The sequence below is a fragment of the Chelonus insularis genome, unplaced genomic scaffold (genome assembly GCF_013357705.1).
Source record: "Chelonus insularis isolate UGA/USDA-ARS -01 unplaced genomic scaffold, ASM1335770v1 contig_381_pilon, whole genome shotgun sequence".
NCBI classification, from domain to species: Eukaryota; Metazoa; Arthropoda; class Insecta; order Hymenoptera; family Braconidae; genus Chelonus; species Chelonus insularis.
Window position 1 is genome coordinate 1 of NW_023276539.1, and position 144,179 is coordinate 144,179.

Sequence of the window (144,179 nt, forward strand, 5' to 3'; positions counted from 1 at the left end):
AAGTCTGATAAAAGCCCTTTTGTTGTACAACTTAGTAAACAAAGAAATAATTTAGAAGTAAATGATAAACCTATATTGGCTTTGGAAGTGGCTCGATATTGTTTAGAGCAGGAATTAAATATGACCAACTTGCTCCCATTTCTAAGCGGGTCTGGGAAGTTACTTTTCATTCTCGAGATGCTGCCAACCAAAATGTTGAGGAATAAGTTTTTGCAAGAATGGGGCTACAACGCTGTTGTTCCCTTCTGGAAAGTTTTCAGGAAAGGTGTGATTAAAGACATTCCTATAGATTTTGAGCCAGAATTAATTACCACAGAACTCAATAATGGCAACCCAGGCTTAAATGTTGTAGAATCAGTTCGTTTGAAAAGAAGAGTCAAAGAAAGGGGGTAACGTTACATGGGAGGACACCACTTCAGTGCAGGTAACGATGCGCATTAAAGAAATACCGAACGCAGTTTACTTTTGGAAAACGAGAATTGGTTTAAGTCCATTCATCCCAGCAGTCAGGAAGTGTTACAGGTGTGGCAAGGTTGGTCACTCAATAAAGTTTTGCAAGGAGGAGGAGAAGTGTCTCAGGTGCGGTAATAACAAGCATGATGAAGAAAATGGCTGCATGCTTAAATGCATCAACTGTAAAGGTTCACATTTTTCCTTGGACAGTAAGTGCCCGAAACTTCGGGAACTTTATGAGATCAGTCGCATCATTGCAGAAAAGAATGTGTCATTCCCAACAGCAAGGGATTTGTATTTCAAAAGACATTTTAATGCTCAAGAAAACCTGAGGCCTTCGGTGGACTCTTTGAACTTTCCAGTCCTGGGAAATGAGAATAGGTTCCTGGTGCATAACATTAGAAGAGATGGATCGTATAGACAGGCGGTTAGTGGTATATTGAAAGACCAAAGGCTGATGGTAAACAAGACTCAAGACAAAGTAATCTCCAAGGTGAAGGAATTCCAACAGAGCTGAACAGCGAGATTTGCAGTTTTTTACACGAACTTAAGAAAAAAGAAGATGGAGACTGTAGTGACAGGTTGTTCAGGCGACTTAAGGAGTTAGTATTCAAGATCCCAGACGTGGACAGGTTGATCTCTAGAGTGATGAGAACAATTGAGTTGCATTTTTATCAAACAATGGCGAATAAAGCGAATACTTTCAGATTTTGTCAATGGAATTGCTGCAGCATTAAGAGAAAGTTACCTGAATTACAATATAGAGCTTCCAATTTTGATGTGATGTTACTCTCGGAGACCTGGTTAACGGATGATGACTCAATCTCGGTCAGGGATTGATGTGGTGCGTAGAGACAGGGTAGGGCGCCCTGGGGGTGGAGTTGCTATTCTGGTGAGAAATAATATTAAATATAAGAGAAAACATGGTTTGTATAATTGTAACAATAACATTGAGCTGTGTGCTATAGAATTATTTACGTGTGAAGGGCCTTTTCTAGTAGTCTCATGTTACAGGGCCTCCGGATCGAATATGACGAAGGACCAGTGGGTGCGCTTTTTGAACCAATTCAGTGGAAACTTCCTGGTCACAGGGGATTTCAATGCTCATCACCAGGTATGGGGAAGTGATGCGAACTCTATAGAAGGTACAAAATTATTTGAAGCTATCGAGGAGTCGGAGGTTGGGTTGCTGAATGGGGCAGTCAAGACCTTTTATTCGCGTCAATATCGAACAGAATCCGCTCTAGATCTATCGTTCGCAAGTTGTGGGTTGTTGTCGCTGTTTGAGTGGAAGGTTAGTAGGGATACGTGGGGCAGTGACCACTTCCCAATATTTATTGACTTTGACAAGGTAGTTGAGAAAAAGGAAGCAATCATGCTCCAAAAAGGCTTTACAATAGTAAAACTGATTGGGGGCGGTTGGTCAGGGAACTCGAATTTCGGAGTAATGAAATTAGGTCAGTTGTCCAAAACGAGGATCTCGAGATTCAGGTCAAATATACGACGTTTACAGCAATTATAGAGGACTGTGTGAATGTGGCTACACCGGGAAGGGGTGGTAGTAGGAATCTAAATACAGGGAGCAGAGTTCATAAGGAGAAAGAGCGTAGAAAAGCTGCAATTTTCTGGAATAGCGAATGTGATAAGTTGGTAAGATTACGAGTTGCTGCCTTTCTTCGTTTAAAAGAATATCCTTCGGAGGAAAATTCTTAAAATATAAACAGGCAGAGGCTAGGGCTAAGTCGGGGATCAGAAAGATAAAAAAGGACTACTTCCGGTCCTTCTTAAATAGTATCAATAAGTTTACAAGTCCGTCGTACATATGGAAGAAGCTGAAAGCTTTGAAAAAAGGTTGGAATTCGTCGCATTGCTCGAACGAGTTTAGTGAAGAGGTAGTGGAGAGGGTGAAGGTTGGGATAGACTCTCTATGCCCATCCTGGGTAGCAAGAGGGGATCCGATGTTAGAAAATGTGGAAGGGGATGTATTTCTGGATTTGCCTATCACGGTGGAAGAATTAGAGGTCGCAATTGAGAATTCGAGGACTAAATCTAGCCCGGGGTTTGGACGGGATCGATTATTTGTTGATTCAATCGTTTCCTAAAGAAGTCAGAGGGGCCCTCTTGGAGTTATACAACTCAATTTTTGCTTCGGGAATCTTCCCAAACGAATGGCGCCAGTATTCAATTTTCTTCATTCCTAAGAGTCAAGGGAACGCTGTTCGGCCAATATCGTTGGCACCTTGCTTGTTAAAAATCTTGGAAAAAATTCTGAATCTTAGAATATCATGGTGGTTGGAATTTCATAATAAGTTCCCTGAAACGCAGTTTGGATTTCGAAGAAGTAAATCATGTTTGGATAATTTAGCTATACTGAACGCGGAGATTTTGAGAGCTTTTGACAAGAAGCAGTGTGTTGGTGCTCTTTTTTTGGACATTCGAAGCGCATATGATAATGTGCTCGGAGATGTGTTACTTAGTAGACTAATTAGTGTAGGATGGCCTAAATTAATTTTGAAATTTGTGCATAACTTAGTGTCGGAGAGGGTAATATCAGTCAAATACGACACAATAGACTGTCATAGAAAAGTCTTCAGAGGGTTACCTCAGGGGTAGCGTACTGAGCCCAGTTTTGTACTCAGTTTACATGATGTCTTTAGAGTCTTGGATTGTGGAGGATTGCAAAATTCTTCAATTTGCAGATGATGTATGTATTTATGCAGTTGATAAAGATCCAAAAAAAGTGTTAAAAGCTGTATCGGAGTCGGTACATAAGATTATTCCTTTTTTAAATGACAGTGGACTTGAGTTGGCTCCAGAAAAGTGCCAGTTGATTGTTTTTAGCTCCGATCCTAAAATCGCGACTAAGTCTTGGTGTATAAAAATAAATAGAGAAAGAATTTGGTCTCAGCAAGTAATTAAATTTCTGGGCATTCTGTTTCACAGCTCGCTAAAATGGGATCACCAAGTCCAAGCTATTAGGTCAAAGTGCATTAATCCTATGGCAATTATAAACTATTTAAGGTTGACATGGACTGGGGCTGATCCTCCAACGTTGATTAAGGTGTATAAAAGCCTAGTTAGGTCCAGAATTGAATATGGTGCATTTCTGTTTGTGTGTCGCTCAAGAAATCCCTTCTGAAAGTATTAGATAGAATCCAAAACAAAGCGTTGAGGTTAGCAATGGGGTATAGAAACTCAACTCCGCTGAATGTGATAGCTGCTGAGTCTAAAGAACCACCTTTGGAGTTTAGATTTAGGTATATGACTCATAATTTTCTAACTCGTTGTTTCTCAAACTCAAACCATAAAGTTATTGCTATCCTCAGTGAAATATCCGAACTCAGAGAGTGTCCTACCATGGTCTTTAGTACTGAAACTCCAGGGTTAGTACGTTGTTTTCAGGAAATAGAACCAATAAGTCATCTGATCTCTAGTGATTCACGCCCTAACTGCTTTAAGTTTCCATTTCAATCGATGTTCGTTCCAGCCAAGGTACATGGGAAGAAGGAAAAGAAATTCAGGAAATTCATAAGTCCAAGCCTCTAAGTGTTGAAAGATCTTTTTGGAATTTATTCCGTGAAGAGTTTCGTGATGCCGTAGTAATTTTTACAGATGGTTCAAAGACGATAGGTAAAGAATTTGTAGGGTTCGCCTACTTAGAAGTCGCCACAAGCAGTGTGAGCCTGAACAGAACGGTTAAGTACGCTTCAATTTTCTCTGCTGAGGCCATGGCGATAATTGCAGCCTTGAAAAAATTTGCTAACACGGATTTAAATAAACTGGTTATATTTTCGGATTCTTTAAGTGTCCTGAAGGCGTTGGCCTCCATTAGATCCGCGGGTAAATTGAACGTGCTGATCGTGTGAAATTAAACATTTAGTGTACAGTCTACAGGTAACTGGTAGGGTAGTAAAGTTTTTCTGGATTCCTGCACATGTAGGGATTTCTTATAATGAAAAAGTGGACTCAGCTGCGAAAGATAGCGTTATGAAGGGTCGCGACTCCCAGATTCTGCTCCCAAGCTCCGACTTCAAAGCCTTTTGGAAGGGAAAAATGCATAATGACTTTGTTAACTGGTGTAAATGTGAAGGGTTAAATAAAGGAAGATTCTACCACGAGAATTACTATTCAGAGAGCGCACTCCCATGGTTCGGTAAGTTCAATTTAGCTAGGAAACCTCTGGTCTCCATTAATAGACTTAGATGCAATCTCTCTAGTCTTAAAGAAAGTCTTGCTAGATTTAATATCATTCGATCTGCTATTTGTGAATGTGGCGAAGCCGAGGAAACAGCAAACCATGTTTTCTTTCAGTGTAGTAAGTACGAGGATATACGAGCATTGTTTTGCAAAGATTTAAGGAAACAAAAATCCTTTCCTCCGTACTGCATTGAATCTATGTTACATAGTATGGACCGAGGAGTCATCTTTGCGGTGGCCAGGTTTCTGAACAGTATTGAGTTAAGTATTTAAAGATAAAGAGGTCTATTTTTTAAGGTAATCTGTAGAAACAGGAAGCAAAAGTGTCTATACAGTTATAGGTGTTACATTGAATAAGTTAAAAAGGAAAAAAAAGAAAAATGTATATTTGTTTGTCGTTTATTTTTATTTTCAGTTTTTGTTTTGTTTCTGGTTCAATCATATATAAAAAATGTTATATAATATTGGAAAAATTGTTATAGAAGGTGTTAAAGAAAAATTAAATCTAATTAAAGCTAAAACTTAATGTTAAGACCAAGTTAAGGATATTGCTGTACTGTGATAAAATGGTTAAAATAAGTACAAAGCTTTTGTAAATCGCGCCAGGAAATTTAGTATAGACCATACACTGTATAGTTCTAAGTAGCAATAGTCTGTTTTTAGGATGTAAGTATTCTTTGTAACATGGTTGGTTATCTGGGCTGAGCTTGGACTCGTGATTGCCCCTACCTTTGTATCTCTTCCTTTTTTTCCAATAAAATCGTCTTTGATGTTTCTGCTTTACTTACATTTTTTATATTTAACTCTTTCATTACATTAATTATACCGATAATAATATTTATATTTACAAATTTATAAAATAATAAAGCTATTGAAAAAATTATTAGATCTTCATTTAACAATCAATCACATTTTTTAACATGATTATTTTTATATATATATATATTTGAGAATAAATTTTATTATACTTTTAATTATTATTCTACTAATATTAATAACGATTAACAGATGTGTCTGATGTTTCTCTAAATTTAAATTGTGTACGAAAATTGTCAATGATAAAACAGAAATGATTGTTACCTTTGGAATAATATTTTCGATTTACCGACTTTCTACAGTAGATAATTTACCGATAAATAAATTTCGATGATAATACAGATACTATTGATATCATCATCAATTGAAATTGAAATAAAAAAAATGATTCTTGTTTACAAGAAATATAAATTATTGCCAATAATAATATTTTGAGACATAAACCGTTTAGAAGCAGCTAACGAAAATTCGTTATTACCACTGTGGATGCCAAAATAGACGCCATAAGTACTTGTAGTATTAATCAAGTGATCATTACAGTTTTGCAAAAAGTATTAAACAGTTCTATTTAATAATATATAATTATTACGAATAGTTGCGATTAAAAATGGCATTGTGTAGCATTTGTTTATCGTCAATAACATCTGGTCAAATAGATGCTACCGAGTGTGGACATGTTTTTCACCACCAATGTCTTCATACCTGGTATGAGTAAGTATTATGAATGTTCTGGAATGTATTATATTTTTTGCAGACATATTATTTAATTTATTGTTTTACAGCAAAAACCAGAACCATACTACTTGTCCTAGTTGTCGGCACAAAATTTATTGGTCTTCTATAAAGCGTCTTCATCTAGATTTTGGCGAGGACATGACACCAAATAATTCGATAGTAGAAGATCTGCATCAAAATGTAATCAGCATGAGCGCCAGGTTGAAAGACATAGAGCAAAAATTAGCATCTACTGAAAAGAATTATAATACGTCGTTGAAAACAATGAAAATATATCAAGAGCATGTAACTAAATTGAATCAAGAGAACGCCGAATTGAAAGCTACCACTAAATTGTTAAAAGAACAACTAACCCAGCAAAGTGCAATCAGCATGAGCGCCAAGCTAAGAGAAGTCGAGCAAAAATTAACATCTACCGAAAAAAAGGTTCATACATTGTTGAAAACAAAGGAAGTATATCAAGAGCGTGCAGCCAAATCGAAACAAGAGATCATTGAATTGAAAGCTACCATTAAAAATTTGAATAAACAACTAACTCAGGAAATTAAACATCGAAAATTTTATGAAAATGAATGTCTTGCATTAACAGCGCAAGTAAATGAATTAGAAAATGATTGGTAGAGTTTATTGAATTTAATTTTTTAAAATGGTACAAAAATATTTTTAATATATTAAACAAAATAATTAGACTCATTTTTTACTTTTATCAGTAATTTTATTTTTATAAACTGAATTATGTAATTTTTTAAATGTATTTTATTCTATTATAATTGGCTGGAACCAATGCTTATTTAACTACAAGTAAAAATAAAATAAATTAAATTAATTTTCTGGTGTTTAGTTTATTTTTAACAGTAAAGAATTATAAATAATATATATACATTTGAATTAAAGTAAATAAATAAAATTTTCCATAAAATAAAGAATTCCAAAATACAACGGTTCATCGAGATATAGTAGGTGGCGCTACCGTCAGAGTGCGCAGTAGTCTTTACTGGAACGAAGCTGTCAGAGTGAGAGTCGGTGAATTTTGTTTTTCACCTGAATATAATTGCACGTTTTCTTGTTAATAAAGACTGAAAGTGCATTGCAATGAAGATGAATATAACATCAGCAGGTGATTGATTATTAATTCACTATAAATAATCCTTTCAATCATCATTAATTTATGTATTGTCAGTTTTGGAGCATGAGTTGCAATTCGTGCGGTCCATAACCTCAATCTACAATCCATTTCTGACAATAATAACTCATGTTCATGTTTTATTGAGCATCAACAAGTAAAAAATTATCAAGCATAATAAACCACTATTAAAATTCAATTGTTTTATTTCATTTTAGCTGGGATTATTTCCCTATTGGAAGAACCAATGCCTGAGCTGAAAGTCTTTGCTTTGCAAAAGCTAGACATGATTGTGGATGAATTTTGGCCAGAAATTTCTGAAGCTATTGAAAAAATGTAATTATTTATTTATATTTATAAAATTACAATTTTTTTTTAACTTTAGATATTGAAAATAATTTTCTTTAAAATAATTAAATGATTATGATATATTCATTTACTTGAACAGAGAAATTCTCCATGAAGACAAAAGCTTCAGTCAACATGAATTAGCAGCCTTAGTAGCAAGCAAAGTTTACTATCATCTTGGTAGTTTTGAAGATTCCTTAACTTATGCTTTAGAAGCTGGTGAATTATTTGATGTTAATGCTCGTAATGAATATGTTGATACAATAATTGCTAAATGTATTGATCATTACACCCAATTACGAGTACTAGAAGCTGAAGGAGATTTACCATCTGACAATATTGATCCTTGTCTTGAAGGTATTGTTAATAGAATGTTCCAGCGATGCTTGGATGATTCTCAGTATCGTCAAGCTCTAGGTAAGAACCTGATAATGATACTATTAAATTAATCATGCAGAAAATTCAGATAATCATATATTATTATAGATTAATATTGTTATTTCAAGTATTTCAATATTTACTTGTAAATGAAAGATTAACAATAAACTAATAAATTGTTTTGACAGGTCTTGCATTGGAAACTCGTCGAATGGACATTTTCGAAGCAGCAATAATGCAATCCGATGACGTAGCTGGAATGCTATTATATGCTTTTCAAGTTGCAATGAGCTTAATCCAAAATCGTGGTTTCCGGAATACTGTTCTTCGTTGTTTAGTTCGACTATATCGTGATCTGGGAACTCCAGACTACGTGAATATGTGTCAATGTTTAATTTTCCTTGATGATCCACTTGCAGTTGCTGAATTGCTCGATAGATTGAGCAAAGGATCACAAGATAATGTACTAATGGCATACCAAATTGCTTTTGATTTATACGAATCAGCAACGCAGCAGTTTTTGGGTCGTGTTCTCCAAGCTTTGCGTGCTACAGCTCCAATTCCAAGTGCTTTGATCGTAAAACCAATCGTGAAACCAACAAAAGCTAGTACTTCTGAACCTAGTGAATCAACGTCTTCTACTGAAACAGATAATTTGATAACTGAAGAAAAATCAGAAAGGAGTGTAGAAAGTTTAACAAAAGAAGAAAGAGAGCAGCAAGAAAGAGTTGATGCTTTATCGAGCATCCTTGGAGGAGAAGTTTCAATTGACCTTCATCTTCAATTTCTCATTAGGAGCAACCACACGGACATGTTGATTCTCAAAAACACCAAAGACGCTATTAGAGTGTCCATTTGTCACACTGCCACGGTTATAGCAAACGCTTTTATGCATTCTGGAACCACCAGCGATCAGTTTCTGAGAGACAACTTAGAGTGGTTAGCCAGAGCTACTAACTGGGCAAAATTAACAGCAACCGCGTCATTAGGAGTAATTCATCGAGGACATGAACAAGAAGCTTTAGCTTTGATGCAGTCTTACTTACCAAGAGATACTGGTGCTGGTGCTGGATATTCAGAAGGTGGTGGGCTATATGCTTTAGGTCTCATTCATGCTAATCATGGTGCAACGATTACCGATTATTTACTTGGGCAGCTGAAAGATGCACAAAATGAGGTGGGTAATTGATAAAATTATTATTAAGGAAAATTGAAGTACATTTCATTTATTTGCATCTAAAATTTTAATTGCAAGTTTTAAAAAGCTAAAAAAAACTTCCAAAGGATAATTAAATTATTGAATTCCACTATTCTTCGATGAACGAAATTAATTTTCTTGAATTTATTTCTAAAGATGGTCCGACATGGAGGGTGTCTTGGATTGGGTTTAGCAGCAATGGGATCACACAGACAAGACGTATACGAACAATTGAAATTCAATTTGTACCAAGATGACGCAGTGACAGGTGAAGCAGCTGGTATATCTATGGGGATGGTAATGCTTGGTTCCAAATCAACTCAAGCTATTGAAGACATGGTCACGGTAAATTCAATAACTTTTTTAATATTTTATATTTCAAAAACCATTCTTTTAGTTTAAAAAAAAAACACAGTGATATTACTTTAATTCTTGAAGATGAACTCTTAGACCTCCATATTACGTCCAAGCCATTAAGTTTTATTAAAAATTTTTATAAAAAAAATTTCATCAGATTTTTCAATAACTATAAGATGAAAATATAAAAGAATATAAGAAATACTATCTAGAAAGGAGTCAAATTATCAAATACGTGAATGTTCGTGTCGTATTGATAAATTGGAACTTTTTGCATCTGGCAGAGGTTTGATTGAACTCTTTAATACTTGGTTCGTATTCATTTGCCTTTGGTGCTAAAGGAGTGGTCGAAAGAAAAAAATGAAAAAAGAAGAAATAATAAGCGAACAAAAAAAATAAAAGAATTAATCCACGAATATTTACGCATAATCCATTTGAAAGTAGCGAGTATCTTAATCTCTTTATTCTATTTTCATCTCTTTCAATTCTCTTGCCTCTCTTTTAAGCAAGTTTCTCCATTCAACGATAAAATTCAATCAGTCTCTGATATAAAAAATTCTTTAATCGTAGTAATGCAGCAGGTTGCTCGATTCATTGAAAAGTAAAGCCCACCAAAGAAACGTAGTAGAAGTTACCGTTGCATTGCGACTATTTTTCTTGACAATAAAACGAGAGGAAAATCAAATGTGCGTAAAAAGTCGTGAGGAGAAAGAAAAATGGAATAAAACTAATAATGATCATAATAATAAAATTCAATTTTTTATGACCATTTCATAAGTACCTTATTACAGTTCTTTGTTACATGGGATTTAAATGTATGTGCTTTATTGCTAGTCTCTAAAGCACTTATAAACCATTATATTAATTTTTATATATCTTTTATCAAATAAAAATAATATTAAACGTATTACATGTAATAAAATTTATTTTTTATAGCTAATAATACAATTATTAAATATATTTTATTTTATTTAAAAGATATTTAATTAAATGTGATTTTTTATAAATTTCTTTATTTATATTTCAGTATGCTCAACAAACTCAGCATGAAAAGATACTACGGGGATTGGCCGTTGGAATTGCGTTTACAATGTACGGACGTCTGGAAGAAGCTGATCCTCTCGTCGATTCTCTATGTGCTGACAAGGATCCAATCTTGAGAAGAAGTGGAATGTACACTATTGCTATGGCTTACTGCGGAACTGGCAATAATCAAGCGATTCGCAAGCTTCTTCATGTTGCTGTGAGTTCAATATTTACTCTTAGATTCTCGACACTTTTCTTCTATTTACTATAATCTAGAGTAAAAAATCTAAATGAAACAATCCAAAAAGTAATATTTTAAATAAATATAGGAAATTCAATGATTTCATTTACATTAAATGGACTTTGAGCTGGAAGTGTTTATAACTTTTATTATAAATATAATAACAAATGTTAGACAATTACTAATATTTCAATTTTTCAGGTGTCTGATGTAAATGATGACGTTCGTCGTGCTGCAGTTACAGGACTAGGTTTTCTGCTGTTCCGGTGAGTGAAAAAAAATATTTCATTTTTTTTGCAAAAATTTTATCATCGTTTTCTGATTTTAATTAAAATACTGACTGTTTCGTGGGCGTATTGACGTCGGTTTCGAAAGTTAGTTATTTGCTTAAATTCACTTGGAAACATTCTTGTTTATCGGGTGGATATCTTCAAAGTCCTTTGAGATATTTAATTGAAAAACTTTGTTACTCAGACTCGATGCATCCGTAATGAAACGTAAGATTCGTGGAAGATTAAAGATCGTTTGAATTTTCATAACGATTGTTCAACTTTCCACATTAAAAATGATCAAACGACGATCTTTAGTTTTTGTTTCTTTTCATAGAAACATCAATAATCTATCTATATTTAATGATACTTATAAATAATTCTTAATTTAATTATCCGTAAAATTGATCCTGATTAATTTAAATAGCAATTCTATATAAAGTTTGGTAATTGTGTTTTTATTATGCTTATTAATTATGCAGTAATAATGTGTCAAAGTTTCCATGCATAATCCAAAAATTAATAGTTTAGCTGTTATTAATGAGAAGTTAAATAATTATTTCCACTAGAATATGTATTATGGCTATTATTCTTATCAAGTTTTATAAATAATTAGTAAATTTGGCATCATTATTATTTCTACAAAGTATTTATTGAAAAAGCTTTTTAATTATTAACAACAATTTAATCATAATTTAAAACAATTTTAAAAATATCCTGTATACTTTTTTATAATAATATAAAAAATATTTTCAATCAAAAACAGGATATTAAAGAAATTTAAACAAAATTTAATTTAAAAAAAAAGACATGATAAAGGTGGTAATTACATTTGCAATGAAAAATGATGGAAATTCTCTATTGGGTTAAATTTTGAACATGATAAATAACTACGTTGTTTTTTAGATAATATTAAAAAATGTATTATCTCTCTTCTGGGAATATAAGTCATCTATTTATTTGCTCTACACCGTAGTTGAATTTTTAAACGAATCTCTCGAATCCAGAGACTCTGGGAATTTTACCGCAGTAATCTCCATCGTCTAACAAGTCGGTATGGCCTTGATTCTAATGAGATAAGGATTTATAAGATTTATCTAGCCGAGTTTTAATCAATGCTTTAATTGAGGGATGAATGTAAACTAGGGATCTATTTAAATCGTCAGCGAACGCCAACGGCCAAATGTAATCTACCTTTCGTGACTAGACTTCCTCAATTTCGTGACTTAAACCATCTATAGAAAATTACCTGCATTTCGGACAAATTATGTGTAGAATTCAATTCGTGTAATTATCCATATACTTGGCTTCATTTATTGTTACTTTGCAGTTTTTATGCTGCAGAATTACTTCGATAAAGCTCTTCTTGAAGCTTTAATGTGATGATTAAGACCAAGAGACTTCTTGGATCCATCATTTCAGATGATTTAAGAATGAAGTATTTTCTTATTAATTATTGCAGTAATATGCAAATAATTTTATTTAATTAATTATTCCTAGGAATTATCCTATTATTTCTGAAGCTTTTTTTATAACATTAATGTTTACTTAGTCATAATAAAACAAAAATACATTTCTGTTTGCTTGTTTATGATGATTCTTACTCCATTTTTTTTTCTCTATTCTCTTTGTTGATGAATAAAGTTAGATTTGTTGATTATTATGAATTTCCTTGAATGATAAGATTGTTTGTTTTTAACCCCTCACTTCTTATAATTAGTTATATCAACTTTATTGTTTGCTTAACTAATTCAGAACTCAATTCCCAACAAACTGTATTTAGTTTGAGGTGAATACTATATAGATTCAATAAAAAGTCTAGACAATTGGTGTATATTGATTATTATTTTTTTTTCTTGATATTGTCTCTCAACTCATCTGTTTTTTCTTTGTTTTCAGATTAATTTTTTTGCTTTGATTATTCAACACGTGTTACAAAAATGCTTTCATCATTTTCTTATCTTATTTATTTGATATGTATCTAATAATACACATCAATGTTTCTGATCATTTTGATGAATTATGGAGGCTTATTTTAAATACTTTTATTTATTAATAATCTATTCATTTTATTGAAATGTGTTGCTTCTATTGGAATAAAAAAAGAATTATTTTCCTTTGGAAATATTTGTTGCATACATAGCATTCATATATATTCATATTAAATAGATTTTTTGAAAAGCTCAAGCAAACGGAAAATTCGCATTTAATAACGTACTACTCGCCTCTTTTTCTGCCTTGTGATTAAATGAAAAATTTCACAAGAAACAGCATGAATGTAAATTCATTGCTTTCCTCTCTTACTCCTTCCAACATCGTCAGTTTCTTTTTCATATAAAATATCTAGATATGGAGAACGTTTGAGTGGCCACCCACGAATCTAAAAAGAAAATTGAATTCATATGAGGGTCTTTTATTGGTTTGAAGAAGGAAAAAAAAACGAAAAGTTTAGATCAACAATAATTTATAGGACCATTTTTTTTTTAGGATTCTAACATTCTTTTCCTTTTATTTTTTTAAATCCTCTTTAAAACTTTTTTATATTTCTCATTAATCAAAAAAAAATTTTCTCAACATTTTTCTTAATCTTTTGATACTTATGTTTATCCTAGAAGACTAGAATGTGGATTTGTACATGATATAAAAGCTTTTATGATCAAATGTTTATCGTTAATATTTTGTTTATGGCTGAATCAGTTGCATAAATTGGAATTTGCATTTTTGATAAACATAATTAAAATAGTTAATGAATCAACAAAAATTTGCAAGTTAAGGAAATAAAGTTAATCCAATTTTATTAAAAAGTGTTTTGAAAAGAGAATGCATCATTCAGCATGTATTTATAAATTTCAATGATTGATGTTTCCATTCAATTTATGTCTAAATATTAGATTGATGATGAATATATGTCTGTTGGCATTAATTAGAAAGAATAAAAATAGCATGTTTTAATAACATAAATTTTTATCGTTGAATTTATAATTCTCTACAAAAATGTAATATAATATAATAACAATTTTAATGAATAAAGTTCGGAAAATCTATTGAAAAGTGTAACTGTTAAAATAGAAAGGAATTTTATACTGTAATTGAATTTTATTAAATTTTCTTTGTCACTAGAAATGTGAAAAAATACACTTTAAATTTTTTCATCAACTTGTATTTTACGTTGCTTTTTTTTCCGTTATTTAATTTATTTGAAGGCATTCGATATATCTGAATATTTTTTCCTTTCAATGTCACAATAGAAAATTTTTCTCGTCCAGATTTTTGTTACATATGGAATAGACAGCTGGTGTGTATATTCTAGGTGTGACAATTCATGTGTAAGAATAGCTCAAAAATTTTGTTGTAGTTGAAAATTCTTTTGAAATTCAAGACTAAATGTTATGGAAATATAAACTAGGAATAAAGAATAAAGAGAAATGTCAACAAAAACTTTTCATTGAAGAACAAAAAAAAAAGATTATCAAAGAAAATAGAAAAAAGGTAGGAGTAAAGAAAAAATGATATTTGTTTTAAACTTGGTCGGGTCAGCAATTGTAAAGGCAATCGATACTGCTTGAATAATGAACTTAGAGACAATGTTCACGCAAAATCGAAGCTAGCAAATCTATTTACTGACCACTATATAGATCAAATGGCTCAGTTATCAATAATTTATAACTTAATTAGAAACAGTTTAATTTCTTGTTTAAGCTCAAACTTGTACAAGTTTAATCAATACCTTTTATCATAAATTATTGCTGATTAGAGATTATTTGTGATACACAACTTCCTTGAGAACTTGGCCAAAATAAGCTACAACAAGTTTTATTCTTTAGTTTTGATAACTGTTCATATTGGAATTAATTATTCATCTTTCAGATATATCATTCTTTTTTAAAAAAAAGTCTCTTAAAAGGTATTATTGATTGACTGAAATGTGTAAAGTATAAATAAATATTAAAAACATTTTTTTTCAAGTGAGCTTTGATCAGCAAGTCTACTCATGTTTTATGGTGATAAATCATTGCTAGTTCAACAGAACAAATATTGACCAAATTGAGAGCAAAACTGAAGAAATAAAGCACTAAAGTGGATCTCTTATGTCCACTTTCTCTCAAACTTGAGTCTCAGATAGCACAGTTTAGTAAAAATTCTTGAATTTTTTTTCAATTGTGCTTCGATTGAGCAAAGTGATTCCATGAGATGTCTTACCTCGAACAAATCTCATATACTATTTCCCTCCTCATGAAAGTCTAAGAATTATTTGCTTTTTTTAAAATCATTGCTCTCAAAAGACTTTCAATGAAGGAACAATAGTTTATAATTTAATTCTTTGCAAAAAATGATTCAAAAAAGAATATAAATGATTTCATTATAATTAAATATACTTAACATCATCATGATATTCTATCTTCTCATCTTATCATATTTGTTATCAAACAGCCAAGTATTTCTATTTCTTTGAAGATATCTCATCTTGATATCTTCATTTATATCATCATATCATGAATTCAATATGTGACTTCTTCCTAAAATATACGAGACAGCATACAAGATATTTATGCCAAGATTTTCTAGATGTATACAAAATAGATACTTTTGTCAAGTTCAAAGAAAGTCAATTTCATTTTCCTCATGTTATTCCTTTCACTTATATTTCCATCATCCTTTTATACACCCGTTTATCTTATTTTCTTTTAATTTATATTTCTGTCATATTTCATTTAAATTTATCAGCATTTTAGTCATCGTTTTTTCTTCTCTATGTAAATAATTCTGGTGGACATACAAAATTACACTTTCTTACGCTAGTGTAAATGTGCCTCTTGAGTTTGTTTGAATATGTTTTATTACAACAAACCATTAAATTTCAATCTCTGTTATAGACATTCTAAAGTTTATGTCAAATAGTAGATATTGCAGTTTCAACTTGTTAAATGTTGTTCGCTTGTCTCTCTGTGGTGAATGATATCTAAAGTGGATCTGTTTGTTGCTGTTTCCGTTATTTTCTCATCATGCGGGGGACTTCTGGCATTTCGTCTGTGTGTTTACATCAGAGATAGAATATGATTATTTTAGTCACATGAGAAATATTATTTTTTTCTTTGCGATGATATTTTTTTATTATTAATAAGAGAGAAATTCTTTATAAAAAATTCATACATATTCATGCATCTACAAAACACTTTCCATTTGGACAAAAAATAGAGAGATTTTTCAAACATGATAAAAATATTTCACGTAAGCTTTGAAAGCTTAAAAATGAATCCGATAATTTATCAGAATTATCAATGGATTTCTTTATAATAAAAATAATAATTTCAACTAGAAATGGATTTTATGAATTAAGAGATTATTAAAAAAAAAAAGAGCAAATGTAATTATTATTACATGTGATTTAATGTTCATTGCCGGTACCGAGAGGATGAAGAAAAAAATATGGAAGGAAAAAGGTTAAATAGGCAAAAAGTGTTTTAAACATGAGGATTTAAGCGTTAAATTCAAGTGAAAATGAAAGATGGGTAGAAGTAGGGTTATTTACTTCAGTAGACTGAATCTCGCAGCTTTTATGGCGATTAAAGTAGATGGAAGCTATTAACGAGGTAATTTCTAATCAGTTGTAATTAAAGAGATACTCTACCACTTTTAGTATACAGACGACGCAGAGAAAGAGCAGCTGATGCTTGGAGCATTTAATCAAAGACTTCAAGAGATGAGAAAAGTCGTTGCTAATCTCTCTTCAACTTTATTGAAGTATGAACTATTAATTGCACAATAAATGCTAAATTACTCATCTAATTAGCTTTTTTAATTATACTTCAAATTAATTATTAGTTACTACTATTTATTTTATCGAAAGTTTATTATTATTTTTTGTTACTTTTTATGAAAATTATACTTCAATTGTTTCTTTGACGAAGGGAAAAAAATGTTGACATAAAATTGTTTTGAAATAAAAATATTCTATTTAGTGACAAATACTTCTGTAGATCTGATTTATGATGACGTGATCAAAGGGAAATAAAAATAATGAGATGGACAAATGTGACAGATAATGGGCATTTTAAAATAATGAAAAAGTGTTAAATAATTTATTTATGAAAAAAAGAAAATTTTTTCAGAGCATAATTAATTGAATAAATAATGAAATATTGTTTTTAATATTTTTTGATGCATGAAAGAGGAAATGAAAAATTTCAACTAAAGTGACAGGAAATTTTATTGATATTTTATTTAACAATTCATAGTTGAGATGAAAAGCTGTAGAATATATTTTTATCTGTAAAATAATAATAATATTTTATTCATGTCTATACAAATGTGAGTATGCATCAAAAAAATTGACTTTCTAAATAAAAGTTTTATATTCTTATAACTAGATTTTTGACGTTTCAAATAGAAATGTTAAAATAAAAAATACATTATTTTTTATTCATACATGAACTCTCGAATATGATATTCTGTCACAATATTCAAGAATAAATATTCAAATAACGTGTCATACATTTGCACAATACTATAATATAAACAATTAACAATGGCTGTAATTTATTTAATGATCATCACTATGATTATATTTGCTAAATATGTCTAAAATATATTTTTTTTAATCTAGGTTTTATTAAAAAAAAAAATTGATTTTCTTTCTGATTAAACGATTTTTTTTTCTATTAATTATGATGATAATGAAACTTAAAATATTATTCTCGGATATTTCTTTAACATTCAGTCATAATAATACTATTATTGTCCTTATTAGTGTAATGCTGAGGAACAATTGTAATATTTAAGGGTCTATTGAGTTTTGTTTGGAAAATTCATAGTAATGGATAAAAAGAACAATACATTTATGCAGAGTTGTCTGAAGAAATTTTCCTCAACCTCCTCTCTGGCTTTTGTATGGTGAATCGTGTAGTAGAGAATTCTTTACATGTCAGACATGGCATTGAATATTACATAACTGTTTGTGAAATTCCAGTCTTTCATCAAGTTTTGAATAAACTACAAAATTATGCCTCAATCTTACTTAATGTAAACAATCTCTTAATGATATTTATAAGTCGTTGAGGGTAAGCTCATTATTCTCTTGATATCTTAAAGAGACAAGGAGGAAGACAAATTTTTAATATTATTCTTGTCGTCTTTAAATATTTATTCGCTATAATTTTTTGTTATTCAATAATAATCAGATTATTATAAGGGGTAAATAAAATGATAATATGGAATCAATCAATACAAATAAAAAAGGGTGGTTATTAATATTTAATTTTTTTTTTAAAAAGAAAAGCTGTTCTATCATGAATGAATTTTTTTTAATCAATATATTATAAAATTTGTATTTGATATAATTCAAGTCAATTCATTTCATTCCATAGAATTTTTATTGAATTAAAATAGATCTGTCATCAAGATTGAAATGAAATAAAATTTAAAAATATGTAATATTTATTGAATTGATCGTATATTTGTTCACTGAAGTGTTATAATATTTGTGATTTACGTTTTTATACATTAATAAATTTATTCGATATAAATTCATCAGTTATCAACATCGAAGAAAACCTGAATGAGGTTTGCGAAGCCACAAGTTTGTCTTATATTTCTTGAGAATCAGTATAACTTGTAGAAACTCTAGGAAATTCTCTCAAGTTCTACAGAATGATCGTACATATTTGATTCTCAATAAAATGACATTGAAAAACACATGTGGAAATAGTTTCAAGCTTTCCTTAGTTTCTTATAAAATGGATTTATCGTTCAATTTTTCTAGTATTTCCAAATCAATTGCTTCTTTTACAATAAATATTGAAAATAAAATTCTTATTTTTATTTTGACTCACAGAATTATATCAAGTTAACTTTTGAACAGGAGATATCCTACAAGTGATATTTGTTGACTTCTGTTTATTCTAATGCACCTATCAGAGGAAATTATATTTTATATCTATTTAACTAAAATGAGTTGGAAACGTTTTATTGCTGTAATTTCTAGAAAAGCATTCATCTAACTTACTTGGACGCTGATTAAATTCAATGAAGACATTGCCTAAAGTGACTATGATAATTGGACCATGTACCTTGTAAGCTGTGACAAATGTGTTCATCACTGAAGAAAGATATTCTTGGATCAAGAATAATTTCATTATTAATCATAATATTATTAAATAGACTAATAATAATTGTACAACATGATACGAATGAAAACAGTATAAAATCAGAATGGATCCAGGATGGATCAGCGTATTTCTGTCATCTTCATTGCCTTCATCCTGCTATCATTCAGCTCCATTTTATTCTTATTCTGTTTCCAATCGTGTCATATAGTCCAAGTATTATTGATTTATTTGAGAATATCATGATTAACAATGAAATTATTCATGATCCAAGAATGTGATTTGGTCAGTGAAGTTATTAGCTAGTAATGTCTGAATACAGAATCGTAACTGGATGATGACTTCATGTCAGTCCCAATCATGGGCTTCTTGTATTTATGTTGATTATTTTATAGTGTTTTTTATTCCTATATAAAGAACACATAATTACATTTATTTATTTATCAAATAATTAGATAATTATTAAAAACATCAAAGTTCTTCATCAAAGCATAAATGTTTTTTAATTAAAAAGTAAAACTAATTGAGCAAGAACAAGTTTATGAACAAAAATCAAGACATTGACATCATTTCTAACAATATAGCCATATTTTCATTATTAAAGTTTCCATGCCAAGAAAGAAAAATCTATAAATTTTTGAAATGGCTCTTATTACTGGTTGTTAGATGAAGGATTTTATAATGGTTTAAATGATAGTTTAACGATGTGCCTTTATGGCAACAGGATCAGAATTCTAGAAGCTATAAATAGCATTGATAGCTCACTAAAAAGTTCAATAGACTCTTGGCAAATAGTGTTGAGAATTTTAGTGAAGACATGATAGATTCATGATGTAATATATCATTTTCCGATCATCAAAGTCTTTATAAAATTTATTATCATCCATTTAATAAAATAATATCAAACTTTCAACAAAATTTAAAAAGAAAAGCTTCTTAGCATTAATAATAATAATTTAGTTGAAATAAAATTGTTGAGGTCGTTATTAAAAAAATTTTCATCGAGACATGAACATAAAGGTGACTTTTAATTGCTCTTATATATATATATATATATATATATTTAGTTATACATTCCCTTCAATTAGTGTATTTTATTTCTGAAAAAGTTAACTCTCTGCAAATGTATTTATGTGCTTGTATGCTTAAAATGAGCAAAATTCTAATTATATCCATTTTCTAGTTCACTTATATTGAAATTATAATTCTAGTGTGGTTGAGTAAAATAAACTTGCAGTTTAAATAATTTTCAAAATCAAATCTGAAGCTTTATTTGGATAAACGCAACAATTCAACATCTTCACTAATTATTAATTGATTCAAAACTCATTTCAATATTCACATGAATTGTTGATTGGTTTTGTAAAGCTACATAAACAAACTTCAATTATATCCCTTTTATTTATTTAATCATAAAAATTAGTTAAATATTAATTACTTTCAATTTCAACAATATTTTCTTGTCAATTTAAAATTTTTTTATTAATATTGAAAATTATTTCAAGATAAATATTAGTTGGATGTCTATTTATAAATATTAAATAAATCATAAATTATCTGTTTAACTCACAAATATGCAAACTACTTGTAATAATTATTCACAAGTAATTCAATCGTATGGCTGAAAGTTTAAAGTTTGAAATAATATTCAGAAACTTTCGAATGATTTTATTATAACAATTATTATTATGATTCTATTAAATCGAATAATTATTAAAAGATGTAAGTGAACTTGTTATTGAACTAAATGTAACGAAAACTAATTTATGATACTCAACATGAATTAATTAACGAGATGTAAATAATTTTGAAAATATAAATCCTCGATAGATGAATTACTGTTGATTCGAATCAACAAGTACGTAATAGTATTTAAAATAATTAAAAAATAATTGATGTAAAGTAAGATTTAATTATTTAGTTAACTTGGGAAATGTTTAAAGATAAAATTGAAAACTGTGTAGGTGGTTTTGATTTATTATAACTCCAAATATTAATAAAATAATCAAATAAAAAGATTTTAAATTTAAAAAAATTACATTTAAAAAAATAATAAAACTAGAAAATGTGGGAATAAATTTTAATACTACTGTCTGACTTAACTGTGGTTATATCACTTCGTAATATGATTTTCCAGATAGACTTTATGGGTTTTGAAATAATTTAATTTAATAAAATAATTTGAATAAATAAAAAAAAAATTATAACATCAAAGTTTAGTTTGAATAATTAATTTTTTTTACATAATTGCGATCAAAGTAGATTATGTTATATTATGTATTAAAAAATTTTTTTTCGTTTTTGTGAAGTAAATTTTTGTTTCTTCATTAAAATTATCAACACTTTTTAATTATATTTCTTCGAAAAAATGAAAAATAATTTTCGAGCTTAATCATTATAAGACAATTAAATTTTTATGCTCATTATAAATAATAAATTCCATGAATTTTAACTGTTTAGTTTAGCTCAATGTCAAAAAAGTAACGTCATGATCTCTATTCATTTTTCTTCTATTTTACCACTCACTTATTTTTCTTCTTTTCCTGTTTCTCTGCTGTTATTGTACATAGGAGCTTCACTGCACTATATATTTTCCCAGTATATACGCATGTGAATCTATTTACATGGCGTCATTTCATTGTAAAACGAGTACCATATAACATTAAATGTATAAAAGATGAAAAACCTTTTAAAAACTATGTAAAGTCGTTTACCTGTCTAGTAAATTTCAGTTAAAGCTTTTGCTTTTTTATTATCTTTTTTTTATAGCATCAAAATGACAGTTTTTTTGATTTAAATACTTTTACTTTCTCGGAAAAATAGATTTTCTCCTTTCCGAGTCTATTATTGACTTTTTTTTTATCTCTTTTCGAATTGTCTGTCTAATAATAGTGAGTCGGTATTGACATCGAGGGAGCTGTCAATAATCCCAAAGTTTTCTTTTTATTAATTGATCTTCCAGTTTGCACAGAAAAGTTTCATTGCTCTTCAATGTTTTAAGTGCTTCTAGATTTATAGGTTTATTGCAACTCAATTTTTCCCTTGTTTAATTCCATTTTTGTTGAGAAAATTCCCCTTGTCAGAACCTAAATCTGCAGAGTTCTTTTTAACAATGTTGAGTGAATCAAAAATCCAATTATTATTGATAGAAAAGAAAAGTTAACTCCATGTTGATTAATAATAATTATTTTATTGATTGTATGGTCCAGTTTTTTTCATTTTCGATATTTCAAGAATCACTGAAGATATTAACTCACAATTTATACATATTTTTACATATCGCAAATGAATTTTCAATCTTCCTATCAAGAATAATCTTTGATATATACTTATATTCATTTTTGATTTGTCAATCTATCTACATTTAACAAGATAGTAACTGAAGGTTAGTTAGCACCAGCATTAATTGCATTTCCTGTTAATAATTGAACGTACGCGATCTCGATAATGGAAGTGTTGAAAAGGAAAAAGCAACCCGGATGTTGTTTGTTGTTTTATTATTTTATTTTTATCATTCTCACCACGTACTAATTTTTCTTCAATATTTTTGTTCCCTTTTTTCCTTACCATTTTTTTTTATCATCATGAAACAAGAATTTTGTTTCAATTGCAGTTTATAATGCAATCCTCTTTTTTTCTTTACACTAAATTGATTCCCAGATTTAAACTAAAGCATTCGAAAAATTGTATTGAGTAAAAAATTCCAACGTTGCAATTAATGTAATAATAGAGAATATAAAATAAAAAAATCATGCTGCAAATGCTCTCATAATAACTATAAAAAATTTTTATTTTATATTTCGTTTCATTATACTGCATTTAAATTTAAATTGAAATGAAATAATGATTAAATTTTGTAATTACCAATAATAATTACTTTGTGGTGGAATCTTTTTATTGAGATTCAAGTTTAAGCACTGATTGCAATCGATACCCGTAAAGTGTTGAAACAGTAAAATCACTGTAATTGAAATCATTAGTGTCCATTACTTGTGGTGTACAGAAGAAAAAGTTAAAAGTAGTACTAGAGGGAACTAAAATAAAAACAATTTTATCTAACAAGCTTGGACGTCGTGCTAGCATGTGGACAAAATTTGCAGGTAATTTATAAGACGTACTTTTATGGTCATCTTTACTTACAGACGGTCATATATAAATTGGGTAATTGGTACAGATGGCCACCTGCAAGAAACGATAACATCCATTACTGAAGTTCTAAACCATTTTTGCTGTAACTGTGACAAAAGTGTATTTACGGTTAAAAAAGTTGATGTATGATCATGGATAATCACTAAAAAAATCATTTTATATTTTACAATACATTAAAATTTAAAAAGGATTCTTAACTATTTTGAGGTTTGAAACTAAAAGCAATATTTATTAAATAATAAAAAAAAGTTTAATAGCTACACACTCCTTTCAATTGAACTATTCTATCCATGAATCAATAAAAAATTCGTCATACCTAATACTTTTTTTCTGGGTTATCAATTCTGCGGTTATTATTATTAGTTCAGTAATTGCACTGCTAATCAGAGTGTGTTAAATGCTAAGTTGTCATAAACTACATTGAAAGAAAAAATATTGTCGTAGGAGCAATTCAAAGTTTAGCTAAAGTCGACTGCTGTCACAGCAACCCTTATGCCCTACTCTAATTATTTGGATAACTATTATAACTATCTAGATAGCTGTTACAACTATCTTAACCGTATGAACAAGTGAAATATTGCTAGAGTACCAGTACTATGGATATTAAAGGTTGGATAGTGATGATAAGAAAATTTCCATTAATCAATCATTTTTCTTTAATTATAAAATCTTTTCTATCATTTTTAATCAATTAGTTTTTCTTTTAAATTTTTTTTTTTTGAACTTTTATTTAATTATTATTGTACAATGCACTAGAGTATTTTCTAATATTCCAGTGTAAAATTAATTGAATGATAGAAAATTGAATTAATAAATCATTAGAATTAATTGCGTGCAGAAAGTGGGAATCAGCCATTCAAATTTTCGATATATTTCGATTATTGATCAACTTTATATGCACTGAGAGAAATTTATGGTTGCATTTATTATTATTAATTCGAAAAGGACTCAAATAGGATGTCATTCTTATTCTTAAAAAAACCAAATATATATTTATAAACTGCAATTGCCATTCATTAATTAAAAATTCAAACAATTCTACAATAATTATCTCATAAATATGATTTCCACCGTTTATCAGCAAATAACTTTTTTATCATTTTTTTTTATCTTCCTAACAAAGTTACCTCAATTGTGGAGACCCTTTGACCCACGTAGAGTAATCTAAAGCATCGGTTTCACATCTGAAAGATACTCCAACTGTCACCCCATGCTTTTTGCTTGCTACATTCTATTTTATGTTCTGTGTTCTCTCAATAGATCCCCACGATTCATCTTCACAATCGTTTTAGTTTGGTTGAATTATCAAGATTCGTCCACAATCGCACCCACAAAATTCTTGCGTATTTTTCAATTTAAAGAAAAGATAGAAAAAAAATTCAAACTCATCAGTTTTTAAGGTTTTTCTTTTTTTAAAGACACTGATTTGACGAAAAAAGAATGGCATACGTGAGTATAATAAATCACTGTGAATGCACTTTTCATAAAAATCCTGAAATATTTGTTAAAATGTGATGGACGAGTTTATAAACCACATTATATATAACGTATAATATCCAAGTATATAACATCATATATTCTGAGTATAACTGCTCCACACCCAGTCTACTCGGGAAATTAATCTGATAATATCTTTCAATTGATTGTGTCAAATCCGATAGAAATTGCTCATAATTGAAGTTAATTCTACGATATTTATTAATCTGTTGCGTGTTATAGAGAATATTTAACAAATATTTTCGATATCATTGACTACTTTCATTATTTTATTTTCCATCAACTAACTATACTTACCTTCATAATAATTATAAATCTACTAACATATCAAAAATAATTGAACATTTTTAATCAAACTTTCCCAATAAAGATACAATATATATTTTTGTTTTATTTATAAAAACTACTTATATTACATCGTCTAGTTCGATCGATTTACTCACCATTTTTCGTTCCATGTCATGTGCATCAAAACGCTCTTTGATAGTAAATTTTTATTTTATCAATGAAAAACCACTTCAAGTAATTTCATCATACCCTTCCAGTACCCTTGCCAATATTGTCCAAATTGATAGGATGAAACTTACAAATTATTTTTATTTTTTTAGAAAATATTTTTAACTGCCCCAATCGATCAGTTATGTGTTATTTTAACCAATCAATGTTTTTTTATTTATTCGATTTTTCTATCAGAATATTTTGTTGCCCTGTTTCCACCATTTCATCCTATTTGTCTAGAAATTTTTCACTCCAATACAAATCATTCTTTGTTATTGAAATTAATTTTAATTATTCTTCTACAAAATTTTATTATTATTTTGTTATATTTATTAACATAAATATTTACATATCCATGTAGTAATTATTTTTTTGTGCTTAAGTTGGTATTTATTTATTATTTAGACTCCTATGTCCTCTTTAAACTACTCATACTCACGACACATATTCATAAACCTACACAAGGTGATTTGCTTCAACACATTGCTTCCTATTTTACATCTTCGAATGAGAATTGCTCCGAGCAACTGCAATGTAATTACCACCAAGCATATATCTCCTTTGGCCAGCTATTCTATTCAATAGTAAATTAATTTCAGGGTATTACACATCTGTTCTAAAGTGATGAATGGATACCAGTTTGCATCCATATATGTATTACACTCATGTATAAGAATTAAATCTGATGCAGATTTTTTAGTTATTATTTAATAATAAAAAAAATAATCAGAGTAGCAAATTTGCAAAAAAAAAAAAGTAATTATAAAATTTTTATGGATTAAAGAACAGAATTATTTATAATAAATGATGTTGAGCAATAGAATTTTTTTACACAGAATGACATAAATGTAAATTGTTGAGTTAATTATAAATGACAAAAAAAATTTATTGTGCTTACTTGAAAGTGAAGTATTATTAAATTCAACAATAACGACTTCACTTAGTGTAAAAAGCTCGGTTTCGTCTGTACTTCAATTTTACCACATTCTTTAATCTACAGAGTTTATTTCATAGTTAAAAAAAAAAGTATGTTTACAATGTTTATTCTTAGTTTGAGAGCAACAACTAGTTGAGTAATTTTTTTTTTAACATCAAAGAAAGATGTTTTTACTTTGAATTATGTGATATTTTATTCTTTTCTGAATATTCTCCTCTTACTCTTTAAAAACAATCCAACATTTTTTCTTTATTTTCATTCCAATATTTTTATCGAATTTAAATAATAATATTCAGCACAATCAACTTTTAATTAAAAATATTTAAAAATAAAAAATAATTTCTGTATTCCAGAACAATTCCTGACTTATTTTAAATTTTACCAAATATATCAGGATTTAATAATACCTATTATTTTATTGAGTTGGCAAGAAAATAGTGAAATATCTAAAACAACTTTTAGTTTTATACTATATAAATTTCAATTTACAAAACAGTCACCATGTGTATCAATAACTTGGATACATTCTAAGGGCAAAGACATTGTGGTACCATTTTAATACTTTACATTCTAGAGGTTAAAATGATAAAGTATTTCAAGGTATTTCGATCGCTCCCGATCGTATAAAAAAACCAGGCCCCATTGAAATAAAATGAATATTTTTTATAAAATATACATCCTAGCTTTCTGCATATTGATCAATTTTTCTTTCATTATTCCGAGAAACATTAAAAAATTCGGAAAAGAAGGTTATGTCTATTTTATAGAAGAGTTTAGGTTTAAATTATTAATAATAATTTATTTTTTTAGAAACGGTACAATAAAACCTGATTTTTTTTTGACAAAGTATTTATTATAAATACATGTACACTTAACATTCTTAATTACCATTGGTTTAAATAGAGAGAAGAGTGAACTTTTTCGATCATAAAAATCTTTGCTGTCATTTTTAATAAACTTTTAATTTATTTCAGATTATTTCTTAAGCAATTATTTTATTATTATTTTACACTAATTTCTTGCCAATCCAACAGATGTAAAATTCACAATAACAATCAATGCCATTTGTAGAAAAAAAATTAATTTTATTGTACATTAATAAGATTGAATTTACACGTTTATCAACTCTATAACTAGATTTAATTAAGCGTACTGTTCCCGCCCATCTATTCTATACATTTTTTTATTTTATTTGTGAAAATGTTCTCTTATATATATACATACAATCTTTTAATACTATAATTAATTTTATATGATTTTACGTCGTAGCGTATTGTCGAGTTTTAATCGAAGTTTGACTGTACATTAAATTTTCTTCCATTTTGTTTAACAGTCCTTGTCCCATGTTTTTGTCATAAACACACGTATTTTCTCTCTTTACTTTGTATATTGTCTCTCGATGTTAATAATAATCGATAAACGCCGCTTTCGATACGCATTTCATGCTGAACATTCAAACAATGGAAAAAAATAAACGAAAAAGATTTTTCAGTAAAAATGAAAGTAAAATATTAGAAAGCTTTTTCAAGAAATACTTTTTTATGTTTGAAGGATTTTTAAAATTTTTTTGAGTGAATCTAGATATTTGTAAGCAGTTGAAATGGATCAATTTACCGATGATAAAATTTTTGACATATTTGAATCACTTAAGCATATTAATCCAAGATATTTCATTCTCTTGTATCTGAATCTCCAGATATTATAAAGAATAAATGACAAGCACAGCAATGGATTCAAATATTTGCTATTGATATTTTAAAGCGTCCATTTTATTGAAGAGATTTATGAGCTTTTGATCGATTTATCGAAGTTGTTTTGTTACATTTTTCTACCATAAATATTTTTATTCATTTTAGTGATATTATATCTTTTATCTAACATTTATCCTAAGAAAATTCAATGTTGAAAGTATTGATTATTCTTATTCGTTTTATTTTTTTTTTCTCACATTTATTTTTACAATAATTATTTATTTAATTTATTAGCCTTTTTTTTTTATTCAGTGTTTATATTATCCTTTAGATTTTCTTCGATTACTTATCATAGTAATCACTCTTTGTCGAGTATATAAATTAGGCTTTTTAAAGCTATATTTACGTATAGATATTTTAGTGTTGATCTGCTTCTTGATTTTAGAACCCAGTACAAATCTTAAATTTTTTTTTTATGTGTTAAATAACTAGTTTAACACTTTTGTTTTTTTTTACATTTACTTTTTAACTAATAGAGATAACAATTGTACATTCAAGTCTTTTTATATTTACAACAATTACATCAATCAGTTCGAAGACATTTAATGCATTCAGACTTATCAACTTTTTGCTTTCATTCAACTTTAATGACAAATAATCTGAACATTGACATAAAATATTTTTATTATGTATAAATAATAATATAATATTTAATTATTAATAAAACAGATTTTGGTATTTTTAGCTGAAAATATAAATAAATCATTTTTAATTTAATAAAAAAAATGAATAGTTTAAAAGTCTAGTGAAATTTTGTTATTGAACCAAAGTTTGATGAAATTTAGATTAAATTTAATTCAACTTTATCTTTTTTTAATTCACTTCTTAGTGAATATTAAAAAAAAAAATCACTTCTTACACATCAACCAGTTTTTTTTAAAATTTATTATTTATTATTTAAATATACTTAAATTTGTATGAAATAATTAAAAATGATTAACTTGGCAATTTTAATTATTTACATTATTATAAATGAAATGTAAATTTTCATTAACTTTCTTTATTAATTTTCAACAATACTATCATTTAAATAACATCGATGATTTTTAATAATAAGTTTTATAATTATTTGATGACATCAAAAAGTACCTGAAATAGGACACTTTTAGTTAATATTTCAATATACTTTTTGACTTGCTATATCACACAGTCTATTCTGACTCTAAAAAGATTGTTCAGCGCTTAAATATTTTCTTTACATTATCAACCTTATTTATTTATTATTTCACTTTAATTTTATTATGTTTACTCGTGTTAATTTATGACAAAACCAGTACTCTCAGAACAGTTATATTCAACTATAAAAATCACAAAATACAACATCGTAAATCAAGTTACCCTTCTTGAACTCAAGTCCAAGTCGTCAATCTTAGAACCTGATTGAGGTAAAGAATAAAAAAAAAAAAGTAAGGGGATATGGAGATTTTTTAAAGTCATGTTCTGTAAGACATAATTCTCATATGCAAATACACTTAAGAAACACGAACCCGACGAGATGATAAGAATGCCAACAGACAAAGGGAGAGAAAGAGAGAGTAAGGAAGCTAGTGGGTGGACTAAAAACACATTCACTCATTTCCGAGCTGCCTGTACTTTACGATCACGTCAATCAGCAAAAAAAGTCTTTAATCTCTTCTTCAGTAAGCAGAAAAAAAGAATTTCAGTAAAAATAAATAATTCTTTATATTTATTATTACAAATAAATGGATAAAAATGGTTTTATTATCATTGGCAACAAGAGGATTTGTCACACTTTTGTGACAACAATCTCTGGTCGCCGTGACTGAACCTACCGCGATGGTTTCCATGCTGGTTTATTACGTTGACAAAGTAGAACTCTTTTGAATGCTTGTCGGAAGACCTTATTAAAAATTGTATACAAAATAGGATTGACCATAGAACTGGAATAACCCAACCAAGTAACAAGATCAAAAATTTTCCTATCAATTCTTTTTTCACAGTCAGGACACACCGCAGGCACTAGATTTAGAACAAAAAATGGTGCCCACAAGATGACAAATGTAAAGAAAACTACTCCAAGAGCTTTGGTAGCTTTTTGTTCCAGTCGGATTGCTTGACCACGACCCGAACTGTTTCGCGACAAAACACTACTGTTTCGAGAATGATGAGTCCGAATGGTACCACTGTACTTCAACAAACATGGTGACGATGAGTTTGGTTTAGGTGTGAGAGTGGCGCCATTGTGAGCTTTCATTGTAACAGCACGTCGCAGAGGTGTTGGACATGATGATGCCAAAAGAGTCCTTGTGCTGCCTGCAAGAAGTTGAAAAATCATCAAGTGATTGATCCTGATAGATGAGGGTGTTCAACCCTTTAAATAGTTTATCTTTGATTAATATTGATGGTAAAAAGTACAATCGAAACCTGTCCACAACAAATCTTCCAAGAATTAAGTCTGACATATTGATGGAGTTCCAAGTATTCCATTGCAGACAGGTTCAGTTGTACGGAAAAGAAAAAGTAAAACAAATACCCACCAGCACTTGAACCTCTCCTGGTGCCTCTCCAAGTGACAACAGAGTTTGATCCTTCAAAGGATTTTGTCTCAGTCTTCGGACTCTTTCTACCAATAGGTTTGAGGCTTGCACTGGAGATAATGACCACTTCTCCAGAGTTATCTGGTGGTTTTTTCGAGGATTCTCCAAAGTAAGGGCAGGTGCATGGAGGTGGAAGCACAAGATCTTCTTTCTCAATGTTCTTTCGTCTAGGATTTTCCAAAGCTGAATCATGTTGTGGCGATAATCGGGATAAAGATTTATCTAAAGGATTAGATTCATGAAAGCTAAATGCTCGTTTTCGTTGCATCTTCATAGGAGATTCAAGTCGATGAAAATACGCTTCGTTGTAAGTTGATGCTCTTCTTCGATGTTTCCATTGAGTTGGAGGACTAGAATCATCCTGGATGATTGTCAAACTAGCTCTAGATCCTGTTTCACTACTCGCTGCGCTTTCGGCACTTCTGAAATAATTGTAAGCAAATAGGGTAACTTTAGAGTTAGTTTCAAGTAGATGGTGTTAAATTTACCAGTTATTGAATTTTAAAATTATTTTGTAATTAGTTTTGCTTAAGTAGTATAACATTTAAAGTCTTACTCAAAGTTCAAAAGACTTATGTTGTATTTAAACATTTACAGCTTAATTTATGTTAATTCTTTGTTTTTTCTCAATGTTAAAGAAGCAAACAATGTAGAAATTCCTTAAATAAATTTAAAATTCTACAAGTTAAATTAAACGTAATAGAATACTATAGCTTGATGAAAGTAAAATTGTAATAATTTAAAAAGCACTTATAAATTGATAGAAACCTAGAACTTTCTCATTTCATGACACTTTCAAGAGAATAAAGAATCCTCAAGACTCTTTGAGTCGTAGATATTGGTACATTAAAGAAAGGAATGGATATAGATAGCAAGGGACAAAGCATCAACATCTAGAAATCATCAAAGCCATCATGGTCTAGAAGTTGTTAGATATAGTGAACAACTTGAATATCGTTGACAAATTGAAAAAGCTTCAGCTTTCTAGAGCAAATAAAATTGTCTAGGTAAACTTGAAGCTTGTGTGAAATTCTTTATTGTTTGGAATCTAAAACCTGCTATAGCGTATATTTGAATTTTATTTCATTCTTTCTAACAATCTCATAAGAGCTATGTGAAATGCTAGATCTTCTTTTTTACAATCTCATTTATTCTTTATCCTATCATCAATCTTAATACTGTTATCATGTCACAAATAAAAATACTTTTTGATACAATTTTTATTTATTTTTTCTCTCTTTCACTATTTTTATCTGCTCTTATATCTATTATTTGATAAACATGTACATAAATATTCTCTTTAAAAATCAGAGTATTTTTTTTTGTTTGTACATCAAAGCATTTTGAAAACTTAAAACCACATACGGAAAACCACTTCAAAGATACTATCTGACGTATATAAGACTTGCAACTTTTTCATTTTCCATTTCTCTTGGTGTAGGATTCCTACCTACACTTCTTTTTCTTCTGCTTCTTCTGATATACATTTTTCAAACCTCAATGTACCGTTATATATTTTTCACTCTCATGATACTCAATACCTCCTTGGAGTTTTACGAACTTTGCCTCCCTTATCGTTCTTATACTTCCTGATTTTATTCTCACACTCCTTTATAATATCAACATCGCCCCATCCATTTCCCAGGTCGCTTTGAGACCAACTTATCCTTCCAGTGTCGTAACCAGACACATTGCACGATATTAATGATCGTCAGCAAGTACGCCCGGAAGAAACTACGATTGAGAATTCTCATTAACGGAGCTTCATCATATACCGGAAATCAAAATCAAGTACATTGTAATTTCATGTTTTAGAAAGTGTAGGTTCAAATCGTTCAACACATTTTAATGATTTGTTCTACTATTATTATTATTAAATATTATAACTAATTTTTCATCAATTTATCTTATTATTGAACACTGTGTATTAATTGTTTTCATCTACAAGTACTTTTTTACTTTTACATTGAATTTCTCTTTAATTATTTTCTGTATATAAATGATTAAAAAAAATTTTTCCAATTAAATTGATGCTTGCAATAGTTTTCTAAATATTGTAACATGAAATAAAATGATATAAAAATTTTTATACATTTTTTTTACCATCAGAAAAATTTAATACAATAAAAAAAAAAATATCTCTTGTGGGGAATTATGAAATAAATTTTTTAATTTCTAATAAAAATGAAAAAAAAAAGAATTTTGTCAGAAAATTCTCAAGTAATTTATTTAATTAAGCAAAATAATTAAAAAAATTTCAATATTATTTAATCTGATACTCCAACATTTTTTATAAACAATTAAAATTCAATAATTATTTAAAATTATTTTTCAAATTTAATTTCCATTAATTAAATAAACTTTTCAATTTTTTTTTTTTTAATAAAAAAATTTCGAAGCAAATCATCAATTTATTCTTGTCTATTTCAAAGCAATAAAAAAAAATTTGCAGCCATTTATTTACGTTCTGTGATTCCACGTTATTTTAGATAAATAACTTGCAAAAGAGGATTTATTTAATAATGAGGAACTTGGTAGTCACTTGTGAGTAGGCGTCTTTGGACTCAACTTGTTCGGAAAGCCTCCTGCACAAACCAACTATCTCACGCTCTATCGTATCTCCATAATGGACCAACCACTTACCTTCTCTTTAAGTTTCTTAAATGTTTCAGCTACTTTTTATCTTTTTTCTTTTTTTTTTCTTTCATCCTCTTTTTTACTCTTTTTTATTTACTCTCACTAATGGAATACAACTTTATTGCTCTTCACAGAGCCCACCAACGTACCAGTAAGTTGCTATTGCTGTTACTAAACTTATACGACTTACTACGCGAATAAAATACCTAGAATTTGCGTGCATGGTTTGGATAAGTGGTCATCATGATTACAGATTACGATAAAACAAGCATTAAATCTTAATGCGTTTCTCTACTGTTACCAAAAGAAAATTATTTCCTTTACACGTAAACTCAGATTCTTGGACAGAATAAGAATAAATGTAATCATAATTATGATAAATAACTTTTATTTGAATGAATAAAAACTATTTTGGAACTTTTATCTGATCACAAGTGCAATCGTGACCAAAATTATTTTATCATAGTGATCTTTTTTCTAATTTTATTGTTAACATGTATTCACACTAAAAACAAAAAAAAAAAATTAACTAGATTATTTTACTCAAAAATTATTAAATGATAATTACTCATAATGCTAATCAATTAGTGAGCCTTCTTTGAATTTAAATGACTCTTAAAAAATCCAAAGATTCATCATACCACATTTTTCCATTTTCATCTAATGAGTCTGCTTTTTAATCAACAAACGAAAGTAGAGAATTACTTTTCTAAATTACTCGAAAGAATAGAAATAAAAAGTTTAATATAAAAATTAATTGCCGTTTGCCGCAGAGACTTTGATGTTACAATTTCAAAGCAAAAACAGCTGTAAATAAGAGAAAACTAAAAAAGCGTCGGAGGAAATTGACTTCATTTAATTTTAGGAAACAATTTAGATGTTTTATCAGATAGGAAATACTTTCTTTTTCAATCAGACACAGTGTAAAGATTGTAAGCAAGAAGTATCAAATGTGCTGTTATTTTCTTTCTTGTTGAGCTTTAATGGTTTCTGTTTGTAGCTTTCATTTAATTTTTTTTTTTCTATTATTGTCAAGATAAAACTGCAACTGTTTCAGTGCAAGATGAAAAACAATGTTCTTAACGCACCAGTTTACACTACTGTTATCAAGACAATAATGTCTATCTATTCGTACTCTTGTACTTTAATTTTCAAGTCTTTCCTTTAAGCTTTCAGTTTTCTGGTTTAAACTTAATCTCAAGAGATTTCAGTTGAACTCGAGAATGACTTGCAATCGATCTACGTGAAATACTGGTTCCAGTGATCTTTTAGTTCAGGATTTGACCTCAACTTACGAGCTTTTATTTATCTCCATCTACCAAAGAAACTGACCAGATATCTCTAGAGTAATATCAATTTTATTTAATTTAACTTTATTATCACTATCATTATCTCTTCTATTTTGATTCATTGCTTCAATAATGACCTGCAAAATTGCACGTAAAGTAGAAAAAGTTCATTGTGAAATTAACCCAGGCATGGATTTTTGCAGAGGTTGTCATGTTTTCCAGTTCGATGAGCATTGGAGAGAATTAGGTAAAAATTATGCTCTTTTATTCGTGAATGTTTAAATTAAAGTGATAGTTATTGAATAATAAATTGCTATACTTGGCTTGATAGATATTTTTTTTGGACAATCGATTATGGAAGGTTGATTGAAAACATTCATCAACAAAATAGTTCATTTATGACAACGTTGGATGCAGTTATTGAATTTTAATGAATAAAATCAGTCAATTATTTATAAATTGAAACCATTATTCAGTTTTGAAATAAATAAATATTTTTATTTAATTAGCTAGTTTATAAAACTATCAATTATTTAATTATATCAATGATGTATTCATCAGTTTATATTATTTCTTTAATTTCATTCATTTTTTATTTGGCTGAGTTCTAGTTTAAAAATCTTATTATAGTGTGATATAAAATAGTAATATCTAGGATAAATTATAAATACTGATTTATTAGTATTTATCTTTCACAAGTGGATGTACATTTTTTAATCTTCATATCTCCAAATGAATAATTTCTTCTTTTTATTTATATACTGAGGAATAATTGGATAAAACCTTCATGCTATATCACCAATAATCAAGAGGGAAATAACGAAAAAGAAATTATATTAACTGCTAGATGATAAAATAATTCACAAATTTGATATCATAACTTCAATAAAAAGCTTATGAAAGTTATTGACTCACTCATTTCTAAATCTGCTTCGTGGATGAGTTAATTCATGTTGATGCTGATGAGTAGTTGACCTGGGGGTTACAATGGGTGACTGATCTGACGCAAAATTCCCTATACCACCAAGACCTTTTGATAGTTTGAACATTTCAGCTCCAAATGCATGCAGAGCCAACATTGCAGAAGGTGGTGGTTTGCTTTCAGGCAACCAGAATTCCCGACTGTCTAAGGTGGGTTCTGTGTCAGTAGAGGCTGCTGATGTATGCTGCGGTGTTCCACCACTCCCTTCATTTCCTTTGCTTATCTGAAGTCGTCTCCAAGTGCTTCCCCTGTCAAAACCTGCAACTCATCCACAAACCATTCATTAGTGCTTTTTTTTCATCTTCCTTATTGTTGGTAAACCAATACCCATGTGTTCATAACTCCTCATCAATAACAGCATCACGAACTCTTGGTTGTGAAAAAAAACAACATAAATATTCAGATGTTATTTTTAGGGTTGGTGTATTTTAATAGTTTGGATGATGTTGGAAAATATGTAGAGCATAGCATAGTTATAATATTTAGTAGTTTGAATGCAAAAACAAGTTTGTTACCATGATGTGAGAGCTAGAGCTTTGTTGAATAAGTAGATTAAAACTTAATAGAGTTATTAAAATAACTGCATTATGATTCAACTTGTCAGTAATGGAAATAATGAGAAGAAAAAGAAAGGGAATTGGATAGAAAGAGAAGAGATATTTGAATCATATTAACTAAGTGTTATAATGCATTTATCAAGAATGCATTTTACAACGGAAATAATTTATATTTAAATACCTAATAATAAAAAATTGAAGTAACGATTGATGATATGCTTTACTACTACTAGGATTTAGTAATTTAAGTTTCTAGTAAATCTACATTTTGTCATAACATTTTTCAGATATTTTAAAAACTGTATCTGATCTTTCTTTCTTCAATTTTTGCTAAAATATTCCAATATTTTCATCCATTCAAGAGATTACTATTTGTTGAGCTCATGAAAAGTTATCCTTTACTTATTTCAGTGAAGTTATTTGAATTTTACATAATATGAGTGGATATTTAAAAGATGAAAAATAATATTAAATCATAGTCATGTAATCTCTCTTGCTATTCTTGGTAATCACTCAGTTGTATTATTTTTAAGTTGAATGTTTCTCTTATCAAATGCATAATAATTTAAATAAAAAAAATGCTTGATTAAACAAAGATATGAATTTTTCTTCATTCTTCTGAATCATATGAAAATTTAATAAACTTCCTAACAATACACTGGTGAAATAGGATCAGTGAATTAATCAATTGTCATTCATTCTGTAAGCTGAATGGAGTTGGTATTAAATATAATATGACATTTTTATTTTACTCAAAAACGTGAAAATCAATAAGAACATTGAATGAAATTGGAATAAAATAGAATTGAAGGTCGTAAGTTACATCAATCGTTTTTGATTCATAACAATATTCTTAAGATTTTTCTGTCATGCAGATTCAATTTAGAATTCTTTTCCAGACATTATTATATTTTATTATTGACTGTAGTCGTTTTAGATTGAAAATTCAATTACCATAGTATTTGTGATGAAGTGATAGTTGGTTATTGCGTACCTACTTCTAACTTATGTCAATGAAGAAGACATACTATGAATATTTTATGATAATTCTACCTCTTTAAAGCTCATGAAAAAATTTTTTCAAGGAAAATAAAAATGCCGGATTAAATTTTTATAAGTAACTTTTGCTTTAAATTAAATAATGTTTACTATTAATAATTATTACCCAACAATTTTTCTAGTGTGAAATAAAAATAGCTATTCTGTTATTTATAAAATTTAAATCAAAATCAATCTTTTCAATGCTTTATAATTATATCCAGTTATTATTCAACACAAAAAAAAACTATTTTTCATAAAAAAAAATATTATTGAATTCTATACTCAACAAAAAAAAAAAAAAATTAAATAAAACTATTTTTATTGAAGTTTATTCATATTTAATTAAGTTTATTTATAGTGAGTACATATTGAAATTTTTTTCAACAAGTTGAGATTAATAGAATTTTTTTTTTTTAGTTTATAAAAAGTTTCTTTCTTTAAAATAAAATTTTTATAATAAAATCCTTGCTATTCAGAGAAACTCCTTTTCAATAAAATGTTGAGCTTCTATTAAACACTTCTGGTCATTCGAATAATCCATTGAAATGCTTAGAACAGTCTACTATTGACCGAAACCTACAAAATACAGGCTCTGAAATATTTTATGCCAAGTGAGTGACCCAAACGATAAGAGGATTGTCGGAACATATATGTATTTTTACTACTATCTAGCAAGATTTTTATTTTCTCAGGACATTCAGTGGCTTAAGTGTGACTATGCTTGAAGGGATTCCCTCACTGATCCTCAGGCCCATAAGAAAGATTGTTTTAACTAAATTGGAAGATTTATCTTTTTTATTGTTGTAATAAACCTTCATTGGAATTCAAGAACTTCATTTATTTTTAACTTCCCATTAGGAAGTTATTTTAATGAGATCAATTTTTAAAATTCATAATTTTATCGTATCTTTACATTTTGAGACATTTAAAGGCATATTAGAAGGTTTAAAAATATATGTATGGGCGGACAGATATTCACTTTTAATATTTAAATATTCATAATAATTCGTTGAATATTAAATAAAATTAAGTAAAACAAAAAAAAATAGCTAATAATTTTTTAAGACTACGAGAAATGGAAGATGACTTGGCGGAAATTTTGAGCTGAAGAACACGTCATTCAGTGAATTGTGCACTGAATGGATAGAAAGTTTAGTGGAAAGAGGTCGAAGGATCAATTTGTTATCTTATACATGGCAGGTTATTTTTGACGTTCACCACACCTTATGATTGAGCGTTAAAAAATTCCTTTTCTCAATTAATGCAATAACTTATTCATCTCTAATTATTGAAGAAAAAAGAATTAAAAGTATTTTTCTCTATTTTTTTAAAAATTTTTTAATTGCAAAAAAATTTCTCCTAAGAAGTTCAATTATTTTTTAATAAGAATTTAAAGTAATTCTTGAATAATATTTCTAATTAAATAAATTAATTAAATTCCATTTAATTAAAATCCTTATATCATTAGAATTGATTTTATTGATGATAAATTAATTATAAATTTAAAATATCTAATCACTTTAATAATTAATTAAATTAAAATAATAAAGTTTTTTTTTTTAATAATTATTTGTTAAATTTAGTAAGAAAACTAATTCATTAGTAAATAGTGAGTATTTGTTATACGAAGATAAAAAAAAATTTGATCTTGGATAATTAAATTAAAATCAACATTGTCTAACGAATTATGAATTCTTAAAAATTTATTCTTTTTATGAAATATATATTCAAGTTATCCAATTAATAAAAGTGTTTCTCGAACAGAGCACAGTAATTCCTCTTAATTATCAAGTTGAAGTAGTCTTTTACTCTTTGCTTCCATGCTTTCTCATTCCTCTAAAAGTCCCCGCGAGTAGTTTGGAGAGCTGTTCGTAGTCTAGGAAAATTTAACAGTCTACAAAACTCAACTAAAAAGTTTCATCATAGTGGTCATGTATATATATACATATATATAATACACGTATATAATAACTATTTCCTTTCCCTGAATTTGCTGCAAAGTTAGTTGGCCATTCATTATTTAAATTTGGCTTCCCTAACTCTCTATGAAATATATTTTAATAACCAGAGTCAATTGAACAGTAATTCTATCAAGAAATAACTTTACTAAGATTTTACATTAATTTTCATGTTATTATTTATTATTAAACAAACTTTTTTATTTGTTTTATAATAATTAATTACCTGTGGAATAATTAATCCAACTTTAGAAATATTATTATCGTTGATTTAAATAATTAAATTCAAGTTTTATTTATTGATAATTCAATTGAAATAAAATGATCAAATTTAATAGAACTTTGTTGAAAAAAATTCAAATAAAATAAAAAAGATCCATAAATAGATGATGGGAAATGAGGAAAAAGAGGCAACATATTTACAAAATTATTTGACATTTGAGTTAATAATCGGATTAACGTGTCTTTGTCAACAAAATTCTCTCGGGATTGTACGCATTTTGACGATAAAGCAAAGAGAAGTAGACGATAAACTTACTGCTTTTCTTCCTCTCTACAAGATCCAACGCAGTGACGCATTTGGTCGTACCAAGCAGACGTCAAAGAAATGTGTGTAAATAATTTCTGACCCTTTATTTACCCTTGGAGAAAATCGTCCGTTATATTATTCACCATTTTTCCCAACGATTCGAAAAGATTCGAGGTTAGATCGTAAAAAAAAATTTACTTGCTGAGCATAGCAAGTGATAAAATGATCTCAGGGAGTTGGATACTATTATTGCAACACTTTGAAGAGATTGAACAGAAACTATCCTAAGAAAATTTATCCAACTCTCTAAGGGGTAGTTTAGTCACCCGGAAACAAAACCCACCTGGTGTCCTGCAGATATTCTGCCGTTGTTCAGCCAAGAGTTGAAATGTTAGCGCGTACGTGAGTAGCATCACCCCTAGTGGTATGTAAAAGCAGATTATGCTACCGATCAACTTGTAGAGTGGATCTGGAATTTGGCAGGCGCCGTCTACAAGCATTGAAGCATCGTCCTGGAACATATTGATAACTGAATTAATTTTCTTGGAAATTCCATCGTCAATTTCTAAGAACACTTGATATACGAGTTTAAAAGACAAAAGAAATGAAACTGTTTAAAGCTTAACTTGATAAAGATGACATAAAATTAAAGAAAATTTACTGAAAGATCTTTTTATTAGATTTCTAAGATTTATTCTAAAAGTAAATTCATTATGCCTAAGATCTTTTTCTCTTTGATTCTCTAACGTAATTTATTTATCTCTTGTTTTCAGAACTCCAGAACAATGTCCAAGTGTCGTATCTCTTTTAGCAGAAAGCTATAATCCTCACGTAAGATATGGAGCAGCAATGGCATTGGGGATAGCTTGTGCTGGAACAGGGCTCAAAGAAGCGATCGCATTACTCGATCCAATGACCAACGACCCTGTTAACTTTGTACGACAAGGAGCCCTTATTGCTTCTGCCATGATCCTTATTCAACAGACTGAGGCGACTTGTCCTCGCGTCAAAGATTTTCGAGCACTTTACGCTAAGGTCGTCGTTGACAAACATGAGGATGTAATGGCCAAGTTTGGTGCTATCTTAGCGCAAGGAATTATCGATGCTGGTAAGATTACAGCTTGAGTATTTTCTATCACGTTTATCGATAGTTTACACTACAAGCTCCAACATCATTATTATCAACAAAACTTTGATGTATTCCTCTTATTTTCTAAAGTCTTGTCCAGTTTAAATGAAAATCAATACGTTTCATTACATTGAATAGTCTTCCGAAGATTAGAAATCCAACAGTTCATCAGCTTTAATTCAAGGTATTGATTTGGAAAAAGTGATGTAATTTTTTTTTAAATTATTTTTCCAGGTGGCCGCAATGTTACAGTATCTCTTCAATCACGAACTGGACACACTAACATGTTGGCAGTAGTTGGAGCTCTAGTATTTACCCAGTATTGGTATTGGTTCCCTCTAACCCATTGCCTTGCCCTAGCTTTCACTCCAACCTGCATCATCGGTCTCAATGCGCAATTGAAAATGCCTAAATTTGAGATTCGTTCAAATGCACGGCCAAGTATTTACGCATATCCAGCTCCACTTGAAGAGAAGAAACGTGAGGAACGTGAGAAAGTTCAAACTGCTGTTTTGAGTATTGCTGCAAGAGCACGACGTCGAGAATCTGAGAGACGAGCTAGACATTATGAAATGATGGAAGTGGTAGGTTTGCTACAATTATTTTCCTTGTTGAAATAATTGCATTCAAATTCTTTTCTTTTCTTTTTTTTGAAAAATAACTATAAATATTGAATAAGTAAAAATACTTTGTGTCAATATTTTGAGGTAATAATTAAAATAAATGATTTCTAAGGATCCTCCTGCAGCAGATAATAAGGAAAATCCAGAAACGCCGTCCACATCTTCCTCTTCATCGAGCAAAACTGAAGCCAAGAAAGATGAGAAGGATAAAGACAAGAAAGATGATAAAGATAAAAAATCCAAGGAAGATGATAAAGATAAATCTGAGAAGAAGGAACCTGAACCGAACTTTGAAATTCTTCAAAACCCTGCTCGCGTTCTTCGCCAACAACTAAAAGTCGTTCAGATGGTTGAAGGAAGCCAGTATGCACCTGTCAAAGATCTTCAAATTGGAGGCATTATCATGATGAAACACATTAAACCAGATAGTGAAGAAGAATTAGTCGAACCAGTTGCTGGTGAGGAAAATTAATTTTTTTTTCATTTATCATTTATAATAACTGCAAATTAATCTCATTCAATTCTATAAAATAAAGAATTAGAAATGCTCTTAGAGGAATTAGAGTTCTGTACAATTTTTTACGTGATTTTTTTAAAAGCTTTGAAAATGTACATTTATTAGTAACTTAACAATGTGAATCATTTATGTGCAGCTTTTGGACCAAAACCCGACGAAGAGAAAGAAGCTGATCCTCCAGAGCCTTTTGAATACAACGAGGACTAAACAGTAACAAAAACATCTATAAATAAATTACATCAAGATAGTAAAATTACAATAAATATATTTCATGCATTATCTCTAATTGTTTGAAATATTACGGATTATTCATTTCTTTTTTACTAAAATAATTACAATCATAATTATACTAATTATTATAATCATGATTATCGTAATAAATTCAAATATTAAATGAAACATCAATGGTTTTAACCATCAATAAATACTAAAATTAGAAATTGCGTTGGAGTTGCTGCATCGATGAAATGAAACCTGATCAATTACTCCATTCAAAATTAATTCCTCTTCATATAACTGTAATTATTTATTATTAATTCAGTGCGTTGTAATTTCGCTCTCATTTTAATCTATAAATTCATCATGTAGTCATTAACGCATAATTTAAAAAAGGCCATCTCGGATATTTTTTTTTTATGTTTCTAATTAAACATTTATAAAGCTTTATGATAATTCGAACATATAAATCTACTTAACGAAATTCTCTACTTTAATCCATAAAATACACATTTATCATCAGTAAAAATAATTCATTTATTTCCAAAAATATTTAATAAGAAATAAAAGACCTAAATGTGTTTATATTATGATTCAATAGCCAAAAATAAAGACTTTTAACTCCATTATCTTATTTACAAAACAAAATCTACTTACATTATTAATTTACTAAAAAAATATTTACTAAATTATTACTACTCCATTATAGAATAATATGATTAACGACATTACGTCAGCTATTTTCCGATTGGCTAAAAAGTAATACTCGTATTCAGCTGCATCAACAAGGAATGAAAGACTGTGCGGTTGATTGCACTAAATAAATTTGATCTTTACGAGAGAATTACCTTGGAGTACATGAGGCTTAATGGCAAACTCATGGCAATACTCAAGAACCAGACAAAGGCGATTTTCAGGATAACACGTCGACGCGTCTTGTTACGACCAAACTTCATAGGATAGCGAAAACTTAAGTACCGATCCACACTTATTGTACACAAGTGCATAATACTTGCTGTGCAGAATAAAACGTCCAAACAGATCCACACGAGGCAGTAAATTGATGGAAGTGGAAAATATCCTGGAAAAAAAAGAAAATTATCTATTAACAACATCTATTAATTATTCACAACAAATTATTATTACATCTAATTTTTTTCTTTAATCATCATAATAAGCAAACTTAATTTGTTGTAATTATAAAAAATATAATGAATCTTAAGAGTAAGTTACAATGATAAAAAATTGTAGAAAAGAATAAAGTTAAAAATTTCAACCTTTGAGAGAAATACATGAGCTTTTATGAACAAGGGAATATTTGGAGTTGAGAATAGATAGTTTGAATTTTATCAATAGATTACATGAGTGTTGGGAAGTATTTAAAATTAATATTGAATATATTTATATCAAAAAGCTTTGTCAATTAACGTTACAATATATTGGCAGGAGTTGAAAACTGTGATTAAAAAACCAGCACTATTGGTGAAGTGGACAGTATATTGACAGATACGTTGAAAGTTTCAAGTTGGGATCGCTGTCATATACATTTGAGTGTACTTTTCACCACTCGACTTAATTATCGATGTGAAGCTTTGATCAGTATCTAGCTAGCACAAAAGCCTATCGTTTATAATTAATGCAATCTTTTTCCAGTCCTTGAATTTTTATTGTTTCATATCACAGATACTTTATTATTAAAAAAGTGATAATTTAGAATAAGTTTTTGTTAAAAAAAAAAATAGAAGAATAAATTAAAAATATTTATGCTGTTTATACTTGAATAATATAAATAGAAAAAGTTTTCTCATAAATATGGAATAGATAATTTTGAAAAAAAATATTATGATTAAAACTTGGAGTATACTTTGTCAGAAAAACAGAACATTTTTCTATTTTTCATTTACAATTATGATATAAAAATTAATTACACGTTTTTTTACTACTATAATCCATGAAATTCTTCATTCTTTTTCAACAGGTCGTTTTTTCAGATAATTTTACTGATACCACAGAATGCAATTAATTTTATTGAGAGTAATAAAAACGAATGACAAAAACATTCGAATTTTTTTTTATACACAGATGAAGTTTTTTTTTTTTTAATAAAAGAGTAGGCAAAAAAAATTGTATTCCATTTTATAAGCAAAATGAATTATTTTAGTTTAAGAGTATGTCTCTTTAAAGTCTAAACCGTTAGTTTATGTACACAAACTCTCAATTTATCGCTGAAAACAACGGTTATTGTATCCTTAATTATACCTGGGCACACGGACAAAACTTATTCATCCCAGGAGCAAATGTGGATGTGTCGATTACGATTTTTTTTTTTCACCAACTACATTCACATTGGTTGTATTCGTGCCAACGGAGCTGAGTAATTTGATATCCGCATTTCTATCAGCATTCATTGGATGTATATAGCGCGGAACGGAAGCTTTGTTAGAAAATTTCACCCAGAAGTAAAAACACGCGATTGTTTAATTTAAATAAGTGTACTATATAACTTTTACTTATTATTTCAACTATTATTTCTCCATATCGACTTTTTATTATTTATATTTTATATTTTTTTATCAAATAAGCTCACTGACAGCTCTATTGCTTCAATGGGAATTTCTTGATAAATACTCTAGTGACTGGAAACTCATTTTAGTAGAATTCTCACATACCTAAAACTTAATGTACATTAAACTTCCGCATACTACATACTTTACAGTCGTGTGTTTATCTTTCGTCTAACGTCATAAGATGGAAATATAAAACAAACATTGACTGACGGAATTTAAAAAATGTTGAAAACATGACATTCTTTAACATTCCTGTAACTGATGTTGTAATATCACTCCAGGGATTGACGTGAAATCAATAATCCTCTTTATTTGTTGGTTGTGGATTGTAATAGGTTTAGGACAGCTATGAAATAATCTGTGATGAATAGAACTGAATATCTGATTACAAACAATTTTATGTAGACAATTAAGACAGAAGAAAATCCAGTTTTAGACTAGATGGATTATCACATTGCTGAAAAACTTTATTATTAAAAAATTTTCTATTTTTCTTTTAAAATCAAGGCAAAAGTGGAGAAGAAGTTATCAGTTTTTTTCGATGAGAAAAAGATTTTTTCTATGAGAATAAAAAAAATGTAAAAGTGGGGAAAAATATAAAACAGCTGGGGTGGAAATTATTTCACAGTGTGATTTTGCTGCTCGAGGGAACGAAAGCTCTCTGGAGGCGTATTTCCATCAAATACTAATCTCCGTTGCAGAATTAATTATTTAAAAAGTTTTGGTATTTTAAACTGTATTTACTTGATATTTCAAGTGGAAGCAAAATGGTGTAAATTTGAATCTTGAATATTCAATTGTTGATGTATATTTTATTCAATAAATTATTCCAACCACTTTATATGAAGATTAAATAAAATTAAAAGAAAACTTTTTATTAAGAAAATGATACAAAAAAAAAACTCGATCAATTAAATGATTAAAAATTTCTATAATTTATCAGTATTTAAATAAAAATTTATAACGAAGAAAAATATTCAACTTTTATTTACATCTCATTATAATATTCCTGTTTCATTCCTAAAATTCACACACCGTTAATTTAACGGATGGTCGCGTTAAACTTCCCAAGCGATCCCGAGTCAGCAAACTTCAATGAACTCAAGATTCAAGTCAGAGCATTATGTAGAATGAAAAGACTCTTCTTGGCAGATTGTTTTAAATTACTGATAAACCATCTTCCTCATTAAATCATTAGTTTATCAGAGTGAGTGAATTTAATTGAATAAATGATTAATGATAGTGATTAACATCAATTTAGGCCAAATAAACAGCTATTAATAAGTTATCTCTAAATATTTATCATCTGGAAAGCATTTAATGCAACTTCAGTAAGTTAAAAAAAAATGTAACTTTGGTCAGGCATGCATAGTAATTAAACCCAAACCTAATAACTTGGGATTATGAAACCACAACCATTATCTATTCGCTCGTGACGTCTTGCTAATAGGCTGAAAATTGTGATGCATGAGCAGTGAAGGAGTCTAGGTCATTTGTGGTCAGACACGAGAGGTTACTGCATTAATATTAATAATTAGCAGTACTAGAGGTTAATGTTTACTGAGAAATGCACGATTCATAATTATATGGTTTGTAAACTATCATATCAAGTGTAAATCCTACACTTAGAAACAAGATTTTGGTCAATTAGATTAATAGAAATGCTTTTCATGCCAATAAAAAATCACATCAGGTAAACCAAAGTCAGCACTGAAGCGATGTAACATGATTGAAAAAAATCTATTTATATTGTAGAATGTTTTAGAGCCATTCTTTGGAATAGTTTTATTTTTACTTGCTGATGCTGCAAACATATGATATCATATCTACAATTTTGGACAAATAGTATACCCTCATCTGGTATTTTATCTCAAAATACATAACAGTGACATTTTGCATCAAAATATTTCAGCTTGACTTTATATTCAAATCCTGGATTCTCATTGAAAGTCAACTCTATTGCTTCGTTAAACTTTTCTTTCACATTTTTCAAAAGTGCTGTTGATGTCAAGCTTAATGGTGTATGTTAATATTAGCTATAATCAAACAATATCAACCTGGATCAACAGAAATTAGAACTGTTACTGGATTTGATATCCAATCTAAATATCTTCCCTCCTTGGAGTATTTTTCTTCATGAAGTTCTAGTAGAATAAAAAATTGGGAATAGTCTATATGAAACGGAATGTTGGATTTATTTAATTATCCTGATGAAATATTTTTCCAAATAAATATTCCTTTTTTTATTTGATGAATGAATTAATCGGTATTTGCTTTCACTTATTCGAGCCACGAAAGATGATTGAAAAATTAAAATTTGATATTTTTATCAATAAACATAAAAAAGAGGTTTAAATTAAATCTTGCCTGTGTACAAAGCATTTAGTCAATTTATTCCCAATTAAGAAGTCATTCATGTATGCTGCAGTGATATCATTCTAGTTATCAATATGGTAATGTTGACATTGATGAATCCACTACTCATGAATACTGAGTATACGTACGTTATACCTCTATATATATCAGTCTTGTTGTCAAACACAATAATCGATGACCTTTCTATTTTCTGAGTAAGTCACCTGCGTACTGGTCAACCTGTACATCTATTCTTATTACTCCAAAGATAAATATAACAGTTATTGCGTGACAAAACTCGTAAAGATCATTTGATATTCATTAATGTGAAATAGTCATTGACTATAACGATTTTTATCATAATGTAAACTTTAGTTAACATGAAAAATTCTATTGTATCACAAAGCATATTTCTTTTACACATGTTATTATACTCAATGTACATCAGGTTTCCATTCTCCCAATGCAGGTTCAACATCAAGTTCCAAGTATCCATTGTCTGTTGAAACTATTTTTCTTCTGAAAGAGAATAAAAATTCACTTGCCAGCTATAAAACAATTATTTATCCAACCCTGGGATAAACGCAGGATTCCAAACATAATATTATAATTTTTTTGTGTCTTGAAGTTAGCAGAGGTATCAAACTTTTCCATCAATTAGTTTGGGTTCCAGGGTTATTTATTATCATTTATTAAGCAAGTTTGAGTTGATGGCACAATTATGTTATGGTATATTTTTTTAATACATCCCACAATAAATTTTAAGCTTGTCAAGTCTGTCTGGTGGTTTTTTTTGTCTCATTCTAGGATTCGTCGTGACATCAAGTCCCAAGAGGCTCGGAGTCTAAATCCATTTTTCGATGGATCTTCTCATCCTCTCTTCTCTAAGTCGTACAAGTAATATTTCACAGCAATCGTACAGATGAATGGTAAAATTTTTTTTACGGAAACACTTTTCTACCAAGTTGAACCACTGAATGGTTCAGAAGCCATTTCTTTCACACTTAAAGTCCTCAGATCGTTACATTTCATTGTCCATTCATGGTACAGTGAGTCTTATACCTATATATAGGTGTATATATTCTTAAGATGAATGGAATGACCTTTCTCACATTTTTTATCATCAATTTTTATCCAAAGTGACAACAAAGTAGCGTAAATTGCTCGCCTTCTTTATTTTTTCTTTGTTTGAAAATATTTTTTATCGCGGTTTCATTTTCGTGGAGTAAATGACGTTTTGAAATTATGAAAGATAAAAATGACTCAGTAAATGATATTTGAAAGTATTATTATAAAATATTCTCGTAGAGCAATTATTTAAAAAAAAGCAAAAGTGTTTAGAATAAAACATGAAGGAACTTATCAACAAGAAAAGTGTGCAGAACATGAAAGTTAATATTTAATCATGTTTTTCAACTCAGGTTAGAAATAAGTTTATTCACTTCTTTCCTAAGAAAAATTATAATTTAATCAAAAAAATACTCCACATGAAGTAAGAACTTATTCTCAGCTCATATGATTCCTCTCTACTCACATATGAAAACATTTCGTTCCCCAAAGATTCCCCGACGTTCCCCTCGTGGGACTATGGAGAACGTTTAGGGAACAAATTCTTTTTTCTTTGCTGCAGCATAACTTAGTTTTTTGCTAATATCTCAGGAGCTATGAGGCCTATAGAGAAAATAAGCATATCAGTGGATTTGTGAGAATGAGATCTTTTGATTGCACTAGTTAAAATTATAATTGGAGCATGATTGAGGCTAAAATGAAAGAAAGTTCCTGTTTTACCCCATTTTAAGGGTGAAAAAATTAATTTTTGAAATGTTTGACCTGATTCCGCATTTCTAGGCATTGAGACGAAGAGAATGAGTGGTCGAACTTGAAAATCGGACAACTTTGATTTTTCGACCCAAAAAAATGGCAAGTGGTACCCCTTTCCATTTTTTTAGGCCAAAAAATAAAAGTACTCCGATTTTGATGATTGAGGGCTCATTCTCTTCGTCTTGATGCGTAGAAATGCGGAATCGGGACACCGGTCAAGAAAATTCACTTTAACACCCTTAAAAACGGGTTACACTAAATACAAATTACGGATTATCATCCCCTTGACTTTAAACCCCTACAACTCGTGAACGAATGGTCCAATAACTGATTTTAGGGACGTTTTTAAAACCTGAAAATCTAAGCTAAACATTCATATCAGTAAAAAATGTTTGAAAAATTTCTTTGACCCTTAAAATCGCTAATATATAAAAAAAAGTCACCTTTTTTTTGGGAGTTGCCAACTATTTTGGTAATTTTAAGGGCGAAATAAATTTTTTAAACATTTTTTATGGATATGTATCTTTAGCTCACATTCTGAAGTTTCTAAACAGCCCTTAAAAATCATTATTTGATGGTTTGTATAAGAGTTATAGAGGTCTAAAGTCAAAAAGTAGGTGATTTTTTGGCCCTTACTCAACTTTAGACCTCTATAACTCTTATACAAACCATCAAATAATGATTTTTAAGGGCTGTTTAGAAACTTCAGAATGTGAGCTAAAGATACATATCCATAAAAAATGTTTAAAAAATTTATTTCGCCCTTAAAATTACCAAAATAGTTGGCAACTCCCAAAAAAAAGGTGACTTTTTTTTATATATTAGCGATTTTAAGGGTCAAAGAAATTTTTCAAACATTTTTTACTGATATGAATGTTTAGCTTAGATTTTCAGGTTTTAAAAACGTCCCTAAAATCAGTTATTGGACCATTCGTTCACGAGTTGTAGGGGTTTAAAGTCAAGGGGATGATAATCCGTAATTTGTATTTAGTGTAACCCGTTTTTAAGGGTGTTAAAGTGAATTTTCTTGACCGGTGTCCCGATTCCGCATTTCTACGCATCAAGACGAAGAGAATGAGCCCTCAATCATCAAAATCGGAGTACTTTTATTTTTTGGCCTAAAAAAATGGAAAGGGGTACCACTTGCCATTTTTTTGGGTCGAAAAATCAAAGTTGTCCGATTTTCAAGTTCGACCACTCATTCTCTTCGTCTCAATGCCTAGAAATGCGGAATCAGGTCAAACATTTCAAAAATTAATTTTTTCACCCTTAAAATGGGGTAAAACAGGAACTTTCTTTCATTTTAGCCTCAATCATGCTCCAATTATAATTTTAACTAGTGCAATCAAAAGATCTCATTCTCACAAATCCACTGATATGCTTATTTTCTCTATAGGCCTCATAGCTCCTGAGATATTAGCAAAAAACTAAGTTATGCTGAAGAAATGTTCTATTTTACTCCCTAGTGTTAAATAAATAAATAATATTGTTTCTATAATTTATTGAAGCTTTCAATAAAAAATTTTAATAGTAAGTTTAAGTCATTTCGCATTGCCCGCATCCCAGCTATAACAACCACCCTTGATACGCAACGTCTTATTAAATAAAAAAAAAATTACAACATCGACATGAAAATTCTATAAATTAACATCAAAAGAAAAACCTCATCTTCTAAGAAGCTTGTAAGTGAAAAGCAGAAACTTCTAATAAAAGTACAAGAAAAAAGACGGGAAGCTTATTGGGACGTATGGCGGAAGAAATGTAATAGGTTTACATGCAAATCCCCAATGAAATTGCATTGGTGCAGTAGAGCATGTTCTCAGTTGCCTTAACCATAGTATTCACACAAACGATGTCGTGTTCAAAGTCATCCATGTATTTATGCGTTGTTGCTTCAATTAAAATATATTATTCCACCATAGAAATATCATTCTTAATCCGTATGTTAATATTTTAGAGAAATGAATGACAAAAGATCTTACAAAGGACTCTGCTTCTAGCACAAACTAGAACTTCATTTAATACCTAGTGCTAAATAACTCACAAAATATACAATTATTCATTTCCGCCAAAAATTTGCATTATTTGGTATTTTGTTAAATATCTATGAATATGTAGCTCCATGCTTTGGAAAATATTGGAACTGCTGGAATTATTATCATGTGTTATTAGTATACTAATTTACACAGTAATTAATCTGAAATTACTATTCATTGAATTTTTTCGCACATAAAGAAATAAAAAAGAAAAATCTCACTTTAATGTTGAATCAACAGATTGTTGAACAAAGTTAACTAAAAAATCAGTGAAATTGTTTTCTTAACACTAAATAAGTTTAAAAGTATTAAAGATGAGAAGATTAAATTGATTTCGGAATGAGTTGTAAAACTTTTCATCAAATAAAATGAATAATTAGTGAATAATTCTAACTTTATCACTAACTCAGAAAAAAATTCAATTACAAATGGAATGAACTTCAGGTGAATATAATCAATACAATATCCTCGTGTCATGCTCATTCATTTTTTACATACATTAACTTTGTTAATCTAAATTTCTCAAGCTCAGGAAAATAATTGCATTGTTGACAAAAAGATGCAAAAACATTTAAATAAAAAAAAAAAAACAAAAAATGAATTTAAAAAATATTGTCAATTTTTTTTTTTACTCTAAATGTTATTAACAATAAAAATAGCACATAAAAGGCTACAATATAAATATTCTTTTTAAAAAAAAAAATTCGATGGTAAACTGTTAAACTTTCTTCAATGCAACAAAAAAAATGGTATTTGAATAATAACCTTATTATCCTCGATGCAGCTCTCAGGGAAATTTATTTCGACTAGGAAAAGTTGGTAGTGTATGACAGCAGATAATATAAAATAAAAGTCAACTTTCTATATATATTTTTTCTGTGGGTTGTACGTTAAAAGTGATCCTCGAGGGCATTATTTATTTTGCATGCTTATGTGGATAGATACACTTTGTGTTGATCTCATAAGCCACAGCACCGAAAGTAGCATAAAATAATCCATAAACAACGCAAAATATATGTATTATATATAGATGATAGTTAAAATGATATTCCTTGTACATACTTATTTGATCAAACTACTTTTCTTTGTGTCTACATGAAATGTACTTCCTTCTGCTTGGAAATAACTACTTCAACTTGTTCAGTTTCGTTAGGTTGAATTTCATTTTAAGCTTTCACACTTATTCTTTCATCTATCTACACACTTGTTGAATTTTTTATTTTTGACTCTTCAGAAATATTTATGTTCATCAGAATAAATTTTATTAAATTTTAATATCTGTCGGTATTTTAATATTTATAAATAATTATTATGTAGCGTCAAATTATTTTGATAAATATATCGATTAATTTTTTTTGCATTTTTTATTTAAAATAAAGATTAAAAAATAAATTGAAAAATAAAAAATTAATTATTAAATTTATTATAGGAAATATTTTTTAGAATATAATATTGATTTTTATTTAACCAATTAACATTAATTATTCTATTTAAAATGTAAAATTATTGTTTGAATTTATTATTTCAAAGTCATATTTTAAGTACTTGATTTTTAATCAAATTTTAATTGACTTTATAATTTTTTGGTTAATTTATAAATAACCTGATTGATGTTATAACATTATCAATTTACTTCAAATTAAAGGATAATTAGTAATCATTTTTAATAAACATGCAACAACATTTTATGAATGATCTTTTAAGTATCTTTTAAATCAATTATGTCATCACAGTACACTAACTGTCACCTTCGAGAATAAAATGACATAAAATATTTACTGTCCTTCATATTTTTTTTTATTCAATTAAAATATTAATTTACTTATTGATTATAATTTAAATATATTAGTAGAGTTTAAAAGACTGCAAAAAAAAAAAATTTTATCAATTTTTTGTTTATTTTGGGTTCAGCTTTTACCATTAAACTTCTTTTGTGTTTATTGAGCATAAAAAAATAAATGAGGTCCTTTGGAAAACTCTAAAAATAAATTTCTTATTTGTCACGAACTAAATTACAGGAGTATTTGAAAAAAAAAAATGTAGCTTTTCATTGTACAACTAATTCTAATTATTGTTGGTGTACAAAAAGGATTGTTTAAAAAAAAATATCCAAAGGAAGCCAAATTAAAATCATGTTTTATCTTAAAAATTTACAGAGCAGAATTTTTCATTTGCTTCTGTCTCAAGTGAATCGTGATGAGGACATGAAACGATTTCCTTTGTGTTACTTTTCACAAAGAATATATATTCCTTGGAGGTAGTTTGTGCAAAGGAGAAAAAAAGTCAAGCCTAGGAATTCGATATTCGTGATGTTGAAGGACTGAGAATGAAAAAGAAGTAAGGGATATGAAGATGTGATCAGTCAGGCAAGACGATAACGACCTTGAGATATTACTCTTTATCTAAAGCAATAGAAGATGAATTTTTTCTTTATTTTTTCAACAACAGACACCCCTTTTCTCCTTTTAAAAGATTGATCGGTTCGATTGATTGATGAGATTAAAGTCTTTGCATCACAGTACTATTTCATTTATTAATTTCCTTTAATCCATTCCAGTAATCGTTCACTGATTATTCATATCAACTTTTCCTAAAAAATCCTTCTAGCTCCTATCTTTAAATATTTAATCAGTTTCTAACTGATTCTTCTTGTCAATAAGATAAAAAATACCTTCCCATCATTTATCTCCATTTCTTTTTATCTTTATCTTTTTATATTATCAATTTAAATACTCCACAATTTCGTAATTGTTGTGAAAGTCTCCTAGTTGATCTAAAATAAAAAATTTTAATTAACTTCAACATCAATGAAATTTTTTTTGCACGGCTTTGATCAATGTCAATGATTAGAAAGACTGGTTTATAGTGTACTGCAAGTGTATTTTTGTTATTTTATTTTTGTATATATCTGAAATTTTTTTAAACTATATGTAGTCCTGACTTAGCTGATGCTGTTGAGCCTTTATAATTACTTGAATCGATGAGTTAATTAAAAAATTGAAAACAGTTTTACGTACACTAAAATTCATATATCAGACACAGTTTAAAATTTAAGAAATGTTGGTTTTAATTAGCCATATTCTAATTAGAATAATCAAAACACTGCAATTTATTATTCACGTTTACACCTTTAAATATATAATTAATTATTATTATTTATATTATTAATGTTTTATCTTATTTTTAATAAAATAAAGAAATAATAGTCGAATCAACAGTTAGGTCATTAGTGGCTACTGTTTTGGAGATGTTGAAACTCTATTTGGTTCTGTAGTGTGACTGAGTTGGTTCATGACCGTACTTATATTCATCACTTTAACCATTTGTGGTTGCAACATGTTTGCTTTACTTTGTATTACTGTATATCTTGGGTGATATAGTCGACCTTCACTGATGAGGCTACCTCTACCATCAGTGGCCAATTTTTCACGAATTAGAATAAACTTAATTTTAAATAATATAAAAATTAATCAAAAGGAACAGAAAAAAATTATATAAAACTGTTTCTTTTGTTTCGCATTTGCTCCATGTTTTTGTTTAAAAGTTTTAAATAGTTAAATATAAAATTAAATCAATGAATTATTGTTTAAACAACTGAACTAATCCATTACAATAATTTAATAAAATACTTCATTGATATTAGTAATTTTTTTTTCAATGCAGAGCAAAGTTTTGGTCGCTATTGAATTCACAAAGACTCTATGAGGAGGAGAGACTAGAGAGACGATGAATTGTGCTGCAGTTGGAACGCAAACCAGCTTTGTTCACATCGTCGAATTCAACATCAGACTTCTCATACATAATTCATCTCCAAGCGCTTGGGAAAATCTACTTTTAATGATCCAGGTAGGTTTTCGAAAAGTGTCCAGTTCACCAGCAGATAGACTTGTCTAGACTTCCAGAATATTGGATCAAATTGGTCACATGCTGTGAGCCTGTATCTGACTCACTATCCATGTCAGTAAACACATCACGGTCTAACCATTTAATCAAATTTTTATCATAAAAGGTGAGCTTGGCATCAAAATTTCATGGAATGTTTAGAAAATTCATTTTAAACCTAGAATTTATTTCCAAGCTTTTTTAACTGTAATTCATATTTTATCACTAAGTAAAATTCACTTTAGAATTTAATTGGCTATTCTAGAAATGAATTATTCAAACGATTAATATTTTAACAAATATTTAATTATTTCATTCACATACTTTTGATGGTAAATTAATAACATTTCATTTTTATACCAATAAATGAAAATTGCCTGATCAATGAATTATTTCGTTGCTATAAATTTAATAAATTTCTAAAGGAATAATATGTAAATATACAATAACTTTATCATCAAAAAGAAAAAGAAAGATTAATGGAGTTACAATTAATCTTATTTTTTCATATTCTTATTTCAATTTATGATGAGTTAATTAAAAATTATAATACTCATCTTATGAAGCATCATGGTTAATTTCAAAGAGGAGAGAATAATTAATTATCAAGTTTATCTAATTGATTTGTTATGAGCTTTTTTGTCATTGAATTCTCATATATTACTAGGCCAAAATGACAGAACATATTTGTATTCAATACCTTCTCCTCCTACAGCATTGATCTATCAATGAAAATGACTAATGATGCTTCTCAATTTTTTTTTATTTTCATTCTTCTAATATCTAGAGCCAACACCTACACAAATCAAAGGCATTTTGTTCCATCTATAAATCAAAATCTACAATATGTCAATCTATCACACAGACAACGCATTTCCAGAGACTCAAGTAATCATTTTTTTAATTTCTACCATTTAAAACTGATTAGATTTTTTTTTGCTTTTTTTTCGTTGACTTGATTGAAAAAAATTAATGTTAAAAATTTAATTTTTAAGTAGAGTGCTTTTGTATGAATAACTATAAATGATAAAAAAAAATATCAAATCGATGACAATACAGAAAATGTGCTATTAATGATGCCAAATGCTGGTAATGGTTGTAGAAAATTGTATAGAATATCGATTAGAATGTAAATATGCAGCCTATTTATTTCTGTCGTCGAATCACGTCTTTGAACAATAAATTTATCGAATCCTGTGTAGAAAATTGATTATTTTTTTATCAAGTCTGATTATTTTCTTGCTGAAAGAAGTAAAAATAAAACAAAATAGAAGTAGGCAGTAGGACAAAATAGAAAGGACGAAATACTGATAATAAGAGAAATTCGAGGTACATTCAATGTCTATTTGGACTGGTACAGTCATCGGAGCACGAAGAGAACAGAAGAGAAAGCAAGTATATCTATACCAACCGTGCACCATGGTACATTCATTTATTGTAGACCAATAAGAGGTTCTCTTTGGACAAAACGTAGTACATCAAAAGTCAACTCCTGATGCACTATGTTTTTTTCAACCTAGCATTGTTGAATCGGTTCGAATGTTCCTTTGTGCTCTAGGTTTCTCCTAAGTTCTCCAGAAGCATTGGTTTCAGAAGAATCTCAAGGATAAAAGCCTCTTCATGCTCACATTCAGAAAATAAACCTCGTTACTAAAATGACATTTTTATCTTTCTTCTGCTTATTCAGAATAGATAGCTTTTAATTCACTTTAATTCTGCTTATTTTCATTTATTTCTGCTACAGATACAAGATATTTCAATCTCTGAATATTAACTTAAGAGTTGATGCAATGAATTTTAGAGTATTCCATTTGATAAATAGAAAATTCCAATCATCAAACAAATTAACAAATTACAGTTAAAAAAAAACATTATCTTTTTTTATTAAACATTGATAAAAATTTTTCCAACTATCATTTGATCTATGTTTGAAATAGAAAGCCTTTGGGTTCCAACATGCTATCATGGCTTCCATTACTGGCTGAAATGGAAAATATTTAAAATGAAAAAAATACTTGAAGTTGATCTGGATGATTACTTGATGAAACATGAAGTTATCTGATCATATTTCACTTGGTATTTTTTACGAATTCCAACTTGTTTAATTATTTTTGAAAATGATTCCTAGGTTCGGAACAACCAAGTGTTATTAATGGAATTCTTAGTTAGGTTTGTTTTCTTCGCAACTATTTAATTGCTATTAAATATCATCCCAAGGGTGAATCAAGTTTTAGTAGTCCTTGTTGACGAAAGTTGTCAACAGTTATAAAGTTAATTAATGAGTATTCAAAGGCTAAAGGAGAAAACATGGAGTGACATATACCCTATGGAGCATTTACCACTCTTTGCATTTAATTGGATAGGTACACGTCCGGCGTTAGTTTCAACAAGTTTATTTGCTACTGGGAATGCTTTGGAGCTAAAGCTGTACAGCAAACTTGGCTTTGGTACGTAACTGGATATTACTATAAATTTACGTAGTTACGTGCCAGGTTAACACTAATATACCAGTTTCTAGGTGAAGCCATTTTAAATGTATTCATCTATTGGATTACTTGAGTGGGTATTGAATAATAGATAACCAGATGACCTAAACATCATTGTTTAATATCTAATATTTATTTTGGTAAAAGTAAAAAAATTATTTGTGACAATGATTGATAAATTAACATCAAGATTGGTTTGGATGCACTGGAGGTATAAGTGAATCACATGTTCGTGTATTTGAATAATTAATACTTTTTCTAATTGTTTAAAACTAAATATAATTATGATAAATAATATAAAATTATTCAATAAAGTGTTAACAATTATTTTTTGTTAATATTAATTTAGTTCATAACTTACTTTAACAAGTAAATATTCACTAATTCATTTTTAGAGACTCCACACATGCATACATCTTTTTATTAATAACTCAGTATACTTTTACATACTCCAAAACGTGAAGACATAAAAAAGATTTAAATTTCAGCAATTGACCTCATTACAACAGCTTCCTAATGAATACCAAAAATATGTTTAATGATAAATAAAATTCAGAGAGAAAATTTTAGAATGAAAAAAAATTTTTTGCTATCATTAAAATTAATAATAAATTGTACCTATGAAATAATGAGGGATGAATCTGTTGTATTTCAGTTCATTGACTAATTGTCAAGTGGTTCAATATCAGATATTTCGGTAATTGACGGGGCAATGCCGAGAGCCAGTAGGATGCAGTAGTATTGCTCGATAATGGTCAGACCAATGATAGGAATCTGATTTCGTGGGCTCTCACCACAAATGTATTCAATCTATCATGTTGAATCGAAACTTTGACATTCGTAGAAACAACCTGACAATTAACTAAGTAATTAATTTACACATTTTGTCCATTTACTTGAAAACACACGTTTTAACATTAAATTCAATATTTGTAATTTGACTATTTGTATTTAGAATAGCTAATTAGCATGAATTTATGTCTACCGGGTAAAAGTAGCTGATCAAGTGGTGAATAATGAGAAAAAAAGTTTTGCTTAAAATCAACAAAGAAATTTAGAAAAAAAAAAAAATTTAAAGATTCTCATATTACGTACTTTTTCATTTCACTTCAGACTAAATTTATCTTTACCAACAGATTCATACAACTTCCGACTTCATAACAAAATTCATCTTTTATAAAAAATAGGTCAATTTGGCTCAACAATAGCAATAAAAAGTTTTCTTTGCATATTTCAACCTACTTTTCTGAAAATTCAAAATACTAGAAAAAAGTGTATCATGAGATTAATTATTTTTTTCTATTTGAGATAATCATCATTGATTATGCACATAGGAGTGATCTTTTTATCACATAAAAAATGAAAGGTAAATCAATAAAGCATAAGTTGATTATATTTCTCGGAAGTGAAAAAAAAATATTGAAAAAAAAAAAAATTCTTCCCTTCTGAATCCTTTCTGAGCATAGAATTGTAGTATTCATTTCTATACCTTCATTTCTTTTCATTACTGAAAAGCGGAAGTGCACAATAGCCAACAAGGGCAATCAAATCCCGATAGACTTTCTGCTACTAACAACGTGAATTGATCATAAAGGAAGACAGTGAAAATTTGATTTTAATGTAAAAGCAAAAATAAAAAATCAGGAAATGAGTCAAAAGTTAAAATTGAGAATAATGATAGTAATAGAGATGAATGTGAAAGAATAGATCTGGATAATTTTGTCATCTTTTAGCTTTTTTGTTTATAACAAATTGAAATTAGCAATTATATTGTATTAATATTGACCTTATTTTTGAATCTTTTAATATATTTTTAAATGTCTCAAAATGTAAAGATATAATAAAATTACGAATTTTCAAAATCGATTACAATTGCAAGAGCTTTCTAATGGGAAATTGAAAATTCGTATTTTACAATTTTCAAAAGGTAATCGAGTGGAAGATATATTTGTATCAATAACTTTGATTATTCTAGTCAACATTTCAGTACCTTCCTAGTCTTGTTTGCATAAACATTCATCAACTAATAATCATAGATCCGAGATATAATGCGTTTATTGAAGTGAAAGAGAATAAAGGTTTCACCAGGTATTATTTGCAATGATTATATTATACACTGCTCAAGTAATTCTATATTCATTGAGTTGTTTCATGGAGTGATCATTAAATAGTAATAAACATTGGAATCATCAACAAAGTACCAATAGAGTTTAATTAAAGTTTTTATCAAAGGATCAAATGACACAAAAAAAAAGCTTCGGGGCTTCCTATTATTTATTTATCTGTTTATTTAAACGAAAAAATGGTGCAGTAAGTAAACTAATTTGTTTGAATAAAAATAGTCTCGAATGTTCTTTTACAAGTTTTATCAGTCACCCAAGGGAAAAATTTATTCAAGATTTTTAAAAGTGATTGTTCTTTTGAGATAATTAATCATAAACTTCTTAATGTTGTTATTTGATAACTTAATAAATAAATCTTATTTTATGCTTCAAGGAAAAAAATATTGTCTAAAATTGTTTAAAAAAATTTTTAAAGATCAAAAATCCCGAGAATTAAAAGAAAAAAATTGTGAAAAATATTTAGAATAAAAGGGAGATTAGTAAAAAAAATAAATGAATAAAAATATCTCTGGCTTTTTTTATAGAAATAACAATGTAATCAATCACTCTGAAACATTTCACATTTTTTTTATTCTTTCAAGTAGTCGTACAAAATTTCTGCAACAAGATTGTCAAAAAAATGGATCCAAAACTGGTGTTATCTCGAAATAGTACTCCAGAGTTGATTGTGATATAAAAAAAAACAGTTGCATTGATTGACATGAAATAGTAACAGTATATTTAGAAACAAACTCTTTGACACCTGATTCACATCAAATAGTCCATTTTTATTTCAGCAGGTTGTTATACCAATGCAGGTAAATTTTCCAACTCAATAAAATAATGATGCAATAATTTATACTTATGAGGTGAATCACAGATGATCTAGTATATATGAAATAAAAAAAAAAAGAAACATTATGACTACGTCAGTGAATTTCTAAAGTGGCCAATTTGTATTTTCCTGAGAACCACCCCTGCTATTTGTTTCCATCGCACGCGCTATTTTCCAACTTTGTTGATTACCCTTCATGACTCTCACTACTTTTTCTTTCTTATGTTTTATTCGCATTTTCCTTCAACCTTCCTCAATAATTTCAAACCCTCATTATCTGTAATTTTTACTATCAATTTTTTTCTTCTAACTTTTCATTGTTAATACGTTCGTTGCTTTTATAAAAAAGGTTCTAGAAAATTACCTGTTAAGTAAAGAGTTTTTGCGTGAGGAAATATTTTTTTTTTCAATTAATAATAATGTAAAGGAAATAAAGTATTTTACAAATATTATAAATAATTTTGATTTTCTTTGAGATAAAAATAAGTGAAAAATTTTATACAGATTTGAAGCTAATTTTTATATTTATTTATTTATGTATTATATTAAATATTTCGTGATTAAAATAATTAAATAATTCTAACAGAGTCAGAATACAAAACCTAGATTCTCTCTTTTTACACTATTTTCTTTTTTTTTTAGCCTAGATTCAACCTTTTGAACCTACTATTACTCTGTTTCACTTCCCAAGTAGATAAAAATTAATACCGTTTTTATTGATAAATAAAATTACTCAAATAATTAAATGTTTAATCATAATCCTTACTAAGGATTTGTTTAATATTTAATTAAACTTTTAAAAAGGATAAAAATCGGTATTATATTTTGGCTCGAATCTAGATATTCTAAATCTTATTTTCCTAATATATTTTTAATTCATTAATTTTTATAATAAGAATTGTTTAACGTAAGATGATTAATGGTAAAATTTTATTTAATATCTGTTATGAACAATAGCTATTAGTAATTCTATTGGAAATGGTAAAAAAAATAAAATAAATTTTGATCATAAAATCTCTTGTAAAAATATTCCTCTATTATTTAATGCACTATTGATCGTTTAAACTGCTTAATATATGCCGCTGTTTATACGAGAACACGGAAAATGCACTAGTGAATTAGATTAACGTTTACGCGATGTGAAAATACCACTCGAATGGCGGCACGTCCTGACGGATTTGTTTTCTTGGGATGTGAAGCTGAAACATAGGAAACTCGATCTCACGTCAATTGCAATAACATTGAAAAATATCTTCTAACATTATCATATATATTTTCTATGTCTAAATTATCGATAATATATTGGAAATATTTTTATGATTTGTGTTTAGCAGATATTGTATAACATCAGGTCAATTTCGATTTTATCCCTAAAATTATATTAGGGACTCGGAAAACAGTAAGGCGTAAATTTGAGGGATTATAAATACGTAAAAGTGTGGTGAAAAAGCAAGCCTGATGTTATTTTGTATTATATTATTTGATAGGAAGGGAAATTCACCAAAGGATAATGCTTGTGATGCTGTTAAAATAAATATGAATGTTGTCTGAGATGGTGTTTGAGGAGGTGGTTATTAAAATGTAAAAAAAATATTTATTCATCCTAAACTGAATACTTTTCTCTGTTCATTCTACAGGATTATGAATTATTTATTTATTTAGCAACAGAATAGATCCTAAAGTAAATAATTAAGGGCGTTATAAATAACTCAGAAGCAGTAAAAAAAATAACGAAAATCAAATTTAATAAAATGAAATTAAATTTAAGATAAAAAATCTGAGAAAATTAAAGAATCAAATGTTTGTTAATTAAAAAATGCCAATAAAAAATTAAAACAAAACTACAACTAATCTCTCAAAATTTCAATATATTTTTGGACATTTATTTTTTTCAGTGGTTTATTAAATCACACTATTAGCATTTTTAATTATAAAAAGAGAATTTAATTTAATACATATGTATATTTTTCTTCAGTGTTGTAATAGTTAATTAAAATATGTAAATTGAACTCAAGTTCAATTACAACAGTCGAACAATATATCAAACACATGCACATTATGACAACCAAGAAAAAACTTGAAATTAAATTATCCCAAACTTTTGAACACATATTTTGTTATTTAAAATTCTGTGATTTAAAAGAAGCAAAATATTAATGGTGTTACATTTATTTTTGATATATTATGTCAAAAAAAACCGAGAAAATTTCCAAACGTCATGTTCATAACTTCTAGCTATTTGACTGGTTTTCATATGTCCATTGAATCAACCATCAAAAAATACGTGAGTTGTAACATGATCCTGATATTCAAATGAAACTAACTTTATTGAAAACATGTCAAACAGTTCAATCAAAGCCAAATTTTTGTAATGTTGTTACTTTTAAATAATTTAATATATTCAATAATCACTTTTATTATCATGAGCTCACTGTTAGCAGCATCATATGTCAACTTAAAAACATATTGTCTATTTAATGTTGTGTATTTGAAACATCTTACATCCTTTTAACTTGACAGTTCAATTTACATCCTATTTTGTAATATCTTTGCTTCAATGCTTTTTAAAATAATGTAATAATAATAATAATGTAAAAATAAATAAAAAAATTCCTAGCTTATGCATTTAAGTAAGCTCTTTTGCAAGCTAAAATCTTAGATATTTAATTATTAAACACGTTAAGCGTTTTATTACTAAACACTTGAATTTTTCTGGATGTACAATGATTAATTCTACCACTTTATCTCATTTGCATTCCATTTTTGTATCAAACTTATTTTCTACCATTGATAAAAATTTAGCTAAACTGAGGGTAAATTTCGTAATTACATCTAAATTCCTTGGTCGGTGGTGCTGACGTATTAAACAACTTACCTCTAACAAGCGTTAGGATGCCTAGAGGCATCACGAGAATAGCGACCATGAGATCTGTAACCGCAAGACTCATGAGAAAGTAGTTGGTGACATTTTGAAGTCTCCTTTCCCACGTTATCGCTAGACACACAAGTATGTTACCGCCTGCTGTGACAACAACTAAAACAACAGCTAACATTGCCCACCAGTTGTTAAGTCCATGGTCTTCATAGTTTGTCATTAAGTCGCGCGCACTTGATGTTGTATTATAATCACTCTCATTCAATATTCTTGTCACGGTATCACGCACTTTATCACTAGTCGAGTTGACACTGACCTCATCATCGAACAAAAGCAGCAAATCCACCGGATCGATGGTCGCAAGGGTCGCTATGGAAAAAGAACTTGAAGAGGTTGTTCGTTCACTTGTCGTATCCGTGATTGGCCGGATGTGGATCGGCCCAGATTGGCGAGTCATCCTGAGGGATAAACACCCTCGAGCTTGACCTCAGACACTCAGTCGTTGTTCATCTAAAAAAATAAGTTATAAATGATGATGATGATGATAAAGTTGAAAATACATTGAGGGGAAAAAAAGAGAAAATATTTATTATGTTTTATTCACCATGAGTTTCAATGTACGTGTTTGAAACGTTCAATATGTAATTACGACATTTAGTTATGCGCATAGTTTTTAGCTTTCCTTTTCTCTTTTTAATAATGTATGGAGCTTTCTTTTATTAGCATGTTCGAGAAAAAAAAAATAGATTTTGTTTTCCCTGCATCCAAATAGCAAAAGCCTAACAGTTGATCCTTATTAACTCCAATCTCATGTTTAATTACTTAAAAATTAAAAAAAAAAATTTCTATCATTCTACTTACAATAGAATAATATTTTCCACTAAATTAAACTGAAACAACGAGAATGTCAAACTTCACTTGTAACGTGAATAAAAATTCCATTATCGAAATGAAGTTTTTTATATTAGACAAAAAAAATTGAGAATAACTACATGGAAATTTTTTTAAGGCGAATGAAAATTAGGTAATTATTTAGAAATGGAGCTCTAGACCAAAATCGTTTTAAAAATTTTTTATCTAGTGCAGACTATTTTTTAGCGTAGAAGTAAGTATTTTAAAGTGAGGGAAAGTCTTATTTTTATTTTTCAGAATAGTAATAAAGTTGTGTGTGTGTGTGTATGGGAGGGAGATTTTGACAAACTTTTAAAATCTTTCCCAACTGCCTTGAACCCCATTGTTATAAAAAAATATATCTATATTTTGTCAAAAATGATTTTACAACCCCCATAAATGATTCTAAATGTCTTCAAAAAAATTTTTAAAGTAATTTGGATCAAGACTTTCGGAAAATATTTAGAATGTCACCCTTGTAGAAGGGTAGAGTTGCAGGAGATGACAAAAGAGGGTTTCTAAGAGCTGTTCTTGTTGAAATTTATTAGCGATCAACCTTGAAAAAAATTACATTTAAGGGTTGAACTATAACAGAGGTGGGTGCTTTAAGGAAAAAGTAATATTATCGTTATGTGGAATTTTTTTTAAATTTAATTAACACAATTTAAAACACTTTAAGTGCACCGAAATAAACCACGACGATTTGCAGTATAATCAATAACCAAGCTGGATAATGCTGTTTTTTTTTTGGAATACATCTTAATAATAAATGACTCAGGATTAATCTGTTTACGAGATAATTAAGTCAAGTGAGAGATTTTTTGAACACATCGGGGTAGATGAAAAATCTATTATTAAGGCTGTTGTGAATAATAATCCACAATTCACTCCAACAAATCATCCATTTAACTCATTTTTTTTTAGAATTGATTAATGTTAATATAATAAATTGATAGATATTTGATGCGTCATTTATTCTCCCTCGCGATAAATAATAGTTTTCTTTTGACATTAAATCAATTTTTTTCTTCATTTCTTTTTTATAGATTAAATTAACCTTTTTATAGTTGATGATTCATCAATAATCTATTTTGACAATTCTATTACTCTCACTGTTATTATTTCACAGTTGCAGATAGTGAAATATTATCAATATTTTTATGACCATTTTTGTTTATTATTTTTTGAACAAACAGGTCGAGTGGGAATTAAGCAACGTAAGTTATGTTAATGTTGAACCTTTTTTTAGTAAAGTAATAAAGACGCATTTGCGAATGAGAAAATGTGAACATTTAATTGTGTGTAGGTAAAAATAATTTCCTTGAAGTTAAAGGCTAAAGTTACGCATTTAATTAAAAAAATTTATCCAGACTTTAAACAAGTGTGAAACTTATTAAAATCATAATTTAAATTTCTTTTAGTTTATTTTGTTAATAAACTGTTTAATAAAAAAATCTAAATGATGGAGGACTAAAATTATACATTTCTACTTATAATAAATAAAAGTTAAAAAAAAAAATTCGTGGTAATTTTATGATGTTTTAATAATAATAAAAAAATAATTAGCACAAATAAATTCTGTAGGTAATTGATTAGATTTTTATTTTTTTATTTTTAAAAAAAAAGTGATTAATTCGAATAAAAAATATTTTATTATCTAATTAAGTAGATTGAAAAAAAAATTGTCATACTATCGCAATCGTAGTAATTTATAACTCAATTTAATCTTCTGATATTGAATAAAAATTTAATCATTATTAATTCCATAATACTTCAAAGCAAAAAAATTTTTTTATTTAAGTTGTAATAAAAATCAATAAAAAAATAGTAACTTTCAACTCCCATAGACGGAAAAAATATGCCACAAATAAAAGTCTTATTTTGGTCATAAAATAAATCATATCGATAAAAATCGATAATAAAGAAGAATAATATGATGGATAAAATGATTTAAAATTTTATATGCTTTTTTTTATAAACATCGTAGACGATTTCTAAGAATGAAAAATGCAGATAAAAGAATGAAGCATTGCCCTGAAGCCTTCACAACTTTTTTTCTTTCCACTCTCATGCTATTTCACGTGACCCACTACCACACACACCTTCTGACCTTCCGGCAACATCAAAGCTTTCAACTCGTGCCTGGTGGGAGAAAGCAAAGATAATCTAAGTGTTGAAATTGAACTCAGAAACAGGACAATATTTTTCATATGCTTATTAAATTTATATTTGTCATTTCACATTTTAATTGATCTTGTCATCTGTATAAAATAAATATAAAAATGACATTTTATTCGAGGAAATGATAAATTTTAAAATTAATCAACGAATGAATGAATAAATGATATACTAGTAAATAAAAAAAAAGTTACATTCAAATTAAAAAGATATTTGGTGTATTTTTGTTCTTTTAGTTTCATTTATATTACATTTTTTTCCAGTTTATTCGGTTCAGTGCAAATTCCACGAGTGTGATTGGATCCTAGAGGAATTGAATCCCGGAATATTTCACAAACAATCTGAGCTTTTGGTATTCAAAAGTAGTCACTTTAACAGGAAGTAAATTTAAACTTTGTAAAATGTATTATATTAACACAAGTTTAGAGTATTTAACACCAAGTGATTGATTGTTGTAACATTTTGTGCATCTACATTTACACTCTATTGAAAATAAATGTGCTTACGAATTTACTGAATTATCACCAAGGAAACCAAGTTTTATTATTTACTAATAAGAATAAAAATTATACACGATTAAATTTTTCTTTACATTGAAATCATTCGTGCTGTATACGTTTATATTTAAAATGTAATGAGAAGTAATGAGACTGCAAAAATTGTCAATAATAATTATGCAGTGTATTGTAAATTATTGATTCAAATATGCTTCATTATTACGATCACTATCATTGTAATTAATCACAGAAAAATTTACAAATAGGAATCAATAATTATTATCAAACGATAACAATAAATATATCATGTATAGTCTTGTGTTGATATTTAAAGAATACAATTTTTTTTTTTTTAATTTACAGTATTTTTAAATATACTTCTACCAACAGTATTTATTTGTAACAAATTTATTTACATTTCTTGCGAATATTTGCTGCAGAGAGTAATTTTTTCATCAACTAGAGAAAAAATATCTTACTTCATAAAAGATTATACTCTAGATAATAAAAATGGATAATAAAAAAATATGAGAAAATTTTTTGCTTTCATCGACTGCAGGAAGATTTAATTTTGTGAATAAATTTTTGCCAAACTCTGACGTGTTTATTATGTAGGACTTTGAAATATCTCCAGGATATTTGAAGATATACATTACTGTCAAATAGTTTGGAAGCACCGAGAATATTTAATTCATACTGCAGAATGGTTACTTGTTCAGAGAAATAATTTATGATTCATAATAGAACAATATTTAAACAACAGAATAAAACATCATTCTTTAAACAATATAGTTATGTAGAAATCATTTAAAAAAGTACTTTGAAAGTTTTTGATGCTAGTGTAGATTATTCGTAATGATTCTCAGTGAAGTGATATTGAAGATAGAAAAATCATGATAATACAATGAAATAAAAAAAGTATACGAAAAAATAAAAGACTCAGTTTCCTTATTTAATTTTTTTATGCAGTATTTCCTCTCACTGCTGTCATTTTATTGATTATTAAATTTCAGATTTAAATATTCAATTCATATAGTCAGGTCTAACAACCTGAATGATTTAATCTAATAATTTTTTTTGGAGCAGAAAAATTTGAAATGTTTGAAAAAAAATAAAAATTGTAGATGATGAAACAGATGATATCTTTCTAGTCAAAATTGATTAACTGAAAGAGTTTTTATAATTCTAGATTATATTAATATTCTTTTCTATTATATTTCAGTTCATCATGACCACGTGCTTCAATTATCATCTCTTCAATGAATAACAATACTCCTCAAACAAAAAAAAAAAAAAAAACAAAAGGTTTATTTTTATATTCACAAGAATTTCCTGAATCTATTTAATACCATTCATTATCAATCATCATTAAATGAAGAATAATCTGGTTATTTTTATCATTTATTTCATTTTTTTTTTTAGGAAATCTATAACATGTCTTGATGAACAATGTTCCATTGCAGTGAGTTACAAACAAGCAGAATAAAAAGAAGAAAAGTAATAAGTAGTTAAAGTAGGGTAAAGTTGTTATCACAAAAAATCGAACGAAAAGTCGTAAAAAGAGCAACGTGGCTACTTCTTCATCACCATCACGTGATGTTGTTGTATTGTCATATATTTATTATATAGAACAAATGCTAAATATTCTTTTAATATCATTTATTATCTAGAAAGCTAATAAATTGAATTATTTATCCATCATTATATCAATTTATGACTATTTAACTTAGTAATGAATCACTTCTAGATAAAAATCACTTTCGTTGATTTTCATCTAGATATAATTTTTGTCATTTATCAATTCATTAAGCAAATTATTTTTAATGAACAAAAATATTGATGAACAATTTTTAAATATATTTTAAATAAATTCATTATAATATTATTTAAATATATTTTTTTATTATCAATAAAATATTAACTATTTTTCAACATTTTCTAAGTCCAAGAAGTGAATGATATTTTTCTGAAGCTAAGCCTTACACGAAAGAAAAATACTTTTCCATGTCTTTTTGAGTCTTCGGAGAGAGTTGTGATATTATAAATTACAGTCTTCGAAGTGCTATCAAAGGATTACTGTAAAAGTTAGAAATAATCACAGGAGGGTTTTTATTTTTTTTCCAACTCCGAAAATATAATAAAATATTTCACCAAATAAAACACGATAGAAACAGGATAAAAATGATGGAATAATAAAGGGAAATTGTTAGAATAATCATAAATAATTGGAACAAGTTGAATAACAAAAAGGTCAATAAACTATAAGCATAACAAGTAATTGAATAATTTAACAAATGTTTGAACAGTTAATACAGTGGATTAATATAGAAAATACACCATCAAGGATACTCAGTCAGGATATGACCAGAAATATAATAATATCAGTTTAATATTAATTTATAATTTGACAGGTAAAACACTCTTGTTTTTATATCAATTGATAAATAATTTTTTTTCATGTTTTATTCATTGTTTATATTTTTTTCGATAATAAAACCCCTCGTATGCTCACTTATCATTCAAATTTGTTGAAGTGAAACCAGCTGCCACTCCATTCTGAATAAAATCATTGCAATTCTAAACTGCTATTATTTTTTTATTATTCCAAATGATTTTTCGATATTTTATCAATTTTGTTTATTGTAAAAAAGAAGTGAAAATTAACTAATGTAATATTTGAAAACCAGACGAAAGAAGTCTTTTCAATTAAATGATCAAGATAAATCATTTTGCCTAGAGAATAATGTTGTATGGTAGTTGAATTACTAATTTCAATTGTTTTCCACAAATAGTTGATTGTTTAATTCCATTTACGTTGAATATTGGGCGAGTTCGACAATTATTTATGTAAGAGTATTCAATAGTATACTACCTAATTTTATTCAGCCAATTTCAAAACCCACTAAACAACAAATACAAAACAACTAAAGAAAACAGTAATGAATTTTCAATTTATTGATCTGTTTATTGTCTGTTTACCGGAAACCAATTAATACTATTATCATATAATATTTGATTTATTGATAGTTTAGTATTGTCTTTCGTGTTTTTGAATTTTTTATGATACAATCAATTATTTAAAAATATTTTAATAATAAACAAAATTATTTACTTTTACATATTCATCAATTATTTTTTGCTCTACAGAATCTAAAGTTTAAATTTCGTCAATAATATTTTAGTTAAATCTACCTATGAAAATAAACTGACCAATTATCTTAATATATAAAATTTTTGTTATTACTCTAAAAAAAAAAATGATTTATCTCTGAATAACTGTTTATTCTATCATTCGAGAATTATAAAAAAATATTTATTTACCTGTGTATGTCACTGTTTAATAGCATTTCAGAATAAAAATCAGTACAATATTGACCACAGCTTGTTTATAACAATAACAATTTGTTATAAATAAAAGAAGTAATATTTAAAAATAAAGTAGTGTAAAAAGTACAATTAAACAATAATGAAGAGTTGTTGATTAAAATTTTCCAAAGTTTTATGCTGCAGTGGATTATGAAGATTGTTTGTTAGTTGAACAAAAAACAGAGCAATGGAGATGGATGATTGACGTTGAAATAACTCCAGACCAAGTATTTGAGTGAGAATTCTTGTTTAAAATTCAACCATGAGTTCACGATATTATTTATTTATTGTCAGATGCAAACATTTTGGCTAAATAATCTCGAGATAACTCCAATTTAACAAAATTGAAGATTCTTGGTAAACAAAAAAAAAGAAAAGATGTCTCTAAATAATCTCTTTCATGGGAAAAACAATTTTTATTTCTGCCAATAAAGCTTTGTATTCATTCGAAGAAAAAAATTTGTAAACCTCTTTCATGGTTAAATCGTCTGTGTTTTTGTGAATAAATGAAAAAAATTGATCCAACAGATGTAACTTTGTTATTCATATTCAGGGAATAAATATTTAAAAAAGGCACAAAACATCTGTAAAAAAAAAAGAAAGAAACACCATTTCAGCGTAATGATTTATCTCTCTAGAATCACGTACATTGGGTATCTACTTCGATGATGATGTAGAGAGGAAATAACAAGAACTTATTATTTTTCTACTAGGATAGATTTTTTAAATAGTTACATTGATTCATTCTGACAAAGCTGATACTGGTTGAATAAATATCTTGGACATGTATATAAAAAAAAACCCTTCAATGTACCTATTACTAATCATTACACAATCTTTACAAAAATTTTCCAATAATATAAATTCTTAACAAATTCCGATGACCAATAAGTCACAGCATTTCCAATGATTAAAAAAAATAATCACGTTCTAATAATAAAAAAAGTTAAAAAGATTTTTATTAATTATAAGACAACCAAGTATTGTTTTTAATAATCTCAAATCAATTGAACAAAATTAAATTTTTTTTGGACAAAATAAATTAATTAGAACAATAATACGTGTATTATGCATTTATTTAATGAGCATAAAAGTGCATAAAATTTAAAATAATGCTAATTATGTCATCATAATAATAAAATATCTAAGAAAACCTAGAAATTGAGGATTATATTTAAAATCATTGATAAAATGTACTAAGTAATAAAATATTTAAAATAAAACTTAAACCTTCGACACACATCTTCTGCTACCCAAATCTTCTCACGTCCTGACTGCTTTCCTTTCACTCCCACCTTTCATGCATTTAATAAAATCTTAAACATAAACTTAAGTAACAAACATTCTACTTCAACTCATAGCATCATTCCCCTGACTCATTCTCTATTCTTTGTATTAAGAAAAATATTTTATCATCACCCCTAAACTTTTTTTTATATTCTCATCTATCCTTCACTTAATAAATAAATAAAACTTGATAATTTTTTTTTTCTTCTAAAATTGCTGATTTATCAATAAACAATCACGTTTTTCGACACCACTGATTAAATTACAATATTTTAAAATTTTAAAAAAAATTAATTAACTATTTGATAATATTTATTGTATTGTGACGAATGTTTATTTATCATTCAACAATATTAATTACTTAATAAAAAATTTTAATGATCATAAAGCCAATTAGTACATACGAAGCCTTAGGAATAAAACTAAATTAATTTTAAATACCTGCAGATTTATTTTAGAAAAATTTTTTAAATCTTACACAAAGTAAGGTCATACATTTAAACTATCTAAATTAACAGATAAAATAATATCGTGTTTGTTTACGAAGACCATTTAACTAAACCTAAACAATCATTGTCCGACTGCACGTTGATTTTTATCACTGAAACCTTGGTGTGATCACGAAGAGTACATCTACCTTAAACAACGTCGAATATTCTCATTGAGCATGATAGTACACTTGTGATTATTGATATTTCGTTTCTATTTTTATCATCTATCCACACGATTGAACTTGAATAATTTCACCAGAACAATGTAATAATTTCAATAAGTGTTAGTACTTCAGTCATTCACACCAATCAATTGGTTAAAGAAAAAACAATTAAAAGACGTCGATGTGTGGAATAGGATTAACAAAAAAAAAGAGAAAAGTGAAAGCCAATGAAGAAAATGAAGTGGAGTTGTAAAGTTGAGATGACGTCCAGCAATGAATAATAAGTTCAATTTATGACTACTCTGTTTCTTTCGTTTGCTTTACTTCTCAGCCATTTTTTTCTCCATCTTATTCACTTCTATTGTTATATTTATTAATATCATGTTTTTAAATTAAACTCCTACACATCGAAATTAATGAAAGAAATATTGTGCTTTCCAATAAGCGAAACCTTTCGATATCTCAGATCGAATCTAGCCTGTGGAAGACAGCTTTTACGTGAACGGACTTGACGTAGAAAAAAAAAAATAAATCTTAAGGTAACTTGGCTAATGTAATTTTTTTATATTGGAAGAGAGTTTAATATCAAGTCTCATAATATTTAGCAGAGAGTTGGTTAAATTTGAGAGGAAGAAACTTCGTTAGTAGGAAATGTCCGTGGGTGGTCAGACAATAATGAAATTGAAAAATTTACAAGTAAGTGTTTTATTATAAAACCAATATTTCACATGCAATATTAACTGGATTTGCATTGGTGTGAACTTCATTTAGATTATACGAGAGTTGGATTATTCATTGAACTTTCGAGAGATTTAATAAAATTATTTGGTAAAATGGAGTGCGAAGGTGAAAATACCGTAAACAATATTAAAAATTAATGGCATTTGTTATCAATTGTTTTTTTCTTTTTTTTTTTACCTATTTGAAATGATGTTAAACATTTTAACACTACAATTATCACAGTTAATTTTGAATAATAAAAATAAAATCAAGGGATTGTGGAAAATTAAATATTTATAAATACTTGTGATGGAAGAAAATTGATTGAAAGAAGAGTTGAGAATTCTTAGAGTTAAAAATTATAGCAATAGTGACATTTATAAACGATAAAAAGTTGGTAATATTTATCAAGAAATGAAAAATGTTGTATAGCACTATTCGATTTTAAGCTGTACTTCATTTATAAGACATAAATTTTATGATTGAAATACTGTGATTTTCTGTTGCTTTTGATGTAAGAAATCTCAAAGAAAATTGCACGAGTTTTTAATTCATATTATTTTTTTAAATTGTAATAAGCATTATTTAAGTAATAGTATTTTAAAGCAATTAATATTTACAAAGACTAGAATATTAAAAGTTATTAAATTTGATCTCTTGAAATTAAGTACATTAAATAAAAGAATCATTCTATTATTTCTCTAAAAACGAAAAGAAAAAATGAATGAATTTTTTTAATAATAAATTTTTTCAATGAATTCATTTTTAATTAAATAAATATTTATTAATGGACCTTTTTTTCGTTTGGCATCCGATTGTGAAAAAATAACGATATGTATGTTGAGTAAATGTTTTGTTGAACGGAATATTTTTAATGAAAACTAGAGGGAAAAAACTTCAAAGTGTACATTTATAAATCACGAATTTGTTGGAGATGCTAACAAAAAAAATGCATCAATACTTTTTGATCATAAAATTGGCTAAAAATTTTTTTTTCATTCTTTATAATGCATAAAAATGTATAGAGCTGAGGTAATAAAAAAAAGGAGACTAGGATCGAAATAAATAATGAAAGTAATAAATAATAAAAATTTTTAAAGTATGTCAACGAACGTTGTAAAAGTGTTCCTAAGTTTGAGACATGAACTTACATTTTTTTTATTCGAATTTTCCCTTAATATTTTCACAACATAAACCAGCACGTGCTTCACCGCGTGACGCTTTCAGAGTCTCGAATGGAATGCGCGATGAATGACGGATAACGGTAAACTGAAGCTCGTCTTCAAACTACTAGCCCACTAGCCCTCATTGCCAACTCGCTTTTCTCCCTCTCCAACCCCTTCATACGTATATATATATATAACTGTATGTATATATGTATATACACTCTTTATATATATCTCAACCCCCAAGAACTTTCCCCCTACGCTTCTGTCACAAGAATCTAACATTTAGAAAGCGCAAGCGCCATTTTCGCCCGCCTACCTCAATCCGCAAACACCTGTCAAACAAGCCGGCTTTCGTTCTTCATTTTTATCCTCTTTCCTACTCGATTTTCTACCCTTTCCGCTTCTTTTTTTTCTGCTCTGCATTATCTGACAATGACACCAAGAAGCTCTTTAATAAAATCTTACTCAAAAGAATAGACATCAGATAATTGAATTTATTTTAAAATTCAGCTTTTTGTGGAATCAAAAGCAATGGTTTGGTTGAAGTCATGAGTTATTTATTATTTAGATTTCTGGAATTTTTAGCGCTTTTAATAATTTTTTAAGCTTTTAAATTGTAAAAAATGAAACAAAAATGTGTAATTAAAATAAAATTAATTTTTTTAATGACTTTTTTCTCAATTAATTTATAAAAAAAAAGCTCAGATGAATACAAGGCAAGTGCACATTATTTTCTATTGCTAAAAAATTATAAATAATTAATTTATATTAATTCTTTAAAAAATTTATAACATATAAATAAATTTTAAAAAAGCCTTTAATAATTATTTAATAAGTTAATTACCAGAATATACAAAAAATACTTTTTATATTAAATATGATGGATGGAAAAAAACAAAAAAATTAATAAAAATATAAATAATAAAAAATAAACTTTCATTGAAAGAATTACATATTTTTCCATTAACCAAACTTCGCTTGGAAGAACAAAAAATATTTTACTACATTTTAATAATTTATTCATCTTCTGGGTGGCATTTATTTAGTGGTCTTACCACCCTAGATTCAACTAAACAACAACCAAATTATTCTTAATTTCAATATCCATTCCAGTTATTTACCCAACAATTCATTTCTCGTTTCTAATTTATTTCCTGAACAACTACTGATATGCCAGTAATCATTAATGATATTTACCAAGCTCTTCATCAACATTAAAACTAAAATACCTATCATAAAAAATATTCTATTGATTATCATTTATCACGATCGTTATCACGACTCTCCCCCTTATTATTAGTAATTGTATCATTCAATTTTATTATTATTATATATGTATATATAAATTATGTAGTGCTTGAGGTCGTTTCTTGATGCCAGTACATTTACGAGGGAGTAAACGGTTAAAGATCAAATGGGACGTGTAGTCAGTCAGAGGGTAGAAAATGGGAGTATAAACCACACGCCATTACCTTACTCAACAGAACACTTCGTGTATATGTCAGAACATCTTCCTCTGCAAAACCATTTCCTTCTTGTTTCTATCTTTACTTCCTGAATACTGGATTTAGATTCTCTACGTGAAAAGATACTAATCTTACAATTAATTCCACTTGATGCACTCTTATACTTTGGAAAATGGATGATTTATTAATTATTTCCTATTTTATTAAAAGAAAACCTTTCTAAATGTCATTAAATAAAATTAATTAGTTTTCGTTTTAAATATCTATTAATGCTTTTTCAATTAAATTGCGGTTGGCCAATTATGAAACACAAACTTTTAAATTATTATATAATTTTATTGTGGATTTATAGTTGAATAAAATTCGTTAAAAAGAAATAGTTGGTTTTCTACGAATCGATGAATTGTTTCCGTTTGTAATGAATATATGAAAAAAGTTTTAATTAATAATGGATTCAATATAGGCTAATAAAATAGAAGAGAAAAAAATATTTAGCTATCAATAGGGATTAAATTCGACCTATCAAATCAAGCATATGCGAATATTGTAACGGCAAATTGAATAATTTTAATTAAATTTTTATGTTCTGAGTAAAGAACTTCACATTACTTGAATATTATTAATTAAAAAAATATCGAAACTTTATTCTGCCGGGAATTGTTTTTAAAATTGTAATTAGATTAATGTTGATATAAACAATTGATGTCTGAAGTAAGAGGCAAAAATGAATAGTCCACTTCATGATTAGTCGATTTGTATTAATAGTAATTACCATTTTGTGTAATAAGGAGAACAATTAGATGCTTTTGGCGTTGGTAATAATTTTACTCGTGGTTTGAGTTAATCTATTTTTCCTCTCTAGTATCGTTTCCGAATCGTACATATTTTCTTTATTTACCACAAAGTAATGTTAACTAGGAAACAGCTAAATATTACTATCATAAATACAATTGAAAATACTTGTTCACTTTTAAAATATGATTAAAGAGATATTAAAAATAAGATTTTATCGAGTTAAATGATGGTTTATTCCTGAGAAGCAAAACAGAAATTTGTTGAACAACTAAATGAGTTGTCACTCTCTCTTTATCTTCAGTATTTGGCTTAAAGTTGAGCGGTTCTCGAGGTACTAAATCTGTGTTACAAGTTCTCATAAGTGATTTAATTACAAACACACTGACTTCCGAATAATCGTAAACCAAACGGGGACCTGGGGGCTTGGAGATTGTGGGTCGATTTACTTCTTCCTCTAGAGTTTCTCTGTACATAGATTCGTATTATATATCTATATAGATTTAGTATAGATATAGATGTACAGATCTTCAGTATTTACTTCAGAGTTTCTCTCAACGATCCTTCGAGCTACAACTCCAATTAGTGATGGCTCGTAGACCACTTCGAAGTCGTGTCAGGACAAATTTCTTTGGTCTAGTGTTACTAAATATAATAACATTACCTATGATATTAAAGTGAAAAACAGAAATCTAATTGAAATTATTTCATCAATTATTTCTTCAGACTCCCATTACTTCTTTGTAATTTCATTTTATTTCAATTTTAAACTGAAGAAGCTCTAATAAAAATTCATTCAGGAACTTGTAATAGGTTCAAATAATGTAAAAATACTGGAAAAGCTTCTTCGAGAAATCATAAAAACCCTAGAAGAAAGTATTAATATTCTTTAAAATCATTCTTTATTTTTAAAATAATTTTTATGATATTTTTAACTTCCCAATATGAAGTTATCTTAATGAAATCAATTTTTAAAATTCATAATTTTATCGTATCTTTACGTTTTGAGACATTTAAAGGCATATTAGAAGGTTCAAAAATAAATGTATGTACGTACGTATAATTGTACGTACGGATAAACATTAATTATTAATATTGTTGAAAACTGAAGTTATCAACTAATGGGAAGTTCATCATCAAGGCTCAAAGTAAGCCCAGACCCATTTTTAAATATTAAAATCATTGATGGTTGTCAATTATTGATTAATTAACAATGATTAATTCTAACTTTGATCATTGCACTGTAATCTATTGATTTTATCTCTACCTAAGCCATTCTGAAATCAATTAAATAATCATCTCCAAGGAGATCAGCATAATCAAAGCTTTGTTAACACTATTGATGATTAAGAGTTCTTTGTTTAATCTTTTTTCATTTTTGATAAATTTTAATGATAAAACTATTATTTTTATATTAAAAGTAACTTCTCTATTTACAATTATGTCATTAACCATAACAGAATATATTTAAAAATCATCAAACGATTACTTGAGTGTCATTGTTGTGAACAAATATTCAATTCCACTTATAACCACAGCTAATTTTTTTTTTTTTTACTTTTTTTTCCGTTCTCTTGTGGTATGAAAAACCACAATTATGCTCTTTTTCACTTTTCATTTTAGAATTTTTTTTTAAGCCACAATTTATAGCGTCACAAAATGCTTATTCAGAGAATAAGTTAACATCAGTGCTATTTTAAAAAAATAAATGAGGTATTTTTTAAATAGAATTTACTTTTGATTAGCTTGACAATTTTTTTCCTGCTCTTGTTAATCTTGTTTTATAGGTGGCAGTAAAATAGCACTAATTATTACAAGGAATTTAATTATTATTAAAAAAAAAAAGAGTTTTTAACTTAATTTTAATAAAATTCTATAAAAAGCTTTGAAGTTCACCTTTTCTATTTTTCTCACTTGGAATAAAAAGTAAAATACTATTTCAACTATTTCATTGTTATTAATAAAATTTGAAAAGTATTTAAAATTAATTTAAACAACGACATGAAACAGGAATATCAATGAACTTGACATGAAATTATTTAAATATAATTAATCTAACTATTCTACCATATTTCTTATCCCATTTCAGTCAATTTTCTCAACGCGTTGATCTATCAACTGCTTCTAAGTTTTATGTAACGCTACAACTATCTCTTGAATCTCAAATTTGCATAATATGCCGCTTATATACTGATATTAAACTCCATATACTGACGCTTCTCTTATTCTTTAGGCAGCTCGTCGTAGTTTCGTCTTCGATGCTTTACCAAAGTCTTGCCAAGCAGTCGGTACAATGCGTCACATCAACTAAGATTGCATTGAATAAGATGAAACGTGTGATGATGTTCACACGAAGACACATTTTGTGGCTGTTCAGCTCTCTAAGGATTATGCTTTCTGAGACCAAAATGAGTGACAAAATAACACAATTAGCAAGTAATGAAGCATTGAAATGGAATTTTATGAACTAGATTAGTAATAAGTAATAAAAAATAATTTAAAAAATATTAATAAATTACGTAAAATAATAGCAAACAATTAAATTAACAAAAATCTCAATTTTTTAAAATGTCTGACTAAATACTGATTATACTACTGTATGAAAAAATAGTTTTTTGCTTCATTTTTTGTTTTAATTTCACTCATTAAAAAGAGAAATATTTTTGGATTTTTAGTTTTATGATTATCTAGTGGAAATACAAGAGCTTTTTTCACCAGCAAAACAAAAACTTTATTGTTATTTATAAATGTAGAATTATATTTTTAATAAAATTAACTTTTTTTAAATATTTGGTTAAATTAATACAGCTTTTAAATTTGATACTCATTGTTGTTCAATAATACTAGAAATTTTTTTATGATGTGCCATCCACCAGTTTACTACCTACACATTTTGTACTTCAATCCTACATGTCAGTGACGTGTAGGCTCAATGTGGGCTATATGTGGTTCATGTTACAAACAAGTTTCAAACTCTAAAGAGGTCAAGAGGTCAAGCCTAGAACTTTCTGCTTCTAATATTGATAATAATTTCTGAATTATGCTGATAATGATCTCATCGATTGTACAGAAATTTTCATAGTTATGAAATACACTAATCAGTCCGCTTAAAATTGGTTAAAACATTCCTGAAATATCTTTGGGGTTTAATAATCGATAGCTTGTGAATACTTTTAAAGAATCACGGAATGGAGTTTAACAGTGACACTTAAATATGATCAAATAGTTCACTAATTTTTCATTCGTTTCAATTAAAAACAATTAGACGAATTGATTTATTAATAATCAACTAAAAAAAAATATCTAGGGAATTAAATTAAAGAATAATTAATTGATAAATTCATCATAAAGATAAGAGGTGAAATTTTTTAATCAAATAAATTTCATTCATTAGACTAACTTTTGTTGACACATATTGCGGAATAATATTCAGTCAAATTCACAAAAAATATTTACCTGACCATGAAAGTGGATTGGAAAAATATCCATCATTTTAGTGTAAATTAAACTCATGTAGGATTACAGTCTCTCACTTTCAATCAATATTTGTTTCCAAACTTCAAATTATTTATAACAACAATAATGAATAAATAACAATTGATTAATCGATTATTTAAGTTAGAATTAGTCTAATCGTGAATTAATAAAATCCTAATGCATATGCAACTGGTCCATTATCTCCATTATGCATGTCTTACACTAATGCAAGATGATGCTTAAGCAAGATTATTCAGAATAATTCCACTCAAGCTTCATGAAATATAAACTTATCTACTTCAGCATATGTTCGATATTGAGTAAGATTCAATGATCAAATGATGTCTAAAATCATGAAACTGATCATTGAGTTTTTGATCAGCCTTCAAGCTTTCTCTAGAAGATTACTCATGCTTGAGATAACACCTAATCTTTGGTAGATCTTCCAACAAAGACTTTGGTTGTACGAGTATTTTATTATCTCCAATATATTTCTTTAAAATCAACTAGATGTATTGGTAGTTTCACCATCTCCTCGGTATCTGGTGATAAAAGATTTCATTCATATAAAAAGAAATTGAATCAGCTACATGATTCAACTAAGTCTAGGATAAATATATGTAAAACTGCAAGGTGTTAAGCTTTCAGTATACAACCAACAAACAGGCTGCGATATAAAAGAGAGGAATTATCTTGGAATTTTTACGTATGAGAATGTGACAGAACATACAGAATAAAATCCCATCAAGTGTAGATATAGTTCACCACAACCACTAGACTTTCCACTTCAAAACATAATCCTCGGGTATTTACTAGAGGCAACTGCTGACCTCGATAGATGTTTCCGGTTCATTCTGCTATTTTCATATTCCTTCCTTATCAAAAAGAGAGGCGATAAGAATATGCATTATTCGGAAGGTTTAGGTTTAATATTGCAGGAAATCCTTGAAATTTATTTTTAAAAAACACCAGTTGTTGGATGAAAAAATAGGATTTCTTGGAATCAAATTTTCCTTCCAACTTATCTACAATAACGATGGTGAAATAGAGGAATTGCTTGATCTCATTAAAAAGTTAAATAGATCCACGGTTAATAAAAGTCATGAGAAATAAAATTAAAAGAGAATAAGTAAGTAAGTATACAATGGAAACAAGAGTTTTCCATTATGTAATAACTTCCAAATGAAAATGTCATTCAAGCTTTGGCCAATGATTATAGAAGATAAAAACAATTAAAAGTTCACTTATTTATAGGTGACCCAGCAAAGGTATGTGACAAGATGCTTGAGTCTTATTCATAATTAAGCAGCTAAATAAAAAATATAACTTAGTCTTTGCTATAAAAATAATAGAATTCGATACCGTTAAGACAGTAGTGCCAGTCGATAATAATTTGTTGATGAGTTGACGTCAGAGAATGACATGGTGACTTTTTCTGAGTAAAAATCTACTTTTAGAAGTAGAGAGAGTCTATGTCTGTGCCGACATTCTGTAATAATAATTTCAAAATAAAATCCCAGATATTTTCATGATAGTAATAGTTATTTTTAATGAATCCACATTGTAAAATTACCTAGTATGCAGTCAATAAATCCACAGGGAAAAATTTTAATTCCAAGTCAGAGTTCTTGCTACAGTGATGAGCCAATTAAACTGACTCCTGTCTAATTATGTCACCTAAAAGGATGTTTCATATATGCAGAGCTCTATTAACAATACGATTCTACAACACTGAATGAAAGAAGGAACTAAAAAAATTCAAAAGTTTTGTTCCGAGAACAATTGGTTGACTGTAGCTGAAAGACATTATGATGCATCCATGTATAAAAGAGTTCACTTGTTCACTATGTATGTTTGTTTAGTTTATTTTCTCTAAAGACAGTCAAATAGACTCACTAAATAGAAGAATTATTAATAAATCATCACATTCAGGTTTCACAGATATTTTGATGTCTATAAGTTTCTATCCTGCTACACTATTCTTGAAGTTGCAAGTCATTCAATCATGTTTAAGTTTACTCTTTCTTTAACATCAACAATTATCAGCTGTAAAAATTTTAAAAATAATAATTAAATTTTAAATATCTGTGCCTAATAATTATTTATATCATTCAGGGGTTATTGTTGGTTAAATAGACTCAACAAAGCATGAATGAATTTTTATCAGCATGTTGATGGAATGTAGTAACCGATATTACAGCTAGATGGTATAAAAAGCTTTTATCGTTAGGTTATATCCTTAGCAGGTATCCTGCACGATCAATTTTCTTCAATACCAACAACTCCTCTCTATACTAGAAAGTCAATAATATCAGTTGTTTAGTATAAATAAGATTTTATTATTCAGTTATAATTATAATTCATCTCAAGAATAAAAATGTATAATTCCTACAGAAACATGCGTAAATATATAAATTGTTTGTACACTAAAAGAGAAATGACATGTGAACTCGTGCAGTTACTTAGCATTTCTTTAAATGCTTTATTTCTAAATAGGAAGATAAGACTAAATTTATTTATAATAATTAATTAATCAATTAATAAATCATAAGTTTGGTATAAAAATACATATAGAGAAAATAATATCGCTTCTCCATAAACGTGAACACATTTCAATTTTTTTCTACATAGTCTGAACATTTTTTATATAAAAAATGGCAGTGTCGAAACAATAATTTTGAATGAAGACCTACATTCCTCATTAAATTTATAGTCATTCAGTAACCACCAGATAAACTCTGAATATCAATGGTTTTTCCCAGACTTCATTTTCGGCAGTGATTCCATTAAATGGTTGCCCATGAATTATGATACGGAATTCACCAGGCTTTTTGAGTCGACTCTTGAAATGAAGAGCCCATACATCTCCTTTGTCTTTTACAATTTCGAAATGATTGCTCTTGTTACCCTTGACTATCCTATAGTCCATCATTTCATGCTGAGAAAAAAAAAATACATGATGCTTGGATTGTGAAAAAAAAATAAACCTTACAGCTATCATCAATTTCTTACCTTGATAGCCGGCTGAAGTTTAATAATTCGCATTTTATGTTTTGTTTGGTGTAACCTCAACTTCATTGTATAGGACTCACCATGATGATGCCGTAATTTATGATTTGGAAGCTTCTTAGATAACTGTCTAGCACGTCTAAGTTTCTTAGTGGAGTTAATTTGCATCGTATGATTGCCATGTGTTTTTGCACCTCTTCTATGCCTTTCTTTTCTATTGACCTTGCAGGAGAAGCAACCCTCTGTAGAGATTATTTTATCGCCTGCAGGCGGAATGTGATAAGGATCAGGATTGATAACAAACGTAGGTACATTCCCGATGTCATCTCCATAGTTTCCAGTAGCTATGGGATTAATTGTTGATAAACAATGACCTTGTCCGATCCTTTGATAACCTGTGGGACAGCCACAAAGAAAGCCATTCGATCCACTTGGTGTACAGCCGAAGGCACAAGGACTTCCAACACATCCTGGGCTGACCTAAAATTATAAAAAATATCATAAAATATTTAATGATGTTTTTTTTTTTTTTTAGAAACGAAAGGTTTTCAATTTTTCTAAAGGTTTTAAAAAAGTTACTTGAACACAAATTTGGAGGTCATTATCAAATTGATAATTTTCTGGACATCCACATTTATAGCTTCCAATAGTGTTAATGCAGGTGCTTTCACCGCAGGGTGAACTGTTGCATTCATTTTCATCGATGCATTGATTGTAGTAGAGATGTTGAATAAATCCTTCCGGGCAATTGCATCGAAATGTCCCCATCAAATTCTAATAACAGTAAAATAAAATAAAAAACTTTAATAACATCCATCAACACTCTTTTATTATTTATTCATTGTTAAAAATTATGATTGATCTTTAAACGTTTTGCGATTAATAATTACAGAATTACTGTAAAATAATAATTGCTAACAATTATAAATTGATTTGAATAATAAAAAAAAATACCTGACATCCATGTTCACAACTTCCATCATCAGCACACTCGTTATTATCGGTACAAAATCGTCCAGTACGATCTAGCTTGAAGCCTCGAGGACAAATACATTTAAAGCTACCAAGAGTATTGATGCATGTTCCCGGTTTTGGACAGGTTCCAGCTTGATCGCACTCGTTAATATCTTAGGACATAAAATAAATCAACTGTTATAACTGGAAAATAATCTTCTTTATTTTTACTATAAATTTGAAATTATTTCTAGTTTTATTCTTTAAAATAACTGATAATCTGTTGAGATGATTTAGTTTAAAATTCAATCACTCACCATGACAAGCATCTCCGTGTTGAGTGTACCCATCTCTACAGGCACAAGTATAGCTTCCCTCAGTGTTAATACATTTTTGTTGACAGAGATGATTGCCTGTAGTACACTCATCAAGATCCCGGCAACCCACTCCATCAGGATTTAAAATAAAGCCAGCAGGACAAGAGCAAATAAAACTACCCTCCGTGTTCTGGCAATTAAATTTACAAGGACTTGGAGATAATTCGCACTCATTAACATCTAAAATTAATCATAAATATTTTAATATTCTAATCAAAAGTAATTTTTTAATTAAACAAATTATTTCAAATGTACCAATGCAATGTGTTCCTGATTTATCTGCCTTATATCCTTTGTTGCAAATACATCTAAAGGATCCCAATGTATTAATACACAGTCCATTTCTGCAAAGATCGGGGATAGCTTTACATTCATCAATATCCTGACCATCAACAGAGAATCCTTTATCTAAACATAATTCATTGTAATTTTCTGAATCTCTTGATGGGCATATTTCACAATGAGGTCCCCAAGCAGCGCCCATAGTACAACAACAATCAGCTTTAGTAATTGTTCTTAGCTCGGAAGTTCTTGCCGTACATCTTCCGCTGATTGTTCTCAAGAAACAATAGCCAACTCTTCGATCTATACAAGATTTTCCATCAGAACTAGTTTCAAATCCTTCGTAACATCGACATTGATAACTTCCTTCTAAATTAATACATTGACCATTTCTACAGAGTCCTGAATTAACAGAACACTCGTCCACATCTTTACACTCATCTGTCATGCCAATTTGTTGATATCCAGGCGGACAAATACACATAAACGAGCCGATAAGATTTTTACATTGGAATTTACAAGTATTCGCTGGAGTAGAACATTCATCAACGTCAATGCAATGTCTTCCATCAGCTGCAAGGACATAACCATAAGGACAAATACATCTGAATGATCCTGGAGCGTTATGACATCTAAAAGCACACTGATTGCCTAGTTCCAAACATTCGTTTACATCTTCGCACACTTGATTAGCTCCTGGAGCAAAACCATTTGCACAAGAGCATTCAAAACCTCCTTCTACATTTGTACAGGTTCCATTTCCACAGATATTTTGATTATGATGACATTCGTTTAGATCAACACAACGTCTTCCAGATTCATCTAAAGTATAACCTGGCGGACATTCACATCTAAAAAGGATACAATTTTTTTTTATTAATTCAGAGTAAAAATAATTTGATTTATTTTGATTATTAAACTTGCCTGAAAGATCCATCAGTATTAATACACTCTCCTCCGGAACAAACATCAGGCATAAACAAGCACTCATTGAGATCGACTCCAGTATCATCTCTTCCTGGACCCTCTGGACAAAGTTTCTTAAACTCTTCTGTGTGTTCTCTAGGGCAAATTTCACAACTTCTTCCCCAAGCTTTACCCATTGTACAACAACAATGCTTCTTTGTCATAGTACCTTCTCTTGGTGTATGACACTGTCCTCTTCTGTACCTATCGTAACACTGTTCCTCTCTGACATCAATACAAGTCATAGAGTTCCACCTATCACTCAACTTAAAACCTTCAGGACACTCACAAATTACTCCACCATCAGTATTAATACACCTTCCATTTTCACAGATATTCTTCGTCTCAACACACTCATCAACATCAACACATCTCTTCTTAGAGTCATCTAATTCATAACCCGGAGGACAGCTGCAAATATATGAACCCATCAAATTCTGGCATTTGCCAGGAAATGGACAGAGGCCAGGAATCTCTTGGCATTCATCAACATCTCGACAGTGTTGACCGTCTTGAGCCAAAATATATCCATCAGCACATTCACAGATGAAAGAGCCAATTAAATTTCTACATCTTCCATTTCTGCACAAATAAGGCATTGCCCTGCACTCATCAACATCAGCACAATCGTTATTTGGACTAAGTTTGAAGCCTTCATAACACTGACACTTATAAGAACCTAGAGTATTTATACAAGTTCCATTATTACAGATACTGGGATTTCTCTGGCATTCATCAATATCAACACAATAGTCTCTATCTCTCGTCAAAGTATATCCTAGATGACAGACACACTGGAAAGACCCTTGAAGATTATTACAAACTCCATTAGCGCAAATTCCAGGTCTTTCAAAACACTCATCAATATCAATGCAACTTCTAGCACTGATTCCTAACTTATAACCAACTGGACATCGGCATTCGAAACTTCCTTGGAGATTAATACACTGTGCATTACCAGAACAAGGATTGGGAGTCTGTTGACATTCATTCTCATCAATACATTGATGAGAATCTTCATCATATATATAACCAGGATCACATTGACACTCGAAGCTTCCAGGAGTATTCAAACAACGTCCATGAGTACACATGGTTGGCATTAAAGCACATTCATCAATCTCTTCAGTATGATTTGTGATAGGATTCATAATTTGACCTGGAACCATACCACAAAGAATCTCATGCTCTCGAGTTCTTTCACCAGGACATCTTTCACAAGGAGATCCCCATGCTGCGCCCATAGAACAGCAGCAAAGCATTTTTGTTTGAGGATGAATCATAGGACTAAAGCATTGACCATTTTCGTAGTTCATAAAACAGAGTTCTTTCCTCATATCTACACATTCTTTACCACCTGGCATTGACATGTAGCCTTCTGGACATTCGCAATGATACTTTCCTTGATCATTGATACAGTATCCAACTCCACATATCTGAGGATGAAGATCACACTCATCTATATCTATGCAGTTGGTTTTAGTATGATCTAAAACGAATCCTTCATTACATGAACACATAAAGCTGCCAAATGTATTAGTACAGTGACCATTTAAACAGATATTTTCATGTTCTTCACACTCATTAATATCTTCTAAAATTACAGTAACTCTGTTTGGTCGATAACCTAAACCTCCTGGACATAACTCTTCGAATTCTCTTGTTCCAACTTCTGGACACTTTTCACAATTCGTTCCCCAAGCATTTCCAACACTGCAACAACATGTGGCTTTTGTCACTGATGAAGACATGTCGAAGACACATTGAGGTCGACCACCAATTATTTCTGGACTTATATAACACAAAGATTCTCGCCTGTCTGAAATAGTCATTCAATTAATTATCTAAATTTCAGGAAAAATTTTTATTATGAATTATTATAAAATAGCTTAAAAAATTCTTACCAACGCAAGCATTGCCTGCTTCGACAAGTTCATAATTAGGAGGACACTCGCAGATATATTTGCCTTGAGTATTAATACATCGTCCATATTGACAAGCTTGCGGGCTTTCACATTCATCGACATCAGTACAATTCCCTCCAGATCCATCTAATTTATATCCTTCGTTACATTCGCACCTGAACATTCCGAATATGTTTTCACATTTTCCATAGACGCACAAGTTATTGAACATCTCACACTCATTAATATCTATACAAGCTTGTTCGTTATTTTCTTCAGGATGCATAAAGCCCATCTCGCATTCACAGCGGAATGAACCGGGATAATTGAGACAATGGCCATTTTCACAGAGAGAAGGATCATTGACACATTCATCAATATCTCTGCAACTGTATCCATCTCCTCGGAATCCAGCATCACAAACGCACTGAAATTTTTTCATCAGTTTCAGTATACATAAGACAGAATATTCTTTAAACATACCTTGAATGAACCTTCGGTATTTATACACTGGGCATTGGCATCACAGCCACCATTGTTTATGAGACATTCGTTGATATCTCGACATTCGATACCATTCCCAGTGAATCCTTGATGGCAGGAGCATTCGTAAGAACCAGGAGTGTTCCTACAATTTGCAAACTCACTGCAAGAGTACGCATTTAATACACATTCATCATCATCTGTACAATCTGGACCTGCATCTGGTTTTACTGAGTATCCATCTTCACAGCGGCAGTCAAAAGATCCAATGGTATTTCTGCATTCACCGTAGCCACATATCCTTGGCTGAGATACACACTCATCAACATCTAAGGATAATAAAATAATAGAATGATAATAAGCGTTTATCTTGATAAATTAAGTGATAAAAAAATAAAAACACTTACCTATACAAGATAATCCATCTTTTCCAGGAAGCAATCCTGCATTACAGTGACATGTATAAGTACCTTGGAGATTAGAACATTGACCACCATTACAAATCCTTGGATTTTCTTTACATTCATCAACATCTGAACATGATCGGCCATCTAGATTCAGTGCATATCCAGGACTAAGCAAAAAAAAAATAATTTAATATTAATGATATTGAACGTTTACTTATAGGCTTTTAGAAATTAATTCAGTGATAAATATTTTTTATACCTGCAGCCACAAGAAAAGCTTCCAGGTGTATTAATACAAATATCCTCACATCCTCCGTTATTTGTAGCACACTCATTAATATCCTCACAATGTGATTTCAACCCTGTTTGTCGATAACCATCATCACAAATACACTGATAAGTACCCATCATATTCTCACAGACTCCATTAGAGCAGATACCACTGGTTCTTGAGCACTCGTCAATGTCTTTACAAGATTGCTTATCAGGACTTAATTCATGTCCGGGAGGACAAACACATTTAAATCCTCCTTCAATATTTTTACAAGTGCCTCCTCTGCATAATCCCGGAGTCTCTTCACATTCGTTAATATCCATACAGATCTTCATGATATCACTGCTGCGATATCCTTCATTACACTCACACTGGAATGTTCCTGGAATATTTACACAAGTTCCATTTCCACAAACTCCCCGCATTATTTCACACTCATCAATATCATTACATTTTATTTCATTCTCATCCAAAGCATATCCTTGGTTACATCGACAACTGTAAGACCCAACCGTGTTTTTACATCTACCATTTTGGCACATGCCCGGAAATTCAATGCACTCATTAATATCCTGTTTTTCAGTAAATCCATCACCTTTAGGACATAATTCTGCATGAAGTTGAGTTCCAACTTTAGGACAGAGTTCACATTTATCATTTCCCCAAGCTTTGCCCACAGAACAACAGCAGATGTTTTTAGAGAATTGACCTTCAATTGGATTCGTGCACTGATTGTGGCGATAAGACATGTAGCAGGTTTCTTGTCTTGTATCAATGCAGGTCGTATCTATTGTAATAAGAAAAATATAGGATGAATAAATAAAGAGCAATCAAATAATTGAGGTTTCGAGAGCAAAAGTAGCGTAACCCTCATTTAAAACAATAAAGAAAAATCATAGAAAAATTGCAATGAATTAGCATTTTTTTACTACCTTAGTGTAACAACCTCAATTATCAATTATTTTGAAAAAAGGATTGAATAGCTTTTTTAAATAAATCAATCGGGAATTGGAATCTTTTCACTTACGAGTAGAATCAAGAGTAAGTCCTGGAGGACACTCGCATCGATAAGATCCATCTGTATTAACACAGGTTCCACCTCCTTTGCAAATGCCACTATTAAGCTCGCATTCATTGATATCTGCACAAGCTTTTCCATCAACTTTGGCATACCCTTTCGAACATTCACATAAAGAATAATCACAAGCTTCACACGGACTTCCCCAGGCAACTCCAACAGAGCAACAGCATTCAGATTTCAACGCCAGCCGAGGAAAATTATTCTCACATCTTCCTTCAACCATTTTTGTCCAACAGGAGCCTCTTCTGTTATCTGGATAATCCAGAATAAATTTTACCATTGTTCATCGGATTATTTTGAGAATTGGAATATAATAAATGAACTTACCCATGCATATATGTCCCGTATTGTCTAAAATATATCCATTGGTACATTCACATTGATAAGATCCTTTTGTATTAATACATATTCCATTAATACAAACATCAGCTCCTAATTCTTCACATTCATCAACATCTTCACACATTTGGGTTTGAGTATTAAATCTGGTACCGGTAGGACAAACGCACTGGAAACTTCCAGGTGTATTTCTACATTGTCCTCCACTACAAAGCGAATTTTCTAATTCACACTCATTAATATCACTGCACACTTTTCCACTGGAGTCTAATTCATAGCCATTATCACATATACAGCGATAAGTGCCCATTAAATTCTCACAGCCACCATTGACACAAATGTTGGGATTTTGAGCACATTCGTTAATGTCTAAAAAAAAATATTCAATGAATTTATTAATTGTCGAGATTTAATATGCTGTTTAAAAAATAAGAAACTTTACCATCTCCATTATAAGTCATTCCAGCTCCATGAGGACATAAAGCATCAAATTCAGGGGAATTGGGTAATGGACAAGGTTGGCAGTTCTTTCCCCATCCCAAGGGTTGTCCCAGTATCACTGTGCAACAGCAACAACTTGACTTTGTTACTGCTGTTGAAGTTGGATTGGAGCACTGGCCGTCTTTGTACTGAGAATAACAGAGATCTCTTCTAGTGTCTGTAAAAAAAAAATATAAATCATGTGATAAATTTATTAATATAATAAATATTGATTATCTAAGTAAATATACCTAAGCAAGATCTTCCATCAGGCCCAAGATTAAACCCAGGATTACATTCGCATTTAAAACTTCCAGCCGTATTTTTGCAGTGACCATTTCGGCAAGGAGAACTCAAACATTCATCAATATCTATAAAAACAGTTATCGTTTTTATTAATATTTACAATTATTATGAAATAAAAAAAATTTGTCAATAAAATTGATTTAAAAAATAATATTACCAATACAATGACTTTGATCAGGACCCAATCTAAATCCAGAATCACAAACACATTTAAATGATCCTTCCATATTGACACATTTTCCATTATTGCACATTCCAGTAGTCGAACACTCATCCATATCAACGCAGAAGGTGTCATCTCTTGAAGGTGTAAATCCAGATTGACATACACAGTGATAAGATCCAGGAGTATTCTCGCAACGACCATTTAAACAGATTCTTGGGTTCTCTGAGCATTCGTTGATATCTAGAACACATATTACATTTAATTATCTCAAATGTTATACAAGCATTGCGTATATCAAACAGCTTTATCATTAGGTTGTGCTAATAACTTAGTAATCATTTCAATTAAGATTTTTATCATACATGAAAAGACTGAAATAAGTGAGAAAAAAGTTAATAAATAGAAAAATAGCAGTGGCAATAAAAAAGAACTACCAATAAAAATGGATGACTAAAAATTAGAGATAGGGTATCATTGGCTTCGATGCTTGAAGGCTTCCGCATTGCATGATGCCATGCACCCGCTCGTTAGCTTTTAATGCTGCCTATCGCAATGTTCGAGTGATAAACTGCCGACTTGTAAATTACGGGAGTGATATAGAATATAGATGGCAAAACGGGGAATCCCCTGAGTCTTAGAAAGTCTCTTAAGTAAATAATTGTGGAACTAGTTTTGTATAAATAGTGCTTTCTAACAGTATTTTCATGTAACTTATATAAATATTGTCATGATATTCAAATTATAAAACATAATTGTTTACATATAACATCTTGACTTTTACAATATTTTATAACTTTTTTATTTATTAATCTTATGGAAAAATTTTTAGATTCAGAAATATTCTTTATTTTAGGTTTTCACGAATTATTAAATCATAAAATAATTTTTTCCAACATTGGTGGCAACTATAATTTTCAGGTAATAAAAGATTAGATAGGTTGTTAATCATTTTTTCCCAACGAAACTTACCAATACACGTGTTCTTGGAAGGTGAAAGAACATAACCGTCATTACATTTGCATTTGAACGAACCGTTCATGTTAGTGCAGTGGCCATTGGTACACATTCCAGTATCTTGACACTCGTCGTGGTCTATTTTAAATAAATCCATATAATCAATGAAATAATTCTGAACTAATGGCTTGGTGATCATGTGTACAAACCGCTACAATATCTCCCTTCTCCAGACACGACAAAACCCGGAGGGCAGTGGCATAGAAAACTTCCTGGAAGATTTTGACACGTTCCACCTTGACAGTAGCCCTGCTGACACTCATCAACATCCTCACATCTTCCAGATTGCTTGACGAAGCCCGGAAAGCATTCACACTCATACCCATCATCTGTATCAATGCATTTCCCACCACCACAAATGTCAGGACGAAGAGCACATTCATTAATAGCGATGTGTTGAGGTTCAGAACAAATTTTTTTATACTCATCTGCAACAGTTGTTATTTTGTTTTAATAATAGATTATTTATAAATATGATTGATTTATTTAATTAATTTTTATAGAAGAATATTTACCACTTCCTTTCGGAGGACATATGTAACATTCATCGCCCCATCCACGGCCCATATTCTTACCACAACAGCAATCTTTTTTACTTAATCTCATAGACAATCGATTCTTGCACTGTCCATTTCGATTGACAGCCGTGTAGCAAAGTCCTTGACGTCCATCTTTAATTGATTAAAAATTTTTTTAGCTCAAGAATAATAAAAAGGATTATTAAAACTTTTCACAGAAAATATTTCGAACTTACCAATACAGAATTTTCGATCCTGACTCTGAATAAAGCCTGGATTACAAACACAATAGTATCCACCATCAGTATTGATACACTTGCCATCTTCACAGATGCCTTCCTCTTGGCATTCATCTTTATCTTTGCATTCATTAGTCTCTAAATCTCTCGCTTGTCCTGGAGGACACTCGCAAGTGAATGATCCTGGAGTATTAAGACACTTTCCACCTTCACAAAGTCCCGGAATCGCTTCACATTCATTGATGTCAACACATTCGCCTTGATTGTTCTTCAAATGTCCAATCTCACAATCGAGTCTTACAGGACATCTCTCACAAGGATGTCCCCAGCCTTTGCCAACTGTAGCACAGCACATCTGTCTTGTGCAAACAACTCCTTGAAGATGTACTAGACATTGACCATTCTTCACTTTTGTATAGCAAGGACCTGTTCGATAATCATTCTCACATCTTCTTCCAGTGTAACCATATATACAAGCGCAGCGATCAGGACCTATGCACCTTCCTTGATTTAGACAAGGTTCCCGACAAATAGCTAAAATAGAAGTAATAACAAAGTTACTCAATAAGTTTAATTAACAAAGTTATGAATGGACTTGTGAACTATTGAGTTAATTGAGAAGTAAATCAAGAATTGAATGAAACAATGAATTGCTTCATTAATTATTTAATGAATGAGTGAATCGATGAATGAATTTGTGAATGAATGATTGAATAAATGAGCCTATCAATCAATTACTTCAGTTATAAATCAATTAAAACAAATAAATTGATAGACTTCGTATCTGAATGAGTACATTTAGATCAATTTCTATTGTAATAATTATGAATTAATTAATTTCATGATAACTATTGTCATGAATTTTTTTGATATCATGAATTTCGAGAAATGAATGGTGTCATGTAGAATAAAATGATTGTTAAATATAATACTTACGTTCATTACAAAATTCTCCTTGATATCCAGACCTACATTGACACCTTCCATCAACGCAATTACCGTTAATACATCTTGCTCTACAACTTCCTCCGGTTCTCGATGAATGTGACACCTTATGATCTTCGTGTGTACTCCCTTCATGATAAGAGCCTTAAAAATAATAAAAAATAAATAAATAAAATCTGCTGAGTCAAGAATGAATGATGATATTCAAATTTAAATCTCCTTTGAAATGTCTTCTTTTGTATTGTTATGTTATTGTCTTCCTGAGACGAAGGGAAAGAACAAGAAGATGATGATAAAGTAATCAAGGGCCCAGACATACATCAAACTTTATTATTCTTATATCATTGGTTGACAAACTATTGTCCTTATAACTTTGGATTGGATTTATCTTTATGGATATGCAGCATCAGAGTAGTGTTTTTCTTTTGGTTTTATTTTTTTCTCGTTAACTCGTCGACCAATTTAGTGAATTTATTAAATCGACTAGACACTTCATTTAATCTGTCAAAATTGTGATTGAGTTACCTCTGCCTTGATGGGAAGATGCTGATGGATTGCAAACTGCTGCAACTGATCCTCCTTCGCAGAGACAAACGTTTGGTCTAATACATCTTCCATTTCCACAACGTCTACAGATCGCTGAAAAATATTCCTCAGGTCAGTATTGATGAAAAAAAAATGTTGCTTTTTGTTAATAAAAAATTTACTTTACTCACGAATTATACAAAGCCCAGTTTCAGGTTTTCTATTCCATCCAGGACAACAGTAAGTTCTGTGTCTAGACCTACAGACATTGGGGCTGAAAAAAAAGATCATAAAAGTGAAAGTTATAAGCAAATAATTCAATGATAAAATTGACTCATAAATATTCGCAAAATGATTATTCAATAATTTTACTCTTCAAATGTCATGCAATCAGATAATGAAAAAAAAAATCAATGGTTAGAAAAAAGGATCCAATGGATACATGTACGAGACGTCACCTCAAACAAGGCGGGCATTCACTTCGTTCTTTATAATTAACGTCAGCTGCTAGACCGCGTTTTAAGTACTTCCACTTACTCAAAGTGGCGCCCAGTTTATTGCCGCCTTATGAGCACATCCGACTTAGCGAGTAAGCATTAAGAAGGAAAAAATCCAATCAAACTTGTGATCGTTGGATCATCAAATCATTAGTCTTGTGTATACATTTTCCATCATTTTTATTTATTTTTTTCTATTTTTTATAGCACATAATATAACGATAGAACATGTTATGTTATATCGTCAAGCTTTGTAAGTGTGTTGTTGCCATCGTAAAAACATTTATGAGCCTGTGATAACAATTACGAGTGGACAATTACACAATAAACAATAGCAACCGCTTGAGTATTCGAACACTTACGGCTGTTAAGTCAATTAACAAAGCTATTGTGCGATTAAATTAATAATTGACAGCAATAGTTTGCCTTTTTGAACTGCTCATAATAAAAGAAAATATTTTCTAATTATAATTTTTCTGTAGCATTTAATAATAACTGACTAAAAATGCTAAAATATTATTTTGTATAAATATTTTGAGTATACTAAATGAACTGGTATGATTTCTTGGTAGATAAGAACGTGATTATACATATTAATATTATTTGGATCTCTTTGATATAAGGATGTTCACACTTGCACTGCTAATGTTATATTAGTTCTATACAATTTGAGAGATTTTTTGATTTAAGTGTACGTGAGTAAAGCAATTGAGATAATTGGTTTATTACTAAATCGTAGTAAATTGAGTACCAAGGGTGGTTATCTTCACACCCTCACTAAATTACATGTATTTCTTTTGCCTCTGGCGCGAATGTTGATTAAGTGTCTTAATATAACCTATAAGTTTATTCTTCAAATTTTGGCTTTATCTTTCTCAAGTACGTATAATAAATATACTATTACCTATTTTACTATTACAATTTTATTAAACAATTTTTTAATATTAGTTATCTAAATAATTCATTTTTTCTTATCAATAATATGAAACTAACCTTTTTTTAGGTATCTGTGATTGTTCGTCATCATTAATTTTAGAGTATTACGATAAATTCATCGATTAATACTTGGAAATAAAGTATTGTTAATGTATTAAAGTTATTAATATTATTGGAAATTTTATTTTACACATGGATTTATCTGATAAACAACTTGCAGCGTCATTACAACAGCCAGAAATTTGATCAATTGTCAAGAAGTATTAGTATCATCCAAAAGAAATTCTTCAAATAATAATCGATGATATGATCACTAAAAAGATCAATCCCTCGATCAATTCATAAACGTCTAAGCCCTTTGAGATCTTAAACACATATGACATATGAGTTTATTGGACACACGATAACCCTTTGGTGCATTGAGCTTAAGAATGGTAAAGAATTTAAAAGATTATCCGAAGATTACATCTTATTGTTAACTAAAAGACGTTATATCTTTTATTACACTTGATGGATTCGATGAATTGATCGATAATTTGTTGAGCTTTATTCTCCATTGGTTTCTACACACACATATGTGTTATTATAATAATTGTAATAATAGGTTCTATATAAATCTACTTAGAAGAAAATGTGTCAAGAGGATGTCTCGGTAAATTAACATGTAATAGAAGCGAGAGTGACTTTTAATTCTGTAACGAGAAACCCAATTAGACAATTAGTTACACTAATTATTGGCGGCATAACGAATTGGGTTAAATGACATATTGTGTAATATTAATGTCGAGTGTATGTAAGGAAGGAAGCTGAAGAAAACAAAACTTCCGCTTGATGTCTTTGAACACCGTGAGAAAAGAGTTGATAATATTGTAGTCATTGGTTTATAATGAAAGTGATAAAAACAATTATTGGAATGAGTTGAAGAACCAATTCACGCAATTTATAAACCATTATTTAACGAATTTAAAAGTAATGAATATTTTTTTATTATTATGACTAGAAATAGAAGTCATACTAGAACATTGAAAAGTGGCATAAAAGTAAACTAATAAATATTTTTATGATCCATTTTTATGATTGAAGAAAATTTAACATCAATCTTAAAATACAAGAAAATAAAAGGTTTCCTTTTCATTAAAAATATTTCTGAATGAGCTTATAATAATAGTGCAAACAGTCATTCTATTATAAATCTAATGGTTTACACATTTTAAATCTTATTTCTATTAGGAAAATAAATTCCAAAAAAGAAACATTTTTGTTTTTAAAGCACAACGTTGGTAATTGATTGTGCTATAAAAAAATTGAAAAAAAAAATATGTCTTGATTTTAAAACATAAATATCATCATTATCTCTGCTCATTTACAAATCTATTTATACAACACATATAACTGTAATTCCATAACTCGATAAAATCTTCAAAATTGATACATGATAATGAAAAGAAAAAAGATAATGCATTAGCATACTTCTACTTTTGAATAATTGACCATTTTTGAGTTGTATAAATGTAGTAGCACCACTAATAGAACGAATGAGGTAGAGCTAATAAGTGCATTATCAGAGAAATGTTAAAGAGGGAGACATAAAGATCAAAGATAACGACAAAAGAACTTTTAAGTGTCATTATATCATGGCATTTCTTATCTCTCATTCGCATACTTACAATCACGATCTCATCATGAATTATGTTAATGTCTAGTTTAATTCCACACGCTAGAATGCAAGTATCATTGGCACTACAAGCGATCCACTTAAAGCTAAAAGACCTGCTTTGCGTAATCCTGATTTATCCAATTCACCGTGACCTTACGAGTAAATTTAAAATTATGTGATATTAATGGATTATTATTGTCATTCAACATAAATTGTGTGACTCTATTTCATTATTTGTAGATTTTTATTATAATTTTATCGTTTTTTTCATTAATTGAAATGTTAGAGCAGAAAGCTGGGCGACCTTTCAGCAACCAAAGGAAGCAAATCTACATTTTATGAATAGTAATAGGGTTAAATTATTAACAGTTATTTGATTTTAAATAGTACTTAAGTGATAATCATTTTTAACAAATCTTAAGTACAGAAATAAATTATTGGAATAAATATTTTCAACATTCTTATGATAATTACGATTTCTTTTTAATGAAGTTTTATTCAATAAGCACAAAAATTAGAAGATTATTCAACTTCCTATATTACTTCATTTAAAATAAAAATGCAAACCAATTAAATTGCATCCAATTCACCCAGTTCTCACTTGATCAGAATGATGGAAGTAATCACCAAACAAACCATATAAGACTGAATACAAAAAAGCCAGTAAAAAAGTGCGTACATAAAGTCTTAATGAAAATGGACGTGCGAAGATTTTGATTGAAAGATGTTATGAAAAAAAATAAATGAGTGATAAAAATAATAAGAACGATTGCCATACCAAAAGATATAAAGATATAAAGTGATGAGTGTATGAGGTAATTCTTATGGAATTCTTTCGTCTTTTCCGCGTGTATTTTTAGCGGCAGAAACCACGGGTGCGTGCGTAGATTGTTATCTGGGTTGAGTTTACATTGAAGAGAAGAAGGAGAGCCCCCGAGAATGTGAGAGTTAATTGGGCGCGAGAATACGAGTTGGCCACCCGGTTGTACGCGTACACGCTTTCAAACAAGACGACAGTATGGAAAGGAGAAAGAACACCAGGACATGATATAGACTTTATTTTCATTTTTATTTTCCAACTTCTAGACCCGCAATTTTCCTTAGCAAAGACTTTAGTAGTTATGAAAAAGGAACAAATCATCATCTGATTATTATAAGTGGCTACTTATTTATGAGCAAATAATGCTAATTACTGGACAAGTGGATGAACAACCAAGAGTATATAGCTGCTGCTAGTTATCGACAGGTTTTCACCATCAATATTTGTTACTCTCTCGACCTTGCAATTTATCTTGGCGCCATAATAAGTCTATTTTAATGATGTCAAGTCAGAGAAACTGGAGTAGAATCAAATAATTTGATTTAAAAGAAATATCTCGATAGCACAATTGGGAGAATTTTTTCCTTCAGTGAAATGGAATTTAAATAGCATGTGTGACGCATTTTCTATTGTTTAATGCATCAATCGGGTATATATATTATTAGGAGGAAGTACCAAAAGAGGTGTGCCGATGTCTGAATTATTGGAACGGATAATAAACATTCGCGATTCGTTGATCGCGATAGGATTATTTCACTGTCCACATTGTTCATTGTCACGAGGGCATCCTGGCACTTTCTTCTCATTTTTTTTATTTGCTCAAAGTTTTATTTTTTGGCTAAAATATTTAGTCTCGTTTCCTTCCTCAAGTTAATGGCAAAGTCTCTTTTTAAATGATAAAAAATAAGATTAATGTTTAAAACCAAAAATTACTAGATAGGATTGATAGTAAAGCTGATAATTACCCAGTCTGTACACTCGTTTGATGATGATTGTCCAAGTCTTGAGAAGGAGTCGTGTAGCTTCCTGGATGTCGATCTCTCGTAGACTCTTCTTGAGATTGAACCGCAAGAAGAGTGAGAATGAGTACAACGTAAAACGTATTCATCGCTATACTCTTCTATTTATTTTATTCTCACCGAGAAACTGATTCTCGATTTATCCTCCAATTAGATTTCACCATCGGGAATCTAAGAAATCTAGAATTTAATCATCAAACCAAAACAAAATAATCAAACCTACATAACTTTTATAACTAATAATTAATTGAGTAGTATAGAAAAAATTCCTAGTTATTTGTAATTGTTTTATTTGATTTAACTTGAATGAATAGTTATTAATGATCAATAAATTTATTATTGATTATTTATGAATAATTTATAGAAAAAATTGAACTTGAAAATTTTGCAAATTTATAAGAAAGTGGTAATTTTCATAATTCTAAAATTATTTAAATATTGAATAAATTATAATTGATTGATTTAGCCTCAAGACATCAAAGTATCATCTTTCTTGTATAGAATCGTAATGACACCAAAGGCGGGAAGCTCTAAGCCTGACACTCAACAAGTCTAGAGACATACAACTTTTCCTTACTAGTTATAAAGTCTACACTGTAATTATTATTATTAAAAAAATTAATTTATTGCTTCTTGGCGGAGAAGTTGAAAAAAAAAAGATACATTTTTACAATATTCATTGCAAATTATTATCTTCTAAATAAATTAATAATTATTAAATAACTATCAATTTATAACCGAAGTACCTAATATTAAAATTCTTGCTTAATTTTAAAATATGATAATTTTCTACAAAATGTGAATTTTGAATAATTCAGAAACTGATCACTATCTCAACATTGATGGAATGTAATAAATTGGCTAATGGCCTGGTTATTTTGCAAATATAAAACAATGGGTTTAATGTTGAAATCAAAATGATAATAAATGTCCGGAGCATGTTGGCGTTTCCGGAAGTAAGTCGAATAAAGCGTGAAATATATATATGTAGAACTATTATCACGTGGTATAAATAAAAACGTTATCTTTTAGCAAATAACTTTGGTGTAAAATTATTCATGCATTACTTCACTCGTGGGTCGAAAGGAAAAAATAGAAATTCTATGGAGTAGATAAAAAAAAAATAATCTCATTAGTTTATCATAATCTACCTCATTATATACTAACACTTAATAAAAACGCGGTTCAATTCGAACTAACGCGTGATAATACTTTTACGTGGTTAAGATTATTATCATGAAATCAAGAAGCTTTACAATACTCTTTTTCTTATAAGAAAAAAATTTTCACACATCAATTAACCGCCTATCGAATTGGGCGTGTAATTTAATTATTAATAAAATAAATAGCAATTTAAAGCGATGAAAAATAATTATTCACCAAAATATCACTTCAATCAATCACAATTCACATGTGTCACTTACTTGAACGATAAGAGACTTGATCGGAAAAGTTTGAATTTTTAAGTTTTAATACTAAAAAATAGTTCATAGAAATATGTGACAACTGTTAAGAAAACTCTTGGATTGAAATCATGATAGATAAACGAGCAAAAAATAATAGCTAAAGGTGTCGACAAGAGGTGGAGGACTCCGAAAAGATGCGCTGGCGGGACTCAACGTGAGACTGAGCAAACTGGAGCCAAAGAGCTTGGTCTCGTAGTTACTCTTTCTCTCTCATATAACTCGTCTCATTTTACTCAGCCTCTCTTCCTACATAATATCTTTTTAGCTTCGTTCTCTTTCTCTCATGGATATATAGACATGACTGTGGATTTCTATCCCTTCTTCTTCTTCATCTATATGTACACTCCTGTCAACACTCTGCATGCTGATCTATGCATCATCATCGTTGATGTAGACAATTCAGTAAATTGATTATCAATCAATTCATTAAGTTGTATCTGTAATAATGTAGGTCTATTTAATTTAAAAGAAATTATAATATATAAAAAACTTGATAAAATATTTTTTTTTTAAATAATCAATATATAAATAAAGTTTCAGAATAATCGGTGGTGTAGAATGTGTGTGGGTCATCGAATCTATTTTAAATAACATGTTATTTCCGTGTCTATTTTATATTCGTCAAAATTTATATGGATTTTAAAAAATTGTCAAGTATTTTTAAATATTTCTCAGAATTATTTAATTTATATTCTAATACTTTGGAATTGACTCATGAAAGAAATAATTGTTCTAAAAACAACAGCATATCATTCTTTCATCTTAAATGAAATTATCAAGTGACTTTAAAATAAATATTCATGTCGACAAACCAATGAATGAAAAATTTTTAGAAAAAAGTCACTCATTAGTTATAACATAACATGGAAATTTTTTATGCATTTTCCATTTTCAACATAAAAAAGTTTAATTTATTAAAAAAAAATCCTCAATCAGGAACTGCAATGAGAAAATTGCAGATTTTCTAATTAAAAAGTTCCTTTCCATAGTAATTGATCATCATTAAAAGATAGAATAATTGCGAGATATGATAGTTAAGGATACCATAATGTGATAAAATATCTCATAAATCATTTTGTTGGAAGGCAAACCCTACATTAATTCGATTAATTCTTATGCGGGTTGATGTGTGATGTGACAAATAATAACACGAGATATAATTAATGAGGACGAAAAGCAAGAGAGGCTAAAGAAAGAGGGTAGAAGACTATCTCAACTCAACTGTCATTCCACTCATCACGTCCGGGACAGCGTCAATAGTGTCTTACAACCATCACGACAATGCTGAGATAAATGATTAGCATTTTTACGATTTTTTCGTTCACTTTATCGCTGATAAATTAATGACCGCAATTCTTACTCCATGGTTCATATTATTTTCTGATTCATAAGTCATTGTGTTTCAATAATCTCACAAAAATGTGTCTTCTCTAACGCAATATTTTGACCTAATCAAATTCAATTTAAACATTAGTTTGATAAACTGATCATTATAGTAATAATGACAATAACAATCATTATTATTATAACATGTTAATCAATAATTGCTATATTGGCGATAGATAATAGAATATAATTTTATATTTTTTATTTTAAAGCAAGGACTGTAAATGAATTAAAATTGATACTTACATTTGTAGGATAATCTACGACGATTTCGATTATCGATAAAACTTTGTATGCAATAATTAGTTTAATGAGAAGTCATTTATTATACCAAGTAGGTCAGGGGTGGTCACCGACATCAATAAAACCATCTAGGCATCTCAACAACCGGAAATACATCTAAGAAAATAGAACCATGGAATTACTATTTTCATTAAACGATTTTTTATTTCTACAATTAGATTCGATAGAAAGCATTAATAAGCAGATATTGAAGACATTAAAAAAATTTTACCTGATATTAAAAAGGATATTTTTCCAACAGAATGTGACTTAATCTGGTCAACTTACTAATCTCTCAACTGGACGATCTTTTGGGGATCGACAGAAACCGGATGCAACAGTAATTCGATGGAGATTATCAGCTCGTGTGAGATCTAGAGGTGAATATGTAAATCGATAGTCTGTCATAATGAAATTATTGAGAGAATTAAATGGTGAGAAATACCCGAGTGGCTTTAATTACACTTTGAAAAAAAAAGAATGAATTAAAATTTCAAAAATTAATTAATGAGCTGATTAATAAATTGTTGCAATGCCTCCAACAGATATTTCATTGAAAAAACTAAAAGAATTGACAGTAAAATTCGTTTGAAAAAAATGTATTTTTTCGTGAAAATAAATTGTTAGATTATTATTTTAGCACTACAAAATCAATGGTTAAAATAGGTAAAAAGTATCTGATATGAATTAATATATTATTATTCTTATTATCAGATAAAAAAGGTTAAAGAATTGAGAAATAATTGTAACGAATTGAACATACAACGCAATATGGCAAAAAAAACATTTCCAACTAATTTGATGGCATTTATCATCCATTGATATCATTACATTACAAAATCCTTTTTTATCTATTGTAAAAATTAATGGTTTACCGTAAGTAAAATAAATTCCTATAAAATATTTTTTTTTATAAAGCGTATCTTTCCCGCAATTTTGACTGAATACATGTTCAGTATTGATATGAAAGTAATTGTAATTGATTGCACGTGAAACGATTGATTTTTGATCAAACAAACAAAAAGCGCATGAAAAATCATGCTTGGAGAAAAAGTTTATAAATAGTTTTTTTAAAAAAGTGAAACGAGATGAAATCAAGTGCGTGAAATATTCTTGTTTCGTGGAATAAACACTCCGAATTACTTCACAGAATTCAGTCCCGTGACAAGGTTTATTTATACATATAATAGATATGTGTAGTATTTTTAATTACATTGTCTTTAATTTGACTTCATCTTTCAATTGATTAACGAATTTATCAATTTGTCAAATCAACAATAAGCAAACAAGTTATCACAAAAGAGAAATATTGTGAACAAAACTCAAAATGGCTACTGAAAGGTAAGTTTTGGTATATTGATAAAAATGCTATTATTTTTAATGTGTTGTTAATATGGCTTTAATGTTCGAACTTGTTCATCTAACAAGTCAACAAGTATCATCGACTCATCTTTATTTTTCAAACCAAATTTTTCTAAAAATGCTTCTCTGATGGCTTTGCCTTTTTCCAATCGCGTAGGATCACCAGCAAACCATGATTCTTTTAATTCATTAATCTTCAATTCTTTACTAGTATCTTCAAAAACTTCTAAAACATCATTTTCATTTATTATAGCTTGAAGAGTCCAATAAGGAGCCTCTAAAATATTTTTTTTATCATCAGTCTTCACTACTTTGCCTTGATCATTTCTTTTCGTTGATTTACCAGCTGTATCATGACTCTTTTTCAAGCTTCTATATCGATAGGATTTTTTTTCTTTAATATCCAAAACAGTGTTCCATTCCTTCTTAGTCAATGGCCAAGAATTTTTCATCACCAAGGCCTCAATATAAAACAAACCACTCTTTTCTAAATAAACTACTGGGATAATCACTCCAGATTGTGCAGAAAACTCTCGCAATAATTTATCTTCTGAATTTAACAATTTAATCTTCATAGATACTTTTTCATAATTTAGAATTATTCTTAAAGCTATCGAACAACTTCCTGAGGTCTTAACAGCAACTCTAAATATTTTATTTAAAATATTCGGTACATAATTGTTTGATATTTCTCTTATTTTTAGATCTAGCACATCAATTACGGATGGAATTGATTGATTTCTACCATTGCTGTTAACAAAAATAAACTCAGGATCTCCTTTTATTGATACAATATGCAAAGTCCACTCAAGCTGTTTCTTTTGGGAAATAAGACTTTTCCTTTTTTTGACACTAGTATGATTATCTTCACCATTATCATGAGAAGTTACCCATCCGTAACTGAAAATGGTGTAACCCTTGTGATTTTTCGAATAATGGTATGGAAGAACTTTGTTGATATTTCTTTGGACTTCCCGGCAAGTATCATTGTTGAAAACACGAAGGTAATGGACTGGAAGATCAATAAAGAGATCTAACGATGTGAAAACAGTTGAATTTTCTGGTACATTTACAATCAAACAAAAAATTGGTAATAATTTATCACTGAAACTTGAAACCTTTCCTTTTATTTTAGTGATATTGAGTATGTAAGGAAAATCATTTATAATGGGGTAGAAACAATTTAGTTCATGATCTTTTCTGAGAAAATCTCGCACAAGATCAAAAATTAAACCTTTATTTAGCATTATACTGATTAATTCTAAAAAATTTTTTATTTCTTTCCTTTTTTCTTCATTAGAGTCTAATGTATGAATCTTCCAGTAAAATTTCACTCTAAACATCCTCCAAAATGATTGAATAGTTATAGCTGCTTTAATTTCAGCCATATTATTGATCGAATTGGTAGAAAAACCTTCTTCATTACTTATTGTTTTGTAAATATCTTCTATAGAAGGAATTTGAAATGAATTACGTTGATCATCGTCTATTGTTCCTTCAGATACATATAAATTATTTCTTCCAATAGTTGGATCGATAAAAAAAATTCTTAGAGATTGTAAAATACTCTCTAAATCATCCCCTAAGAATTGTCTTTTCAGAAAATTAATTAAAGCTTGCTTAAATAATTGGTGAATTTTTATGGATACTTTTTTATCTAATGCGTATGATTCATCACTATTTTCTGATACTTTATGTTCTGGAAGATAACTCTGATAATAAGCTTTTAAATTTTCTCGATATTTATCTGATCCAAATGCACCAAATGCTGATATTAAGCATTGTTTAATTTTTTCAGTAAATATTTTAGATGTTTCTGATTCTGATGTCATCAATTCTTGAATTTCTTCACGATTTCCAACTTCAAAAATAGTGTCAGATTGAATAGTTAAATGATAAGAATTTGGAGATTGAATAAATATTCGTAATAAATGCCTTCCAGAGCTTAGAGAAAGAATCTTTGAAGAAGACATAATTGTTTTGATTTTCAACAGTGGTTTTTCGTCTAAACTTCTTTTAAACCAACAATGCTTTTCAACAATTAATACTGACGTCTCCTTCATGTCAGGGATAATATTAAAATTAAAAACAATACATTTAGATTCTAATGAATCAATTAGAAAATACAAAGGTGCATTTCTAGAGCTTTTGTATTGATGATTTGAACCGACAGGTTGATGGAAATATTGATAATAATTTTTAAAAGACTTCTTATCATCGTTATGATGAAGGTAATCAGCTTCAATAGCATCTGATATGTTCATAGAATATTTAAATTTCTTACTTTTAAACAGGAAACTTATCTCCATGGAATATTTTGAAAGTTCATTGAAATCAAACCATGTAAAAAATTGATTTGAGTTGTTTTCATCATCTTGCAAAGAAGATTGGCTCTGATGATGATATAAAAATGGGGTGAATAAAAGCACGAGACGAGTTGGAGTAGTATAATCAATAGGGTTCATAATTCCTTGCTGTGAGGCCCAACAAAACCATCGATGGCGTTTCCAATTTTCTAATGGTGACTTTATCTTAAAATTGATTAAATAATGTTAAGGTTTGTTTATCAATAGATAATTAATTAATTAAAACAAAGCTTACTTGAGTAGGATCCAAAGAAATATCACTAACAAGTTCAGCATGAATAGGATAATCAGAAAGAATACTATTATCTTCGATGTTTTTTTCAATACTTTTAAATAACAGTAATATTAAAACATCAGTATCATTTATTCTTTCATCTTTTTTCTTTTTTTTCAATGTTTCAATACTTGCTGTACTACCCTTTGATTTCCTACGATGTTTTTTACCTTCATTATTATCTTCTACAGAGGCTCTTGATGTTTTATCATTTTTCTCTATTGAAATATTGTCTTTTAGAATATCTGAATCTGTAAATTTTGCTACATATTTCGATAATAACTCCCATCGATCATTTGGATATAAATGAGAAATATCTAAAGGTAAACATGTCCACCCAGTCAACAAATAAATTAAATTAATATTTATGGGTTCATCCATTTCTTGTTTATCTATATCTTCATATGGTTTCCATGCTGTAGAAATGACTTTCAACATGGCTTTCGCCAAGATTATCGGCCAAAGCTCTTGATTATTTTCTGTACGAGGGAGGAGAGGATTATCTTCTTTGTCGAGAGGGATTAAATCGTCTACCTCAATACTTCTCCAAGTTCCACCGAAAAATAGTCTCACAATATATTTCCCTGATGACAGTTTAATTCGTAAAATTATTTAAATGATGTTATTAATATTTTTAAATTAAAACATACCATAAGGATTAATTAATGGATTGTGCTGTGATTTTCTTTCTACTTTATTTAGCGAATAGATATGATACCATCCTTTCCACGGTTTATTTTTTAATTTCCATACAAAATTAGGACTCTCTGTTATTCTTAATCCTTCTCTTCCATGATAGTGCAAGGTTGTTAATGAAGAAATAAACCATTTAATGAACTAAAAATAAATGTTATCAATGGCATACATTATTTCTTAAATTTTTATCAAGTCTTACCTGGCAATGAAAAATATGTTGATTATTTATAAAAAAATCAGGAAGTTTTGATGACGATATATAGAGCACAGGTTCAGCATTATTTATTAGATGAGGTCGTTTCCAGGAGTAAGGCTTTAAAGATGGAGGCAAAATTGGAGCATGTGGATCTTCAAAAAATTCATTAGCACTCCCTTTAATGCATAAAGCATAAATTTATATTTACATTCTCGTTGAGAATAATTTATTTAGAGATGTGTAATATTCAATACAATTTTTGCACCTTTCGGAATATTCCATTTTTCTGTATTTATTTTATCATCTGACCATTCAGGCCACAATTTAGAATTAGACATGGAAGAATTTATTTTTGAAGATTTTCTAGCTTTTGTCGACATTTTTTCTTAATTCTAAATGATACTGATAAATGAATCATTCAATTGTTTAATAAAATTACACAACAAAGTCAAAACATCAGAAAATTAATGGATTTATATATTAATAAATCAATAAAGATATAAACATTTCAGGAATCTACTTTTATTATTAATCAATTTATTTTCATTAATAATACTAAACTCATTGTTTGTACAGAAATGGATTAACAACGAGCAAAAATATTTAAAAATGAGATTTTAAAAATTGCTTTGTTAAAGTAACTATCAATGATTAATTAATTGATTATTATTACAAAAAATAATCAGTTTGAGAATAAAAAATATATGTACTATAAAATTCGTCATAAAAATATGCTTCATTTTAAGAGTAATAGAATTACAGGCCTTATTATACAGAATAATAAAAAAATACTCTACTGAAGATAATAATTCTTTACTTTTATGATAATGTAATGAGTAAAGTCAATATTTAAGCGTCATTTTTTTATAGATATAGAAATTGTATATAATTCATTAAAGATATTTCATCTTTTCTTATTTGATTTTTGTATTTTATTCATTATTTATAATGATAATATATAGCTGTAATTTTAAGATTGTAATAATAACAGTTATTATTACTTTTTTAGTCATTTAATTTTAGCTTTTATCTATTCAAGTCAAGAGTGTTGATAATTTTAACGATATAATTGATATATCTTGTTTATAGGCATTGTCAACATGGAAAGATATATTTGTTCAAGAGATGAAAATTGTTTACCATGAAATGGATGGATTTGAATAAATAACGCGTATTGTAGAACATTTAAAAAAATTGCTTAAAATGTTGTAAAAGATATTAATACAATTGCTAATAGTATTTTTGTTTTATCTAAATAGTTTTGAGTTTCCAATTTATCGCTTACTTTGAAGCACCTTCAAAATAATTTTGAGCAATCCTAGACATTCTAAATAAAGTTCTAAAAAAGAATCAAATGATTTATATTTATAAAATAAATACAATAGTTTGTCTTTACTTTGCAATAAAATTTACTTGAAGTCTGGCAGTGGCACGAATTGGAATATCAGAATTTTATCGTACCCTGTTATTCAATATTAAATTGGCAAATAAATGATAAATATAGTTTCTGTCCCCAGAAATTTTTTGTCATTACTTTTCTTTCAAGTTCAGTTCAATTTTTTTAAAGATAAAAAAATTAGAATAATCTACAAATTAATGTAAAAATTCATTTGCCAAATCAATTTGGATTTTAAAAAAGATATTATCTTACAAAATATATATAACTAATTTGAGAATTTCTTGGCACTGAAATACTCTGGATTAATGATAAATTTTATATCATAACAAAAGAAAAGTAAAATTATTGCATAAAGGATTTCAAAAGTTTCGTTCATTCTTTCTTTCTTGTCTTTTCTATTCTAAATAATAGCTTAGAATAATTTTACTTAGGTCCAGAAGCTCTCTGGTCTTCCATTCTCTCCGCCTGTAACTTTTGGATCAATGCGAATAAATCTTCTTCAGGCACAGTCGTAGCTGAATGAAGATTTCCGTTGGATCTTTGGTTTGGTTCTTCTTCAGCATCCTGAAGAGCAGTTGCTGCAGGTAGAGGACTTCGTTGATCTTCTATTCTTGAACTTTGGCAACGAAGTAACATGTCTATAAAAGAATCATCAGCGTCTTGAGGAGTCCTTACTGGAGTTTTCATTCCAGCTGGATTTTTTGGATTTGTGTTTAATCCTGGCAAGTATGGCAACGTTACTCTTTGCTCATCCATCCGTTTGCTTTGCATTCCAGCAATTAATTCCAACAAATCTTCTCCGTCCCTTTAAAAAATTTAATTATATATATTACAAACCTAATAATTAACTTAAAACAACAATGCACTTAAAATTTCAAGTATAATATAGGAAGCGGAAATTATTAGAAAACCTAAAAATTATAATAGAGCTGATAATTACTTTTCTTTTTCGGGAGCAGGTGCTTTGACTCGTGGTTTCTTATTAGTATTCAATACACATCTTTGATCATCCATTCTTCCTGATTGACATCTCGATAAGAGTTCAAAGAAATTTTCTTCCTCCTCTTCTTGTGAAGGCTGTGGCGCTATGACAGTTCGAGTCGGTGGTGGATTATCCTTCTGTTTAGCATCTGGTGTTAGCTAAAAATAGTATACATTGGAAAATTTTAGTATCTTCTATTTATAGCAATAATTTACTCAAATTATCTATTTGACACAAAAATTTTAAACAAATTATTTATAATTATAATTTTAAAAAATACCTTGATTAAATCCAAGTTATCCATGCTTTGTCTTCTTAATCGATACCTTCCAGGTGAAGGGGTAGTGTGAACAGGATTATTAATATTTGGATTATTATTGCTCCCTTTATCATTTTCTTTCTCATTATTTTCCATTCCGAGAATTTTTTGAAGATCTCCAACATTCATTTGAGCGGTGGCCTGGCCCATAGGGTCATCAAGTTCTTTCGAAATATTTAAATGCAATGTAGCAAAGTGCAAAGCTTTTTCATGATTACCCATAGCCGAATAAGCGTTGCCCAATGACCAACAAGCTCGTCCTTCGCCCACACGATCCATCAGTTGCTGAGCAATCGCGAGATGACGTAAGTGATATTCAATGGCCGTAGGATAATCACGTAGTAATGTGTACGTGTTTCCAAGCGAGTAACAAGCTTGTGCTTCAACCGCCCGATCTCCAAGCTCTTGTGCCAGTACTAAAGTACGTTTATAATGAGCTGCCGCCTTTTCAAACTCTCCTAAGAATATGTGAGAGTTGCCCAGATTGCTGTTAGCTCGCCTTTCTGCAGCTTTATCTCCAAACTCTCGAGCTATTTTCAGTCTTTCGTTGTGATAGTAGATAGCCTTCTGAAATTCTCCTAACAAGTAAAACGTATTACCCAAGTTTCCACAAGCTCTTCCTTGAGCTGCTGAATCACCGAGCTCTCTCATTAACGCGAGGTTCTCTTCATAGTAACCGACTGCTTGTTGAAGACATTGCTTTATGTCTTCCGAAAATTCACCCGGATCATGATGACCTAAACATGTTCATATTGATTTAGTTTAGAATAATGAATTGTTGACATCATTATTTATTATTTGTAGTAGGAAATTGATGTTTTTATCAAAGATTGTTGACTCAAAGAAAATCCAATAAGGGTCTTCTCAAAAGAAAAAAAAAGTCATAAATTATAGTTTATAAATAAACTTTACAAAAGAAGAAAAAATATCTATTTCGCATTAATATTCAGTATAGCTAAAAATATCCACTGAATCTATATTTCTATTTGTACTTTATTATGTAAAACAATTCACTCGATTATTAGAATTAATTTCAATCAGATACATTGAGAATTGACTCTTTCCAAGCCAGATATTTCTTACATAATTCATATTTATTACTGGATATAAAGACATCAATAAATTCATCATCTACCCTATTTATCTTACCTCTACCACCCTGTTTTCCTTTAGCATGATAAACGTTTCCTAAATTATACAAAGCTCGTCCTTCACTTTGCTTGTCCCCAATCTCTCGTGATATTTCCAAATGTCTCTTACAACAAATCATCGCTTCATCAAACTTTCCCATCACTTTAAGAGTATTACCGAGATTTCCACTTGACTTAGCCTCTCCAAGTTTATCATTCATAGTCCTGGCGAGAGTTAAATCATGTTTGTGGTATTGCATTGCTTTTACATAATCTCCAAGATAGAAATATGCATTTCCAAGCTGACTATAAATTGCAGAGAGCGTTCGGAGATCATTTGTTCCGGCTTGAATAGCTGCTTGAAAAAATGCTACTCCTGATCGACAGTCTCCTGCTTTACAGAGACGCTCGCCTTCTAGAGCCAGTTCTAAGCACATATTACCATCACTGCTTCCATTCTGTGAATAAAAATCAATTATTTCTTCTAAATAAATCAGTTTGAAAATATGATCTGAAAGAATGGATGTTTCTATTGATATCAAAGATTAGTTTTGGAGCAATTAATCTGTAGATAGAGAAGTAAATGCTGACCCAATTACTCAAAGGAATGATTTCTGGTAATTTAATCTTGGTAAATAATACCTAGGATAGTATGGGATACGGTTTCTATTACTGAAGATGAATGTGATAATATAAAATATATCAGAAAGGAAATTAATTCAAGTTGATATTTTTAATGAAAATTATTTGTTTTTGAAATAATTATAAATATAATACAGATTTTTTTCATTACTTTTAAACAATTACTTCTGTTTACTTTTTTTTTGTCGAAATTAAAAATAAATCTCAATGTGGATAAAAATAGATGCATTCATGATTATTTTTAAAAACTACAATAGAATTTCACTTTCTTAATAATAATAGTTTTAATTGTAATAATTTAAAGTAATTGATAAAAAAAAATACTTAGAAATACTAAGTCATGATTCATGAATTGAATAATTTTTTCTTGTATATGATTCACTTACTTGTGTTTCAGGAGTTGAGCTTTCGACGTTAGCTACTCCCTCGTAAGACATTTTTGCTGATGAATAGGCTTTATTTACCATTTATCAATGATTAACGATGAGAATTTTTGAATAGAATTTTTGATTATTTTAGATCAACACGAGACTGAATATAACCTCAGCTCATTCAGATAAAGTTTTAACTGATATGAATGAACAACTTTTATATGTAGATATTGATAAATTAAAATAATACATTTTAAACTGTTTGGAGCTTTGTTGTAAAGAATTTCATTGACTCACTTCAACGTTTTTTATCAATTAAAGGCGCGTCAGCTGGCGTCATTCGTACTTGCACTTATACACAGCTATGGAAAGCCAAGCACATGAATTGGTTTCCACCCCAACGCGCTGCATTTACATGACAGCTTGGCTTTAGGTTCCTTTCCATGGAGGTTATGTCAGGTGACGCGGGAATTTTGGCGTCGGTTTTCAAATTCTCTTATGAAAAATGATAATATGTTTAATGAACAATTAAAATATCTAAGATTGTTTATTATATATGGAAATAAAGTTAATTAATTATTATTTAATTTTGAAAATTTGTAAAAAGTTAAATCATTAATGAAATTATTATGGTGACACAAATATTTTAATTTTCCCGCTCGAATAATTAACAATTATTCGAGATGTCGCTTTCGTCAGTTATCACAACCAGTTCAATCATCACGACTGATCACGACACCAGTTGGACGACCGCATTGACGAGAGAAGAGTTTTTTTCTGTAGTTTTATAAGGGATTATTTGTTTACTATTAAAAGTATAAAAAAAAAATAAAAGCCATGCCTCCAGCAACGGAATCAATGCCAAAAGAGAAACTGGAGAAACCATGGCGTGGAATAAATGCAATATTTCTTGGACCACCCGGCAGTGGAAAGGGAACACAGGTATTTTGACCTATGATCTTTAATTGAGAGCATCAATAGCCAATTTATATGTTTCTAAATCGCTAGTTATTTTTAACTATGTCATCTATTACTAAATCATTTTTTATTTTGAGTTTATTGACTTTCAATAATATTTTATCATATGTAGGCTCCACTATTCAAAGAAAGATACTGTATTTGCCATTTATCAACTGGAGACATGCTAAGAGCAGAAATTGATTCCGGTTCTCAGCTTGGCTCTGAGCTAAAAAAAATCATGGATGAAGGTAAACTAGTCAGTGATGACCTGGTTGTTAATATGATTGACAAAAATTTAAGTAAACCGGAATGCAAACGTGGCTTTTTACTCGATGGCTTTCCAAGGACAGTGCCTCAAGCTCAAAAGCTTGATGAGATGTTGGAAAAGCGACAAAAAAAACTTGATGCTGTTGTAGAATTTGGTATTGATGATAATCTTCTTGTACGACGAATAACTGGTCGTTTAATTCATACTCCAAGTGGTAGGACTTATCATGAAGAATTTGCTCCACCTAAAGTGCCCATGAAGGATGATGTTACCGGAGAACCACTGACTAGAAGATCTGATGATACTGCTGATACATTGAAGAAACGTCTATCCACTTATCATACTCAAACTCAACCTCTTGTTGATTATTATGCTCTCAAGGGCATTCACAATTATGTCAATGCCGCTAAAGCTAGCGAACAAGTGTTTAAAGACATTGATAGCATTTTTCTCAAGGCTATTAAAGAAGAAGAAAAGCCTGGATTTTTCAGCAGACTCTTTTCCTAAAGATGTTATTTGCTGAAATGTTAAAACAGAAGTTATTATTGATGCAGACTCATATTTCGTAGGCGAAAGTGATCAATAGCAGTAAAAAAGTTTTAAAATTTATCATCCAACATTGTACTATAGTAGTTCTACTCTTAATGGCAGTATATCACGGGTTTGTTCAAATTCTTTGAAATATTCTACTTGGAACAAATTTCTTCCTTAGTTTTTGTGTTAATATTTCTTTCAAAGCAGCATAATGCCTGCTTTTCCTGCTTTAAAAACGTACAATTGTTAATAATATTGCGCACATTTGTCAATATTTTTTATATATTTTTGCGATGAAATATAATTTCGAGCAATTATATCGTACAACAGAAAGTAAATTAATTTTCAGTCATGAAAGCGAATTCTAAAAGATGATATTTTCATCATCGTGTTCAATTTGATGATAAAAAAAAATTTTTAATGCAAAAATAAAGTAAAATTGTTGAATCTCAACTGTTGACTGAAAGGCTTATATAAGGCATAATAAAAAATGCTGACGCTTAATTACTATGATTGTCAATCATAATGAAAATGATTAATGAATGTTTCTTTTGTAGAAGATAGAAACTAAATTACATTCAAAACTTTTTATGTAGAATGAAGATTTTAATAATTGATCGATTTTTGCACATATTTTTTCAATCATTGATCAAATATTTGTATAATTATTTCAATTATCAGCACATCACATCACTTTTTGACTCTTAATTAATTTAAAATTTACTGTTATCGAATAATTAGCTTTTTAATCAATTCGACTTTAAAAAAATGTATAAAAATTAAAACTGCCACTATTGCGTAGTAATAAAAATTAAAAAAACTTCAACAAAACAGAAAAAAATCCGTTGTTGAACTAGAATGCGTTGCATTTGTTTATTGCCTAATTGATGTAAATATGAGCAAATATTTTAGATAAAAATGATCATAATAATTAAAGAAACTAGTGCTATTCTGTTATCAAGAAAGCCACATTAATGTAAAATAATATAAAGTTGGCTTTAAACACACAAAAAGAGAAGATTATATTGAATAGGAATGTATAAAATGAATAAAGATCATCAAATAATAATCACTGATTTATATTTTTTTCTATTCTATTTGATTTTAGAAAAATTATTATTTTTTATTGTATCTGATATTTTTACGAGTTAATCAAATGTTTATATATTTTATCAGCTAACATGAATAATTTTCTTTATCATCACCATTTGATAGTCTAAAAAATTGAAGAAATAACAAGCTTATAAATTTATCATACCATTCAAGCATTACATAATAAATCAGAATTAGGAAATTACATAATAGCGAGTTATTTTAACTATTATCATTCGTATTTATTTCTCAAAGCACTTATTTGTTTTTATTTATTATTTCTTACTCTGCTTTATTTCATGAACATCAGCCTTTAGCTCTTCTCTTCGTCATGACAACATGGCATTCAAAACAGTAAACATCTGCTTGTCAGTAGCCATGCGCTTTTTACTCTATTCTGACATTTATCAATAGTTTTTATAAACAATACTCTTTCTAACTGTAAAAATGTGATACAGAGAGTTCTTTGCATCATTTTTGCCTACAATCTTATATCTCTTTGTCATTACTCTATCAAAATAATAAAAAACATCAATCAATATTACGATATAAAATATCAGGCATCAAAAATGTTTGTTTACTTAAGTAAGAAAATTGCAGTACCAAACAATTATCGATTAAACTGTGTAGCATGGAGTCAGAAACATGGATTTATCGCAGTCGGTGGTGATGATGGGCTCTTAAAAGTTCTCAAAGTTGATGGTACCTCATCATCAACTAATGCTGTTAGCAGTGGAAAAAATAGGGCCACAGCAACATCAAGCAATTTAAGTATGAATCAGACCCTAGAAGGTCACAGTAGTCATGTCCAAGTTGTGACCTGGAATGAAGAGTACCAAAAATTAACATCTAGCGATCAAAGTGGAGTCATAATAGTCTGGATGCTCTACAAAGGTTCTTGGTATGAAGAAATGATAAACAACCGTAATAAGTCTGTTGTCAAAGGCATGGCTTGGAGTACGGATGGTCAAAAAATCTGTATAGTTTACGAAGATGGTGCAGTAATTGTTGGAGCAGTTGATGGAAATCGAATATGGGGAAAAGAATTAAAAAACATTTCTTTAAGTGGAGTCCAATGGTCTCCAGATGGAAAACTGTTATTATTTGGCTTAAAAAATGGAGCAGTTCATCTTTATGATAATCAAGGAGTCTTTTTAATGAATTTAAATATTAATTTGCCAACAGGTGTCCCTCAAACAATTGTTGCGATGCACTGGTATAACGGAAAATGCGGATATACTGCGCTAGACAGCCCTACTTTAGCAGTTTGCTATGAAAGTGGACGACTTTTATTGATGAGAGATATCAGTGATGATCAACCTGTAGTTGTAGAAACTGGAATCACCAATGCTTGGTGCTGTTGGAATAATTATGGTTCTGTTTTAGCAGTTACTGGTATTTTATCAACAATAATCAGTGGAGAAGCTAAAGATTCTAACATGATACAGTTCTACTCTGCTTTCGGAGAGCAACTAAAAACATTAAAGGTACCTGGAAGAGAAGTTACAGGTTGCTCGTGGGAAGGAGGATCCCTAAGAGTAGCTTTATCTGTTGATTCTCATATTTATTTTGCTAACATTCGACCTTCATACAAATGGACTTACTTCAGTAATACAGTAGTCTTTACTAATGAGCGAATAATGAAAGATGGAGTAAGTATCATCTTTTGGAACACAAGTAATAATACGTGTTGTACAAGAAATGTAAGATCATTGATTTCTATAACTTCTTCTGGAGATCATTGTACTCTGGCTGTCAGAAATGAAGAAGGTCGGGGAGAACAATTTGCTCTATTAGTTTGTAATTCAATTGCTACGCCAGTTGATACCAAATACTTGGATTTGGATCCACTTTATATAGCAATGACATCTATGTTGGTAATTGTGGCATCGAAAAATAATTTTCTCGTTTGGAGTTTTAGAACACCTAGAAATACTACTACTAATCAACAGCGAGGGCGAAGAGATAAATTTTATCATGTTGATGACACACCAACTGGAGTTACGGAGGTTATTCAAGACCTAGATCGTGATAGAAGTTTTGAAACTCCAATGAATACTAAGGCTACCATGGATCCAATCAGTTCTATTGCTGCTACTGATAAAGTCCTCTTAATAGCTAGAGAGTCTGGGATGATTCAAAGATATTCATTACCGCAAATAACTTTAACGAACCGATATACTACATCATCAAAGCCTCAGTATATTGCAATTAATTGTAATTCAACCCGAGCTTCTGTCATTGATTTTTCAGGAGTGCTGACAATGTTAGATCTAGAGGGATACAGAAATCAGGGAAGTGATCAAGAAAATATTTCTAAATTTGAAAGAAAGGATGTTTGGGCAATGTGTTGGGCTGAAGATAATCCTACTTTGATAGCAATCATGGAAAAGACTCGGATGTACGTGATCCGAGGTGTAGATCCTGAAGAACCTATTTCTTGTTCAGGATATATTTGTTCTTTCGCTGACCTTGAAATAAGATGTGTTCTCCTAGATGATTTGGTTCAAAAACCTGACGATACTCGTCCAGATCTAATTGTAGATCTTGAAGTAAAGTCTTTAAGAGACACTAAGGAATTGTTAGCTAAAGTTGGACTAAAAGAAGCTCATGATTTCATTCAAGATAACCCCCATCCAAGACTCTGGCGATTATTAGCCGAGTCAGCTTTAAAAGAGAGAGATCTCGACATGGCTGAAAATGCTATGGTTCGATGTACAGATTATCTGGGCATTCAGTTTATTAAAAGACTGCAAGCAATTCATAATGATCAGTTAAAAAAAGCTGAAGTTGCTGCTTTTCTAGGCAATTATGATGAAGCAGAGAAACTTTACTTAGAATTAGATCGTAGAGATTTAGCAATTTCATTACGACAAAAACTTGGAGATTACTTTAGAGTAATTCAGCTGATGAAAATGGGAATCGGAGGATCGGATAAACAAATGGAACAAGCATATAATAAGATAGGCGATCATTTTGCAGAAAGACAGAAATGGGAGAGTGCTAAAGAATATTATGAAAAAGGAAGAAACTTGGAAAAATTAATTGAATGTTATTATAAACTTGAAGACTACGATCGTCTCGCACATACAGTTGATCAATTACCTGATAAATCACCAGTTCTGAAGACTGTAGCAAAAATGCTAGCATCTGTAGGTATGTGTCCTCAAGCCGTTGGAGCTTATATTAAATATGGAGATATCAAGCAAGCAGTGGATACCTGTGTTCGATTAAATCATTGGGATCAAGCAGTGGATTTAGCTAAAACTTACAAGATGGCACAAATCAATGATCTTCTAAATAAATACGCCAATCATTTATTAACTAATGGTAAAAAGCTTCAAGCAATTGAGTTATATAGAAGTGCTAATTGTTTCCTTCAAGCTGCAAAGTTGCTAATAAGTCTTGCTGAAGAACAAGCAAAGGCTAAATTAAATCCATTAAGAGTAAAAAAACTTTTTGTTTTAGCAGCTTTATTAATTGAAGATCATATCAATAGCACTCCAGTTATCAAAGGAGCAAGAAGCAATATTGTAATGGGGTTGACAGAAAGTAATGAAGATGCAAGAGTGATTGAAAATGCTTGGAGAGGTGCTGAAGCTTATCACTTTTTATTATTAACAAACCGGCAAATTTATAATAAAGATACTGATGCTGCTATGAAGACTGCTCTAAGATTAAGAGAATATGAAGACATACTGGATCCTGAAGACATTTATTCTCTTCTAGCTTTGTCGAGTGCTACCAATCAAGCCTTTTCCACATGCTCCAAAGCTTTCATCAAGCTAGAAGGTTTAGACAAAATTCCTGAATCTAAAAGAGAAGAATATGAAGAACTTGCCTTACAAATTTTCATGAAATACACACCGAAGGATACAAAAAATAATAAATCTGAATGTGTGAGCTGTGAAAGTCTGGTACCTGACTGGTGTGTAGCTTGTCCCAATTGTTCGACAAGATTTCCACCTTGCATTGCATCTGGAAGACCCTTGATGGATCTTAGCAATGCTTGGATTTGCACTGTTTGTCGACATCATGTGGCTACTGAAAGAGATGTTGTTAATATTAATGCCTGTCCACTTTGTCACAGTACAATAACTTATATGTAGACATTTGAAATTTTACTGATTAAAAAAAGTATTTTTTATAGTTATAATATTTTTAAGTTTAAAATAATGTTGACTGTGAGAATGTAACTGAATCCGTCCAATTAATAAAAAAAAAGATTTTTTTTAAAAATTATAACTATTTCTTTTTGTTAAATAATTATTATTATTCACATCTAGTAATAACATAAATTTTTTCTTGTTTTCTCTAGCATTGAAGAAGTAAAATGATGGTGAATTGTATATTTGCGTATGTTTCCCACCGGAATACCTGAGAATAACGTAAACAAATAAAATGTAGCATCAGTCAACTGGAAGATAGGGAGACAAATAAAAATGCAATTTTTGTATTAAATATTCAAAACTAATAACAGAGTCAAATTCTTTCTTTCCTTAGAAAGACTAGAAAAAAATTAGAAAATAAAACATGAGATATTATTATTGCGTGACAGTCTATAAGATAGGAAGAATTTTCCTCATGAAAAAATAGCAATTTATACAATGCCTTGTATCTTATTATTTATTTATTACTCAAGAGACATAATGTAAAAATTTAATTTCTTTTATATTAGAATATTATCGAAGAAAACCCGTATGATAGAAATACAATGTTACAACTGCTTTTGAGTTGTGTAATTTATTTAGGTGTATCAATGAGTTAGTCAGAGTTGAATATTAATTATTTTCATTATTTGTTTCTAAAAAAAATTCCAGAACAAATCCAGCTTTATGTGCGTGTCTAGAATTGATCTAAAATGATAACAACATCAGTATCAATTTATGCAAACATGCCAACACCTTCTCTACCGTTGGACTCTTGGTTTCCTTTTGATACATCATGTTTGATTGGATATTGGATTGCATATACTCATCAGATCACTTTGGGAGCTGTTATTAACGATGGGTATGATTCTCTAGTGCCAAGCTTGATGCTTGAAATTTGTGTGCAATTCAAGATTCTAATTCATCATTTGAGTATTATCTCGAATGGAATCCAATCCCCCAATTTGATTGTTGATATGAAACAACTGGAGGCCAATGTATTGCTGATCATGACAAGCATCATATTACAATACTTCATCATATTACAAGTTAATAAATAATCATTTGAATGAATTAATCAATGAGCCTGCTTTCATTTCCAGATTTGTATATCTTATTTACATGCTTTACCAACCTTTTATTTAATGTGATGCTGGCAGTGAAGTTATTTAAAAGGTTCTCTAATCTATTCTATAAAAAAGTAGTTTAGATAATGGTAGTAATAATGATAGATAGAAATAATAGTAAATTATCATATTAATGTATAAATGTATCTTTTAGAGTCCTGACCTAAGCAGAAGGAATGGTGTATATTATCTAATAACAGTCATAAATCTTTTCTGTTAATGATGATCAGAAGCAATTGCCCTTTCACTTTCATCACTGGTTATATCATTCAATTATCTATGGCTTCATATACTCAGGTAAATTTTAAACTTTTTTCCTAATCATCATTTTAATATTTTATTTTTTTAGTTTTAAAGGTGCTGAGCTTTCTCACTCAATTAACAACGTTTTCAAACCATCATCAGAATGATAATGTACTTCGATGTTGAATGTTAGAATACATTCATCCAGATTTGTTGAAATGCAGTAATAAAAATTAAAATGATGTATATGATTTACAATATTACATTTTTATCTATATTTCATCACTTTAATCTTAATTGATATAAATAAATAATTTTTGAGTTAAAAAAATTTGTGATGTTAAGAAAATATGCTAATAATAAGTCATTCTTTATGAATCACTTCTCTTTCACTTCAACACCAACTGGTTGTCACTTTCTTGCTAACAAGAAAAATAAGTAACGTAGAAAATTACTGGTAAATGTTGTTTTTTCTAACGTACTAGTATTATAAGTTGGTTTTATATCAGTCAAACATGAAGAGTAAGTAAGAGTCATTAGTACAAATGCTATTAAAAATTTATTGATGATAAAATTTGAAATAATTCTGAACATATTTGCTTATTTTTTATCCCTTCAAGATAATTAATGTAATTAATAAATTCCTATGAATTTTTTTCTTTATAATAAATAAATGAATTATTATTATTAGAATCAATAATATTTTTTTATTTTTATTGTATTTTAGTACACCATGGTAGCAATCAACTATTTGAATTTCACTATCTCTGAGTGACTGGGAATTAAATATACAATAATGGAAAGCTTTGGTCACAACTTTTTGCACATGTCATTTTTCACATTACATCTATATAAATCAATCAATTTTTTCGACGAAAAAAAAAGACATGCATGAGGATATAATTTTCTCATATAAAATGCAAATTATAGGTGTGACGAATTTCTTTTTTTCCGGTATACATGAAGAAAATTTCCGAAATTATATTTTACTACAACCCTTTCGTGACATCGAATAAAAAAAATATTTTTCATAGAAAAATTAAACCTCTTTCAACGTTAAGTATCTCATTACTTATTCATCATATACGACATATAAGACTTAGGAGCACCAAGTCATTCTACTTCTAGCCATCAATCAGTAAAGAATTACCAGAAATGTTATCATTACCTTTTGGCTTTACTATTTTCCAGTACATTGGTCTGTGGCAACCGTTACATTGGAATTCTAAATTGACAATAAAACTTTACCAATTTTACTCTTGTTTTGCAATCACTTTTCTTTACACCAATGTATTATCTGAAATAATTGAACTATTTAGAGCATATGAAAACTTTGAAATTTTCATCAACAACTTGGTTGTATTTCTTAGCATGTTTGGGTGTTCTATAAAAGCAGCAAGTGTTTTAAATCAACGTGCTGGACTGGTTAAATTAATTATGACACTTTCAAGTCATCCATGTTTTCCTGAGGACCAAAATGAAGAATTAATTCAACAGAAATTCGACAAAACTATTCAGTAAGTTAACTTGATTTTTCTTCATCATTTTTAATGTCACCAAGTCGATAATTAATTATTTGAAATAAAAATTGTAATTAAAATAATATTGTTCCAGCACGAGAACTATACTGTATGTGAGTGTAACAGGAATGACTGCATCATTAGTAGCAGTTATTGCATTCTTCACTGATGGTGTGAGATATGTATTACCATTTCAAGCATGGCTTCCATTTGATATATCGCATCCTATCAAATACTGGATTGCATATACTCACCAGAATATTGCTCATCTTATGGGAGCTGCTATCAATGCAGCTTATGACACAGTGATACCAGGTTTGATGCTTCAGATTTGTGCTCAATTCAGCATTCTCAAGCATCGTCTTAGTATAATATCAGAAACAGTCCAATCTAAAGATTACAAGTCAAATGATATTAACAAGAAGGAAGCTGAATGCTTTGCTAATCATGTCAAACATCATCTTCAAATATTCCAGTTGAGTTAATAAATATAATACTACCAATATTGTCAAAAGTTTCCAAGTAAAATATCTCAATATCTTTATTTAGATTTGCTGAGACGTTAAATGGAGTTTTTGGTTTCGTTTTTCTTATTCAGTTTACAATAAGTGCTACTGTGATATGCGTGACAGTCTACAGCATGTCTAAACTTGATTTAGGTAGCTCTGACTTAACTCCTATGACTATGTACCTTACATGTATGCTTTATCAGCTGTTTTTGTTTTGCTATGCCGGTAGTGAAGTTATCACAAAGGTAACTTGAGTTTATTTTTATATATTACTTAAGTATTTACCTAAATAAAAATACTCACTCGTCATTCTGATGATTGTTTGTAGAGTTCAGAAATTGCTGAAGCTGTCCATACAATTCGTTGGTATTTACTAAATAATAGCAGTCATAAAGGATTACTTGTAATGATGCTTAGAAGCCTCAAGCCTATCAAATTTACTACTGGACATGTAATTGAGTTGTCTATGGAATCATATACCCAGGTAAGTCATGGAATTGCTGTCAATATTCAGTAGTATTTTTTTATATCATCATTGTAGTCATTTATATCTCTTCTTTCAGGTTGTAAAACTTTCATATTCAGTGTACAATGTTTTGAAACAATCTTCTGAATAGATAGATGTGCATACCTGGAACCAGAACACAGTCATTATTATTTTAAAATATGTTTCATTATTAACTTTAAAGTATTGTCAGTTGTTTATGATAATATATTTATTTTAATCAACTTAAAGCTTCGTTACATAATAGGATTTCTTGAACAGTCTTTAGTTTACAACAGCTAGAGTTAAAATGTCTCTTTCAATAATATCTATGCAAAAAACTGTCGATATTGAAAGTAAAAAAAAAAGGATTTACAACAGACACGTATCAATATCTCATCAAATATGAATCACTTTTCTGTGCTGAGTTTTTTCTTTGAATGTTCAATGCGTAGGGGAAGGAAATAAAAATAAATTTCTTGAGAACCCTTCGGTGACAGCTGATAATAGAAAAAAAATTCCCTTAGAAATAAAGAAAAGTCGCTTGAGACAATGTCAAAGCTGTCATTATTTATTCATAATTGCAATTCTCTATGAGGGAAATCAGCTCATTCTTACTTTGTACTTCATCCAGTCAAGAGGTTGTTCTCTACTGGTAAAATATTCTTACAATGTCGGTTCTACCTCACAATCTAGCTCTCTTTCAATTAATTGGTGTATGGAGACCAGTCAACTGGCCTTCAGGATGGAAGTACTTGTGTTATAATGTTTACTCATCTATTGTTCTTTTTCTAATATTTTCTAGTGTTTGTACTGAAATAGTTAAGCTCGTAGGATCTTACACAAACTTTAAAATATTTTTGACTTCTATTACGGTATTAATAACGATGGTTGTAAACTGTGCAAAAGCTGTTGATGTTTTAGACAAACGTAAAAATATTATGAAAATGATTCAAATTCTAATCAGCCCTCCTTGCTTGCCACGAAACTCTGAAGAGGAATTGATTCAAAACAAATATGATCGTATCATCAGGTAAATTTTCTACATTCATTAATCTATATTTTACATTAAATACTTTATCTATTGTCATACCAATAATCCTTTTACTTGCAGATTTAGATCTTTACTCAACCTGTTATTAGTAGGATCAGCTATGGGCCTATCCTTCGTTGAATCGTTATTTTGTGATATTCCTTTCCAAAAGTTAGCATATAACGCATGGTATCCAATTAATTTATCAATTTACACCAACTACTTGGTAGCATGGATCCATCAGAATCTAGCTCACATATATGGAGCACTAATTACTGCTGATTATGATACCTTTGTTTCTGGATTCATGCTCCAAAGCTGTGCCAAGTTTGATATCCTGAACTACCGTCTCAGTAATGTATGTTACAAAATTCAACATAATTCAAACAAACCAGAACATGATGATACACAGGAGTACATAAAAGAAGTAATTGATTGCATTAAATATCATCTTACAATAATCGAGTTAAGTTATTAATAAGATTTTATTTCATTTTATCTAAAATGAGACCAATTAAATCAATGTTTTTTAGAAAACAATATATGTATATTACTCCAAATCATAATATGGATTACTTTATTAATTAATTAATCTAAGCCAGGAATGACCTTGACTGTGTTTTTTTAGATTCAGCAAATACACAAATGATACTTTCAGTTCTGTTATACTGCTTCAAGTTCTAGTAAGCACTGGAATTATTTGTGTAACAGTCTTTACGTTATCTCAAACAGGCATCAATGATTCCTATTATCCTGTATTGATTATTTATCTAGCCTGTATGCTTGTACAGCTTTTTTTATATTGTTATACAGGGAATGAAGTAACACTGAAGGTATTTTGATTAGCATCTAACATTGATTGTGTTTATGCATGTGGAATGTTTCTCTTACAGAGTGCTGATGTGGCTGAAGCTATTTACTGCAATGTTGATTGGTGGACAACAAGTGTTGGTGTGCAAAAAAAATTATTATTCATGATGTTATGCAGCACAGATTTAGTAACATATACTTGTGGAAAAATCTTTGATTTATCCATCGAATCATACAAAAATGTACGATTTAATTTGATTCTTTTTGACAGAGTATATATCACCAGTGATACTTCAAAATATTTATATTTTCAGATAGTTAAATTCTCTTATTCTGCATTCAATGTTCTTCAACAGTCATCAATTAATTAAAATTCTATTTTAGATTATTATGTCTAGATTAATTTAAAGATTATTAAAGTAAAAAATTTTAATGCAATAAATATATTTAAAAGTACTCAAGAGTTAGGTTTGAATGATGATTGGTTTAAACTACTACTTTCACTAAGCACTACAAACTTATTGTTATACATGATAGTTATTGCTCTGTGGAAGTTCAAAGACATAATGTCCCATCTGACCACATCAGTACAATAAACGATCGATGTTTATAAGGAAAAAATGATGGAAATATCGTCGTGAAGCATAAACATACAATTATGTAATCAAGTATGCAAGACGTTCTGCTAGTTAGTTACGTTTCTTTCAACAATTTCAAGACGCAGGGGTGGAAATAAAAATAAAACTCTTGTGAACCCTTCGGTGACAGCTGATAATAAAAGAAAAATTCTCTTAGGAATAAAAAAAAAAGCAACTGGAGGAAACGACTTAACGGTTATCATTTATTCATAATTACAGTTCTTCATAGGGGAAGTCAACTCTTTTTCACTTTGTACCCTGTCCAGTTAAGAGTTTGTTGGAAACTGAAAGGAACATTCTTGCAATGTCAGTCCTACATATTAATTTCGCTCTTTTTCAAATCGTCGGTTTATGGAGACCAGTCAACTGGTCTTCAGGATGGAAATACTTTTGTTACAATTTTTACTCATCTATTGTTCTTTTTTTAATATTTTCTAGTGTTTGTACTGAAATGGTTAGGCTCATAGGATCTTATAAAAATTTAGAAACATTTCTGACTTCGTCAACAGTATTGATAACGATGATTGCCAACTGGGCAAAAGCTGTTGATATATTGGACAAACGTGAAAATATCCTGAAAATGATACAAGCCTTGCTTAGTTCTCCTTGCTTACCACAAGACTCTGAAGAGGAATTAATTCAAAACAAATATGATCGAATCATCAGGTAAGTTTTTTATTAACTGTGGACATGACATGAACTCAGACCCATTTTATCAATTAAGAATATATTTTATTGAATTATTAGTATAAAAAAAAATGCGTTGTATTTTTCTATCTATAGGTTCAGATCTGTAACCAACATGATATTGGTGGGAACAACTGTAGGATTAACAGTCATCGAATCATACTTTTGTGATCTCCCTTTCCAAAAGTTAGCATATAACGCATGGTATCCAATGAATTTATCAATTTATACCAACTATTTGTTGGCATGGATCCATCAAAGTATAGCTCATATCTATGGAGCACTGATTTCTGCTGATTATGATACTTTTGTTTCTGGATTCATGCTCCAAAGCTGTGCCAAGTTTGATATCTTAAACTACCGTCTTAGCAATATATGTCGCAAAATTCAAAGCAATGTAATGAAGTCAGGATATGATAATAAAAGTGAATGTACAGAAAAAGTAATTGATTGCGTTAAATATCATCTCTCAATAATTGAGTTAAGTAATTCATGATTTTTTATTTTATTAGATGTTAGTAGAATATAGTTCCATGTGATAACTGTTATTCCGATAATAAAAAATGTTTTGTCATATTCTGTGATTGATGATGGATTGATAACTTTTTAATTGATTGATTGATTGGTATTTTCTCAGGTTCAGCAGATTTACAAACGATACATTCAGTTCCATCATACTCTTTCAGTTTTCAGTGAGCACTGGAGCTATTTGTGTGACAGTCTACTCCTTATCCCAGATACCGGTCAGCCATCCTTATTTTCCTGTATTAATGATTTATTTAGCATGCATGCTGGTACAGCTTTTTCTTTATTGCTATGCTGGGACCGAAGTAACTCTTAAGGTGATTCTCACATGCTTGTCTGATTAGCAACACCTAAATTTGCTTGTGTTTATGCATGTGAAATGCTTCTCTTACAGAGTGCTGATGTGGCTGAAGCTATTTACTGCAATGTTGATTGGTGGACAACAAGTATTGGTGTACAGAAAAAATTATTGTTCATGATGTTACGAAGCACAGACTTAGTAACATATACTTGTGGGAAAATCTTTGATTTATCCATCGAATCATACAAAAATGTAAGTTCCTTTTTAACTTATCTCGTCAAAGTTTAAGTGGATAAAAATATAGCATTATGTCCATACTTTCAGGTAGTCAAATTATCTTATTCGACATTTAATGTTCTTCAACAATCATAACTTAACTAAAACACTACTGCATACACTATTTAGTCATAGACATAAATTCATTTTTTTTTAAATATATTATCCCAATATAATGTGAAAGCTCACCGAGTTGGAATACACCTGTACATAAAACTGGAATTGCTATAATGAATATGATACATATAATAAGCACAATATTTATCAAACCATCATTCACAAAAAATTGAATAATTTTCTGTATGACATTTTTGTAACTAATAAAAGGTAAGATCAAATCAAATTTTTACAAATGTTTTAAGACAAAGAAAAACATTGGAATAATACTCCTGATGACAACTGGTTCAAACTACTATCTTAACAAGGCAAGACTAACTGAGTAACTTTATAGTCGTTTTTCCAAGGAAGTCGAACGACAGTATGCCCTAATCGACTGTATCAGCACAATGAACGATCGATGTTCATAAAGGAGAAAATGATGGCGACAACGTTCTGAAGCAGAAACATAGAACCATGTCATCAAGTATGCAAAATACTTCTCTCAATCATTAAATTTTCTTACGGCTTGAATGCATAGTCAGGGAAAATAAAATTTAATTTCTTACGAACCCTTCGATGACAATTGATAATAGCGGACTAATTGTAAAGACAAGAAATAAAGACCCAGGTTGTCGTTATTTATTCATAATTGCAGTTCTTCATAAGGGGAGTCAGCTCATTTCTACTTTGGTCTTCGTCTAGTTAAGAGTTTGTGTGTTACTAACAGAACATTGAACATGTCAGTTCTACCTCACAATCTAGCTTTGTTTAAATTGATTGGTCTATGGAGACCAGTCGACTGGTCTTCAGGATGGAAGTACTTGTGTTACAATGTTTATTCATTGATTGTGGTCATTACTATATTCTCTAGTGTTTTTACCGAAATTGTTAAACTCATTAGCTCTTACGAAAACTTAGACACGTTTCTAACTTCTGCTACGGTGTTGATAACAATGGCTGCAGACTGTGTGAAGATTACAAACATGCTGAGCAAACGAGAAAATATTTTAAAAATGATTCAAACCCTTATCAATAATCCTTGTTTACCACGGAACTCGGAAGAGAAATTGATCCAAAACAAGTATGATCGAATCATCAGGTGAGTTTCTTTCCATTTTATCATGAATCATAAAATTAAGATTAAATAATTAACATCCTTTTATTTAAAGATTCAGATCTTTGGCCAACATCACACTAATCGCAGCAACTGTGTTATATTTTACCATCGAATCATTATTTCGTGATATTCCTCAACAAAAATTACCATACAACGCTTGGTACCCAATGAGTTTGTCCATTTATGCCAACTATTTATTGGCATGGATCCATCAGAATCTAGCTCACATATATGGAGCACTAATTACTGCTGATTATGATACTTTTGTTCCGGCATTTATGCTACAGAGCTGTGCTAAATTTGACATCTTGAGCTATCGCCTCAGTAATATATGCTGTAAAATTCAAAATAATCTTGAACAACCTGGATGTAATAACAAAAAAGAGTACATAGATGAAGTAATTGATTGCGTTAAATATCATCGTTTAATAATTGAGTTTAGTTATATATCAATTTTTTTTATTTCAATAGAGTTCAACTGAATTTCATTAGCTTCGTGTACATTAAATGCATTTTTTTCTATACACGAAAAAATGTGTGCCTACAACAAGATCGTCTTGGCGTAGTTGCTCCAATATACACATCAATGTCTTACTGATCTAGAATATTATTTTGTTATCTCATCAAGACCACACTTTGGTTGCTTCAGGATAGTCTAGTATCTGCTATCAAAAGAATTTTAATGTTATGGCAAGACATTCCTGTTGTAGGCACTGAACATTGGTCTGTTCTAACAATTTAGCAACTCTTTATTTTTTTTTTCTAAACACTCAAACACTAATCGTCAATATTGACTGATCAATTGATTGATTAATGCAATTTAATGATGATCTTGTTTTGTATGTATGATAATGTTTTTATCAGGTTTTGCAAATACACCAACGATACTTTCAGTTCTGTTATATTACTCCAATTTTCAGTAAGCACTGGAGTTATCTGTGTGACAGTTTATTCTTTATCTCAGACTGCAGTCAGCGATCCTTTTTTCCCAATGTTGATTTCTTATCTAGCATGCATGCTAGTGCAGCTTTTTCTTTATTGCTATGCTGGTACCGAAGTCACTCTTAAGGTGATCCTCACATGCTGGCCTGATTAGCAACATTTCAATTATATCTGATTGTGTTCACGTATGTGAAATGATTCTTTTACAGAGTGCTGATGTGGCTGAAGCTATTTACTGTAACGTAGATTGGTGGCTTACAAGTATTGCTGTACAGAAAAAATTATTGTTCATGATGCTACGCAGCACCAAACTAGTGACATATACTTGTGGAAAAATATTTGATCTATCTATCGAGTCATACAAAAATGTAAATTATAATTTATAAAGATAAATTTCAATTCTACAAGAATACTTTAAAAGATTTGTATTTTTAGGTTGTCAAATTTTCATATTCAGCATACAATGTGCTTTAACGATAATAACTACATTTAGATGATGTTGTAGTCGGGGACTGTAGTAACAGATGAATTAACAGACCACTCAGTGGTCTGAATGTGAGCCGAAAATTCCACACGACTAACTTCCTAGTGGAAAGAATGAGAAGATTTGTTGTGTTTTTAATATCAATTATTATTACCATAATCATTGTAATTATATTTATTATTATTATAATTATATTAATTATAATTATTATTAGGAGATCGCGCGTGAAAGTTATCCGTTAATTGCAAAATTTGGCTAGTTTACTAAAGTTTGGTGTGATTATGTGTCGAATACAATCAATCTCATGTCGATATCATTTCTATAAATTCTAATCACAAATTGGTATTAACAAATTACTTTACACGACACTAAGCACTCGTAGATATGATAATCATTCCTCTATGGAGTCCAAAGACCAAATGGCTCATCTAACGATACCTGCACAATGGACGATCGATATTTATAAAAGAGAAAATGATGGGGATATCAAGTATGCAAGATACTTCTCTTAGTCATTAAATTTACTTGCAGTTTTAATGCATAGTCAAGGAAAATAAAACTTAATTTCTTACAAACCCTCGATGACAGTTAATAATAGCAGACTAATTTTCCTCAGAATAGAGAGAAGTCGCTTAAAACATAGACAAAGCTCTTTATTTATTCATCATTGCAGTTCTTCATAGGGGAAGACAGCTCATTTTTGCTCTACACTTTGTCCAGTTCAGAGTTTGTATGTGACGGATAAAACATTGAACATGTCAGTTCTACCTCACAATCTAGCTTTGTTTAAATTGATTGGTCTATGGAGACCAGTCGACGGATCTTCAAGTTGGAAGTACTTGTGTTACAATGTTTATTCATTGATTGTGGTCTTTACTATATTTTCTAGTGTTTTTACCGAAGTTGTTAAACTCATCAGCTCATACGAAAACTTAGATACGTTTTTAACTTCTGCTACGGTGTTGATAACAATGATTGCAAATTTTGCAAAGGCAGCAGACATACTGGACAAACGTGAAAATATTTTAAAAATGATTCAAACCCTTATCAATAATCCTTGTTTACCACGGAACTCGGAAGAGAAATTGATCCAAAGCAAGTATGATCGAATCATAAGGTGAGTTTTTTATGTTAAAGTTGATCAAGCATATCAGTTTGGTTGAGATGTCATTAAATACAAACAATTCTTTTACTTACAGATTTAGATCATTGGCCAATATTTCATTTGTATTCACAGCAGTGCTCTTCACTGTTGTTGAATCATTCTTTTGTGATATTTCTTTGCAAATTTTACCATATGATGCTTGGTATCCAATGAATTTATCAATTTATACCAACTATTTGTTGGCATGGACCCATCAAAGTATAGCTCATATCTATGGAGCATTGATTTCTGCTGATTATGATACTTTTGTTTCTGGATTCATGCTCCAAAGCTGTGCCAAGTTTGATATTCTTAGCTATCGTCTTAGCAATATATGCCGTAAAATTCAAAATAATTTAAATAAATCAGAACATGACGATAAAAAAGAGTATATAAAAGAAATAATTGATTGCGTTCGATATCACCTCACAATAATCAAGTTAAGTTATTTATCATTTTTTTTTAACCTAATCAGATGCAATAAAAATTTATTAATATCTTAGATGTGCAATACTTTTTTATACGTACACAATGTTTATGTACTCGAACCTATGTCTACAACAAAACTGTCTTGAAGTTGTAACAGCAATGTCTTTTTACTAACCTCAAATATAGTGCTGCCATTACATTTAGACGGGCATTCTAGTAAACTTCAGAATACTCTTGTTTGTTATTAAAAAAATATTACGTTCTTTGTTATAACAATCAAACTTTTTTTTGTTTTAAGTGATTTTTTTTTATAAATACTCTAATACTGATCATCAATATTTATTGTATTGTTAATTGATTGATGTAATTGAATAATGACTTCATTATGTATGCATGACGGTGTTTTTTCAGATTCAGCAAATACACAAACGATACTTTTAGTTCCATCATACTCGTTCAGTTTTCAGTAAGCACTGGAGTTATTTGTGTGACAGTCTACTCCTTATCCCAGATACCGGTCAGCCATCCTTATTTTCCTGTATTAATGATTTATTTAGTATGCATGCTGGTGCAGCTTTTTCTCTATTGCTACACTGGTACCGAAGTAACTCTCAAGGTATTTCTTTCATGTTCATCTGATTACAAATAATATGCATGTTAGATGATTCTTGTACAGAGTGCTGATGTGGCTGACGCTATTTACTGCAATGTTGATTGGTGGACAACAAGTGTTGATGTGCAAAAAAAATTATTATTCATGATGTTATGCAGCTCAGATTTAGTAACATATACTTGTGGGAAAATCTTTGATTTATCCATCGAATCATACAAAAATGTAAGTTCCTTTTTAACTTATTTCGTCAATGTTTAAGTGGATAATAAATATAGCATTATGTCCATACTTTCAGATAGTCAAGTTATCTTATTCGACATATAATGTTCTCCAACAATCATAACTTGATTTCAATGTTACTATAGTCCTAGATATTCAGATAAATTTATATAATATTTAAATTATCATTTTTCTAAATCACACTTTTTTTCTAAAGGAAACTTTAGTAATTAATAAAATAAAAAAGATTACTGAAAAGTTTACAGAATCAACATTATTAGAATATGAGTTCTCAGTTGATTAACAGTTGGTTTAAACTACCATCTTCACAATACACTTAGTACTGATCAATATTATAGTTTTTATTTTAAGGGAGTTCACCAAAATGCTTCATCCAAAATTTTCGTATATGTTATTACGTATTCATGTACATAAATGAATAAATGAAGTATGTGTTTTACTAATCCTAGATAGGTTACCTTAGGATAGGAATTTATGTGATAGCCTTTACTTTGTCTCAAGTAGCAATATCATATCTTTTATCTTCCTATATCGATTATTTATCAACCAAGTCATTTTTAAGGTATTTATTATATATTCTAATTACATTCAATCATATATAATTGTAAAACATCATGACATTTAGGTGAAATTGATTTTTTATAGAGTGCAAATGTGGTAAAAGCTATTTACACCAACGTAAATTAGTGGATCACAAATAGTGGTGTAGAAAAAAAAAATATTCTTGCAGCAAAATCTTTGATCCATTCATCAAGTCATACCAAAATGTAAGTTTCTATTTCGTTCTGGCAACGTTCAATTTAATTAAAATGGTTCATAGTGTTTATATTTTCAGGTAGTCAAATTATCTTATTCAGTCTACAATGCTCTTCAACGGTCATAACTTGACTTAAATTCTACTAATGATCGTCTCACAAAGCACTGCTAACTGATGGTTAGATATAATTGTCTTCCCTCGATAGAAGTTCAAAGACGGAATGACCCATCTGACAATATTTGCACCACAGACGATCGATTTTTGTAAAGAAAAAATAATGAAAATATTGTCGTAAAGCAGAAACATATAATTATCTAATCAAGTATGCAAGATGCTTTCCTGAAAAGTCATATTTTTTTACAATTTCAATACGTAGGGGATGAAAATAAAAATAAATTTCTTGAGAACCCTTCGGTAACAGCTGATAATAGAAAAATAATTCCCTTAGGAATATAGAAAAGTCGCTCGAGACAATGTCGAAGCTGTCATTATTTATTCATAATTGCAATTCTTCAAAAGGGGAATCAACTCATTCTTACTTTGTACTTCGTTCAGTCAAGAGTTTGTTCTCTACTGGTAAAATATTCTTACAATGTTGGTTCTACCTCACAATCTAGCTCTCTTTCAATTAATTGGTGTATGGAGACCAGTCAATTGGTCTTTAGGATTGAAATATTTTTTTTACAATATTTACACGTTAATTGTGCTTGTTATGGTATTTTTAAGTGTGTTTACAGAGATAATTAAACTCATAGGATCTTATGAAAATATCGAACAACTTCTGCATAACTTAAAAATGTTATTAACCATGGTTGGAAATTTTGCTAAAGCTGTTAATCTTGTTTATAACCGTCAAGACATAGTGATGCTGTTGACAGATCTCGTTAGCTCTCCTTGCTTACCACGGAATCCAGAAGAACAATCAATCCAGTCTAAGTATGATAGAATCATCAAGTAAGTTTAATAGCTTGTGTCAGTTAATTATTATAAATCCAATATCACGATCAGTTGTTGGTTAAACTTCTGCTAATAAACTAGTCAATTTTTTAGATAAATTTAATTCAGTTTTTTTAAAATTTGCTAATTAAATTTACCTTTTTACAGGCTTAGAACAATGATAAATGTGATACTTGTGGGATCATCAGTAGGAATGGTGACGATGGAATCTATTTTCTGTGACATTTCTGATCATAATCTACCATTCAATGCTTGGTACCCTTTCGATGTTTCTGATTCTTACGGATATTGGATAGCATGGCTGCATCAAGCCTTGGCCCATATCTATGGAGCCATGATAACTGCTAATTATGATGTTTTCGTGCCTGCCTTGATGCTACAAAGTTGTGCCAAGTTTGATATACTCGACTATCGCTTGACTAATGCAGTGAACAAATTTTTTGGTAAATCATCCGACTCGAAATGTGATTATAACGAACGGGCATTAAGAGAGATTTTTGATTGTATTGGATTTCACCAAAAAATAATTGAGTTGAGTTGTTTACCAACATTGTTAGAATTTAGTCCACATAAATTCAAAAGAAATCAAGATACTTGTAATGATAAGCATCTGCATTATGGAAAAATGTATTACATTGTGTCACTTGATAAATTTTCATGTAATTTTAATCATCATTGATTCAATTGAAAGCATTGGTTAATATAAAAACTAACATACTTATATTTTTCAGTTTAAGCAATTTTGCAAACGATATTGTAAGCTCTGTAATATTCCTTCAATTTTCCATCAGTACTCAAGTTATTTGCGTGACGGTTTATAATTTATCAAAAACAAAAATTGACGATCCTTATTTTCCTGGGCTGGTTATATATCTTGCATGCATGCTTGTTCAACTTTTTCTTTACTGTTATGCTGGTAGTGAATTAACTTCAAAGGTACTTACAGGAGTAATTTTCATATTTGGAATTCTCAAATATTTCATCATGTTTTCATCTTTAAATTCACTTGAATTACCATGTGGTTTTATTAATCATTTTTTTATTAGCAGAACCATCAAAGAATAAATGTTTAAAAAACATTTCATTATGTTCAGTATATCATTAAATACAATTATTTTCCACCATAATATGATATAAAAAAAATATCAATAATATAATTAAATACCTGTCATGATCACTATTACTGTCCATCAATTTATAAAAAATGTTTCTAATCAATCATTTAATTCATGTGTTGCAGAGTGAAGATGTAGTTAAGTCTATTTATTGTAAAGCTAATTGGTATACATCAGATATCAGTGTTCAAAAGTGTTTATTATTAATGATGCTACGTTGCTCGCATACTGTCAAATTCACTTGTGGAAATATTATCTACTTATCCATTGATTCATTCAGCAGTGTAAGTTATTTATTCTCCAGCTTTTTTTTTCTTTAATTCATTCTCAACAATCTTCCAGGTTGTTAAATTATCGTATTCTATTTACAATGTTCTTCAATAAAAATTTTACTACGGAAGATCACGATGGAATGATACGAGCTAAAATAGAAATTCAATTATATTATAATAAGAATTGAATAAATAATTACCATAAGGCATTCTAGATTGAGAAATTATACGTAAAGATATGTTCAAGAAGTTGTTGGTAATAATAGGTGTAAAAATGGTTAAATTAAATAAATAAAAAAATTATTATCTGCACCGTTTAATTCCAAGTTACTCTGTTGGAAGTTGAAGACAAACTAAAGTATTATCACTCTTTTTCCATACTGACTTTTACGCATGCCTTCATTTATTTTCTATCTATTTTGAGGAGTACTGAAACATGCAGAAGTACATTGCAATTATCACCTGCATAATTAATTCCCCTTGCGACATTTTCTTCATTTCTTTGTTTTCCCTAGCATTCAGATGCTAAAATAAGAAATGTTAGAAAACTGTGAAGGGAATTGTGATGGGGTTGAAAATAGAGACGTTGAGACACGTAATACTGCATGCGTAATTGCTCATTAATTTTTAGTTAACAAATGAATTCGAGGGGGGATTTGACAGGTGGTTGAACTCAAGAAAGAATTGTAAGAAATGGCTCAAGCTTTTCTTTAGCTTTTGGTATTATCTTCTGACACGTTTATTCATTGTCTGTGTCTCATCATGACGACTCTTTTACCTGTGAGCTTTTTCATTCTAAAATATATTGGCCTGTGGCAGCCAGTCAATTGGACTCCAGGGTGGAAAACACGACTATATACCCTTTTTACTCTTTTTTCCTTTGTTATTTTGTATACTGACACGGGATCACAGGTTGTTGACGCTATCGAATCATCTCATAGTATTTCTGACTATGCAGATCACTCCTTTATTGCCTTAACTATGATTGGGATCTGTATAAAAATGGGAAGTATTGTTAAAAACAGGAAGGAAATTGCCGAGCTAATGGAGCTACTCTGTGGAGGGTCTTTTAAAACGAGAAACAAAGAAGAAGAGGAAGTTTTGAAGAGTTGTGAAACTATCATGAAGTAAGCTTTAATATTTTATAAAAGTGCATGCAATTAGAAAATTAATAATAAAATAAGTATAAATTAATTGATCTTTTAGAATGTATTGGAAAGTTTGCAATAAAATATTTAAATCTTTTGCTCATTAAATAGCTTTGAATAATTTTAAATAGATTATAATATTGAAATAAATATTTAAACAGTCCACAGTATCATGATTTTAGTGTTATAAAAAGTGAATTAATTTTTAGAATAAATGTTTTCAGTGTTAAAAATGTCATAACAGAAAGACAATTATGTTTGGAATTTATTTATTCTTTTCTAGCATTGAAACTCTCCACTTTTCTAATTATAGTTATCCAAGCACTGTTATTTATGTGAAAATTTATTATTTCAGATGGAGAACAATTTCCTTTGGCATTTTTGTACAAATGGGAACTACCAACCTAATTATCAGTTCTCTATTTTATCTTGCTCCCCATCGTATCACCATCACAAGGCTTTACCTGCCATGGGACACAAAAACCTTAGAAGGGTATTGGATAGCATGGGTACTTCAAGCAATATCCAGGTGGTTCGGTGGTCCTGTTAATGTAGCCTGTGATAGTCTCGTCTCCGGAGTCATGTATCGAGCTTCAGCACAATTTCAAATCCTGGCAATCCGTTTAAAGGATCTAGTGAAGCCTAGAAAATCCAAAAATGAAGGGAATGAAGATGTTAGAAAGCATGAATCGAAGATAATAGCAAGACTAGTGAAAGAACACCTGGAGATTATCCAGTTGAGTCGATCTATTCAACATCTTATAGGAGAGGATGGTTTAGTACTTTAGTAAAATTATCATGTTCTTTTCAGGATTATTTCTAAACTCAACGATATCTTTGGCTTTGTCATCTTTATGCAGTATTGCGTTAGTTCCACTGTACTTTGCGTTACCATATTCGTTTTTGCTGAAGTCAAGCAATTCGATTCACATTGCGCTATGATGATTACTTACACTGGATGTCTGTATTTTCAGATTTATTTACTGTGTTCTGCTGGATCGGAGATGTCTATACAGGTATTATACCTGTTTTTTAATCACTTTTGATAATTTTAACATTATTCTATAGTCAATTAGTCATTATCACATTAATTGCCATCAAAAGTGTCTTTTGAAAGTTGTTAATATTTCTGGTTTTATAAAAACAACTCTTAATTTTAGACTTGGGTTATAATAATGATGATAATCATTGAATCAATCTTTGATCAAAATAATAATTTGCTGTCTAGATACATCAAGTATTAATTATTTTTATGTTAATGAAATTCAATTGAATTTAAATTGCTTACGTAATGAACTGATTGTTATCTCCCTAAATTCTTTCATTACTTTGACCATTTGAATTTTTATTCAGAGTATCAACTTTGCTGAATACATTTATACATGTGACTGGGATGAATTAAAGATTGGTACAAAAAAGAGTCTGATGTTAATGATGATGAGGAGCCATCGACCTCTGAAATTCACCAGCTGGCACATGATTGAGCTTTCTATAGAATCATTCAGTCAGGTAATGTTAGTTAATACTTCTCATGATTACTTACTAATTATTTATGCTCATTTTCAGATTGTCAAATTTTCATATTCAGCTTATAATGTTCTATCACAAAAGAAATGATGAGATGTGACATTTCATTTATCATGTATTAACAGAAGCTGTTGAAGACAAAATGTTAATATTAGATGTAAAATGGAATAGTTTTAATTGTTAATTAGTAGTAAAAAATACACATATTGAGGTAAATTTATTTATTATTCTACGTGAAAAAATAAATGAGATCATTTTTTGCAATGATAATTATATTTGGTGATATTGATATCCATCCATTTATTTAAAAGGTAAATTTTAGGTTATGAAAGTTTTCTTAATTTAAAAATGTGCTGAGTGAATAAATAATATAAATAGATGTGTAAAATAGTAATACTGAAGATTTTTTTTTGATGGTCAAGTTTCTAAAATACTTGATACAATAACAACAAACATTTTAGGTTAATTTTACAGAAATACAAATCATACAATATAAGATGCAAATGGAGCATAAAGCAGTATTGATTCAATTAACAATTTAATTACAATTTCTACAAGTCAAAGATTTAAATTTTTTATCAAAATACTTAGCTGGATTAAAATTTGCATACTTCAATAAATATTTAAATAAAAACTAACCTAAATTTCAACGTATTTTTTACATAAAAATGATAACATAAATTATTAAAATTTAATCATCTTCATTCAATTGATAGAAATATAGAAGAATAATGTGTTTAATAATTTTGTATCAACTATTCCATAGTAGCAACTTATTTCCATACCACAGTTGATGAAAAGTACACATAAAATTCAAGTGTATAATTATGTAGATAATTATGATGATAGGTTTAATACAAAAGATAAAAATATTTACTGAAGAAAAAGAAAAACTTCCAAACACTTTGCACGTACGTCATATAATGCAGGTATAAGTTGAAATGTTCGAATTGTCCCCCCCGTCTGCGCACACTAATTTACGCAGTCGATAAAGTGGGGATGAATGCGTGCGCAAAGGCTTGCATGCCGGTATTCACACGAGCCGGCACTCAGTTTGCTTGGAGACGCCGTGAGCAGAGGGTGTGTTATTTGGTCAAGTAAAATTTAACCCTCACGTTTACGTCGTTATTTTATTTTTTATTTACTTAAAAGTTTAAATAATATTTGATACACGTCCGGATGTCTAATAAACAGAGTGAATTAAATTGTTTAGCGTGAAAGGCGTTTTTAACACGGGAGTTAATTGTGCGAATTCAAAAAGTGCTTTGACACAATGAGTGGATTATCATCATCTATTTGGTGCGTGCTGGTGGCGCTTTGTTGCATTGGATGGGTTAAAGTAGACGCAAAACTTAAGTGTGATGCTGTAAGGCCTTATTTTGAAGCTCAGGGTTTTCCAGCAAGTGACATCCCAAAGGATCCCATATCATGTAAGTAGCCTTTTATTCTCACGCTTGTCATGAGCTACATTATAAGCAACTTCCTTGCATTGAATGCATAATGTATCGTATAGAATATAAACTTTTATTTACATTTTTTTAACATATACATACATTCTCGCGACAATTGTATGCTTTTTTTCGGCCGAATAGAACCGGTTTATGCCAATTGAAGCATTTATTTATTATACCATGATGTTATCGTAACTATTTATCTCGACAATTGCAACTTTCGTTCATCATTACATTGATTAGAATTTAACGGAGATAAGAAGTGTAAATCTCGAAAGTGTTATCGGTTAATTGGTGTATAGAATTTCATACTGCCATTTATTTTTGGCAGTCTTCATTATTAATAATGTCGTATCAGTATTCACGTGCTGTAGAGCAATTGAGCTTTTCATTTGAATTAGTAATATCATGTTAATGATAAATACGTGATAAGATTTATTATATTATTTTTAGTGATTGATAATGATACTAAGTAATCGACATCTTGTTATTTAAGAGTCGTTTAAAATTTATCCCAAATTGGAGGTTAATTTTTTTCAGGTTTTTTTTTTGTTTACATCCATCATATTTTATTGAATAAATAAATCTTATGTTTAATAATTCAATAGAATTGATGGGCAATTGATTATTATTCATTATTACATAGTATTCCATCATCAGTTTATTTAATTAATATTGACAGTTACTGGGATGAGAAATGATGATTTTATATGAAATTCATTAACTATTATTTAATATAAATATTTATATATATTTCAAGCTGACTTAAGCTTAGAGATTGATCTTGATAGTCTATCATAATAATTATCAATCATTACTTATATATTAAAGACGAATATAAAATTTAAATTGTTATATAACATCACAGGTGGAAAAAATGGATAATTATAAAATTAATAGAAATATTTGTGGATTATTAATATTTGAGTAATGATAAGAATTCTTATAACTAAAAAAAAAAAGTTGATGATTAAGATCTTAAAAGAATATAACGTTGTTTTATTTAATCAAATGACTTAAATTTAATATTTTATTTGTAAATAATTAAGGATATAAATCATCAATTTTTTTTTCATTTAGATCCTGTTGCTACGCTGTTTTAAAATAAAGATAATCCTTCAAGTCGATTGTTTGTATTGGATGATATGATTCTTTTATTTTATCTGATCACATTATGATGTAATTTATTACTATAAAAATGCTTTTAGAACCCACGTGTATTATCAAATGCTTAAATTCGAGCGAATGTATAAAGTATATTGAGAGAACTTTATTTGTTTGTTTACTTCTTCAAGCATTCTGCTCAAATATTATTGATGACGTTCTTATTATTATACTTTTCGGAGAATTTTCAATTCTGCGTAAAAGTTGTCGAGTTCAATTCCGCAAATTTATTCTCTCGCTTTGATTTCTAAAAACAAAACAAAGCACGTCACAAAGTATCATTCCGTACATTTTTATTCTTCCACTAAAAATTTTTATTTAATTTGTTGATAAAAAGAAATTTTTTTTTTCAAAAGTTTTAAAATTATGTAATGATCTTGAAACCTAATAGGTCGATAATTAGTCAAAGAAAACCCACATTATAGCGTATTTGAAGTGGAGAAAAGGTTTGACCTGAAAGGTAGCAGAGCTTTAGTGAGAAAATAAATGCTTTTAGTGTAGAAGAGAGAGAGAAGGAAAAAAGGCAAACAATACATAACATAAAACAAAGAATTTTAGTTCAGAAAACGCAACAGGAACTTCACTTGTTATTGTTATGTAGCAAAATGTCCTTGATATATCCGGAAGCCTATGTAGATGGACTACGTCATAGGGTGAGAGTCAAATGTGCATGACGGATAATTACCAGGCTAATATTTGTTGACTGATTATTAGCTCGTCTTAAGATTCGTCGCGCTTTCGTAGCTTCTTGGAATTGGCAATTTTTGTTCCATGCTTGATTAAACGAAAGTTTGAGTTTAAAGGTCTACAAAATGATTTTCATTACGTATAGGAATAGCAAAGAGAGTATGTAAAACTAGAGTTGGACTCTGTTTTTAACTCCATAATAACTTTTTATTTCTTCATGGTGAATTTCCGGTACTGGGATAGAACTGAACTGTACATTGGTAAAGTCACCATCACAAAGGTGGATTTATATTTATTCTCAGGTATATCTGATATTTATGTGGCTTCTTTATCTAATCAATATCACCGGCGAATTGAAATAACAGAGCAATCTGGCTTTTATTCATGAGATATCGTATAGTTGAGACACAAATAAAGAGTATAATAGGGAAGGTCTGTTCTATTTCTTAACTCACAAGTTTGTCGATATGCTTTCGTGAATAATCTTTTCGTTTGACTTTACAAAGAGGAATATTATTCAATAATACAATTAAATAGATTTTTGTCAAAGGATAAATAAGTGGATTAGTACGTGATCGGATTTTAGTGATTTTGTAATCTATTGAAATATATTTATTTAAATACAATTATTAATATTATAATAATGTTATTAATCATTTATAAATTTTTTTTTTATATAACCCTCGTTTATGTGCGTCAGAATAATTAAATAATACTCATTACTTATTGTTATTAAATATTTCATTAATTCTTGAATTTAATTATTTAATATCCAGGGAGTATTTTAACGAGTGTTATTTAATGATGAGTTTAATAATGTAATAAATACTAAATGTAAAATTAACCTGTAAAAGTTATATTTAATAAAGAAACTTCAAAGTTAAATTGCAGATAAATGGGAAATTTTCCGCAATGATATTTGATATGAAATCGTTTAAACTTTTATAGCAAATAAGCTTATTAGAACATGTTGAAAGATAAAAGAAATAAATGAGATGAATCAGTATATCTAGTTCTATCCCGCATGTAAATGTAGAGAATAAAAATGCTTGTGTATTGTGTTTTATGTATATACATGAAATGATACAACCAATCAAGCTCTTTAGTTAGCGCGCGTTTGCCTGAAAGGGATTCGCGAATGTTGAAAGAGACCACAGAGCATAAAGCGAGCAGGTTTATTCTCTCACCCTCTTTCCAATTCCGGTAACGTTAAGGGATGATAGTGATTCTGAATGAAAATAAAAGAAAAAATATATAAATAAGAGTCAAAAAAAATTAAAGAAGCTTTTATAAGGTTTATATATCTATACATATAATTTTAATTCGGCTTCTTTGAACCGTTTTTACATTCAGTATCTTTTATTATTATTTTTTTATATTATATGTAAAAAAAACCCTTTTTTTATTTAAACGAAATTTATTTCTTAAGCTTTCTTTGAATTCTTACGTCTTTAAATGTTTTTTTTTTTAAAGTTCTAATTAATGAATTATGAATAATACATTTTAAAAATAAAATTTTTTCTCCAATTCATTGAATATTTTCTTCACAGTTGAATGACTTCTTCTTCTTCTTCTTTTCAATTTAAATGTATGAAAAATGAGTGAGAGTTAAAGACTTAATAAATACAAGAGTTACAATAATAAAAAAAAAAAAAATTCTCAATTGCTCAAAGGCAAACTTAAACAATTATAATAAAAAATACTAAATAAAATAACTATTTTTATATTTTTAAAATGTGATGTTAAAAAATTACAGTTTATTAACCTTTGACTAATTGTCTAGTTTCTAAAGTTCTCACTTGAAAAAGAAATTTTTTTAAATATTCAAACATGAATTGATGCTATGTTGCTATTAGAACTTTTAAAGACTAATTTATTTTATAAAAAAAATATTGAAATAGAAAAAAATATATCCCAATGATTTATACAATTTTTTAAATATCAAAATACACATAGATATCACACATGAATAAATAATGCCGACATTTAAAGTATTTTTTGCTTCAAAAAGGAAAGAAAAAAAATAGCAATAAATAATCCAGAGTATCGAGGCAATTAGACTGGCTATCATAGAGAGTAAATAGAATAAAGAAAGTATGTATCAGTATTTTCTACATTAATACTGACACCAATTTCCAAACGATTGAGTAATACTTAGAGGGATAATTAAACAGATACACGCGCAAAAAAAAAGATAGCAAAAAAAAAATTTAATAGAATGTTTTTGTACGATATTTTATGCGAATTTTTTGCATTCCATTTAGTGGTCGCATTTATTTGAATTTCACCTTCTCCTTTTGTTCTTGTCGCGCGTCAACAACGTACACCCTTCTTCGACGTAGTCCTGGGAACTGAACAAAGCACACACACGATTCATCGACCATAAATTCAGCCTGATTCCTCGGACGAAGCAACAGAAGAGAGGTTCACGCATAGATATATAGAACATATATATATATATATATAAATATGTATAAAGAGGGAGAGAGGAACCTCGCAAATCAAGCAGACCTGAAACTCGGCGAATAAATCCGTGGCCATTCGCTCGACTTTCGGATTTATATTTATCGTTTCTACGCCATATCTCACATTTATCATCAGCATAAAATCGAAAAGATTTACTTTTCTAACTCGTAAATGTCTCGATACTTTTTTATTACAAAAAATAATTATTTTTTTTTTTTTCGAAATTGTATAACATCTAACTATTTATTTGTGTCGTAAAGCTATCATGGGAAAAATATTTATTGAGTTATTTTTGTGATACAGCAGTTATTTTTTTCAACTATTATATTTATATTAGAATTTTTTGAAGGCTTTCAAATTAACTAATTGTAACTAATTAAGAAGGAATGAATTTTGCACCATTTTATTGATAGGATTAAATTTAAAATTATAATAAATTGAAAAATTATATTATTTATTTTTATTATTATTAATTAATAAAAAAAATTTCGTTTAATTATTTTATTAAGATCAGAGTTGAAAATTGTTTAACGATAAACGTTGTTGTAAAGTGACTTTTTATGGGATTAAATGATAAAAAACTTATGAGAATATTTTTAAAGCTTTATTTTTGTTAATAGTTGGAATTTTTATGTACAAAGGTAAACGTTTATTTGAATGAGATATTTAACAAGAAAACTACTGAAATATTTAAGATTTCGAGAGCTTTATGCTTGACCCAAGAGTACACAAAGTGGCAAAAAATGCACTCAAATTAAAAAAAAAAATAGAAAAT

The 144,179-nt window shown here is 29.3% G+C and overlaps 16 protein-coding genes across 17 annotated transcripts in view; 12 read left to right on the forward strand and 4 right to left on the reverse strand.

Moving 5' to 3' along the window:
* The first annotated feature begins 5,901 nt into the window (after positions 1-5,901).
* On the forward strand, positions 5,902-6,998 carry LOC118067365 (E3 ubiquitin-protein ligase TRAIP-like). Its single transcript, XM_035084042.1, has 2 exons — positions 5,902-6,177; positions 6,249-6,998. The coding sequence occupies exons 1-2, from the start codon at positions 6,074-6,076 to the stop codon at positions 6,820-6,822; spliced, it is 678 nt and encodes a 225-aa protein (XP_034939933.1). The 5' UTR covers positions 5,902-6,073; the 3' UTR covers positions 6,823-6,998.
* A 189-nt stretch (positions 6,999-7,187) lies between these two features.
* On the forward strand, positions 7,188-42,174 carry Rpn2 (Regulatory particle non-ATPase 2). The gene is made up of 11 exons (XM_035084035.1): positions 7,188-7,318; positions 7,543-7,660; positions 7,773-8,089; positions 8,239-9,227; positions 9,405-9,593; positions 10,633-10,848; positions 11,074-11,138; positions 40,400-40,734; positions 40,990-41,339; positions 41,491-41,836; positions 42,032-42,174. The coding sequence occupies exons 1-11, from the start codon at positions 7,294-7,296 to the stop codon at positions 42,100-42,102; spliced, it is 3,021 nt and encodes a 1,006-aa protein (XP_034939926.1). The 5' UTR covers positions 7,188-7,293; the 3' UTR covers positions 42,103-42,174.
* Positions 29,865-73,893, reverse strand: 5-HT2B (5-hydroxytryptamine receptor 2B). Its single transcript, XM_035084036.1, has 7 exons — positions 73,816-73,893; positions 63,071-63,580; positions 42,960-43,192; positions 39,970-40,138; positions 35,475-35,805; positions 30,574-31,055; positions 29,865-30,349 (listed from the first exon to the last, which is right to left on the reverse strand). The coding sequence occupies exons 2-7, from the start codon at positions 63,525-63,527 to the stop codon at positions 29,865-29,867; spliced, it is 2,157 nt and encodes a 718-aa protein (XP_034939927.1). The 5' UTR covers positions 63,528-63,580; positions 73,816-73,893.
* Positions 73,894-81,940: 8,047 nt separating this feature from the next.
* LOC118067362 (fibrillin-2-like) lies at positions 81,941-102,463 on the reverse strand. Of its 2 annotated transcripts, XM_035084037.1 has the most exons (27): positions 102,346-102,463; positions 102,133-102,274; positions 101,865-102,017; positions 98,713-98,946; positions 94,029-94,111; positions 93,838-93,951; positions 93,304-93,456; positions 92,365-92,901; positions 92,126-92,281; positions 91,760-92,038; positions 91,566-91,688; positions 90,588-90,836; positions 90,376-90,495; positions 90,087-90,302; positions 89,633-90,013; positions 89,252-89,557; positions 88,210-89,011; positions 87,951-88,117; positions 87,544-87,872; positions 87,061-87,487; positions 85,115-86,975; positions 84,164-85,041; positions 83,849-84,088; positions 83,532-83,704; positions 83,157-83,351; positions 82,581-83,057; positions 81,941-82,506 (listed from the first exon to the last, which is right to left on the reverse strand). In XM_035084037.1, the coding sequence occupies exons 4-27, from the start codon at positions 98,853-98,855 to the stop codon at positions 82,282-82,284; spliced, it is 8,634 nt and encodes a 2,877-aa protein (XP_034939928.1). In that variant the 5' UTR covers positions 98,856-98,946; positions 101,865-102,017; positions 102,133-102,274; positions 102,346-102,463; the 3' UTR covers positions 81,941-82,281. The 2 variants fall into 2 exon arrangements, with proteins under 2 accessions (XP_034939928.1, XP_034939929.1); XM_035084038.1 differs by lacking the exons at positions 101,865-102,017; positions 102,133-102,274; positions 102,346-102,463 and adding an exon at positions 100,191-100,580 and having other exon boundaries at positions 98,713-98,937.
* Positions 102,464-103,288: 825 nt separating this feature from the next.
* LOC118067366 (androglobin-like) lies at positions 103,289-107,258 on the reverse strand. Its single transcript, XM_035084043.1, has 6 exons — positions 107,060-107,258; positions 106,798-106,970; positions 106,553-106,739; positions 106,034-106,486; positions 105,864-105,934; positions 103,289-105,793 (listed from the first exon to the last, which is right to left on the reverse strand). The coding sequence occupies exons 1-6, from the start codon at positions 107,172-107,174 to the stop codon at positions 103,289-103,291; spliced, it is 3,504 nt and encodes a 1,167-aa protein (XP_034939934.1). The 5' UTR covers positions 107,175-107,258.
* A 399-nt stretch (positions 107,259-107,657) lies between these two features.
* Positions 107,658-112,022, reverse strand: pins (G-protein-signaling modulator pins). The gene is made up of 5 exons (XM_035084045.1): positions 111,653-112,022; positions 110,644-111,082; positions 109,456-110,231; positions 109,134-109,333; positions 107,658-108,998 (listed from the first exon to the last, which is right to left on the reverse strand). The coding sequence occupies exons 1-5, from the start codon at positions 111,731-111,733 to the stop codon at positions 108,617-108,619; spliced, it is 1,878 nt and encodes a 625-aa protein (XP_034939936.1). The 5' UTR covers positions 111,734-112,022; the 3' UTR covers positions 107,658-108,616.
* A 317-nt stretch (positions 112,023-112,339) lies between these two features.
* Positions 112,340-113,859, forward strand: Ak2 (Adenylate kinase 2). The gene is made up of 2 exons (XM_035084049.1): positions 112,340-112,579; positions 112,728-113,859. The coding sequence occupies exons 1-2, from the start codon at positions 112,475-112,477 to the stop codon at positions 113,370-113,372; spliced, it is 750 nt and encodes a 249-aa protein (XP_034939940.1). The 5' UTR covers positions 112,340-112,474; the 3' UTR covers positions 113,373-113,859.
* Positions 113,860-114,723: 864 nt separating this feature from the next.
* Positions 114,724-118,716, forward strand: Oseg4 (intraflagellar transport protein Oseg4). Its single transcript, XM_035084044.1, has one exon. The coding sequence runs from the start codon at positions 115,061-115,063 to the stop codon at positions 118,598-118,600; it is 3,540 nt and encodes a 1,179-aa protein (XP_034939935.1). The 5' UTR covers positions 114,724-115,060; the 3' UTR covers positions 118,601-118,716.
* A 2,437-nt stretch (positions 118,717-121,153) lies between these two features.
* On the forward strand, positions 121,154-122,689 carry LOC118067370 (odorant receptor Or1-like). The gene is made up of 5 exons (XM_035084047.1): positions 121,154-121,526; positions 121,624-122,004; positions 122,079-122,283; positions 122,367-122,522; positions 122,602-122,689. The coding sequence occupies exons 1-5, from the start codon at positions 121,165-121,167 to the stop codon at positions 122,653-122,655; spliced, it is 1,158 nt and encodes a 385-aa protein (XP_034939938.1). The 5' UTR covers positions 121,154-121,164; the 3' UTR covers positions 122,656-122,689.
* Positions 122,690-123,409: 720 nt separating this feature from the next.
* On the forward strand, positions 123,410-124,736 carry LOC118067375 (odorant receptor 94b-like). The gene is made up of 5 exons (XM_035084054.1): positions 123,410-123,555; positions 123,637-123,969; positions 124,184-124,388; positions 124,449-124,607; positions 124,680-124,736. The coding sequence occupies exons 1-5, from the start codon at positions 123,410-123,412 to the stop codon at positions 124,734-124,736; spliced, it is 900 nt and encodes a 299-aa protein (XP_034939945.1).
* Positions 124,737-125,523: 787 nt separating this feature from the next.
* Positions 125,524-126,888, forward strand: LOC118067376 (odorant receptor 47b-like). The gene is made up of 6 exons (XM_035084055.1): positions 125,524-125,669; positions 125,787-126,132; positions 126,203-126,225; positions 126,328-126,532; positions 126,610-126,772; positions 126,845-126,888. Exons 1-6 carry the CDS (start codon positions 125,524-125,526, stop codon positions 126,886-126,888), a joined length of 927 nt encoding a protein of 308 aa, XP_034939946.1.
* Positions 126,889-127,628: 740 nt separating this feature from the next.
* LOC118067377 (odorant receptor 46a-like) lies at positions 127,629-129,336 on the forward strand. Its single transcript, XM_035084057.1, has 4 exons — positions 127,629-127,990; positions 128,061-128,393; positions 128,873-129,077; positions 129,160-129,336. Exons 1-4 carry the CDS (start codon positions 127,629-127,631, stop codon positions 129,334-129,336), a joined length of 1,077 nt encoding a protein of 358 aa, XP_034939948.1.
* Positions 129,337-130,355: 1,019 nt separating this feature from the next.
* On the forward strand, positions 130,356-131,123 carry LOC118067372 (uncharacterized). Its single transcript, XM_035084050.1, has 2 exons — positions 130,356-130,551; positions 130,634-131,123. Exons 1-2 carry the CDS (start codon positions 130,406-130,408, stop codon positions 131,079-131,081), a joined length of 594 nt encoding a protein of 197 aa, XP_034939941.1. The 5' UTR covers positions 130,356-130,405; the 3' UTR covers positions 131,082-131,123.
* A 290-nt stretch (positions 131,124-131,413) lies between these two features.
* Positions 131,414-131,963, forward strand: LOC118067378 (odorant receptor 85f-like; the record flags this gene model as incomplete). The annotated part of the gene is made up of 3 exons (XM_035084058.1): positions 131,414-131,623; positions 131,684-131,842; positions 131,916-131,963. Coding segments are annotated over 3 exons (417 nt in total), but the record flags the coding sequence as incomplete, so codon positions are not given.
* A 569-nt stretch (positions 131,964-132,532) lies between these two features.
* On the forward strand, positions 132,533-137,726 carry LOC118067379 (uncharacterized). The gene is made up of 10 exons (XM_035084059.1): positions 132,533-132,627; positions 132,681-133,571; positions 133,722-134,105; positions 134,306-134,510; positions 134,815-134,973; positions 135,874-136,088; positions 136,465-136,845; positions 136,921-137,125; positions 137,463-137,618; positions 137,676-137,726. The coding sequence occupies exons 2-10, from the start codon at positions 133,210-133,212 to the stop codon at positions 137,724-137,726; spliced, it is 2,118 nt and encodes a 705-aa protein (XP_034939950.1). The 5' UTR covers positions 132,533-132,627; positions 132,681-133,209.
* A 978-nt stretch (positions 137,727-138,704) lies between these two features.
* dlp (dally-like) overlaps positions 138,705-144,179 on the forward strand; it is a 73,912-nt gene continuing 68,437 nt past the window's right edge. The window contains exon 1 of the mRNA XM_035084046.1: positions 138,705-139,066. Coding sequence (XP_034939937.1) covers positions 138,910-139,066 — 157 coding nt within the window. The 5' untranslated portion in view covers positions 138,705-138,909. The remainder of the gene's footprint in view (positions 139,067-144,179) is intronic.

Excerpts from the sequence above, each read along its gene's own strand:
- LOC118067365 (XM_035084042.1), top strand. The coding sequence starts at position 6,074 with ATGGCATTGTGTAGCATTTGTTTATCGTCAATAACATCTGGTCAAATA. Across the intron at positions 6,178-6,248 it reads TGTCTTCATACCTGGTATGA|CAAAAACCAGAACCATACTA; the intron begins GTAAGTATTATG and ends ATTGTTTTACAG.
- pins (XM_035084045.1), bottom strand. The coding sequence starts at position 111,733 with ATGGTAAATAAAGCCTATTCATCAGCAAAAATGTCTTACGAGGGAGTA. Across the intron at positions 109,334-109,455 it reads ATAACTTGGATTTAATCAAG|CTAACACCAGATGCTAAACA; the intron begins GTATTTTTTAAA and ends TACTATTTTTAG. Across the intron at positions 108,999-109,133 it reads CCTGCTCCCGAAAAAGAAAA|GGACGGAGAAGATTTGTTGG; the intron begins GTAATTATCAGC and ends AATTTTTTAAAG.
- LOC118067376 (XM_035084055.1), top strand. The coding sequence starts at position 125,524 with ATGATTGCCAACTGGGCAAAAGCTGTTGATATATTGGACAAACGTGAA. Across the intron at positions 126,533-126,609 it reads GGACCGAAGTAACTCTTAAG|AGTGCTGATGTGGCTGAAGC; the intron begins GTGATTCTCACA and ends CTTCTCTTACAG. Across the intron at positions 126,773-126,844 it reads CGAATCATACAAAAATGTAA|TCAAATTATCTTATTCGACA; the intron begins GTTCCTTTTTAA and ends ACTTTCAGGTAG.
- LOC118067362 (XM_035084037.1), bottom strand. The coding sequence starts at position 98,855 with ATGAATACGTTTTACGTTGTACTCATTCTCACTCTTCTTGCGGTTCAA. Across the intron at positions 90,303-90,375 it reads TGATGGAAGATCTTGCTTAG|ACACTAGAAGAGATCTCTGT; the intron begins GTATATTTACTT and ends TTTTTTTTACAG. Across the intron at positions 90,014-90,086 it reads AATGACTTATAATGGAGATG|ACATTAACGAATGTGCTCAA; the intron begins GTAAAGTTTCTT and ends ATTTTTTTTTAG.
- Oseg4 (XM_035084044.1), top strand. The coding sequence starts at position 115,061 with ATGTTTGTTTACTTAAGTAAGAAAATTGCAGTACCAAACAATTATCGA.
- LOC118067370 (XM_035084047.1), top strand. The coding sequence starts at position 121,165 with ATGTTATCATTACCTTTTGGCTTTACTATTTTCCAGTACATTGGTCTG. Across the intron at positions 122,284-122,366 it reads GTAGTGAAGTTATCACAAAG|AGTTCAGAAATTGCTGAAGC; the intron begins GTAACTTGAGTT and ends GATTGTTTGTAG. Across the intron at positions 122,523-122,601 it reads CTATGGAATCATATACCCAG|GTTGTAAAACTTTCATATTC; the intron begins GTAAGTCATGGA and ends CTCTTCTTTCAG.
- 5-HT2B (XM_035084036.1), bottom strand. The coding sequence starts at position 63,527 with ATGACTCGCCAATCTGGGCCGATCCACATCCGGCCAATCACGGATACG. Across the intron at positions 43,193-63,070 it reads CATCCTAACGCTTGTTAGAG|GATATTTTCCACTTCCATCA; the intron begins GTAAGTTGTTTA and ends TTTTTTTTCCAG. Across the intron at positions 31,056-35,474 it reads CGAAGCAGATTTAGAAATGA|AAGTGCCGAAAGCGCAGCGA; the intron begins GTGAGTCAATAA and ends CAATTATTTCAG.
- LOC118067366 (XM_035084043.1), bottom strand. The coding sequence starts at position 107,174 with ATGTCGACAAAAGCTAGAAAATCTTCAAAAATAAATTCTTCCATGTCT. Across the intron at positions 106,487-106,552 it reads TCCATTAATTAATCCTTATG|GGAAATATATTGTGAGACTA; the intron begins GTATGTTTTAAT and ends AACTGTCATCAG. Across the intron at positions 105,794-105,863 it reads TTTCTTTGGATCCTACTCAA|ATAAAGTCACCATTAGAAAA; the intron begins GTAAGCTTTGTT and ends ATCAATTTTAAG.
- LOC118067372 (XM_035084050.1), top strand. The coding sequence starts at position 130,406 with ATGATTGCAAATTTTGCAAAGGCAGCAGACATACTGGACAAACGTGAA. Across the intron at positions 130,552-130,633 it reads AAGTATGATCGAATCATAAG|ATTTAGATCATTGGCCAATA; the intron begins GTGAGTTTTTTA and ends TTTTACTTACAG.
- LOC118067379 (XM_035084059.1), top strand. The coding sequence starts at position 133,210 with ATGTTGGTTCTACCTCACAATCTAGCTCTCTTTCAATTAATTGGTGTA. Across the intron at positions 134,974-135,873 it reads CCATTGATTCATTCAGCAGT|GTTGTTGACGCTATCGAATC; the intron begins GTAAGTTATTTA and ends ACGGGATCACAG. Across the intron at positions 136,089-136,464 it reads AGTTGTGAAACTATCATGAA|ATGGAGAACAATTTCCTTTG; the intron begins GTAAGCTTTAAT and ends TTATTATTTCAG.
- LOC118067377 (XM_035084057.1), top strand. The coding sequence starts at position 127,629 with ATGTCAGTTCTACCTCACAATCTAGCTTTGTTTAAATTGATTGGTCTA. Across the intron at positions 127,991-128,060 it reads AAGTATGATCGAATCATCAG|ATTCAGATCTTTGGCCAACA; the intron begins GTGAGTTTCTTT and ends TTTTATTTAAAG. Across the intron at positions 129,078-129,159 it reads GTACCGAAGTCACTCTTAAG|AGTGCTGATGTGGCTGAAGC; the intron begins GTGATCCTCACA and ends ATTCTTTTACAG.
- Ak2 (XM_035084049.1), top strand. The coding sequence starts at position 112,475 with ATGCCTCCAGCAACGGAATCAATGCCAAAAGAGAAACTGGAGAAACCA. Across the intron at positions 112,580-112,727 it reads GCAGTGGAAAGGGAACACAG|GCTCCACTATTCAAAGAAAG; the intron begins GTATTTTGACCT and ends TATCATATGTAG.
- Rpn2 (XM_035084035.1), top strand. The coding sequence starts at position 7,294 with ATGAAGATGAATATAACATCAGCAG. Across the intron at positions 7,319-7,542 it reads GATGAATATAACATCAGCAG|CTGGGATTATTTCCCTATTG; the intron begins GTGATTGATTAT and ends ATTTCATTTTAG. Across the intron at positions 9,594-10,632 it reads CTATTGAAGACATGGTCACG|TATGCTCAACAAACTCAGCA; the intron begins GTAAATTCAATA and ends TTTATATTTCAG.
- LOC118067375 (XM_035084054.1), top strand. The coding sequence starts at position 123,410 with ATGGTTGTAAACTGTGCAAAAGCTGTTGATGTTTTAGACAAACGTAAA. Across the intron at positions 124,389-124,448 it reads GGAATGAAGTAACACTGAAG|AGTGCTGATGTGGCTGAAGC; the intron begins GTATTTTGATTA and ends TTTCTCTTACAG. Across the intron at positions 124,608-124,679 it reads CCATCGAATCATACAAAAAT|ATAGTTAAATTCTCTTATTC; the intron begins GTACGATTTAAT and ends TTATATTTTCAG.